The sequence below is a fragment of the Patella vulgata genome, chromosome 6 (genome assembly GCF_932274485.2).
Source record: "Patella vulgata chromosome 6, xgPatVulg1.2, whole genome shotgun sequence".
NCBI classification, from domain to species: domain Eukaryota; kingdom Metazoa; phylum Mollusca; class Gastropoda; family Patellidae; genus Patella; species Patella vulgata.
Window position 1 is genome coordinate 2,064,133 of NC_065884.2, and position 144,179 is coordinate 2,208,311.

At 39.4% G+C, this 144,179-nt stretch overlaps 5 protein-coding genes and 1 long non-coding RNA gene across 9 annotated transcripts in view; 2 read left to right on the forward strand and 4 right to left on the reverse strand.

Moving 5' to 3' along the window:
* LOC126823525 (L-serine dehydratase/L-threonine deaminase) overlaps nucleotides 1–90 on the reverse strand; it is a 7,605-nt gene extending 7,515 nt beyond the window's left edge. For both annotated transcript variants that reach the window (XM_050552427.2, XM_050552426.2), the window contains exon 1: nucleotides 1–90. This exon is cut by the window's left edge and continues 59 nt beyond it. The gene's annotated coding sequence lies outside the window, so the exon portion shown is untranslated.
* Nucleotides 91–5,614: 5,524 nt separating this feature from the next.
* LOC126823532 (uncharacterized) lies at nucleotides 5,615–10,258 on the reverse strand. Its single transcript, XR_008788546.1, has 4 exons — nucleotides 10,144–10,258; nucleotides 8,171–8,437; nucleotides 7,908–7,976; nucleotides 5,615–6,296 (listed from the first exon to the last, which is right to left on the reverse strand). It is a non-coding gene; the product is annotated as an uncharacterized LOC126823532 (long non-coding RNA).
* A 28,408-nt stretch (nucleotides 10,259–38,666) lies between these two features.
* LOC126823517 (protein unc-93 homolog A) lies at nucleotides 38,667–99,776 on the forward strand. Of its 3 annotated transcripts, none has more exons than XM_050552415.2 (4): nucleotides 38,667–38,863; nucleotides 55,693–56,895; nucleotides 95,952–96,219; nucleotides 97,503–99,776. In XM_050552415.2, the coding sequence occupies exons 2-4, from the start codon at nucleotides 55,834–55,836 to the stop codon at nucleotides 97,730–97,732; spliced, it is 1,560 nt and encodes a 519-aa protein (XP_050408372.1). In that variant the 5' UTR covers nucleotides 38,667–38,863; nucleotides 55,693–55,833; the 3' UTR covers nucleotides 97,733–99,776. The 3 variants fall into 3 exon arrangements, with proteins under 3 accessions (XP_050408372.1, XP_050408374.1, XP_050408373.1); XM_050552417.2 differs by lacking the exon at nucleotides 38,667–38,863 and adding an exon at nucleotides 53,982–54,313; XM_050552416.2 differs by lacking the exon at nucleotides 38,667–38,863 and adding an exon at nucleotides 54,415–54,858.
* Nucleotides 99,777–111,839: 12,063 nt separating this feature from the next.
* LOC130013119 (toll-like receptor 2) lies at nucleotides 111,840–112,589 on the reverse strand. The gene is made up of 2 exons (XM_056101668.1): nucleotides 112,147–112,589; nucleotides 111,840–112,092 (listed from the first exon to the last, which is right to left on the reverse strand). Exons 1-2 carry the CDS (start codon nucleotides 112,587–112,589, stop codon nucleotides 111,840–111,842), a joined length of 696 nt encoding a protein of 231 aa, XP_055957643.1.
* A 24,015-nt stretch (nucleotides 112,590–136,604) lies between these two features.
* Nucleotides 136,605–138,251, forward strand: LOC126824180 (uncharacterized; the record flags this gene model as incomplete). Its single annotated transcript, XM_050553365.1, has 2 exons — nucleotides 136,605–136,692; nucleotides 138,127–138,251. Coding segments are annotated over 2 exons (213 nt in total), but the record flags the coding sequence as incomplete, so codon positions are not given.
* Nucleotides 138,252–142,493: 4,242 nt separating this feature from the next.
* LOC126824181 (fucolectin-like) overlaps nucleotides 142,494–144,179 on the reverse strand; it is a 2,154-nt gene continuing 468 nt past the window's right edge. The window contains exon 2 of the mRNA XM_050553366.1: nucleotides 142,494–142,618. Within this exon, the coding sequence (XP_050409323.1) occupies nucleotides 142,494–142,618 (125 nt within the window). The remainder of the gene's footprint in view (nucleotides 142,619–144,179) is intronic.

Genomic DNA, 144,179 nt, shown 5'->3' on the forward strand with positions numbered 1-144,179 from the left:
CTTCATTTTGATCTATCTAATAGATTGCTACATCACAAAAACACGTCTAAAATCGTTCAGCTCCATCGACCACTTAGTAACCTAGTTATAAGTTGTATGGTGTACCATATCCGACAAAATATTCGAATAGTATACTAATACTCATTTACATTTTGACAGATATATGGATAACTAAAACTATATATCAATTATATAAGATATATATATTATGTTGTTTGTATGTAAGTAAAAATAACCTTGATAGAAGTAAGAATATAGGTGACTGTATGGATAACTTCCCCTACCTTGTATTGTATCTATAAGTAATGAGAGGGTTTGGTGGTTGTGTATGAGACAGGGAGTGTGGAACACCAGATACCACTCCTGGTTGTGTTTATACAATATCTATTTGATTTAATGATTTATAACGAGTCATATCTTTAGATAGTATTTACCTTCATATCGTGGATTATCTACCTCTCTTGATTCACGATATATAAGTCAAAATATAAACGTCTTTAAACGACACCCTGCATGACGTATACCCGTCTTCATTAGCCTCGTTTCTGTTCTGTGCTGGATCGCAGTAGAGGTGTGGGTCAGTTGGATGACTTTAACAATGGGAGGAAACCGGAGGACCGGGAGAAAAACTCACGAGGTTGGACAGGCGACCTTATACTTCTTGTCACGTAGAGGTGGAGAATCGAAACCACACCACTTGACTCAATGACAGACCATCTGATTTAACATGTACGCGTTTGCCATTCGGCCACCCAATCCCCCAAATAACGATGAACTCTTTCGTCTAGCCGGATGTGGACATGTGCTTGACATAGTATATAGTGGATGTGGGCGTGACCTGCCCCTGTTTTTGTGCGCCGTAGGCAATCGCCGTGTTTGTTCTAGATACAAGTATAGCGATTGTTTAGGGCGTTAACTTTTTTTTTATTTAATTATTTCTGTAGTGTTTTTAATCGGAGTTCAGCTTTAAATCGGTATTCAAAGGCTGTATTTTACATATGCTTGCATTCGCCAAAAAGCATGATTTTTAATTGATAGAATAAGTTCCACTTCCAAAAATCATGAATTTCTAACATCGCATACAAGTTATGTCCCATTCAGATCCCTGTTTATAAAATATTAGTTGTCACATATTCAGGGGCGCAGATCGCCAAAAATTAGTGGTGGAGACAGTCCATGCGCGGGCGACTATTGGTAAAGAGGGGGGTGGGGGGAGGGGGTCCTCCCCCGAAATATTTTGAAAACTAGACGCTCTAAAACGCACTCTGTGAGTATTTTCAGCATCATTTTCTGGCAAACAATTCTAATCCCTGAGGCAGCAAATGATACGAAATCTAATCTAAAGACAAATGTTCAATTCACCGTTCACGATTTATTCTCTCATGTACACTACAAGAACTAGAAATATTTACACTACTGAGATTCCAGCTTCGCCTCCATTCCCACAAGTGTTCGATCCTAATAATAATTTAAAGAATATTTTCTTTAGAAATTTATAAGTGTTCATACTATATAACCGAACGCCGGTGGCGTGAGTTGCTAGAGGTGGGGGGGGGGGGGGGGTTACAATTTTTGAATTTTTGTTACAAAATGGTGTCTAAATATGCATTCTCAGCGATTCTAAGGAGTTTTTACCAATAACAAAATAGTTCAGAGAGCAATTTTTTAATCGAAAAAAAACCCCATTCTATAAAGTGTTTAGTATATTTAAAACTAAAGAGCAGTACACTTATATCCACTCTGCCCGTTTCTTTTCCCTTTGTCTTCTTTCTGGACGGCCCGTGACAGGTTTTAAAAAATGTCTTTTCCGATAAATTTCCTAAATTTCTAAACCATCTACAAAACAGCAAAAAAAAATTTCACTTACATGTAATAATAAGTACACGATTCTTGGCTCAGCTTCCTGTACTCCAAAAAATAGAGGGGGTTCGAGTCTTAAATTTTAGATTTAATTGCCTTTATTGGTGGGGACGCGTCCCGGTGTCCCCACCGGGATCTGCGCCCATGCACATATTTGTCATTACTAGAAAAATATTTGTCGAAATATTATATCGTAACGCATGAAAATAGCATTACTATAATTTATAATAAAGTTAAACTGGGCAAATCATTCAGTGTTGTTTATCAATCTACCTACCATTTGATAAATTTATAGAAAGATGCATGTTGCATTAAGTTTTACCGATTAAAACACAATAGGTAACACAAGAAATTAATTGTAAATCACTGGTGGCATGCTTCGTTCAGTTGTCATCATCATATATTATTAAATTTATATACGAACTAAGACAAGAACATGTTGTAATCAATACTATTGCCCACTTCAAATATAAATATGTATATATGAGAATGAGTTATTATAAATAAATCACGCCTTGCTTCTCGCAGTAGTATAAATATTGTCTGAAATCTACAACGAAATGTCATCACAATATCAAATTTTTACAAATGAATTTAACGCATGAAAGTTCCTTATACACGATTATGGCACTACAACATCAAAGCTCGGCGACATTGTTTTTGTTTCAATCTTAATCCCCTAACATTTAAAAATCGCCATTACGTCCTGCTACTACATTGTGCACTCGGGTTAATCTAACTTAACTTTAAGGTACCTCCCATAGGGGGTTGGTTGGCCGAATGGGTAGCACGCGCGCGCTGTATCATACGGTCTGTCATTGAGTCAACTGTCGGGGTTTCGATTCCCCGGTTGTACGTGACAAGGAGTAGGGTTGCCTGTCCAACCTTGTGGGTTTTCTCCGGATCCTCCGGTTTCCTCCCACTGCTAAAGACCCCTACGGGCAAGCCAATTATTGAAATAAAAACTGAACCATGTTTGTGTTGAGTGTACGTTAAAAACCATTTCTCCCTCCCACCTCCCATAGGTCACATACGGATTCTGGATTTCCTGGTTAGCGAGCCACTTTCTAAAGCCTAACTCATAACCTGCCGTAAGTGTTTTGACACGTAGAGTTTGGTAGCTCGCAGACACGCCGCCAGAAACCGGCTGTAAATTATAGAGGTGCCGGACCAAAGTCTCTACGGCCGGTCTGCGATCTTCTACGGTGACTAACACACGCAACTGACGGCATGTCTCACTTAAGTTTTTACTAAAACTAGGCCAGTAGGGGTTCGTACGGCGGCTTCTGAGCTAGGCTTTACTCACTGATTCCTCCCACTGTTAAAGACCCTACAGCACAAACAAATTATTGAAATATATTTAAACCATATGTTAGTCCCGAAATGATCTAGGTTGTGTCGAGTGGACGCTAAACCCCATTTTTCTTTCTCTCACCCTTATGGTATAAAGAATAAGCATGCCAAGTTCCAAGATGATGCATTCAGAATTGCTGGCTGTAGACGATAAACACAAAAAAGGCGCGTGGCTCTGTCTCTGGGGTAGGGTGGACATGGTCCAATATAAATGTAATAAAATGGGGTATAACGTCCTACTGTTCTGCTCCTACTTGGAAAATGAAGACGGCCATATGTGCTATGAGGGAAATTTTGTCCGGACAGCAGCGCTATGGACTGCTCTTATCTTCACCTGTCAAGGGTTCTTTTACGTACACGCCAATGTGTACACGGGAACTCGGGTTTTCGTCCCATCCAAATGACTATACGTTGTTCCACCCACCCTACATCACTGATAAGTGGGAACCATACTGGAAAACCCGATAAACGCAGCGAGCCAACGTCCTACTCACTGAGCCATCGTGACTTACTGGACTAATATAAATAGATGACATCCTGTTGAAATGAAGGATCATGATGAATTTGAACACAATCTGTTAATAATTACAACCTACAGATTATAGGATTGGACATGCACCAAAATGAAATGAAATGGGGTTTAACGTCCTACGTTCTGCTCCTAACTGGGCATACGTCATACAGTGTGCTACGGGGGAAATTTTGCCCGGACAGCGGCACTACGGCCTACTCTTATATCGAATTCCAACTTTCAAGGGATCTTTTACGTGCACGCCAATGTGTACACGGGACCTCGTTTTTTCGTCCCATCCGAACGACTAGACAGATGTCCTTGTCAGGCCCTCCGTCCTGCATCACTGAAAAGGGGGAACCACGCCGGAAAATCTGGATGAACTTTCTCGGCCAATGCAGGGATCGAACACCCGACCTCCAGGCTAGCGAGCCAGCGTCTCACCCACTTAGCCACTGTGTGACCCCCGCATTCACCACAAAAAAGGTCATCCCTAGGGTATAATGAATACGTATGCAAACATTCAAGACGACCCGTTAAGAATGGCGACCTGTAGGCGAAACACACCCACCTATAGACAGGAACACATCCCACCTACAGATAGACTCACACACCCACCTATAGACAGACACCCCCCCCCCCCCTATAGATAGACACACACCTCCATCTATAGACAGACACACCCACACCTACAGATAGACACTCCCACCACGTACAGACACACACACCCCACCTAGAGATAGATACACACCTCCACCTACAGACCAACACCCACCTACAGACAGACCCTCCCACCTACAGACAGACACACACCTCCACCTACAGATAGGGGCGACCCCATAATTATTTTCACGTTATGAATGTAGACGTATAAAAATAAACACGAATTGTTGTAAATAGTATTATTCATTACAAATAAATATATACAAATAAAATATTGAAGACATTTTAAATAAATTAAAGAATAGTATTAGTCCTGTAGATAAAGTACAAATACGTCATCAGTAGTTTTAACTGTTGACTACAGACAGTGTAATACGTCATCAGTAGTTTTAACTGTTGACAAGAGACCGTATAATACGTCATCAGTAGTTTTAACTGTTGACAAGAGACAGTGTAATACGTCATCAGTAGTTTTAACTGTTGACTACAGACAGTATAATACGTCATCAGTAGTTTTAACTGTTGACAAGCGACAATAAAACTGTAAATTGTATGACTAGAGACAATAACATTATGTTGACTAGTTTACATGAATTATTATAACTTGTTTATTTTATTCTAATTTCATTTGATCTGTGATATATTTAACGTCTAAAGAAAGACTTGAGATGGGATAGTTTAGGTTTAGTTGATTTAGCTTTAATATACTTTATCTTTTCATCTTGTTCAGTGTCTGATTTCCTACAATAATCTAGAGGTGTTTTACCATCTTTATTCTTGACATGTAGATCTAGATGTAAACAATCAACTAGATATTGTACTGTAGATAAAGTACCGTCTAGACATGCCAGGTGTAAGATGGTATTATTATAACAGTCTCTGGCGTTAATATCAGCCTGATGACTGACTAGATATTGCATTTTATCTACAGGACTTACACTTGACATACAACAGGTAAATAACGGTGTCTGGTTGTATTCACCTGTTGTATTAACATTCATGTGTAAATCATCAACAAGATATTGTACTGTAGATAAAGTACCACTGTTACATGCCAGGTGTAAGATGGTTTTATTATTACTGTCTCTAACGTTAATATCAGCCTGATGACTGACTAGATATTGTATTTTATCTACAGGACTTACACTTGATCTACAACAGTCAAATAACGGTGTACGATTGTATTCACTTGTTGCATGAACATTCATGAGAAAATCATCAACAAGATATTGTACTGTAGATAAAGTACCACGCCAACATGTCCAGTGTAAGATGGTATCATTATAACTGTCTCTAGCGTTAATATCAGCCTGATGACTGACTAGATATTGTATTTTATCTACAGGACTTACACTTGACATACAACAGTAAAATAACGGTGTACTGTTGTAACGACCTGTTGTATGAACATTCATGAGAAAATCATCAACAAGATATTGTACTGTAGATAAAGTACCACGCCAACATGCCAGGTGTAAGATGGTATTATTATAACAGTCTCTGGCGTTAATATCAGCCTGATGACTGACTAGATATTGTATTTTATCTACAGGACTTACACGTGATGAACAACAGTAAAATAACGGTGTACGCTTGTCATAACCTGTTGTATTAACATCCATGTGTAAATCATCAACAAGATATTGTACTGTAGATAAAGTACCACGCCAACATGCCTCGTGTAAGATGGTATTATTATCAATGTCTCTAGCGTTAATATCAGCCTGATGACTGACTAGATATTTTATTTTATCTACAGGACTTACACTTGATTCACAACATTTAAATAACGGTGTCTGGTCCCACTTGTCTCTGACGTTAACATCTATGTTCACCATGTTTTTTATATCATCCAAAGTACCATCGAGACAGGCTTTGAATAATTGTTGTTGTTGTTGTTGACGTGTATCTGTAATATACTATTCAAAAAAAGTAGGGGATATTTGATTTTTAAGTGTTATTAAAGTCACCTAATGAAACCGACGAAGAAACAAATGACAAAATGAAATGAAGTTCACATTCATCGATTTATTCCAAATGATCGTTAGACTAAGTAAGGCACAGACTGACCATTATAAGGGTAAAATGATACCCGGGGTCAAACAGCAAAGTTACCACAGCATCACAACCAAGTCAGTAACGGGTAAATCCTCCTCTGTTTGCCAAACAAGCATTGATCCGACGTGGCATACTCCTAATGAGACGTCTAAGGTCATTTTGGTCCAGATTGTTCCATTCCTGTTGCAACGCAGCAGCAAGTTCTTGGACATTGGCAGGACGTTGTTGACGTTGACGTTGGGGTAGAGGTCGGGACTCAGTGCTGGCCAAGGTAATGTGGTGATGTTCTGTTGTTGGAGGTCACCTGTAACGATCCTGGCCCTGTGACATCTTGCGTTGTCATCCTGGAAGATGAAACGGCGGCCATGACGTCGTGCGAACGGCACAACATGGACTGCCAAGATGTTGTCCCGGTAGTACTGGCCTGTAACACGCCCTGCAACAACATGTAAAGCCGTTCTTCCAGCAACAGTGATGCCTCCCCACACCATAACAGAACCACCCCCAAATCGATCATGTCTGATGACGTTAACGTCTTGGAAGCGCTCGTTTCGACGACGCCACACCCTCCTACGTCTGTCCAAAAAATCAACAGTGAACCTTGACTCATCTGAAAACATCACATTGCTCCAGCGTCGATTATCCCAGTGTTGACGATCCCTACACCAACGACGTCTTGCCTGAATGTGATGATCTCTCAAACAAGGGATCACGCGAGGACGTCGGGCGCGAAGGTGACCCCTATGCAGTCGATTCCGAATCGTCTGGCCACTCACTCTCACACCAGTGTCTGTTTGAAGACGAGCGCTGATCTGATTTGCTGTGATGACACGATTTCTCAAGGCCAAGGTACGGATAAATCGATCCTGGGCTTGAGTTGTCGCCCTTGGTCGACCTGAGCGTGGTCTGTCCTGTACAGATTGTGTATCATGGTATCTGGACCATAGCCTGCTTATGACAGACTGAGAAACATTCATCGTCCGCGCCACAACCGCCTGTGTTGTGCCGATCTGTAGCATGCCAAGGGCACGTAACCTTTCATTTTGGGTAAGCCGACGCATATCAAAATTTGTTTTCTGGTCACTAAAACAATTAAACTGATGTTTCCACCCTGGAATTCAATGCCACAATGACTGTAACATTCAAAGTCAGAGTCGTGCAAATCTTGGGTTGGACCCCCATGATGATCCCAAGCATCACCTGCATTCCATGCGGTAGCTATTGGTGCGTTTGGGCGTCACATGTAACTGGAAATGTTTCTTCTGTTAGGTTCTATAGTGACTTTTTTCGTAGTCATTTGCATATTTTAGTATTATGCCCCCAAAATCAAATATCCCCTACTTTTTTTGAATAGTATATATAACATGTTATACTATATTTACAGTTTATCAAGTCATATTTAATATTGTTTCAGGTAAGTCAGTCGTTGTTGGATATTATATTATATATTAGAATAACTTACCTTCTTCATCTGAGGTATCACTTGTATTACCAGACAAAGTTCCAGGTAATAATTGTGGTTGAATGGTATCTGTAATATATAAGTCATATTTAATATTTTTCATCTAACTAGAATAACGATAAAGTTTATTATACGTCTTCTGACTTCAATGACGATAGGTATTTGACGTAATAACTTGTGACGATATGTATATGACGTGTGACGATATGTATATGACGTATAACTTGTGACGATGTGTGTATAACGTAATAATATCAACCTACCTTCCTCATTTAAGGTAAGAGTTTTAATACATGTCTCCAACTTATCAATTCTCTTCTTTGTCAGGGCTTTTTTCTATTCAGTATTTTTTTTGTATGTTTCTAGTTTTTCGATTTTCTTCAACATCTGTTTAGAATCTCCATCTTTGCTTTCCACCTGTTTCTTCAGGTTCTCTAATTCCTGCTTAGTAAGTTCGTGATCTTTATGTAAGTCTTCTAGCTGATGTCTTGTCTTGTCTTGTTCTGTCATCAGATTGGTTTTATTTTTACCTGTATGATAAAATTATTTACAATTCAATACTATCACCTGTATGATATAATATAATACACAATTACACAAGACAAACCCACGGACAGGACAAAATATACACAGACAAATGAAATGAGGTTTAACGGCCTACTACTGTGCTCCTACAGGGGTAATACTAATGGAGACGATATACGCCATACCCTGCGCTATGCGCGAATTTATGCCAGGACAGTGGCGTTAAGGCCTACTCTTATATCAAATTCCAACTGCAAGGGGATCGTTTACGTTCAGGCCAATGTGTACACAGGGCATCCAAACAATTGTACATTTCCTGTTGCCAGCAGCCAGGGCCCATGCCCTCCGTCCTACATCAAGGACCAAACATGGGTTCTCCGTGTCATACTCACTGAGCCACCGTGGCTCCAATATACATTTCAAATAAAAAGACGTGAATGGACCTGGGTGCTAGCTATAAGCGTCTACTACGTTGTAGGCCTAGATCCGGGGCTGTAGTGATATAGGCTTCACTCAAAATCAAACTAAGAATAATAGAAACAATCCAAGAAAAAAGGGAATATTGTAGAAACGTTGTATCATACTGGTGTCAGTGATGATCGGCCATGTGCTACAAGAAATCTCATTGTCAGCATATTGAGCAAGAAACGGTACTGAATTAAAATACATGGAAGCCATCGAACACAAGCAGCCAGTCTTGACGGCGGTCGTCTGCTAAATGACGTTACACAAAGGTGGTCATCTGCCAAGTGACGTCATAAGTTAGACTGTAAATAGCGCCAACAATAATAAGGGAGATAATCCAGTTATAGTAAGATGATTATGGAGGCAGACCACCATTAAGGTTATAGCAACTCTCTATCTCTCTCTCTCTCTCTCTCGCTCACTCTCTCATGCCCACTTTTGATGGACGAATAGGGTTTGAATTAACATTATTAGCTGGCCAAAGAGACCAGAATTAACATTGAAGTTAATGGAGAAATTAATGGTGGTCTGTATCCTAGTATCGTTCATAGAATCGACCTTTCTTATTTAGTTATCATCACATACAGTATATTACGTACCTATTGGGGAGTCAACATTTATCACCCTATATTACATTCTACAGTAGATATCACTTGTGTGATAACTTTCATATTCTAGTGAGCGATATCTCGGAGATATCCCTTTACATGAAGAAAGCTACATCAAACACTTATATATTTAGTTATTTTTTGTGGGTGTAAAAAAGGGTTGGGTGGTAAATAAAATCTTCTACTCGCCATTTTGATATAAAAAAATATCAACACTCGTCGATAGATACTGTTTACACTTTATTTACATTATTGATTTGTTTCTACAAAGTGAAACCATAACTCTAGAATTAACGGAAATTTTTGAATTTAAGTTGGCTATACGTCACACTAATGTCAATATCAATTTGAAAAACTATCAGATAATAAATATAGTCTGTAGAGTGTTTACAAGAAATTGTCGACAACGGACGGACGCGACAGAAATATACGACCAAAATTCCATGTGTGTGTATAGAAAGGGTAGTAATTAACGATCTTTAATCATGGAAGTAATAAGATTCATTTCTCACAAAAATCGGATTCATTTAAACAAATAAAAACAGAATCGGTACGTTTGTATTTTTATATTTTTATAAGTTGTGAATGTTTATATATATATAGTGTGTTGTTCTTGTTTAAAATAGAAATAAACTTACCATGCGTGGTGTTTTCTAATACATTTACGATTTCTCTGTAACCTAGTTCTCGTAAACATTGGATGAATTTACCATAGGCATCACCACAGTTTAAAACATACATCAGTAGCTTGTCGGCAGCTTCTGATCGACCTTGTTCAGCGTTCATGTAAACTTTCTTAATTCCATCCTTTTCGTCTGCGTCGAATACGTTTTTTTCAAATAATTTATTACCAAGCCTTACTGGTTCCTTGATATGATCAACCAGGTAGCAGAAATTGACTTGGATTTTGCTATAGTGGTCTTCAGGCATTCGACCTTTCTGTTTTACTGAAATAATTTATTACACATCATTAAAATAAAATGTCAATAACGTTTCATGTTTTGATGTCGCGTCTCGTGTTCTAATGATTTAAGCATGGTTAAATGGACAATAAACCTCCTCTAAATACCAAACAATAAGTGGTCATCTCGTAAGCAACGTTTCATCTTTTAAGTTTATATCAAATCAACACGTTCATTGTGTATGTTGTTCTAAATTAACATCTGATATATTTTATATGTAAACTGTTCAGATCACGTGAGTTTATTGACCAATCAAATTGTGTTTGATTATATCTGGCCTGAAGTTAAAGAACAAGAGACATTTAACCAGCCGAGAGAAAATATTATTGTGAATCTAAGAGTAAAGTATTTATTAATATCATATCAATCCACTTACCTTGGTACTTCGACATCTTGATTATAGATTTGTATTATTTTTATAATGGACAGAGATAGGTATCTTACTTCACCTGGTCTTTTATCTTAAAAACAAGAAACATTGAATAAAATGTAATTAAAATTAGATTCCGATTAAAATACTTGGTTTTAAACACACATATCGGGCGTGGGAAGTTATTTAGTATAATTGAGAAATGAAATGAAATGGGGTTTAACATCCTTCTGTTCTGCTCCGACTAGGATAATGACAATAGGCATATACCATACAGTGTGCTATGACTACAATGAGGAAAATTTGCCAGCGCAGCGGCCCTATGACCTACTCTTATTTTGAAGTCAAACTGTCAAGTGTTCTTTTACGTGCACGCTAATGTGTAAAAGATCCCTTGTTTGGAATTCTATATAAGAGTAGGTCGTAGAGGCCGCCTTCATTAGCCAAGTCGTATCAAACATTAGGACGTTAATCCCCATTTCATTTCATTTCGTCGCCATGTTTTTTTGTTAACAGACACTTGTACAATCGGCATACCTCGGTTATTTTGTCGGAAGATACCGGCATATCTCGGTTATTTTGATACTTCCATTTGAACTCGGCTGCACACCTTTCAAACGCGTTGTCTTTAAAGAAATTTGCGACAATGTAAAATCTCCAAACGACGCCTTTTAAAGAACTTTTATTATTAAGCGATAAGTTTTACTAATAAGTAAACCTACGACCGTACCACAATGTCAGGCGAAGAGCGGAGATGCATATCAAGTTACGTCGTACAGGCGAGCTTCATGACATGATGAACATTATAGAATCAGCCGAGATTTGCCGATTGGTGCCTAAGGAAAACAGAAATTGTTTTTCAAAAAACAAAATTATAAATAAAAGTTTAAAATTATAAATGAATCTTACGATATTGGAATTTCAAAATAAATTTTAATTCATAAAAATAAAATTAATTTATAAAAATAAAATTAATTTATAAAAATAAAATTAATTTATAAAAATAAAATTAATTTATAAAAAATAAAATTAATAAAAATTTATAAAAATAAAATTAATTTATAAAAATTAATATATAAAAATCAATTAATCAATTTATAAAAATAAAAATCAATTTATAAAAATAAAAATCAATTTATAAAAATAAAAATCAATTTATAAAAATAAAAATCAATTTATAAAAATAAAAATCAATTTATAAAAATAAAAATCAATTTATAAAAATAAAAATCAATTTATAAAAATAAAAATCAATTTATAAAAATAAAAAATAATTTACTAAACTAAAATTTTTTTCTACAAAATTCACGATTAAAAACGGAAACAATAAATTATTTTTGAAAGTTAAAAATCAAAAGTACAAATAGATAATCGAAAAAAACAAAAGATAATTAGTATCTGAGGTTCGGTATTATTGTAAAATATTCCCTTCTATAAAAGATAAAAAATAAGTATATACAATAATATCATATCTACCTTAATTGTTCTTGTATTTGAAGCAAACCTCAGCTTTAGATGGCTAGCTGTTTAACATCTGCTGTCTGGATAATTTCTGACGCTCGCCGCTTGGTCTACCTCTAGATATATGTGTGTGTGTTTACGTCACCCCTAGTAACATTTAAAAAATTCATTTTAATAATAAAATATAAGGAGTGATTTAAACTCTGTCCTGTATGATTGGTAGATAATGACTAATGCTACTATAAATATCTCTAATGAACTAGGGGGATTGGAAGGCTGAATGAATAATAAGGTTTGTCATTGAGTCAACTGGCGTGGTTTCGATTGCCCGTACGTGACAAGGAGTGGGATCGACTGTCCATCCTCGTCGGTTTTCTTCGGGTGCTTTGGTTTGCTCCCACGTGTATTATTGAAATAAAATTGAACCATGTGTTTGTCCCTATCTCTCTCACTCTTATGATGTCTTATTTTCATTTTTATCATCTTAGCGCATTTGCATGGGGTCTTTCATGTGGGAGGAACACGAAGTACCCGAAGTAAACCCACAAGGTTGAGAAGGCGCCCCTATCTCCAAGCCACCCACATACGTTCACGCCATAGATCGAAACGAATTTTAAATGAATAATATATTCACGTCATATTTATCTGAACAAATATATATATAAATTATTTACAGTTACTTGTTGTTGTATAAGTAGGTCTGACACATTAATGTTAGTGTAATAAGTAGACTTGGTGTTAATAACAATATCACATCATATAAAACACAGTTAAACAGAGTGCAACAGCACGAGTAGAACAGCCGGCTTCTTATTCTCTGTTAATACATCCAATACAACTCAGAACAGCCTGCGTATTGGTCTCTATCATCACATCATTTTTCTCCATTGATACATACGATAAAACATAGTTGAAAAGATAAAGAGAGAGAGAGAGAGAGAGAGAGAGAGAGAGAGAGGGGGAGAGAGAGAGAGTAGAAAAGTCTGGGTTTTCTTATTCGTGGTGTAATACCAATGGCGGTCACTCCGTTATCAATAACAATGGCGGTCATCTTTATCAAACACAATGACGATCACCGTTAGAGGGCACCTGCCTAACACTCTCATTTTGGGATATACTGTGAAAGCTAAAGAGAGACAAAATAATAATTCCATGTTGACATGATTTGACTGAACAGTTACACCTGAAATGTTCAAATTAAATTTTATGCTGGTATGTTTAGTATCAGTATATCCGTCGTGTAATACTTTAAGACGGAGTCAGACTGGAGGTTTTCAAATAGTTGATCAAATACGTTAACGGTTGTCAACTAGTTTAGCCAATGGGTGTTAAAATGTCCCATCATGTGCCCGTTTTATGTGTCAGTCTGGTGCAAAAAGTAAGACGTTTGATTTTATTTAATTTCTTGGCGAGAGTGTTAATGTCACTTTAACAAGTTCACTTCGTACAAGGGCCTTTACACTGATAACTCTATTCGAGGGCCTTTAACGCGGTCACTCTGTGCGAATCCCTTTAACGTGATAACTCTACGAGGGCCCGTTAACGTGACCACTCTGTACGGGGGCCTTTAACATGATAACTGTGTTCGAGGGCCTTGAAGGGGACCACTCCGTACGAATATCCTTAACGTGATTACTCTCTACAAGGAGCTTGAACGTAATCATTATGTTCGATAGTCTTTGGCGTGATCACTCTGCCCTAAGACATTTAACGTAGTCACTCTGTACGATGGGCCTTTAACGTTATCACTATGTGAGGACCTTTAACTTGATCGATCACCTTGTACAAGGACCTTTAACGTAATCAATTTCGGTGGCTTTAAACTAATCAATCTGTACGGGGGTCTTTAACGTAATCAATCACTTTGTAACACGGTTAAAAATATACTGTAGAAACAACTTTCTGGTTTTATCAGCCACAATACAAGAAAGAACACCCAGATCGACAGTACTGCTGACTTGTTTTAGACTTTACTTCATTGGTTGTGAAACTAGATTCCAATTAAATCACTTGTTTTAGACTTTTATTCAGTGTTTGTGAAACTAGATTCCAATTAAATCACCACCGCTAGAAAAGTATATGAAATACAAGAGTATTGCTAACGTTGTGTGTATTGTAATTTACATGTATATACATGAATACAAGGGTTATTGATAACGGCGTGTGTTTTGTATTTTATATACAACTAGAGTTTACACAATTAATTGACCTGGGGCCATTTTTGATTTGATTGATCTGGTACATTGATTTTTCGACATATTTTTGTCTCCATGCCTTTCATCGGTCTCTGATGTCATGTAGGCACGCTTAAGGCGGTGTATAGTCAACTTAATCATGCATTATGCAAATAGCTAATTCTGCCTAATTCAGGTCTTTCTTAATGTCATCGTCTTCCAGCGATATTTAGTGGATTTGAATACACTTTCTGATGGATAATTGAACGTAACAATGGATAATGGAGACTTTGTTTATTATCGTACCAACGTTATTAATGACGATTGACTCTAGTCTAAAACTGAGTCGCTAATATCTGATTTCAGAGTGAAGCATTATCTATTTTTCAATTATTATAGCAAGAACTGCCAGCTCTTTATCTAAACAAGAAGGCAAGAGTTTTATAGCAAAAACTGTCAGCTCTTTAACGATGTGTAGACCGTTCATTTTGCTACTGACCGTTCATAACACATCTATCTGAAATATTGATATTGAAATATTTGCTTCAGCCCGGAATTTATTTTCAGATTTATAGCCCCGTCAGACCGCGGTGGCGTATTTACTGCACTGCTACGACCGTACGGCGACCAGACAATACACAAGGTCACCAACAAACATGAATACAACGAGCGAAAAGGTTTTGAAAAATTATAAACTTCTCAAAGTTTTCCAGGTCAGATCGCAAAACCTTGGCATTTACTTTGAACATACTCAAAAAACAAACGCCGTGACTCGGTGATCATTGGCGACCACAGCACGCTTTTACCTCGCTTATGCGCTCTGAGACCATTTTCCATCGCCGTAGCAGCGCTTTAAGGACGCCACTCCGGTCTACCAGGGGATATTAATGAAAACATCCTTGTCCATCCTGAATATTTCTCTACATTCACGTTAAAGTTTTTATTCCGCGTTATGTCGTTCTGAAGGTTTTCTGTTTCATCATTCTATAAACAGGTAGTGCAGGGTTCGATTCGGATGTTGGTCGAGAAAGTTCTTCGATCACAATTGTACAGCCTGTATTAGCATAGTCGGTGAGGAAAGGTAGGACGCTAAACTCTTGAGGGAGAGGGTAGAGAGAGAGAGAGAGAGAGAGAGAGAGAGAGAGAGAAAGGGGTGGGTGGGTAACGTCCACTTTGAATTGTATTTCAACACTAACCCTGTTCACGTTAAAGCTACGGATCGAAACCATACAGCCTTACTCAATGACATAACTTATGATCCAAATCGAACGCATTTAACCCGCAATCCGCGGTTTTAATCAAGTCTGTTTGCACTCAGTCTAATAGAAATAATAACCTACATTTAGTTTTAGCTTTAAGTTGTTGTTTTTTTGTATAAATGTCTAGAGGATAGTAACGTGTATGGTTAATTGTACTATATACGTCACGTGGTTCAAACTAATTATATTATACTACACTCTACGACTTCTTCTGTTCAATAAAAGATGTTTTAAACACAACAAAAACAGAATAGCTGGATATAGATTGCTTCTCTTCAATCACTGTTAGACACAACGAGAGAGAGAGAGAGAGAGAGAGAGAGAGAGAGAGAGAGAGAGAGAGAGAGAGTAAACCATCAATTCATTAAACACACAGCTAGCCATAGAGATGAAGGGGTCAGTGCTCTGTTCAATCTGTAGTCTGTAGTTTTTACTGAAACAACTTGTTAATTACCAAATAACAATAATCATATAAGCTATATCGCATTACGACAGTGCTTGATAAACGTATTAAGATGGAAATTCAATATATACCTGTCATTCGCGGCTACTTCTAAAGTCGGATGCTATATTAACAAGCACCAGTTTGAGACTAGATTATCAAGTCCTAGATAATCAAGAATCATTTGGAGACTATATTATCAAGCATCAGTTTGAGACCAGATTATCAAGCACAATTTGGAGACCAGATTATCAATCACAATTTGGAGACCAGATTCCCAAGCACAATTTGGAGATTATGGCAAGCTCAGGAGATTAGGTTATCACCCATCAGTTTGAAACTAGGTTATTAAACATTAGTTTGAGACTAGGCTACCAGACATGAACTGGGACAGGGCCTTTAAAGCCTTGAAACAATCATTTGGTGATTGATCTGGTACAGGGCCTTTAAAACCGTAAAATAATCCTTAAACGAACCCTCTTACATTCAGTGAGTTGATTTTGCTGAAATATTTGTTGATATTTGCCGGTCTGTTGGTGCGGCTTACACTGAGATTCGCCTGGGCGAACTATCCCCGGCAACTGAGACAGAATAGGCAACACGGGACACAGATTGTAAAATGATTTCTCCGACTGACAAATAGTTATTTATCTTATTTTATAAACGAAGTATCAAAATCTGTGATTAGCGAATTGTATAATTTCTCTCTCTCTCTCTCTCTCTCTCTCTGTCTCTCTCCCTCGCTCTCGCTCTCTCTCTCTCTCTCTCTCCCCCTCTCTCCCTCTCTCTCTCCCTCCCTCCCTCTCTCTCTCTCTCTCTCTCTCCCTCTCTCCCCCTCTCTCTCCCTCTCTCTCTCTCTGTCTCTCTCTCTCTGTCTGTCTCTCTCTCTCTCCCCCTCTCTCCCTCTCTCTCTCTCTCTGTCTCTCTCCCTATCCCCTCTCTCTCCCTCTCTCTCTCTGTCTCTGTCTGTCTGTCTCTCTCTCTCTCTCCCCCTCTCTCCCTCTCTCTCTCTCCTTTCTCTCTCTCTCTCTGTCTCTCTCCCTATCTCCCCCTCTCTCTCCCTCTCTCTCTCTGTCTCTGTCTGTCTGTCTGTCTCTCTCTCTCCCCCTCTCTCTCTCTCTCTCTCTCTCTCTCTCTCTCTCTCTCTCTCTCTCTCTTTATACTTAAGTATTTTTAATAATAATAATCTCTGACAATTCACCTCTGATCTAGATAACACTAAAGTATATATAATCTGTTCCTTTAAAACGATTGATCATCCCCTTTAAAACGATTGATCACACGCCCCCCCCCCCCCCACACACACACATAGATCCTTCACGTTGATCAGCCCCCTATAAAACAAGTCACATCTATACAAAGATTCTAAATATAAACTACACTGCACTGATCCTCCGCATTAAACAATAAATACGTTAATAATTTACTGTTGTTTAAGATTTGTCATTTCACGTTTAGAAATAGACGACTTGCCGCCATGTTGTTAGTCTTGATTAAATATCATACTGTGACCATGTAAATTAATGGTGGTCTGTATCCATACTGTCACCATGTAAATTAACGAGCACGAGGAGAGTAATGCCCGCCATGATGACGACAACGATAAAACAGTATTATTTTAAGATTCAACACAGGTTGGTAATTTCCGGTCCTGGTCTCAATATTGGATGAAAAGACAGTGAAATCATTAATCTCTGTATTAGATTCTGTAGTCATTATCTTCCAGTACTGAATATAGACAGTGAAATCTCTGTATTAGGTTTTGTAGTCATAAGTATTACGAGAAATAATAAAGAAAACGTGTATTTGATGAATATAAAATCTACAAGAAACACGCATCAACAGTTTATCAGAGAACGTTAGTTAGATTTATATAACGCTATTCAATGAAGACGTAAATAGTCTAAGCCATCCAGTGCGCTTTATGGGAAATATTAGCCTATTACTACTGCCACTGCTATCGCTACCGCTATTACTACTACTACTGCTACTACTACCACTATTACTACTACTACTACTACTACTACTGCTACTTCTACTACTACTCCTACTACTACTACTACTACTAGTAACTACTACTAGTAACTACTACTACTACTACTACTACTACTACTACTACTACTACTATTCCTGCTACTACTACTACTTCTACTACTACTACTACTACTACTACTACTACTACTACTACTACTACTACTACTACTACTATTCCTGCTACTACTACTACTTCTACTACTACTACTACTACTACTACTACTACTACTACTACTACTACTTCCACTACTACTTCCACTTCCACTACTACTTCCACTACTACTACTACTACTACTTCCACTACTACTACTACTACTACTACTACTATTCCTGCTACTACTACTACTTCCACTACTACTACTACTACTACTACTACTATTACTACTCCTACTACTACTACTACTACTAGTAACTACTACTACTACTACTACTACTACTACTACTACTACTACTATTCCTGCTACTACTACTACTTCTACTACTACTACTACTACTACTACTACTACTACTACTACTACTACTACTATTCCTGCTACTACTACTACTTCTACTACTACTACTACTACTACTACTACTACTACTTCCACTACTACTTCCACTACTACTACTACTACTTCCACTACTACTACTACTACTACTACTACTACTACTACTACTACTACTACTATTACTACTAGTAACTACTACTACTACTACTACTACTACTACTACTACTACTACTACTACTTCTACTACTACTACTACTACTACAACTACTACTACTACTACTACTACTATTCCTGCTACTACTACTACTTCCACTACTACTACTACTACTACTACTACCACTCCTACTACTACTACTACTACTACTACTACTACTACTACTATTCCTGCTACTACTACTACTTCTACTACTACTTCTACTACTACTACTACAACTTCTACTACTACTACTACTACTACTACTACTACTACTATTCCTGCTACTACTACTACTACTTCCACTACTATTACTACTACTACTACTGCTACTGCTACTGCTACTACCACTACTACTATTACTACTACTACTACTAGATAAAGCTGCTACCGATACATATATATAGCCATCCTCTTTTCGTCTTTAGAGCTTATTGTCTGAAATACCCTTTCGACCAACCATTGACCTGTCCTGTGTTTATCCTCGCCACCAGCTCAACCACCGACATGACGGCTTCTGGTAACTGAACCTCATTGATGTGTTAGTGAAATTCGATAATGTTACTCGATGTCAGCTTTCTTCATCTGATAATTCTTTACATCCACTTTAAAATAGAAACTCAGTCGACAAATTAATTTCAGGAAGTACAACTTGACTTGATGGTCTCCGCATACTGTAACAGCACGTTGATGAGTTGCTATCGATTCCTATGTAAGAAATCTTTTCACTTTACTGACGGTACTAGGTTGTTTTTATTCACAAGAAAACAGAGAACAATAAGAAAAAGTTAATATTCAGAAGGGTCGCCTGTCCAAATGTAAGTCCCGAAATGACCTAGTTTGTGTCGAGTGGACGTTACCCCCCTCTCTCTCTCTCTATCTCTCTCTATCTCTCTCTCTCTCTCTTCTCTTCTCTCTTTCGTTAAGAACAGTAAAAACTGTTCAACGAGGCCACACATTAAAGATACATTATGTAAGATTTAGATTAAGATCTGGTTGTTCTTGCTCTATTAGCATCGATTTAATTATTATCGTAGTAACGCTACTTTACACTTCATTTTATCGTTAAAATTTATGATCTCGAGGGTGTTCCAATCGCTTTAAATTTCAGCCATCCGATAATCTACAGAGTTGACGATTATCTCGCCGTGTGAATAAATCTTTAAATAATAGTTTATATAACATCTGAAGCGTGACTAAAGATCTGGAATGGGACGATTCAGCTATTACATAATGTTAACATTAAATAGTGCACGTAAAATATCCCTCGACAGTTTTGGGAATCAATGAAGAGTATGTGGAAACACCCCTGACGTCTTCATTATCTAGGCTATTGCAGCCAAGTAGGACATTAAACCCCATTTGTTGCAAAATATATTTCACAATTGTTCAGCGAGTCCAAACATTAAATAAGAGCACGTCAAATAATACCCGAACGTTGGAAATCGAAGTATATGTCACCTTTCCATCATAGCAAGCTGCACTTTGTCCATGTTGTTGCAGAATAGTAGGACGTTAAACCCCATGTCATTTCATTTATTTCTCTAGAATTACAGTTAATAAAGAACGTGCTTCAGCTAATAAACGATAAAACAAATCTTGACTCTTGAGTTAATTGAGTTGTTTTCTTGTATCAAGATCAATGGAGTTTATCATCGTTTTTTATACGACATCCCTTGTGTACGTTTATTATGAGAAAATCTTGGAAGGCAACCCAGGAGAAAATTCAATTAATTAACATGACACTTAATTTAGATTTCAAAATTTCTTGTGTTCGTTCAATCGAAAACACTCGACTGTGTTGTAATTAACAAAACCATAGCAAGTAAAAAATTAATAAACAAAACCTATATAATTTAAAATGGCAAAAGATCAAAACAAAACAATTCTATATCGCATACATCAAAGTAATTTCTAGAAAATTCTTCAGGCCATTTTATTCTTTTTCATCAAAGCTGACATTTAAATTAAACGTCTTGAAACATCAAAGTACAACAATATGCATGGATTTTATGCGCGGCCCTTAAGCGATATTTATCTTGTTGTTCTTAGAGCCGAAGATCTTCGAGGAGAAACTTGCCATGAGCATGATTGTTCCTTGAAAATTTGCGAATCAAGTGGCGGATTTCTATTGTATTAATTTACAATTCGAAAATAGCGGTGAAGACGTCATGTTCGTTTATTGGTCGATATAGTACAGAAATGTCATATATTGAAGTGCCTTTAGTGACAATTCGAAAACGCCAAGGGTGCATTCGGAAAAATATAACACTGTGGATGACATTTCCGGCGATTTCCGGTGTCAAACCCTGTATCTTGAATCTGGTTTTACTTCTGCTATAGTTCTAGTTTTAGAATGAGTGTGTTATTTGTTTAAGTTCGGTTCTATTAACAAGGCATAGACGAGAATAAAATAACTAGTCAAGTCAAAGTCAATCTAATACATTCTATATTTAAAATAGTTGATGGTGAAAGTTATATGAGTCAAAGTCAGTCTAATACGTTCTATATTTAAAATAGTTGATGGTGAAAGTTATATGAGTTCTTTGTGATGGAAGCCAAACTGTATGAACAAATATAGAATGTAAACATTAATATATTTACACTGAATCGATTTAACTATTCTTTTATAATAACAAATAGACCAGGTTATGTAATGTTCTCGTTTAAAGGTATATTACTAGGTATTGGAGCTCTTGTTAAAGGGGAAATGCACCCTCTACACTTTTTTAAAAAATGGTCCTCTATGTACTATTTCATCTCTAGAATAAAAACAGAAAGTGAAAATTGGTTAGACAATAATAACAATAATTATTTATTGTGAAATATATTCGTAGTGAAGGTAATAATCTGCTAGTGAATTTATTTATGTAATTCTATAATTTATTTATATAATCCCAGTTTGTATATAAACTCTATAATTATATGTGACTATTGGCTATGTAATACCAGTTTGTATATAAACTCTATAATGATATGTGACTATTGACTATATAATACCAGTTTGTATATAAACTCTATAATGATATGTGACTATTGACATGTAATACCAGTTTGTCATAAACTCTATAATGATATGTGACTATTGACGTGTAATACCAGTTTGTATATAAACACTATAATGATATGTGACTATTGACATGTAATACCAGTTTGTATATAAACTCTATAATGATATGTGACTATTGACATGTAATACCAGTTTGTCATAAACTCTATAATGATATGTGTTTGTATATAAACTCTATGGCGATCGTATTCCTTATGATACAGTGCGCACGAACTAACCATTCGACCCCCCCCACACACACACACACCGGCGAAGTTAGCGGGTCATTTCGGGACTAACACATTTCAATAATTTGCCTGCTTGTTCAGAGACTATCTCAGGTTAATATCTGTTATATAGTAAATTAGTTGGGTTTTTTTATAAAAGTAAACAGTCCATGTTTCTGATACAAATAAATAAAACCATTTTTTTACTAAAGCGAAAACACGGTCAAAAACATTATGTAAGATTAGATAGAGAGATGACAGTTCTCGCAATAACAGTTAAAATAGTAGATAATGAAAAGGCAAGAATTTGGAAATTTCAGTCAGTCGAGTTATCGCCGATACAATTACAGTACATCCCCGATTGTCATTGCTACCGTTGTTACGATAATAAACACAGTCTTGATTTTCATTTTTACTTTAAATCATCAACCTCAAATCGTATTCACATCTATAGTATCCTTTGACACCGAGAGTTGATTATTACTAAGTTAATTAATGTCTAATTAACAATTTATATAACATTTAACGCATAAAGAAAGACCTACAATAGACAGATTCACTGCTTGTATAATGCCTGTTTAATTATTGTCATCTAATTCCGGGTCGACTGCTTCACCAGAAATAAAACCTACTTCCCATATTCCCGTGTTTATTGGATAATAACCATTACACTTTTCTCATTTTTAAGAATTGATGTGGAAGGTAAGGAAGAAGAGGAAGTAGAATGTCCCCGAGGAAATCAGCCAGATAATTATCGTAGTATATACTATGTTACAGGGATAAACAGCACGCGATATTACCCGCTCAAAATAATCAATCAACAAAACAATAGTATGAAGGTGAGAAGAGAGAGAGATGACATTTCACGTAAACCACCAGGCTACCATGGGATTCAAATTATGGCAGATCTTTATTTTGTTAATTTGCTATCGAGCAGGGCTCTCGGAAAGCGTTAGAAAGGTTCCGCAAAGTGCACCAGGGGGCATAACTCTAAAATACCTCTATACATTCGCTCTCTGGCAAGGCTCTCAGAAAGTCTTTAGACATTGGACAATACGTCCACACCACAGAGAAACCCCGGGAGTACAGATGCAGCGTACGACTAGCCTTTAATCCGAGATAAAGCCTTCAGAGGGTTAAACAAACTGAAGTAGGGCCCATAACTCTAAGATATAGTCATATCAATCAAGGGTCGATGCTAATTAAATAAAATGAAATGGGGTTTAACGTCCAACTGTTCTGCTCCGACTTTGCTAATGAAAACGGGCATTCGGCATACAGTGTACTATAAGGTACTACGGCCTACTCTTATATTGAATTCCAACTGCCAACTGATCCTTTACGTGCACTTCAATGTGTACACGGGACCTCGGTTTTTTGTCCAATCCGTAGACTAACTGTCCCTGTCAAGACCCATCCTGCATCACTGACAAGGTGAAACTTTCTAGGCCAACACAAAGAGCGAACCCGCGACCCCCAGACTAGCGAGTCAGCGCCTTACGCACTTATTCAACGTGGCTCCCGTTGATGTGAAGTAAGTTCCACTGGATTTATCAAGCTTGACAATGGACGGATATCCCATAAACACGTTGGTGTGCACGTTAAAGAACCTTTCTCAACTGGAATATGACGAAGAGTAAGCGAAAACACCGATGTCTGTGTAAGATTTCTCTTCATCAGTTCGACTAGTAAAGACAATAGAACGTTAAACTCACTACCAATACATATGTCCACCATTGTTTGCTGTAAACACAAGATTAAACTATTTTATATGTTTGGGGAGAATTTATACAGGCCTTTGCCTGTTGTTCAATCCAATTCAGTTTATTGAATAAAATATTGTTTAAACTAAGGTATCTTTTACGTGCTCTTCAATGTGTACAGCTGTCCTTGCCAGGCCCTCCATCCTGCACCACTGACAACTCTCTTAGCCAACACAGGCAGCGAACCCGCAACGCCCAGATTTATTAAGCTTGACAATGGATGGACATCCCATAAACACGTTGGTGTGCACGTTAAAGAACGTTTCTCAACTGGAATATGACGAAGAGTAAGCGAAAACACCGATGTCTGTGTAAGATTTATCTTCATCAGTTCGACTGGTTAAGACAATAGGACCTCGGTTGATTTCATTTGAATTGGATTACTAGGTTATCTGGACGAGATGACACATGTTGGTGTGGAGTAGATGTAATAAATTATTTACAGCTACTTGTTGTGGTATAAATAGACATGACATATAGATGTTAGTGTAATAAGTAGGCTTGGTCTTATTAACATTATCTTATACAACTCAGTTAAAGAGAGAGGGTACGAATAGGAGAGACGGCTTGTTATTCTCTATAATACATTCTATACAACTCAGTTAAAGATAGAACAGCCTCTATTGATACTATGCACTAGACAGGGAACACCAGTATAAAAGTCTGAGTTTTCTTATCTGTGGTGAAATAACAATAACGATCACCGTTAACATTAACAATGACGATGACCTTTAACATTAACAATGATGATGACCTTTAACATTAACTATGACGATCACCGTTAACATTAACAATAACGATCACCGTTAACATTAACAATGACGATGACCTTTAACATTAACAATGATGATGGCCTTTAACATTAACAATGACGATCACCGTTATCAACAGTGGCGTTAACATTAACAATGGCGATCACCGTTAACATCAACAATGGCGATCACCGTTAACATTAACAATGGCGATCACCGTTAACAATAACAATGATGATCACCGTTAACAATAACAATGGTGATCACCGTTAACATTAACAATGGGGATCACCGTTAACATTAACAATGGCGATCACCGTCAACATTAACAATGGCGATCACCCGTCAACATTAACAATGGCGATCACGGTTAAACAATAACAATGATGATGACCTTTAACATTAACAATGACGATCACCGTTAACAATAACAATGATGATGACCCTTAACATTAACAATAACGATCACCGTTAATATTAACAATTACGATCACCGTTAACAATAACAACAATAACACTCACCGTTGACAATAACAATGACGATCACCGTTAACAATAACAATGATGATCATCTTTAACAATAACAATTATAACGTGTTTAACATAGGGGGAACCTGCCTAATAATATTAAAGTGGGATACACTGTAAAGGCTAATGAGAATTTAAGAGATGCTGGTATGTTTAGTGTCAGTTTACCCGTCGGAATATTGATCGGTTATCAGTTATCAAATAATGTATCGGGTTTCCAATAGTATATCACATAGTTTATCACATAGTTGAACAGTTTTCAGATAATGCAAATAATTTAACAAATTGTTTAGCGGTTATCACATAGTTCTCAAATCAAATAACTTACACGTTATGAAATAGTTTATCAAATGTTTTAACGGTTATCAAATACTGTATGGCTTGTGCCTGTTTTCATTTACCGGGAGTGTTAATGTCACTTTAACATGTTCACTCTGTACAAGGGCCTTTAAAATGATAACTCTATTCGCTGGCCTTTAACATGTTCACTCCGTACAAGACATCGACTGAATCGTCAATAAGTATTACGACCAAAAACAAAGAAAACGTGTATTTGGTAATATAAAATCTACAAGAAACACGCATCAACAGTTTAACAGGGAACGTTAGATTTATTAATTCAATGTTTAGCACAATTAGTCATTAGCGTGCACATCAAATACATGTCCTACTATTCTGTACACGACCGATACATATATATATAGACTTCCTTTTTTCGTCATTAGAGCCTCTTGCCTCAAATACCCTTCCGACCAACCATTGACCTGTCCTGTGTTTATCCTCGCCACCAGCTCAATCGCCGACATGACGGCTTCTGGTAACTGAACCTCATTGATGTGATAGTGAAATTCGATAATGTTACTCGATGTCAGCTTTCTTCATCTGATAATTCTTTACATCCACTTTAAAATAGGAACTCAGTCGACAAATTAATTTCAGGAAGTACAGCTTGACTTGATGCTCTCCATGTACTTTAACAGCACGTTGATAAGTTGAAATCGATTACTAGGTAAGAAGTCTTTTCACTTGACTGAAGGTACTAGGTTGTTTAGTCAGACGAAAAAAAGAAAACAATAAAAAAAACCAAAAAAAAACCCAAAGTTAATTTTCAATTTGATAAATATTCCCATCATTATTTACTGAAGGTACTAGATTGTTTTATTCAGAAGACAAAAATAGAACAATAAAAAAAATGTAAATTTGCAATTGGAAAAATGTTTCATCAACTGGCGTGGTTTTGATTCCCCGTGACCAGGAGTATGTTAGTCCCGAAATGACCTATTTTGTGTTGAGTTGACGTTACCTCCCCCTCTCTCTCTCTCTCCCGCTCTCTCTCTCTCTCTTTTTTCTCTCTCTCTCCTCTATTTTGTTAAGAAAAGTAAAAATATTTCAAAACTGTTCAACGACGCCACATATTATGTAAGATTTAGACTAAGATCTGGCTGTTCTTGCTCTAATAGTTCCAAAATAGATAATGAAAAATGAATATTTTGAAACTTTCTGTCAAATTTGCATCGATTTAACTATTATCGTAGTAATGCTACTTTACACCCCATTTAGATCTCGTCGATGTTCTAATCCCTTTAAATCCCAATCACCCGATGGTCTAGAGAGTTGACGATTGTCTCGGCGTATGAATACATGTCTAAATAATAGTTTATATAACATCTGAAGCCATAACAAAGATATGCAGTGTGACGATTTAGCTCTTACATAATGTTTCTTTAAATAGTGCACGTAAAATATCCCTCAACAATATTGGGAATCAATGAGGAGTATGCAGAAACATCCCCCCGACCACATAAAATACTTCATCATTTAGGCTAGTGCAACCAAGTAGGACGTTAAACCTCATTTGTTGCAAAATATATTTTAGCGCGGTTAAACATTAAATAAGTGCACGTCAAATAAAACCCACTGTTGGAAATCGAAGAGTATGTCGTCATCTGTCTTGCAAAATTTCCATCATAGCAAGCTGCACTCTGTCCAGGTTGTGGCAGATTCCTTGACCGTTGGAATTCGATATAAGAGTAGGCCGTAGCGCCGCTGTCCGGGCAAAATTTCCCTCAAAGCTCCCTATATGGCGTAAGCCCGTCTTCATTATCCGAGTCGAAACAGAATAGTAGGACTTTAAACCCCATTTCATTTATTTCTCCAGAATTACAGTTAATAAAGAACGTGCTTCAGATACTAAAAGATAAAACAAATCTTGACACTTGAGTAATTGAGTTTTGTTCATGTAACAAGATCAAGGGAGTTTATCATCGTTTTTTTATACGACATCCCTTGTGTACGTTTATTATGAGAAAATCTTGGAAGGCAACCCAGGAGAAAATTCAATTAATTAACACGACACTTAATTTATATTTCAAAATGTCTTGTCTTCATTCAATCGAAAACATTCGACTGTCTTGAAATTAACAAAACCATAGCAAATAAAAAACATTGATAAACAAAAACCTATATGATTTAAAATGGCAAAAGATCAAAACAAAACAAGTCTATATCGAATACATCAAAGTAATTTCTAGAAAAGTCTTCAGGCCATTTTACTTTTTTTCATCAAAGCTGTCATTTAAATTAAACGTCTTGAAACATCAAAGTACAACAACATGTTTGTGTGTGGATATCATTTTTTGTAGTACCATCTTCTTGATCTTAGACGCGAAACTTGTTCCTTGGACATTTGCGAATCAAGTGACGGCTTTCTATCGTATTAAGTCACAATTCGAAAACATCAGTCGTGACGTCATGTTCGTATATTGGTCGATATAGTACTACCCATGGTCGGATCCAGGAATTTCCGACTGGGTGGGGTGTACAGAAATGTCAGATATTGAAGTGTGGTTAAAATTAATGACAATTCGCACACGCCAAGGGTGCATTTTGAAAAATGTGACATTTTAGTTACCATTTCCGACTATTTCCTGTACCGAACCCTCTTCATTGAGACTGGTTTTACTTCTGCTATCGTTCTAATTTTAGAATGAGTGGGTTATTTGTTTAAGTTCGGTTCTTTTGACAAGAGTTATTGCTTATATGATAACTTTCACAATCTACTGAGCGATATCGCTTTAAATGAATTTGATTGGTCAATTACAAAGGAACTACTTTTTTATTAAAAAGTAACTACTTTTTGGATCCAGTAATATTGTTGGAGAACAGCTGTCAATTACCATAGACAATTACAAAACTCCACATAACCTTAAAGAAAACACCGTGTCAATATATAGGACATTGCAATGGAGTTCGTTGGAGTGCCTGACAAGGACAGCTGTCTAGTCGTTCGGATGAGACGAAAAACCGAGGTCCCTTGTACACATTGGCGTGCACGTAAAAATCTCTTGGCAGTTGGAATTCGATATAAGAGTACCCCGTAGCGCCGCTGACCGGGCAAAATTCCCCTCATAGCAAACTGTATGGCGTACGCCCGTCTTCATTAGCCCAGTTTAGGAGCAGAACAGTAGGACGTTAACCCTATTTCTTTTCATTTCATTTCATTTGTTTAAGTTCGTAGGAGATTCTCTATAAAGACAAGTGTGTTATTTGTTTAAGTTTGATTCTATTAACAAGGTGAAGAGGAGAATAAAATAAATATTAAAGTCAAAGTCAATCTAATACGTTCTATATTTAAAATAGTTGATGGTGAAAGTCATATGAGTCAAAGTCAGTCTAATACGTTCTATATTTAAAATAGTTGACGGTGAAAGTTATATGAGTTCTTTGTGGTGGAAGCCAAACTGTATGAACAAAAATAGAATGTAAACATTAATATATTTACACTGAATCGATTTAACTATTCTTTTATAATAACAAATAGACCAGGTTATGTAATGTTCTCGTTTAAAGGTATATTACTAGGTATTTGAGATCTTATTAAAGGGGAACTGCACTGTTTGCAGTTTTTAAAAATAGTTCTTTATGTACTATTTCATCTCTAGAATAAAACAGGAAGTGAAAATTGGTTAGAAAATAATAACAATAATTATTTATTGTGAAATATATTCGTAGTGAAGGTAATAATCTGCTAGTGAATTTATTGATGTAATTCTATAATTTATTTAAAAAATCCCAGTTTGTATATAAACTCTATAATGATATGTGACTATTGACTATGTAATATCAGTTTGGATATAAACTCTATGGCGACCGTATTCCTTATGATTCTGTGCGCACGCACTAACCATTCGACCCCCCCCCCCCCCCACACACACACACACACACACACCGGCGAAGTTAGCGGATCATTTCGGGACTAACACATTTCAATAATTTGCCTGCTTGTTCAGAGACTATCTCTGGTTAATATCTCTTATATCGTAAATTAGGTTGTTTTTATAAAAGTAAACAGTCCATGTTTCTGATACAAATAAATAAAACCATTTTTTTTTGACTAAAGCGAAAACACGATCAAAAACAGATGTTTTGTTTGATGTTATTTTGATTTCAAAAATAGTAATCAACATATTTTAATATCATAAAAGTAGTATTTTACTAAGATTTGTGGAAATGGCGAGGAACCGGAAATGACGTGATGATAAATATGTGATGATTGTTTAAATATCATTCTGCGATCATATATAATTATAAATAACAACCAACGTCTCTCTCTCGCTCGCTGTTAAAACAGCTCGACTTCCGTTTCGTTTATTTGTCTGCACAAACATGAATGTTTCATCCATCGAGGTTTGAGTGGCCATTATGTAAGATTAGATAGAGAGATGACAGTTCTTGCTATAACAGTTGAAACAATAAATAATATTGAAAATTTCAGTCAAATTACTTCACTGTGAGTCGCGTTATCGCCGATAAGTGTACAGTATAGCCTCGATTGTCATAGCTATCGTTGTTACGATAATAAACACAGTCTCGATTTTCCATTTTTACTTTAAATCACCTACCGCAAATCGTATTCACCTCTAAAGTATCCTATGGCATCGAGAGTTGAAATTAGTATATCAATTAATGTGTAATTAATAATTTATATAACATTTAAGGCATAAAGAAAGACCTACATTAGGCAGATTTAGCTCTTGCATAATGTATGTTTAATTATTGTAATCTAATTCCGGGTCGACGACTTCACCAGAAATAAAACCTGCTTCCCATATTCCCGTGTTTACTGGATAATAACCAATACACTTTTCTCTTTTTAAGAATAAAACCGAGGTCCCGTGTATACATTGGAATGCACGTAAAAGATCCCTTGGCAGTTGGAATTCGATATAAGAGTAGGCGATAGTGCCGCTGTCCGGGCAATATTTCCCATAATAGCACACTGTATGGCGTATGCCCGTCTTCATTAGCCCAGTATAGGCGCAGATCAGTAGGACGTTAAAACCCATTTCATTTCATTTCGTTTTTAAGAATTGATGTTGAAGGTAAGGAAGAAGAACCAGGAGAATGTCCCTGAGGAAATCAGTCAGATAATTATCGTAGTATATATACTATGTTACAGGGATAAACAGCACGCGATATTACCCGCTCAAAATAATCAATCAACAAAACAATAGTATGAAGGTGAGAAGAGAGAGAGAGAGAGATGACATTTCACGTAAACCACCAAGATACCATGGGATTCAAATTATGGCAGATCTTTATTTTATTTACTAATTGCTATCGAGCAGGGCTCTCGGAAAGCGTTAGAAAGGTTCCACAAAGTGCACGAGGGGGAATAACTCTAGAATACCTTTATTCATTCGCTCTATGTTACATAGACATAAAATACTGTGAATAGCTAAATAAATTATAGAAAATAATTGAAACATACAAATTTTACATATTGATAACAGAGGATTATAAAATGTGAGGGTTGTGGGTAAGGAATATACAATCGATTCGGTATTGGAAAATGCCAGTAGTTAAATATGGTTTTGCATGGGGAATTACTTAGGGGGACTGTGTTTACAATTTGATAATGCTGTCATATGCTCTGGGGATATAGACGCCTGGGTCTCGATTCAGTTTCGGTTCATGTCTTCTAATGTTGATCGCCTCATGTATTCTTCTGTTTCTTTTGTTGTGGTGGTTCTCATTCAGATGTTCAGCAACTGCAGATTGGTTGGTGGGGGCTTTTGACATGTGTTCTTTCAGTCGGATATATAATGGTCTTTTAGATTCTCCAATGTAACTTTCCTGGCAACTGCAGTTGATTTTGTAGACACAGCCTTTTGGTGAGAAGGGTTTGGTGGGGTTCAACTTTCCATTCGCTTTTGCTAAGTCTTTGGTTGTTGCGCCCTTCAAGAAAGTGGTTTCAATATCTGCTTCCCTTTTCAACAATCTTCTGATTTGGTGAGAGATGTTGCCGTGGAAAGGTATAGAGATTCTAATTGGAGGTTTATCGCTTTTGGGTTTATCAGGTTTTGGTAGGTCGGATAGTGTGGCATTGTTGTGCTTCGCCTGAGTTAATAAAGACGGGCATACGCCATACAGTGTACTATACGGCGCTACAGCCTACTCTAATATCGAATCCAACTGCCAATGGATCTTTTACGTGTACACGGAACCTTGTTTTTTTTACCCAATCCGAATGACCAAACAGCTGTCCGTGTCAGGCCCTCGATCCTGCACCACTGACAAGCTGAAACTTTTTTGGCCAACACGTGGAGCGAACTCGCGACCCCCAGACTATCCACCGTGTCCCCCAATGATGTTAAGTAAGTTCCTCTGTATTTATCAGGTTTGTCAATCCCATAAACACGTTGGTGTGAACGTTAAAGAACCTTTCTCAACTGGAATATGACGGAGAGTAAGTGAAAACACAGATGTCTGTGTAAGATTTATCTTCATCAGCTCGACTGGTAAAGACAATAGAACGTTAAACCTCGTTAGATTTCATTTGAATTGGATTACTAGATTATCTGGACGAGATGACACATGTTGGTGTGGAGTAGATGTAATACATTATTTACAGCTACTTGTTGTTGTATAGGTAGACTTGACATATATATATGTTAGTGTAATAAGTAGACGTGGTGTTATTAACATTATCACATCATATAAAACACAGTTAAACAGAGAGCATCAGCACGAGTAGAACAGCCTGCTTGTTATTCTCTGTTAATACATCCAATACAACTCAGTTAAAGGCATAGAGAGCACGAGTAGAACAGCCTGCTTGTTATTCGCTATTAATATATGCACTAAAACAGAGTTAAAAAGACAAGGAATACCAGTAGAAGAGTCTGAGTTTCCTTATCGGTGGTGCAATGGCAATGGCGGTCACTCCGTTATGAATAACAATGGCGAACACCGTTAACAATAACAATGGCGACCACCGTTAACAACACAATGCCGGTCACCGTTAGCAATAACAATGATGATGACCGTTAAAAATAACAATGACGATCACCGTTAACAATAACAATGACGATCACCGTTAACAATAACAATGACGATCACCGTTAACAATAACAATTATGATCACCTTTAACAATAACAATTATAACGTGTTTAACATAGGGGACACCTGCCTAATAATCTCATAGTGGGAGATACTGTAAAAGCTAAAGATAATTTAAGAGATGTTAGTATGTTTAGTGTCAGTTTACCCGTCGGAATATTGATTGGTTATCGGTTATCAAATAATTTCTCGGGTTTCAAATAGTATATCACATAGTTTATCACATAGTTGAACAGTTTGCAAATAATGCAAATAATTTATCAAATTGTTTAGCGATTATCACATAGTTCTCAAATCAAATAACTTACACGCTATGAAATAGTTTAACGGTTATGAAATAGTTTATCAAATAATTTAACGGTTATCAACTAGTTTAACCAATGGTGGTTAAAATGTCCCCCATAGAAGACTGTGTGGCTTGTGCTTGTTTTCATTTGCCGAGCCACTCTAACATGATCACTCTGTACAAGGGCCTTTAAAATGATTCGAGGACTCTATTCGAGGACCTTTAACGTGATCACTCGGTGCAATAGCATATGGCGTGATCACTCTGTACGAGGGCCCTTATCGTGATCACTCTGTACCAGAGCCTTTAACGTGATAACTCTGTCGAGGGCCTTGAAGGTGGCAGCTCTGTACGAGGGTCCTTAACCTGATTACTCTATACAAGGAGCTTGAATGTAATCATTATGTTAGAGGGTCTTTAGCGTGATCACTCTGAACTAAGACATTTAACTTGGTCACTCTGTACGAGGGCCTTTAACGTTATCACTATGTGAAGACCTTTAACTTGATCGATCACCTTGCACAAGGACCATTTAACGTAATCAATTTTCGGTGGCTTTAAACTAATCAATCTGTACGGGGGTCTTTAACGTAATCAATCACTTTGTACGATGGCCTATAATAACACGGTTAAAAATATACTGTAGAAACAACTTTCTGGTTTTATCAGCCACAATACAAGAAAGAACACCCAGATCGACAGTACTGCTGACTTGTTTTAGACTTTACTTCATTGGTTGTCAAACTAGATTCCTATTAAATAACTTGTTTTAGACTTTAATTCAGTGTTTGTGGAACTACATTCCAATTAAATAACTTGTTTTAGACTTTAATTCAGTGTTTGTGAAACTACATTCCAATTAAATCACCACCGGTAGAAAAGTATATGAAATACAAAGGTATTGATAACGGTGTGTGTATTGTAATTTCTATGTATATATAGAGAATCTCCTACCAGTCTTTTTTGATATCAAAAAATATCAACACAAGTTGATAAAGTAGCAAAAAACGAGGCTCTGCCGAGTTTTTTTTTACTTAATCAACGGGTGTTGATATTTTTTGATATCAAAAAAGACGAGTAGGAGATTTTATTCATCACCCAATCCCTTCTTATATGCACACATAGATAAATATAATTCTTTGCTGTAGATTTCACTTTTACTGAACAATACGGCGTAGTGATACATCATTTTTTGACAGCAATTCAACCATTGCCAAGTCCTTTATATTGACTCAGCGTTTTCATCAAGGTCAATTGAATAATAATAGTTCATTTTTAATAAAAAAAAAGTTACTTTTAATAATAAATGAACTGTTCTTTGAAAATAAAAAAAAAGTAGTTCCTTTTCAACTGACCAATCAGATTCATGTAAAGGCGATATCGCAGTAGATTATGAAATTTATCACACAAGCGATATCTACTGTAGAATGTATTATTGGGTGATAAACACCAATACAAGGGTATTGATAACGGTGTGTGTATTGTATTTTATATACAACTAGAGTTTACACAATTAATTGACCTGAGTCCATTTTTTATTTGATTGATCTAGTACATTGATTTTTAGACATATTTTTGTCTCCATGACTTTCATCGGTCTCTGATGTCATGTAAGCACGCTTAAGGCGATATATAGTCAACTTAATCATGCATTATGCAAAGAGCTAATTCTGCCTAATTCAGGTCTTTCTTGATGTCATCGTTAGCCAGCGATATTTAGTGGATTTGAATACATTTTCTGATGGATAATTGAATGTAAAAATGGATAATCGAGACTTTGTTTATTATCGTACCAACGTTATTAATGACGATTGAGGCTAGTCTAAAACTGAGTACAATCGTTATTAATGATGACTGAGGCAAGTCTAAAACTGAGTCGTTAATATCTCGTTTCAGAGTGAAGCATTATCTATTTTTAAACTATTATAGCAAGAACTGTCAGCTCTTTATCTAAATCTTACATAATGCGTCTTTAACATGGCGATGTGTGCACCGTTCATGTTGCTACCGTTGGTAACACATCTATATGAAATAAAAGGACAATTGTTTTATATTGAAATTGAAATATTTGCTTCAACCCGGAATTTATCTACAGATTTATAGCCCAGTTAGACCGCGGTTTTTACTGCGCTGCTGCGACCGTACGTCGACCAGAAAAGACACAAGGTCACCGAAAAACGTGAATACAACGCGCTAAAATGTCCTGAAAAATTAGAAACTTGGAAAAAGTCACGATCTCACAGTTTGCAAGGCCGGATCGCAAAACCTTGGCGTTTGGTTTGAACATGCTCAAAAAACAAACGCCTTGAATCAGCGATCATTAGCGACCATGGAGACCACAGCACGATATCTGTCGTTTACACCACGCTTAAACGACGCTTATGCGCTCTGAGACCATTTTGCATCGCCGTAGCAGCGCTTTAAGGATGCCACTCCGGTCTGCCAGGGGATATTAATGAAAACATCCTTGTCCATCCTGAATATTTCTCTACATTCACGTTAAAGTTTTTATTCTGCGTTATGTCGTTCTGAAGGTTTTCTGTTTCATCATTCTATAAACAGGTAGTGCAGGGTTCGATTCGGATGTTGGTCGGTACAGCCTCGTTTTGTATGACCGCTGTATTAGCACAGTCGGTGAGGAAAAGTAGGAGGTAAAACACTAGAGGGGGAGAGAGAGAGGGGGTGGGGGTGGCTTAAGATCCACTTTGAATTGTATTTCAACCCTAACCTTTTCCATATAAAAGCTGCAAGTGATTGAAACCATACCGCGTCACTCAATAACAGAACTTATGATCTAAATCGAACGCGTTTAACCCGCAATCCATGGTTTTAATCAAGTCTGTTTGCACACAGTCTAATAGATATAATAACTTACATTCAGTTTTAGCTTTTAGGGTTTTTTTCTTGTATAAATGCCTAGAGGATAGTAACGTGCATGGTTAATTGCACTATATACGTCACGTGGTTGAAACTAATTATATTATACTACACTCTACGACTTCTTCTGTTCAATAAAAGATGTTTTAAACACAACAAAAACAGAATAGCTGGATATAGATTGGTTCTCTTCAAACACTGTTAGACACAACGAGAGGGAGAGAGATGATTTCACTATCGATGATTTCACTTAAATATGCATTATGCAAGAGCTAAACCTGCCTATTACAAGTCTTTCTGTAGGATTCAGATGTTATAGAAATTATTAATTAGACCTTTATTTACACGACAAACTCAAAATCAATTCTGTAGATCTTTGGATGGCTTGGATACAGTTTGGATTTAAACAGTCGTACATTTAAAATTAAATCAATAAATGGGGGACCAAGCTAACGTTTACCATTAGTCGCTATGTCACTAATGGAAACTGGTGATGAAAGGCTACCATAGCCATTGAGCATGCTACTTGATAATCGAGAATATGTGGATGGAGTTACCGCCAATTCTCATAGACAGTGCAGACACAATTGATGCCTATTTCTAGTCCATACTTCCAACAGTGACAATTCCGTTCAGAATAAAGTAATCTAACTGAACATTTCAACATTTTCTTTTTTTATCATTTATTTTTGAATTATTATAGCAAGAAAGGTCAACTCTTTATTAAACTCTTAACTATCGATCATAATCTCTGACAAACTGCTGATCGAACGTTATAACCCCCCTCTCTCTCTCTCTCTCCCTCTCTCTCTCTCTCTCTACTTTATTATACTTAAGTATTAATCCTAATCTCTGACAATTCACCTGCGATCTACTTGCTACATGAAGGTATAATTGTCCAGCCAATCTTCATCTAAAGCCTATTAGATCTCACCTGTCAGGTAATAAATGGTGATTTCTTACCTTGTTAGATAATAACTCATCTGTCAGATAATAAATGGTGATTTCTTTCCTTGTTAGATAATAAGTCTTAATAGGCTTTTATATAAGACCCTTCAATTTATGATGAAAATCACGTCTTACCATCCTAAGGGAGTTATTGAAAAGTAATGGAGCGAACGCGTTGGGTTTCGTCTGGGTTCTCCTGATTCCCACCTACTAGATATCAATCGATTTATTGGATTGAGAAATATCTCATGAACGGGAAATAGCCTATGAACCCATTTGCATATGATAGTCCCCAAATGACCTAGTTTGTGTGGGTGTGTGTGTGTCTCTCTCTCTCCCTCTCTCTCTCTCTCTGCCACTCTCTTCTCTTTCTCTCGCCATCTCTCTCTCTTTCTCTCGCCATCTCTCTCTCTCTCTTTCTCTCGCCATCTCTCTCTCTGACTCCCTCTCTCTCTCTTTGCCACTCTCTTCTCTTTCTCTCGCTACCTCTCTCTCTGCCCCCTCTCCCTGACCATCTCTCTCTCTCTTTGGCTCTCTTGTCTTTCTCTCTTCATTTATCTCCGCATTCTCTCCCTGTCTCCTCTCTCTTCGTCTCTCTTATTCTCCTCTCTCTCTCTCTCTCCCTCTCTCTCTCTCTCTCCCTCTCCCTCCCTCTCTCTCTCTCTCTCTCTCTCTCCCTCTCTCTCTCTCCCTTCCCCCTCACTCTCTCAATCTAAACACTCTCTCATTCTCTCGCTCTCTCTCTTTCTCTTTCTCTCTCTCTTTCTCTCTCTCTCTCACTCTCTCTCTCTCTCTCTCTCTCTCCCCCTCCCCTCTCCCTCTCAACCTAAACGCTGTAAGCATGAGTTAACAATACGTGTGATTGATTATTTCTTCAAGAGATTATGTCCATTTGTCTTGTTGCTTGTAATGGAGACAAGTTGCTTCCTCTCGACTGTATTACTTATTCACATAAGTAATTCAAATATATTCATTGTATAGATATATATATATATATATACATGTAGATATACCGTATTAGGGCTGGCCACACTGGCGGATTTATCTTAAGGATTCGTATTTATAGGACATATCTCTCACTTCCTACATTTGTTCCATTCTGCACTCTGCTCACAGATAACTCTCTACGTTACTTGGATGAAATGAAATTAAATGGGGTTTAACGTCCTACTGTTCTGCTCCAAACTGGGGTAATGAAGATGGTAATACGCCATACAGTGTGCTATGAGGAAAATTTTGCACGGACAGCGGCACTACGGCCTACTCTTATATCGAATTACAACTGTCAAGGGATCTTTTACCTGCATGCAAATGTGTGGTGGGGTTGGATTTTGCTGTGGTTATATGAATGTTCGGGTTTTTTTTTTGTTTTTATTTCTGTGGTTATATGTACGGTGGATAGTTTCATGTTTAATGACAGGGAGATTAGGCCAAAACACAAAAGAAACTGTCTCCAGAGTTCTCCTGTTAGTGTTTAACGTCCGATTGCACACCTCTCAATAATTTAAATACAACATGACTTCATACTGCGCACTTCCAAAAACAATTTTATTCCATCTCGTCCTGATTTCACTCGAACTCTCTGTTCAAATATGACTGTATATTTAGCAATTTCAAGAATATGAGAATCGATAACTGATAATAAACTGGTAAGTTTTTTATATGCTCTATTAATTCTCTTCCCCCATTACTCTATATTTGTTAATTCCATCAATATTGTACTGGATAATGGAGTGTTATCGTCGATTAAGTTGTAGTATGTTATATTAAAGCAATCGAGGGATAAATAGCCGCGATTATCATTCATACATACAGCATGTCGTGTTGAATTGATTTGATGAATGAAGCGCGAGAGAGATAGATGTATAGCGCGAGTGGGATGGGAACTGTTATTATTAGAAGTAGAGAGAGAAAGAGAGATATTGGATGGAACCGCGCCAGTCAGTGTCTTTTCGTCTGCATGCAGACACTTATACCACAGAACATTACCAGTGTGTTTATTTACGTTTTTGGCATTAACATTGCAAAATTTCTAGATTATAAACAATTTGGGAGAATTTATTTTGGTACAGTTTGTTAACCTCACCAATTGGATTTGATTAAATGGAATATGTGATTAAATGGAATATGAGTTAGATTTGAGGTAAGTGGAATAATTGTATATATGTGATTATTATATTTACCTGGTCTGTATTCAAATTATGAGAAATTATAGATATTAATATATCTGGAGTTACGTCGACCCAGGTAACAAGACCTGAGATGTCTTGCTTCAGGTATGTTGGTAAGTTATGAAAGGATATATTGCGTTTTTATTTATTTATAACTTTTTTGTTGAGATCTACGATATTTTTTTGGGGTTGGATGGCCGAATGGTTAGCGCGTGCGCGTTTTATCATAAGGTCTTCATTGAGTAACTGGCGTGGTTTCAAGTAGGGGTAGGATCGCTTGTCCAATTTCGTTGATTTTCTCCGGGTACTCCGGTTTCCTCCTACTGCCAAAGACCTCTACGCGCAAGAGAATTGAAATAAAATTAAACAATGACCTAGTTTGTGTCGAGTGGACATAAAACTCCATCTCTCTCTCTCTCTCTCTCTCTCTCTCTCTCTCTCTTTCTCTCTCTCTCTCTTTCTCTGCTAAACTTTGAATTGCCAATTTAAGGAGTCAATTGTTGGCTTGACTGATTTTTAATCACAAGTAAATAGCGATTTTGATTTGTTGATAGTTTGCCGGGGAGAGGGGGTGCGTTTACAAAGTTATTTATTTTGATTTCATGTTCATCCATAGTGAGGGGGTCACGGTGGCTAAGTTCTGGCGTGGTTCCCAGTTGTCATTGATGCAGGACGGAGGGCCTGACAAGGACATCTGTCTAGTCGTTCGGATGGGACGAAAAACCGAGGCCCCGTGTACACATTGGTGTGTCCCTTGGCAGTTGGAATTCTATATTAGAGTATGCCGTAGTGCCGCTGTCAGGGCAAAATTTCCCTCATACCACACTATATGGTGTATGCTTGTCTTCATTAGCCCAGTCGGAGCAGAGCAGTAGGACGTTAACCCAATTTCATTTCATCCATAGTGTTGTATGAAAAGATAAGATTTAATATTAAACGATCTATAAAACCAACTCAAGGAATACTCTAATGATAAAACATACTGCTACATAACGATGATATATATACCCAGCTGTTAAAGATGCAACATAACTGTAGATCACTCACTCAATCCATAATTGTCGGCGATATTACTATGGTAGAAGCAGACGGTAAACATCAATCTACAAACAGAAAATGGCTTAAAGTAGTTGTTGTTCTTAGGGTTTAACGTCCATTTCTACGGAGGGTGATATCGCAGGCAAGAATAGTTTGGAGTTTCTGAGAGAGAGAGAGAGGGAGAGAGAGAGAGAGGGGAGATGGGGTTTAGCGTCCACTCGATATAAACAAGGACTAACATATTGTTCAGTTTTATTTCAATAATTCGCTTGCGCGTAGGGATGTTTTGGAGGACCCAGAGAAAACCGACGAGGATGGACAGGCGACCCTACTCTTTCTCCTTTATCTTTGTCATTTACAACCGGGGAATCGAAACCACGCCAATTGACTCAATGACAGGCCTTATGATACAACTACCCCCTACCCTCACCCCGATCGTCATTTGAATGACTTATAAACGACACTGACATACTCTGTGGTTTTAATCGTTATTGTGCGGTGGGTGAGTAACGCGATGGCTGTCTTGCCAACATATTCTGTGATCTAAATCGTTATTGTGAGTTGGGGGCGGGGGGGGGGGGGGAGGGACACGACGTGTAACACTACAGATAATAGAATATCAGCATAACTGATAAGACACTGACATACTCTGTGGTTTTAATCGTTATTGTGCGGTGGGTGAGTAACGCGATGGCTGTCTTGCCAACATATTCTGTGATCTAAATCGTTATTGTGAGTTGGGAGCGGGGGGGGGGGGGGACACGACGTGTAACACTACAGATAATAGAATATCAGCATAACTGATAAGACCTTTATTAAGAACATGAAATAGACATAATTCGGGAGGAGCTCTATTCCAAGTCTGACTTACTGTCAGTAAACGCCTACTTATAAAGCGTTCAACAATTAGGGACAAGAGTGACCACCATATATGGTATTGTTTATTTATCAGATTATGGTATCAGTAACTGCACTGCGTATTTCCTTTGAAGTCATTATCATGTCATGGTATTATGCCCTGACCACTAATACATTCTCTATGAAGTTTTATCGAGTGTTACACACGGATCATGTAAAGGACATATTGAATTAATTACATGTTTAATTAGATTATAGCCAGTTCGTGCCTTAACAGGTCATAAAGTTCTATGCACCTAAATGATCGTTCAATTTGATGAAAGGTATAGATCACTTTGTCACAGACGTCCCAGTGAGTAACGCGATGGCTAACTAACCATGGTATTTCACCTTGTCCGTGGATTAACAAGAAAATAGTCTCGTTGTTCGGATGGGACGGCAGACCGATGTTTAAGAGATGTAATTCGAAAAAAGAGTCGGTGTATGGTGTACGTCCGTCTTCATTAGCCCAGCCGGGGCAGAACAGTAGAACATAACAAACCCATTTCATTTAATTTCGTTAGTGTTAGGGGGCATTAGGAAATGAAATCAAATGTCCTACTGTTCTGCTCCGACTGGGCTAATGAAGACGGGTGGGGGCATTAGGCATTCAATATTCATTATATAAAATTTAGATAACGAGCTAAAAAGATATTTCTATACTAGTTCAAAAATAGATACCGGTATTGAAAATTTCATTCAAATTTCTTTATTCTGAGACTTATGAATGGTTGAAGTTGTCACAAAAAAATAACGTAAATAGTCTCGATTATCAAGTATCACTCCTACGATAATAAACGAAGTCACGATTATCCATGTTATCGTTTAACGTGGATATATGACGGATTCTGTCTAAACCAGCCAATAGCTTACCCATGCGATGGCCCAGAGAGTTGATTATTGGCTTGGCATGTACATAAGTCTTTGAACAATACTTTATATAACATTTGAGGCTAGAAAAAATACCTGTAATTACAGGGAGAACGATTTACCTTTAACGATGAATAAATAATTTAGTTGTGGAGAAGCCCGAGAAATGGAATGGGGTTTAGCGTCTTACTTTTTTGCACAGACTGCCGTGTGCACAGACTGTCAAGTTTACAGACTGTCGTGTGTACAGAATGGGCTAATGAAGACTGGCATGCGTGTTGTCGTGTGTACAGACTGCCGTGTGTACAGATTGGCCTAATGGAGACTGGCATACGTCATGTCGTGTGCTATGAAGGCAATATTGCCTATTTTATATTGAATTCCAGCTATTTTTTGATATGCACGCCAATCTGTGCACGGGGCCTTGGGTTTTCAAATATGTGCACCCCTGAGAAAGGGATACCGCACCGGAGAAGCTCGTGGAACGTCCTCGACCAACACACAAGCCATCATGGTTAGCGCGGTAACGGTTTGCTCACTAATCGTGCTACGATTGTAATCGTGGATTTAATCGTGGGGATCCTATTAGGTCTTACCGTATATTGAAATCGTGGTTTTAATCGTAGTAATCCTAGCAGGTCTTATCGTATATTGAAGTCAGTCGTACCAATCGTGTTAACCCCATCGAAACGTATCCGATCGTTTCTACACATACCAGATCGTGGACTCAATAGAGACGTTTGGCAAGCGGAATTTTTCCCATCCGTATCACGTATCCGTATCGTATACGTCATTCGCTGCGTCAATGTCGTTTTAGAGTTTTGGCATATTTTCGTGTCGCGTACGTATGCGTCGCTGAGTTGAGCTTAGTTCTATTACAACATGATGACAGAGTGTCTAGCCTACAAGTTCCAAGAGGGAGCGAAGACGCTCGACCGTCGCTGAGCTATTAAAAAAAAATTTGGTTTCCCTAATGTATCATTTCAGAAAGTTTATACCCTTACCATAGAATAAAATCATTTACAGATTGGCAAGGTCCCCCCCCCCACCTCTAAATTTAGCACGTAGATCATCCAGCATGCAGACAGATAGACAGGAAAAGTATGAAAATTTCGAGAAAAAAATAATGATTACATTCCAATCTTTATCATGGTTAAAATCACATCAAACATATACCATCGTGGTCTAGCATACACACATAGATTCAAAAAGCGCTAAGATATAATATTTCAGCGTCTAAAAATATAGCGAAAAAGACGGTGAAAAGACGACAATGTTATACGGAACATTTCCGTATGAAAGCTGTTCTATACGTGTATCCGTGTGCCGTATCACGTATGAGAAATACACACACATTGATGACGTCACATGAGGTGCGGACCAGGAATTTACGCTTACCAAAAGTCTCTAACAGGGACAATCCTATGGTAACGCATCGCACGATATTGGAAACCTAACATAGACGACTGTCACTCCCTGGCTAACACGAGGAGAATGTAGGCGTACATATACATATTATATTTATGTGTTGTTTTTTTTATATAAAAGTTCTAGGGTTTCCAACAACATAGATACGAGCGTAAATCAAGGTAGACTCTAAACCCAGATCAATTTATCTTGCCAGAACTATTTTTTTCTCTTCTCTATTTAGAAGTCTATCTGGCGGATTATGAATGATTATTTTTTGTATTGTCATATAAATGACTTAACATATTTTTTTCATATATAAGTGTTCACCATTTTGTAGGCTTTATCCGAGAGAGAGAGAGAGAGAGGGGGAGAGAGAGAGAGAGAGAGAGAGAGAGAGATAGAGAGAGGGGGAGAGAGAGAGAGAGAGAGAGAGAGAGAGAGAGGGGGAGTTAGAGAGAGTGGAGGGGGAGGGAGAGAGAGAGAGTTCAATAATTCGCTAAGGGTCTTTTTTGGTGTCGGGGGAACCCGGAGGATACGGTGAAAAAACCACGAGGTTGGACAGGAGACATCCTGGAAATGATTGTAGCAAGAATTATTATCCAATAAAAGTTAATGACGTTGGTTCCAATCACCATATATGTAACCAAAGTTGGTATTAATTTAATGTTAGGTGTAGGTCCCGCTCACAAACCACCGGCATTAAAGTTTATTGGGGTTTGGGGGTGGGTTTGGGGGTGGGGGTGGGGGTGGGTGAAAAGGGTTTATGTAGAGCTGACAAGGCGTGGGAGTAGGGGATATAGTCCAGTTAAACATTAAAATTTCAATATCCGCATAGAGAATTAAATATCATAAAACTATTTGCACATTTCCCCGACGGATTTAATCTTGTGTATAGATTCCTGTACCTCCATCTATATCTCCAGCATTGAAATTAATCTACAATTTGTAAATATCTATTGATCTAAACATTTATTCGTTAGTTGTTTAATTTTATTTGCTCTGTGCCTAGAAAATAGAGAGTTACATGTCGAGAGACAGATCCATTCTACACACAGTGAACTCTCAATGGCCTGAATAGCCGCCATATTTAAAATGAAATGAAATGGTGTTCAACGTCCTACTGTTCTGCTCCTATACTGGGCTAATGAAGACGGGCATACGCCATGCAGTGTGCTATGAGGGAAATTTTGCCCGGGCAGCGGCACTATCGCCTACTCTTATATCGAATTCCAACTGCCAAAGGATCTTTTAGGTGCATTCCAATGTATACACGGGACCTCTGTTTTTCGTCTCATCCGAAGGACTAGACAGTTGTCCTTGTCAGGCCCCCCGTTCTGCACCACTGACAAGGGGAAACCACGTCGAAAAATCCCAATGAACTTTCTCGGCCAATGCAGGGTTCGAACACGTGACCTCCAGGCTAGCGAGCCACCGTGGCTCCGCGGCTCCATATTTAAAAACTAAAATACTGTTTTTGCAGACCTCTACTACATTTCACATCTATCATAAACCTTTTCTATTTTATTAAAGGCAAGCTGAATAAATACTTCTAAAAATTCTCAAACCATACTTAATGGTTTCGACTAAAATCGCCGACTTGGGAATTTAAGTGTCAATCAAGTAGTTTATTGTCTGTTCTCAAGTGGAGCTAAGTTTGGTATGCTCCTATTCCCATGTAAAATCAAATTGACGAAGTAGGAGGAATCGCCAGACATTAAAGGTACTTTTAAATGATTACATGGTCGTGCGGATTTGAATTGATTTAAAAGTTCCTCGGTATTTTCCAACCTAAATTGGACGACAAACGGAGTTTTCACATACGCGTTGGCGTGCACGTAAACGATCCCTTGGCAGTTAGGATTCGATAAAGAATATGCCGGCAATTTAAAAGATCCTCAGCCTCAGTTGTCTCGGCTAATGTAGAAACGGACGACGCTAAACCACATTTCACTTTGGGTATTCAATGGCTTCCATACACAGTGACTGTATATTTCCAGTTGAAACAAATCCTGATTCTTACTCGGCAGACAAAAACATACAATTGGATTGAGATTCAGCTGTCCTTGTTCAGTTGACCCGACCTAACCTTTCTCATAGCCAATCAAAAGATGCTTTATCTTCTTTAAGTTTTAACCAATCATATTGCTTGAGACGAGTTTCCAGACAGGAAGGAGATCTGATAAGGAAGTGGTTAAATTATACCGCGGCTTTAGACCAGCGAACTATTTTACATAGAAAGAGAACAACAGTCTATACTGTTAATTGGACTGGATAACCATTGATATATTCCAGATCATTGAATAACCTGTCTAACAGGCTGGACGTACACGTCAAATTTCCTTTCAAACTTCACGTCTTTTCGTCTCTTTGGTAGACACGATGGTTGATTGTAAACCTTATTTCAAATTATGTTTAAAGCGAAGGATTAAAGAAGCCAAGTTTCAGTTTAATTACAGCTATAATACATAAAACATCTTAACACATTCAGCAAGAACAAAATTGTCAGCAATGTGACCCCCCACCCCCCATATCCCAATAATCCCTTCGACAAATAAGAAGTGTTATACAGGGCTCTATAAAGCGGATACATACCCTGCTGTGTACACGACATGCGCCAATATTTATAGCTACCTCGAGCGATGGAATATCTGCGACATCACCATGAAGGTCATTGCAGGACTAACATATTTTTCAATTTTATTTCAATAATTCGCTTGCGGGTAGGGGTCTTTAGAAATGAAATGAAATGAAATGTGGTTTAACGTCCTACTGTTCTGCTCCTAAACTGGGCTAATGAAGACGGGCATACGCCATACAGTGTGCTATGAGGGAAACTTTGTCCGGGCAGCGGCGCTACGGCCTACTCTTATATCGAATTCCAACTACCAAGGGATCTTTTACGTGCACGCAAATTTGTACACGGGGATTCGGTTTATCGTACCATCCGAACGACTAGACAGCTGTCCTTGTCAGGCCCTCCGTCTTGCATCACTGATAAGGGGGAACCACGCCGGAAAATCTGGCTGAACTTTCTCGGCCAATGCAGGGATCGAACACCCGACCTCCAGGCTAACGAGCCAGCGTCTTACCCACTTAGCCATGTGGTCCCCAGGAATCTTTAGCAGTGGGAGGAAACTGGAGGACCCGGAGAAAACCCACGAGGTTTGACAGGTTTCTCTAGTGAAGTAGGCCTTTAAAACCCAGCTACCATATATAAATTATGTTTATACTGGATCGTCTACTGTATTTACATAATTATACAATAACGATTTGGTATTTACATATATTCCTAATAGACGTGTTGTTTGTCATCAGATATATTACAGACAAATAGCATCCCACGTACCGTTACGCTACAAACAACAATTGGGATGATGTCAGACCACTAGGCTTGGTTAGTATCCGGACAATTAACATCAATACATTTCTCTTAATCAAGTTTGGGTATTATCATATTAAAGTAGTGACTTAAGGGGAACCGCACTTCATAAACCCGTGGGGGAGCCACGGAGGCTCAGTGACTATTTTATTTTCCAGTGATGCAGGACGGGGGACAGCTGCCTAGTCGTTGGGATGGGACGAAATACCGGGTCTCGTGTACACATTGGCGTACATGTAAAAGATCCCCTGACAGTTGGATTTCGATATAAGAGTAGGTGATAGTGCCGCTGTCCGGACAAAAATTCCCTCATAGCACACTGTATGGTGTATACCCGTCTTCAATAGCCCAGTAAAGGAGCAGAACAGTAGGACGTTAAACCCCATTTCATTTCATTTCTTAAACCCGTGAACAAGATGACAAAGAGAGAGGGAGAGAAATGGGGTTTAAGGTCCACTCGAGACACACTAAATCATTTCGGGACTAACATATGGCTCAATTATATTTCATTAATTAGCTTGCTGGTAGTTGTCTTTAGCTGTATGAGTAAACCGAGGGGACCCTGCGAGAACCCACGAGGTATGGGGTGATCCTGCGAGAACCCACGAGGAATGAGGTGACCCTCCGAGAACCCACAAGGTATGGGGGACCCTGTGAGAACTCACAAGGTATTTGGGACCCTGTGAGAACCCACAAGGTATGGGGGGACCCTGCGAGAACCCACGAAGTATGGGGGACCCCACAAGGTATGGGGGGACCCTGCGAGAACCCACGAGGTATAAGCGAACAGTACATGTACCACGGATCCATCTGGATAAGGTCTTCAAACTGTGACGTCATTCTAACAAATGACAATTTATATTTAAATAACATGGGCCTACTATTTATATTGAAATAACACAGGGCTATAATCTATATTTCACTAACATGGGCCATCAAGATATATTTCAATAACATGGGCCATCAAGTTATATTTCACTAACATGGGCCAACAATTGATATTTCTGAGAACTAGAACAAGTGTTCTGTCAATATGTCTATTTTAAAATAGCCTATGACGTTTTTGTTTGTCTTGAAATAGCAACATATTTTACTGTGTTAAATATTTCCTGGCATAGTCTAAAAATATAACGAACGCTGAAACATTGAATATGTATTATTAATACAATATAATCTATTTATATTTGTGAATCGATATATTATTACATCTATATGTGGAAGATAAAATACATGTGTTTAAAGTAGCTAAGTCTCTAACTCAATATCATCCAAAGTCTTCAACATTGAAAACACGGATTATTTGTCACTTTAAATCAACATTGTTGTTGTGATCTTACCGGGAAAAATCTCCAACTCAATATCATCCAACGTCTTCCACATTGAAAACACGAATTATTTGTCAATTTAAATCAACAATGATGTTGTGATCTTACAGGAAAAGATAGGCTTCAGACATCCCATATTTAAGACAAAATTTTTTTTATTATACCATTGGTACACGAATCGTGTACCATACTGCCTTTCAGGATCATTTGTAACAAGGGACTCGAAGAACGAGGCTAGACATATTCCACTAGTCATGTCAAACGGTGACGTCATATTCTTATCTGGAAAGCATGCGCAATAAACAATATATATGAATAACCAGATGCTAGCGATTGTCATTCGATTGAGACTTCTGTGGTATTTCGGCGAACATAACTGATTTGAAATTAGAGTAAAAACGGAAACGATTGAATATAAATCAGATTTATGTTACATTATTATATGTGTTGCGACCCATTTGTGTCAATTTCTAGGTGTCAAATATTAGCGATCTAGCTCCTTTAAAGGACAATATTGGTGTTAGTCATTATCACATATGTGATAGAGCTGGTTAAACACATTCCAAATATAATTTTAACACAGGGATCATTGCTACAATAGCTGAGTAATACAGGTTTCCCGAATCGGAAGTGACGAACGCCAAAGGAAAACACGAGTCACCGCTATATAACTGACTGAAGCGACGAGTGATAACAGACACACGCCCGAATTTCTGCTCACTAATAATTCCTTCGAAGATCAAAAGTTGTTATATGGGACTGTAAGAGGATATCTGACAATTCAATACAGTAATTGAATGTCATTAGATAAGAGAACACGAGAAAAATAGAAATAGTCCGTACATTCCCTTGTTTATATTCATTCTATACCTTATATTCTTATCTAGCGGCAGTCAATTCTTTTTATGAATTGTCAGATATCCTCTCACAGTCTCACACAGCAACTTTTGGTCTTCGAAGGAATTATTAGTGAGCAGAAATTCGGCCGTGTATCTGTTATCACGCTTTACATCCATGTTAGACAGATACGGCACATCTTGCTGAGGTAGAGGCATGTATTGATTTTTAAAATCTCTGTTGGTGCTTCATCTCTTTAATATGTGAAATATACTCCAATAGGGAACTGAGGGGATGAGTCAAGTGGATGAGTCAAGTGGTGTGGTTTTGATTCCCCGTTTGTACGTGACAAGGAGTAGGGTCACCTATCCAACATCGTGGGTTTTCTCCGGGTCGCCCACTGCTAAACACCCTACGCGCAAGCGAATTATTGAAATAAAATTGAACCATATATTAGTCCCAAAATGACCTAGTTTGTGTCGAGTGGACGTTAAATCCCAGCTCTTTCTTTCTCATCACATAGCGAACTGATATGTTATGTGCGAATCCATGACGAGGGCCATTATTTATTAATACCACCGCTGATTTTTACATGACTACCTTTCATGTTCATTAATAAGATTTTATTGCTGGAACGACTGACTGGCTTGCTTCATAAACAACTAGATTGAGATCTTCATTAATAATAAGATTTTATTGCAGGTTTCATGAACAACCAGATTCACTTGTTATAAATATCGATCTTATCAGCTTTATTATTTATTGATAGGCTAATAATCTGAATATCAAACAACCATATTATATTACAACGAGAGAGAGAGAGTGAGAGAGAGAGAGAGAGGGAGAGAGAGAGAGTGCGAGAGAGAGAGAGGGATAGAGAGAGTCAGTAAACTCCACTGGACACAAATTAGCGGAGAGAGAGAGTGAGAAAGAGAGAGAGAGAGAGAGAGGGAGAGAGAGAGTGTGAGAGAGAGAGGGAGAGAGAGAGAGAGGGAGAAAGAGAGAGAGTGAGAGGGAGAGAGAGAGTGAGAGAGAGAGAGAGAGAGAGAGAGAGAGAGAGGGAGAGGTGGCGGGAGGAGAAGAGAGAGTCGGAGATAAATGGTGAGAGAAAGAGAAAACGACAGAGAGAGATAGAGAGAGATAGAGAGAGAGAGAGAGAGAGAGAGAGAGAAGGGGAGAGAGAGAGAGAGGGGTGGCGGGAGGAGAGAGAGAGAGTCGGAGATAAATGGCGAGAGAAAGAGAGAACCACAGAGAGAGAGGGGACTCGCTAAGCAAGATGTCATGTGTTTTCCAACGTGTACCCCCTTGTCAGTGATGTAGGACAGAGATCTTGACAATGAACGATGCCTAGTCCTTCGGATGGTACGAAAAAAATATCCTCTGTTCAGGTTGGCGTATACGTAAAAGGATCGTTGACATTTGGAATTCGAAAAAAGAGTCAGTTCGCTCTCAACACGTCGTATAGCATACAACCATCTTCAGAAACCCCCATGTCATTCATGTTACAGGCACTAAAGCCTTAATTAATAATATGTTGTTGCACGTCTCGTCAACACCGCATGCGTTATGTTATAACACTGTTTCGTGTTTGCCTAAAATTTCAAATTTCGTTTTTAACAATTTACTTTTGAAAGTCACATCTCTTATAGCTCCCAAATTTGACCAATGGGGGTTTAACGTCCACTGGATACAAACTAGGTAATTTCGGGACTAACACAGGGTTCAATTTTATTTCAATAATTGTGCGTAGGGGTCTTTAGCAGTGTGAGGAAACCGGAGGACACGGTGAAAACCTACGAGGTTGGACAGGCGACCCTACTCCTTGTTACGTACAACCGGGGATTCGAAACCACGCCAGTTGACTTAATCACAGACCTTATGATACAGCGCGCACGTGCTAATCATTCGGCCATCCAACCCCGCTCAGGGGACGTACATCTTTAAGACAGAATCTATCTATGGGGTTTAACGTCCCACTGTTTTGCTCCGACTGGGCTAACGAAGAAGGGTATGCGTCATACAGTGTGCTATGAGGAAAATTTAGCCCGGGAAGCGACATTATGATGTACTCGTATATCGAATTTCCACTGCCAAGGGATCTTTTACGTGCACGCTAATATATACAAATGATCTCGGTTTGTCGCCCCATCCGAACTACTAGACAGCTGTCATTATCAGGCCCTCTGTGCTGCATCACTGACAAGTGGAAATCACGCACACAACAACTTTAATTAAGAGTTTATCTATATGATTAAACACACGAGAACACCAAATCATTTACATATATACCGACGTCCATTCATCAAACCATTTCTAGAATTAATCCGCCAATTTCCTGACCTTTGACATACGTCACGTGATATTAGTGGAACTGCCAGATTGCCAGTAAACGAATCAATATACGTGTTGTTAGCAACACGTTAAAGTGAACGTCATCTCTTGGATGGAGGTCAAAATGAAATCTTGAATTAGGCGGATGTTATGTGATCGGAGCTCTGGGATTTTATTTATATTTCTACAGAGTATATACTGATTTCAATTTAAACGTTATAGAATGTGAGGAGATTTACTGTTTTTTCGACCCAATTTTAACACAAACATATTATGGTTATTTCTTATAGTGAGAGAATGTTGCCCGAACAGCGGTGTTCTCGCCTACTTTCTATCAATTTCCAATTGTCAAAGGATCCTTTACGTGCACGCTAATTGTTAAGGGGTCATTTACGCGCACGTGCACGCCGATTTGTACACAGGTGGATCTACTTTTGTTTGTTTTCGTCCCTAGACAACGTTTTACTTGTCACCACGTGAAGGTCTGTATAAACCCAATGGCTCGAACCCGGAACGGCGTTAATCAAGAATCACGTGATACATGTATAATGGCATGGTTACTAATTCATAAAGCTATATGGATGTCGAACGATTGGGGGGGGGGGGTGCTATGTTGAAGGGTGATTGCAGGAGAACAATCAGAGGAGGGGTGGGACTGCTATGTTGAAGGGTGATTGTACTGTAGTAGAAGGATGGGGGGCTGCTATGTTGAAGGTGATTGTTGTAGAACGATCGGGGGGGGGGGGCTGCCATGTTGAAGGGAGATTGTAGTAGAACGATCGGGGCGGGGGCCTGCTGTGTTGAAGGGTGATTGTATTAGAACGATCGGGGAACTGTACTAATAATTAGAATTAAAAATATATCCAGTCGTCTATCTTCTCAATGATCATTGTTTATAGAAGCGATTTTATATCAGCATCAATTATTGTATCCATATATGGTATGTTAAATATCTGTGACTCATTTAATAATAACATATTGGCTAAGCTGACTAGAATCGTCGTGTTAAAGATACGTTACACGCCCAGTTACCAATTCATTTCAGTGATTGGAGTCAGGGAAATGTATCGTCGACTAGACCTGTTTTAAAGAGACGCCAAAGGTTGGGTTAGTTATTTATCGGATTCACAACCATCCACGGTACTCAGCTGTCGACTAGAATGATGTTGAAGATGCGTTAAATGCACAGTTACCTATAATTCAGATCTACATGAGTCGAGCGATCCGGGAACTGTGGTGGCGACTAGATTTCGTGTGATGTTTAGGCCATAAGCGTAGGTTGCCAATGTGAGTTGTTGGGGGAGGGGCGGGGGGGGGGGGGGGCTGAGTCTAGTTGCCCGAGCTTTTCACAAATATTATTGCGCGAAGTCTTAAGTATTTACAGTATTCAAAACGTAAACCGGGAGCGATTTCATTTTACAATTATACAATTATATTTCCGTGATATATGGTCCTTTAAAAACGGAAATACATTGCAAGAAAAATGGACGGTTTACCGAAAGGGGAAGGGTAGCCTGAGCCCCCAGCCCCCTCCCTACACCAGCTCGATACGCCTGTTTGAGGGTTTAACAGTGTTTCCCTTCATATGTATTCTGGTGGCTACAATCATTGTTTCCACAATTAGAATTATAGCCATTATCATTGTCTAATCTAGAACAGATCTTCTAGAATACTCTGACTCGATGATAAACAACACAATCAATGGCGATTTAAACAGTATATGTAGGGGGCGTTATCAAGGTTAATTGCACAACATAATAAAGCTAGCATCTTGCAGTTGGGTATCGTCTATTGTCACGGAGGTTGAGGTAGATTGGGTCGATTGGCGAGGAGATCACATTGGTTCGGGAACTGGTGAGTTGGTTGAGGTGGGAGGGGGATCAGGGCGGTTGATTGGGATCGCGACTAGTGCGTCTGAGGAAGATTGGGTCCATTGGGAAGGAGATCAGATTGGTTCGGGATCTGGTGGGTTGATCGAGGTTGGGATCGAGACTAGTGCGGTTGAGGTACATTGGGTCGATTGGGAAGGGGCTCAGATTGGTTCCGGATCTGGTGGGTTGAGGGGGGAAATCGGAGCGAGAGACTATTGCGGTTGAGGTAGATTAGGTCGTTGGGAAGGAGATCAGATCCGTACAGGAGGGGCATAAGGTCGGTTGAGGGGTAAATCAACGCGGTTAGGGATGGTGGGGTCATGGTGGTATTAGGTCGGGGATCGGGTCAGTTGGGGAGAATCGGTTTGAGATGGGGTTCAGGTGGATTAAGAGAAGGAGGGGGGAATCAAGGCCGTTGGGGATTAGATCAGATCCTTGGCGAGGAGATGAGGGTAGTTCGGGAGAGGGTGGGGGAGATCGGGTTGGTTGGGGGTGGGGATGAGGGTTGGGGGCCACTCCGGTTAGGGAAGTTATATACGTAAGGAACATTAATCTATCCTAAATTCTTGCATACGTTTAGAGTTGGCGAAGTTATATCTGTAAGAAACCTTCATCTATCCTAAATTCTAGGATACGTTTATGGTTACCTACTCCCGCGGCGTGAACCTAATGGGATCTTACCCACGAGACTTGATCATAATAGGTTCTTACCCCTGCATCCTAATTTAATGGGTTCTTATCTACGAGACTTGATCCTAATGGGTTCTTACCCCTGCGTCATGAACCTAAAGGGTTCTTACCCACGCGGCCTGAACCTGATGTGATCTTACCCACGCGGCTGAACCTGATGGGTTCTTACCCCTGCGTCCTGAACCTGATGGGTTGTTACCCACGCGACCTGAACCTGATGGGATCTTACCCACCTCTACTACCACCCTGGAATTAAATAGACTCTTCCCACTGATAAGCCAACCATAAAACTCGTAATGAAGATTGACCAATCTGTTACACGATATAAAATTTCACACGATCGCGTAAAATCTCCAGATTCATGAATGGGCTTGAATGAACGATCAGCTTGCCGCCGACGATATACACAAAATGTAGCATTTATTGGCGTGCTGGTATTGACTGGTTTTTTTATATCAGTTCCACGTCATTTGGCTGACTGGTTACAAATCGATGCCGAATTCTACCGAATTGTTAATCGTCGTTATTCAAGTTGATCGTAAAAAGAACTGACAGAAATATAAATTGGAATACTAGCTCGATGGCCAGATATAATTAAAATTGTATGGAACTGTTAAATCGATGGCGTAAAAACCAGATAGATTTTTCTAACAGAATCCGGAAACGTGAATCATGGGATTAATTTAGTGATGTCTGTTCGCTTAGGAATTTTAACAATTTTTATTACTGACTGGATAAACAAGCAAACCCTGTGTGTGTAGTCATGGACATTGAGTAAGCATTTAATTGATACAGGTGTTATAAACAATAAACTAGATTAGATATGGTCATAGAGAGTGATCTAAAGGTGTTGGAACTGTGAGTCGTACTTTCAACAATTGCTGTCATCTTTAGTAATCGAATACCATGAATCGAGCGAGACCCACTGGTTTCTGAGACAACAGCATCATCGTTGTACCACCGTGAATCCCTTAAAAAACAATATCTAATATTTGTTAATATTTCACCAATATTTCATAGTTGCCGCGGCGGATCTGTGCGTATTACACTGTGTCAATAAATAGGTGGTCTCTGGCTCAATAATGGTTTTGACCGGACATTACGTCGGGCTTTTCTAGTGGTGTAGGATTGACAGTGGTGTAGGATTGATCAGTTGATGGAACGACAAACAAACATCAAATGTTCCCTGACAGAAATATAAATACATCAGAGAGAGAGAGAGAGAGAGAGAGAGGGGACAGATAGATAGAGAGATAGAGAGATTTCAGGACTAACAAATGGACTCTAGCAGTGGAAGGAAACCGGAGAAAACCTACGAGGTTAGACAGGCGACCCTACTCCTTTTTACGTACAAGCGGGGAAGAAACCGCGCCACTTGACCCAATGACAGACCTTATGATACAACGCGCACGCGTTAACCATTCGGCCACTCAACCCCCAAAGGAAATAAAAGTACGCCGTATATTCCCCCCGTTACACGCTGCATGGAGTATGCCCGTCTTTATTGGATAAAATGTTAAATAAATTCATTTCATTTCTTTTGATAATTTACTATATATGATTGTCCTGAATTGTCCCCCCAGGTTGCAGAGGAAGTTGTTATGTTCACTTAAGGAAGGCGATTCAACGGTGTGGCTTATATTTGCAAATTTAAAATGCATTTTTGTTGATTAAAATTACATTTGAAATGCTATGTTATACTCCCGTCAGACCTGAGTGACATCCTTACTGCGCTGTTACGGCAACGGAAAATGGTCCCAGAGCGCGTCTACATCGCCATGTTCGTGGTAAAAGCGTGGTGTAAACGCCAGATATCGTGCTATGGTCTCCATGGTCGCTAATGATCGTCGACTCATGAAGTTTGTTTTGAGCATGTTCAAAGCAAACACAAAGGTTATGCGATCTGGCCTGGAAAGCTGTGAGAACTCGACCTTTTCAAGTTTGTAACTTTTGGAACATTTTCTCGCGTTGTGTTTACTTTTTCCGGTGACCTTGTGCATTTTCTGGTCGCCATACGTTCGCAGCAATGCAGTAAGGACGCCACCCCGGTCTGACGGGGGCATAAACACATCCCTAAACTACCAGAAATGCAGGTGATGACTATAAGATGAAGAGACGAAGCTTTATTTGATAATTTCATGTTTTTATTACAGGTAAAGATGACGCTATTGTTCTAGAATCTGACAGAAGAGATGGACGATGTTTTAATCTACACAAATGACCTTCATCTAGTGGATCGCGCCAAGAGTGTGAATATTTAAATTAAGGTTTTGGTTCGTCACAATTTGATCACGATGACGAGCGGACACGATACACCTTCAAAGGATCACTTACTCCTTCACCCCAGTCCGGATTATGCCGGTTCACCGGATTGGGGTGATATCCGTAAGAATCGTAGACGGAGTACGATGCACTCGTACAATCTGGTGAATTATCACACACTTCCGGACGATGTTCGAACGTTGACGGCTGTGAAGAATATGACAGAGACTAAGGCCATCAAGAACACGCTGGTCGTTAGCGTTGCTTTTATGTTCATGTTCACAGCCTTTGTCTCCCTACAGAGTCTCCAGAGCACCTTGCATCCGGATGGTTTGGGTTTAGTGTCACTGAGTTGTATATACGGCAGCACAGTGTTCTCGTGTCTGATCGCGCCCTGGTTGATAAACAAACTGACCACCAAATGGACAATGGTCATTGCGTTTGTGCTATTTACTGGGTATGTCGGAGCTAATTTTCATCCGACACATTACGTCCTTATTCCTATCGGAGTGGGATTAGGACTTCTTGCAGGACCTCTGTGGAGTGCCCAAGCTACTTACATTACAACGTTAGCTGTAACGTATGCCAAACACATGCAAATAGACGAATCCGAACCCGTCATCAACAAATTCATGGGAATATTTTGCGGATTTTATCGAAGTAGTCAAATCTGGGGGAACTTAATCTCGGCGCTGATCTTACGGACAAACAGCACAGAAAGTGTTGTTGACATGTATGAAAACATTAGTTTCTCGCGACATTGTGGTGCTACAAATTGTGATTATAATTCGGATGTGGATGGAACTTACAACAATGGTTTCACGTCGTTTGACATCATCATCCCAGAAACGACTAAATACATGCTGTTGAGTATCTATCTCGGATGTGGCATCATGGGCACAGTGATATTAGTGGTGCTGCTGGACAAGACTAAGATAGGTAAAACGGAAGCCGATCCTGAATTTGATCTGACATCCACGGAGATCTTGATCTCCACCTTGAACATGTTTCGTGATCCCAAGTGTTTACTGTTGATTCCGCTGGTTCTGTTTGTCGGGTTAGAGCAAGGGTTTATCTTTGGCGATTTCACCAAGGTAGGTTTTTATTTATAGCTTAATGTTTTTAGTATTTATCGCGTGTGTTTGGTGGTGTGATGTTATAAAAGTTTACTGAGCACATATTTGTTCAGATGGTCTGTCATATATCATCCTCCACGTAAAGATGTCCTCTCATCCACACAATGTTGTCTTCTCATCCACAAAAAGATGTACTCTCATCCACACAAAGATGTCCACTCATTCACGCAAAGCTTTCCACTCTTACACACACACCTGTCCACTCAACCATGAGACTTATCTAGGATAAACCCTCTTTCTAAGTTCTAAACGACCATTGTCCACATGTCGTCACCCATACTGTATCATTTCTCTAAAATCAATATACAAAAGAAAAATATAATATAAGTATACAGTGAACTCAATCACGACATCGTACGGGGAAGCTTTACGATATGTCGGATTACACAGCATTATACCGGAAGTATTATACCGGAAGTATTATACTGGGGGTATTATTTCGGAAGTAGTATTGTACCTTCGAATACCGAAAGTATTATTATAACGATGACGGATTTCACAGGATGCCATAGTATTCAGATGGCGGAAATGACAGAGTCCACTGTATTTGTAAAAAAACAAATGTTGTCTTTCTCAATAATCAGATTTAAAATCTTTTTAAGTCAACGATTTGGGGATGGTCGTTTTATAAATTTGGTCGTCAGCTCTACCCCGTTTAGTTGTTTTATCTCCGTTGGATGCAAAGGATTTGACCATGGTAAAGTTGTCCATCTCACGTCTCGTCTGGTGAATTTCTTGCCTTTGTGTAGTAATGGTCAGTGAGACAGCGCCTTACCCACTAAGCTACTGTGGTCCCGGTTGTGTTTAGGACAGTTATACATATATACACATATGTCAAGGTCGAATTCACTAGAAAATCCAGCAATAAACGCTGCCATTTTAGCTGGCATTACTGGGAGCCATTTAAAAAAATTGAAATCATGCCGTATCTTTCGAAGCATTCAGAAGACTGGAATTTCTGGCACATGAATAAACCTTTAAAGATTAAATGTTTTTGCATATTTTTTTTATCTGACTGGAGCCCAATTCTTCTGAACTCAATCATCTCAGTTGATGATGTATCAGATTTTGATGTCTTATTTATGTATAACGGAACACAGGCTTTGATCTGTCTTTAAAGTAGCCATATTCTTATTGATTTATAAAAACCACCCACGTCCAATCTGAAGTTAAAACATACTATATTAGGGCCATCTACAGTCCTAACTTACACGCCACCACCAACCTTTATATAGAGTTAAAACAAGCTATATTATGATCATCTACAATCTTATATTACACCCCCACCCCAACCTTTATAATAGTTAAAACATGCTATATTATGGTCATCTACCATCTTAAAAACCTCTGTATAATTATCTGACAATATCATTATAAAATAGCAATTAAAATACAATCATGCTCAGTGTTTACTTGGAGTTAACATATTACAAGCTTATTGAATATTGCAATCCTGCACATTTCTAAAATTCAATGTTTGAAAACTCTCATTCTTAAACTGGTAGGCTAACAAAATAAAGGATATTTTTTACATTAAGGTGGATAAATAAAGGATATTGTTTACATTAAGATGGATAAATAAAGGATATTTTTTACATTAAGATGGATAAAAATGGGATGTTGTTTACATTAAGATGGTTAAAAATGGGATGTTGTTTACATTAAGATGGATAAATAAAGGATATTGTTTACATTGAGATGGATAAATAAAGAATATTGTTTACAGTAAGATGGACAAATAAAGAATATTGTTTACATTAAGATGGATAAATAAAGGATATTGTTTAGATTAAGATAAATAAATAATGAATATTGTTTACATTAAGATAAATAATGGATATTGTTAACATTAAGATGGATAAATAATGGATATTGTTTACATTAAGATGGATAAAAATGGGATGTTGTTTACATTAAGATGGATAAATAATGGATATTGTTTACATTAAGATGGATAAAAATGGGATGTTGTTTACATTAAGATGGATAAATGAAGGATGGTGTTTACATTAAGATAAATAAATAAAGGATATTGCTTATATACCGGAGTTTAAACAGTTGTATTTTATAAATTAATATGCATATTCAACAATTACTGTGATTTATGCTGACAAATTATAATGGCTGACATCGACATGTTGCCGCTTTAAAACTCACACGCGAATAAGCAATTTACCATTCTATTCGTTTTCCCAATTTTCAAAGTAGTTGATGTCAAGTTTATGTATGATGATGTCGGTCTATAAGCTTTCATCTTTCTAGAAAACTGACAAGCGAATAACTAACTTGGCCTCTTGCGTTATTGTAAGGCGTCTGTGTTAAAATTCGGTGTTTATATATGAGTGGTCGATAAATTACTCTTGTATCAAAAACTGCTCAGCGATCATTCCTCATCCTCTTGTTTTTTGGTGGATGGAGGACGCTCTTCGGACAAAGCGGAAGACAAGGACGATCGAAATGAAATTTGGCATGCTTATTCCTTGGACATTTGCGCATTGATTGTCGGATTTGATATGATGTTAAACTTTATTAATAATATATAGTTATGGACACCTATTGTGTTTGATGAGCTATAAAGGACTGGATCATCATCCTGTTTGATTGGATATAAAGGACTGGATGACCATGTCAATTAAAAAAACATGTCTGACTGATCAATAACAAGATTTGAATTGACACATACCAAGTTATTGGCAGTTTTCATCAGACACATAGGCTACAACCTAGAATGGAATAGGGTTAAACGTCCTACTTTTCTGCACAGAGTGGGCTATGGAAGACGGGAGTATGGAATAGGGTTTAACGTCCTACTTTTCTCCAGTTTCCTCCCACTGCTAAAGACCCCTACGCGCAAGCAAATTATTGAAATAAATTTTAAAAAACCACATGTTAGTCCCGAAATGACCTAATTTGTGTCGAGTGGACGTTAAACCCCATTTCTCTCTCTCTCTTACTTTTCTGCACTGACTGGGCTGTTGAAAACGGGAGTATTGAATAGGGTTCAACGTCCTACTTTTCTGCACCGACTGGGCTATGGAAGACGGCGGAATGGAATGAGGTTCAACATCCTACTTTTCTGCACCGACTGGGCTATGGAAGACGGGAGTCTGGAATAGGGTTTAACGTCCTACTTTTCGGCACTAATTACTGGCTTTAACGTCCTACTTTGTGAACTAACTGGGTTGTGGAAAACAGGAGATTGTAATGAGATGAAGTTTAAAGGGACAATAATACTCTTGCTGGCTTAACAGCTACAGAAAATAAATAATAGCCTTATTCTAAGTACTAGATTGTGTTAGTGCCCTACCTGTTGTGTACATTATCCATTACATCCTATTTTACTTGTCCAGAGGGTTCGGAAATATTTTTAAATCCATGTCACATTTGAAAAGGTTTACGTTAGGCTTTTCAAATTATTTAGTTGAATTTTTCCAATTTTTTAAATTAGGTGTGTTAAGATGAAATTTGTATCATCAATTAGTTGTACAATTTGTTGACCAGAATAAAGATTGGGACATATTATTCAGTTCCAACAAGAGTGGTATTGAGCCTTTAACGTCCTTTTTCACTGCACCGTCTGGGCTGTGAAAGACTGGAGAATGGGGTTTGATGTTTCAACATAATACCCGTGTCGATAGAAGACAGACATATGTTAATGGTTTTTATTTCTAACTGTGACCGGTCAGCGGCGATTCAACCAACTCCCTTCCATTATTTTAAACTATTCATGTTTCTTTTACGCGCATACCCAAGTGTAGGCTTCACATGTGGACGCTAGCCCTGACGGACGAAGGAAATGTTGCAATGATTCTAGTAATACTTTATTAACAATATCCTTATATAAAATAAAAGCCTGATTTCTGTGACACTTCATTTATAACATTGTTTTTTTTAAAATCCATATTCTGGTGTCCGGTCGAATCAATCGGCTCTAGACGTGTGGATATTGGATTAACTACTAATGAACTGGTTCCGTATAATATTCCCTTGGCATTTAATAATCACCATAACTAAATCCCTGATAGAATTAGTCACAGTACACTGTGAAATTGAAAGCACACAGCGTGAAATAGCCATATAGTGGGTTGTCAAACTATGTGTGTACATCGGTTATAAGGCAAAGTTTATTTGATGACAAACCATTAACACCTAGCGTGTAATGTACGTGTATTGGTTGATAAACTCTATGTGTGTAAACATCGGTTTATAAGGCAAAGTCTATTTGATGACACGCCTTTAGCACCCAGCGTGTAATATACGTGTAGTGGTTGATAAACACTGTACATCGGTTATCAGAAGGACGATATTTGATGACGCATTGTTGAAACCTACAGCCACCCAGCATGATATGTACGTGTATTGGTCGATAAATACTGTTTGCACATCGGTTATCAATAGAACTATATGTGATGACAGATTGTTGAAGCCTCCGGCACACAGTATGTCATCTTTGGGAGTTGGTGGCCAGCGATATGCTAATATTTGATGATGTCCTTGGTCAGCCACTGGATTGATTATCCAAGGACTTAAGTGAAGTACACAGAGAGGGGGTTGGGGTGGGGGAAGACTGTGGCAAAGTGATCTATACCTGAAGTTGACGTTTAAACTCTCTAGACAGAAGTTCAAAGAGAATGTATTAGTGGTCAGTGCATCATACCTTGACCTGACAACGACTTCCAAAGAAATATGCATTGTAATTATAGACACCATAATTTGATAATAAACAATACCATATATGATTATCACTCCTGTCCATCTCCCCTAATTGTTAGACGCTATATAAGCAGGCGTTTACTGACAGCAAGTCAAACTTGGAATAGAGCTCCTCCCAATTTATGTCTATTTCATGTTCTCAATAAATGTTTTATACATTATGCTGATCTTCTGTTAAAAGACTTCTGTACAAAAGATGATATAAACGTCTTTTAATTCAAATTACAGCTTCTATACCAATAATTTTTAAAGTCAAAATACTTAATTATAATTTCACTCAACGATTATAAAGTAAAAAAGCTTGGACAGCGGACTGTAAGCGAAAAAAATACGAATTATAACCCTTTTCAATTGATTTCAAATTTAAAAAAAAACTTAAATTTAATTATACCAATTAATTTTATACCACTCCCCCCTTCCCCTCCCTCCCTTCCGCCCTCTACAAACCACCGTTGCTTAGTTATTCGGGTATCAGTACATGTCCTATTCACAGTCATCAATTATGCTACGACATAACTAATATAAAGTAGAAAAGCTTTGATGGCGGACTGTCAGCGAGAAGAATCTACAACAGTTTAATGTCTAGAATAATAGTCCAAATGATGCCAAGCTTAATTTTGTGTGAAGATCTACAAGAAGTGACTAATTACGATGACTGTTTGAGCTTAGGACCATCACACAAGAGGGGTGTTATTAAATGCTGTTGGTCTTTGTTACTTTTATATCATTTTTATATATGTTTTGGCCAACAAGTATTATTGGTTTTATTACACCTGTTGCCAATTATTGGTCTTAAAAAAGACAGATAGTTATGAAACTCACAACAGTCTGGTTCGATTTCACGACACTGAGACCAGAAAAAAAGGATGGTAGGGAGAGAGAGATGGGGTTTAACGTCCACGCGACACAGATTATGTCATTTCGGGACTAACAAATGGTTTAATTTTATTTCAATAATTCGCTTGCGCATAAGGGTCTTTAGCAGTGGGAGGAAACCGGAGGACCCAGAGAAAATTCACGAGGTTGGACAGGCGTCCCTACTCCTTGTAACGTACAATCGGGGATTCGAAACCACGCCAGGTAAACTCAATGACAGGCCTTATGATACAGCGCGCACGTGCTAACCATTCGACCATCGCCCCCTTATAGTTTTAATGCCAAAGACTGGAAGGTAAAGCCGCCGTACAAACAAAAGGCATTGATAGAAACTGCATGAAAATCGGATGTGGTTCACAGGACATGTTGTTAAATTTGTTGCATAATGGTGGAATATTTATCAAGAAAAGTACTATAAAAATATCCGTCGTGAATAATAAAAAAAAATAACCAGAAAATAATATCGATCGTGTAATTAAATTTTCTGGTTCTTGTACCATTGAGGTTTTTATTAATATCAATATTTACTTGGAGAACATTAGTTGGTCATAAAGGTTTATTTAATCGAATATGAAACCATGGATTGTTTGTATAGAAAGTATTGGTGAATGGCCGCTTTTATAGAACACAGATCTTGACGTTATAAAGAAGAAAGGCCTTCGTGTTTTATGTCAGCACGTGTATTAATATTAGATATTTTATTCCATGTGGTTCATTTATTCTCCATTAGTTTTTTGTCTTCGTCTCAGTATTATTTTTGTTACGTCTAATATTTATACAAAGTCGTGAAATTGCTTGGCATTATTGTTAACTGAATTGAAATATTTTGTGTTTAACGTTCTACTGGAATATATCGCAACCAGTGTAATGAAAGACTGGTTTATACAATGTAGTGTGTGCGTTATGGGAGACATTTTGCCCAGTCAGTGGCGTTCTCGACTACAGGTCCTTCGTGTACTCAGAACCCAGAATTTACTTCCCATCCAAACGACTAGATATTGTTTTTGCCGTCCCATTAGATGCATTTACTTGCATGTCCCCCATGTTCTCCTTAATCCGGACCTTTTTGCCCAGGAGGTCTAATATCTGGTGTCGAGGAGAGCCGAGGAGGTTTAATATCACCATAGATGTTCTCCTTACTCTATCAGGACCCATCAGGGGTCGAGGAGGGCAGACGAGATCTAATATTGCCATAGATATTCTCCTTACTCAATCCGGACCTTTTTGTCGAGGAGGGCAGAGGAGTTGGCCTAAGATCGCCATAGATGTTCGCCTCAATCTGTCGACAACCTATTGTTTGAGGTCGGGGTAGGGCACGGGAGCTAACCAGTGTTGTAGATCATACGTCAAGTTATCTACACAAGTCATGGATACAAGTCATGGGTTCTGTCCCATCTATGTACTCGACAATTCGAGGGATATATCCGCGTGCTCCTAATTTTGTGTCACTTCTAAACGACCTGGGGGGTTGGGTGGTCGAATGGTTAACGCGTGTGCGTCAGATCCTAAGGTCTGTCATTCAGTCAAGTGGAGTGGTTTCGATTCCCAGCTTGTACGTGAGGTTCTCCGGGTCCTCCGGTTTCCCCCCACCGCTAAAGACCCCTTATACGCACAAGCGAATTCCTGAGATGAAATTGAACCATATGTTATATTCTCGAAATGTCCCAGTCTCTCGCGTAAGCGAGTTATTAAAATAAACTTCAATCATATGCTAGTCCCGAAATGACCTAGTTTGTGTCCAGTGGACGTTAAACCCCCCTCTCTCTCTCCCTCTCTCTCTCTCTCTTCTCTCTCTCTCTCTCAACAGCCTGACAACCGACAATGTGACAATGATTAGTATGAATGAATGTTAACCACCACCCATTGTGTTTTATAATGGCTACCATTCATCAATGTAGTTATAGTAATAATCCTCAAGTACCATGTGACACACGTCACGCGATAACACGACCGACATAACTGTCGTCGGATGAATCTGGGCGGTTATCCTCAACTGAAATCGGTTCGTTTTAAAAACAAAGGCGCTCCGTGTTTCGTTTAAAAAGCAGGGTATGCTAGTTCATTAAGAGTTAAACCCTGGGCTAGACCTGGGTGGCGTCTTTACTGCGCTGCTACGGCAACGGAAAATGGTCCCAGAGCGCGTCAACATCGCCATATGCGTGGTAAAAGTGTGGCGGAACGCCTGATATTGTGATGTGATCGCCGAGTCACGGCGTTTGTTTTGAGCATGTTAAAAGCAAACGCCAAGGTTTTGCGGCCTGGCCTGGAAAGCTAGGAACACGCGACTTTTTTCAAGTTTGTCATTTTTTGGTACTTTTCTCGCGCTGTGTTCACGTTTGCCGGCGACTATGTGTATTTTCTGATCGCCGTGCGGTCACAGCAGCGCAGTAAGGACGCCACTCCAATATGACAGGGGTATTAGTCATAGTCAGCGTTGAGGTGAAGTCAGTTCTTTATAAACCTGTACTAAATGTTCATTCAACCACAAAATGGCGTGGTTTCGATTCCCCGGTTGTTCATGACAAGGAGTAGAGTCGCTTGTCCAGCCTCGTGAGTTTTCTTTGGGTGCTCTGGTTTACTCCCACTGGTAAGACCCCGAGCTATTGAAATGAAATTGAACCATCTCTCTCTCCCACCCTCTCCCACCCTCTCTCTCTTCCACCCACCCACACTCTATCTCTCTCTGTCTCTCTCCCACTCTCTCTCTCTCTCTACCTCTCTCTCTCTCTCTCTCTCTCTCACACACACTATCTCCCTCTCTCTCTCCCTCACTCTCTCTATCTCTCCCTCTCTCTCTATCTCTCTCTCTCTCTATCTCTCTCACTCTTCTCTCTCTCTCTATCTCTCTACTCTCTCTCTCTCACTCACTCACCCACACTCTCTCTCCTCCACTCTCTCTGTGTCCCACCCACCTACTCTCTTCTCTCTCTCTCTCTCGCTCTCTCTCTCTCCCTCTCTCTCTCTCTCTCACTCTTATATATCATTACACATAAACTCATTGGGATTTCCTTTAATTAAATGTCAAAATCTGGAACTAAGATGTTCTCATCACACGCTCTGATTTTTGAGCAATAACTAATTCTGGTTGTTATGGTAATGATACGATTCCGCTGGCCACATTCGGGTGTAGAATGGTGGAACAACTTCGTTTAGTCGTTTCCATAACGAAAAGAGTCTTAAAGAGAACATTCAGAAGTAGCAATAAACGCTAATCACCATCTTGTTCGTTCACTTCAATATATACTGACCGCCATTCATCTAACCATTTCTAGAATTAATCCGCCAATTTCATGACCTTTGACATACGTCACGTGATATTAGTGGAACTACCAGATTGCCAGTAAACGAATCAATATACGTGTTGTTAGCAACACGTTAAAGTGGAACATCATCTCTTGGATGGAAGTCAAAATGAAATCTTGAAAAATATGGATGCCATGTGGTAATTTCCTTAGTGATCGGAAGAAAAACGCTCGGAGATTGAAGTTCTATTTCCACCCACAGAGTAAACACAAATCGGTTTTGTTCACTAATTTAAATTTTGTTGGATCTTAAAGTTGACTGAATTTGAGGACGTAGAATTTTAAACAGATGCTGGCAATTCCATTCAACACACTTAAAGTAGCTAAGTCTCTAACTCAATATCATCCAAAATCTTCGACATTGAAAACACGATTTATTTGTCGCTTTAAATCAACATTGAGGTTGTGATCTTACGGGTATGCAATATTTAAGACAAAATAAACATTTTACAATTGGTACACGAATCGTGTACCATAATGCGTTTCAGCGCTATTTGTAATAAGAGACTCGAAAAACGAGGCTAGCATATCATATTCCACAAGTCATGTCAAACGGTGACGCTATATTCTTGTCTGGAAAGCATGCCCAATAAATACTATCGGCGTAGACTGGAAAAACCAGACGCTAGAGATTGAAATTCGATTGATAATACTGGCGTATTTCGCCGAACCTAACTGATTAGAAATTACAGTAAAAACAGAAACGATTGAATGTAAATCAATTTATATACATTCATATTACATTATTATATGCATTGCATCTCATTTGTGTCAATTTCTAGGTCCCAAATATTAGCGACTTAGCTCCTTTAAGCATACCAAATCAAAGGGGGTCCATATTTCCAGAATAAACGACAAAGCAAGACTTCCACATCATGCACATCGAAATTCTTTAAGTAAATTGATGACATTTATTTTCATGGTGATTACTGTCTAAATTGCTTTTTGACCAACCGAATCCTTAATTTGGCTTCTTCTTCACGGGTCTCTTATTGAGACAAGTGACGGGGTTCGAATCCCCGGTGATATACATGACCAGTGACGGGGTTCGCCTGTCCAACCTCGTGGGTTTTCTTCGGGACATCCGGTTTCCCCCCCACTGCTAAATTGAACTGAGTGTTAGTCTCGAAATGACTTAATTTGTGCCGAGTTGACGTTTATCCCTCTCTCTCTATTTCTCTCTCTCTCTCTTTCTCTCTCGCTCTTCTTCACAGATCCATTTTTTTTATTATATCTTTCACTGAAAACCATGTGGGATTATTTCTGTAATCCATATAATAGTTGAAAACCCCATATAGCGAATGTAGGTCATCTCTTGAAAAATATATAACCGATATCTATTCGCTGGAGTATTACTGTTTTTCATCTCTTTGAATGGCATCGTTCCAATTTATATTACTGTAATATACAACAGGGTGTAGAATAATCTGGTGAATATATTCTCAAGTGGCAGATTGTGACGCCATTTTATACAGCTTTATCTAGATACGTTTCAGTTGAGAGTACGAGAGAGAGAGGGGGTATTTAATGTCCACTCGACACAAACTAGGTCATTTCGAGACTAACCTAATAATATATTTCAATTTTATTTCAATAATACGCTTCCGTGTAGGGGACGGAGATTTAGCTCTTTCATGCACACTTTTGTTACCAACTGGTTGGTGCGCAAGGGTCTTGAGCAGTTAAAAGAAAACTCACAAAGTTTGGCAAACGAGAAGGAAAGGTGTGTGTGTTTGGGGGGGGGGGGTATTTAACGTCCACTTGACCCAATGGCAGACCTTACGATCTAAATCCACCCACCCCCTATCTGTTAAAACCATTGTCCGTTATATGTATTTATGTTGACAGTGTCTATTTCACACGGAATAAAAAGTTGGGGAAATATACTTACAAACATATCGACAATAGATAATCTTCAGACTTGGACTAATCCGACTAATTATTTTGAAACGGAACTTGTGCCATTAATAGAGATTTTGTTTATGTTGACCTGAATGAATGACCAACTCTATATATTACTGACCGATCGTATTTATATTACTGACCGAAGGCCATCTCTTTATTACTGACTGACGACCGTTTCTTTAATATAACCGACCACCGACGACCAGCTCTTTATTATTATTACTGATTATTATTATTATTACTGACCGACGACCATCTCTTTAATATTACTGACTGACCTACGACCGACCAATACTTTATTATTACTGACCGAGGGCCGTCTCTTTATATAACTGACCGACGGCCATCACTTTAATATTACTGGCCGCCGGCCATTTCTCTAATATTACTGACCGACGACCGACCATCCCTTTATTATTACTGACCGAGGACTGTCTCTTTATATTACTGACCGACGACCAGCTCTTTAATATTACTGACTGACGACCGTCTCTTTATTATTACTGACCGACGACCGTGTCTTTAATATTACTGACCGACCGTCTCTCTATATTACTGACCGTCGACCATCTCTTCACTATTACTGACCGACGACCGTCTCTTTATTATTACTGACCGTCGACGAGCCCTTTATTATTACTGACGGTCGACCATCTCTTTATTATTATTGACCGACGACCAACCAATACTTTATTATTACTAACTGACGACCGACCAATACTTTATTATTACTGACCGTCGACCATCTCTTTAATATTACTGACCGTCGACTGTCTCTTTAATATTACTGACCGTCGACTGTCTCTTTATTACTGACTGACGACCGACCAATACTTTATTATTACTGACCGTCTACCATCTCTTTAATATTACTGACCGTCGACTGTCTCTTTAATATTACTGACCGTCGACTGTCTCTTTATTACTGACTGACGACCGACCAATACTTTATTATTACTGACCGACGACTGATTAAATAAAAGTCGAGAGTTACCAAACCTCTAAAGATTTGTGTTCTGTAGTAAAACTGTATAAAAACTGCGATATCCAATCATCTCGAGGGAATAGCCATCTTGTTTTACTCTCCTAACTAAAAGCTTACTGTCACTTGTTATTATAAGAAAATTACGTATGATGAACCACTCTCATAGCCATTTACAGCAGCATCCTGTACCATCCATTATACAAACAATAGCTGACCTAGTTTCCTGGATTCTTATATAATACAAAACAGACGGGGACGGAGAGCGGTGTTTAATACCCACTCGACTCAAACTAGGTCATTTCGGCACTAACGCATATTTCAATTTTATTTCAATAAATCGCCCGAACATCGGGGTCTTTAGTCGTGGGAGGAAACCGGATAGGGGGTGGCTGTTTCGTGTGGGAGGGGGGGGGGGGGGGTCGCAGGCGATCGTAATACTTGTCAACCACAAGCTTGGAAACAAATTCACACCACTAGACTCTATGATAGACCGTACTCGGGAGACCATCTGATCCCCTACCCGCACCCCCCTACTCCCTTCCCCCTATCCTACCACCCGACACCCTACCCTCATCCCTTACCCAAGCCACCCCATCCCCCACCCCCTTCCCCCTATACCAGCCACCCGATCCCCCTACTCCACCACCCCACCACTCCATCCCCCTACCCTTCCCCCCATATCCCGCCAACCGATTCCGCCACCCGATCCCCCTACCCTCTCCATCCCCCTACCCCCTCCCCCATATCCCGCCAACCGATCTCGCCACCCAACCCCTAATACAAATAAGGACCATGATATAATATTCCAATCAGTTTGTTCTCTGTGTATAAATGGATAATACTGATTCAATGGTTTGTTTTTTTGTGAATCATAATGTCTGTCTTGCTGAGGCGGACATTAGTAAACAATTACACAACGTGTTTGGTTTCAGTAATCATTCTGTCAAATAAAAACGAGAGTTGTTCGCCTACACAATATTATAAAACAATAGAGCGACCAAATGACACTACAATTATAGTAAATGATGATGGATTTGTGTACCCGGTGGTATATTACTTGGGTGGAGGGTTTGAATTAGGGCAAGACAGTCACAGATATTCGAGCAATCATTGTACCTACAGCTAGGGGACCCTTATTGGCTATGCCCATTGGAGCACGCACCGGGTTGTGAGCAAAGGGCGTGGCGTGAGGGTGCATAATCCGGAAAACAAAATTGCTATCATACAAAGTTCATGACGTATTGTCTCCTTTAGTGAGATTTCAATTCACGTATTGCACACTAGTGATTATAACACCAGGGGAACGGCAGTGGTTCAGTGAATAAGAGAGTGAGAGAGAGTGGGGGGGGGGGGTTAACGTCCACTGGACACAGACTAAGTCATTGCGGGACTAACACATGGTTCACTTTTATTTCAATAATTCGCTTGCGCGTAAGGGTCTTCAGCAGTGGGAGGATACCGGAGGACCCGAAGAAAACCCACGAGGTTGGACAGGCGACCCTTCTCCTTGTCACGTACAACAAGGGGATCGAAACCCCGCCTGTTGACTCAATGACAGACCTTATGATACAACGCGCACACGCTACCATTCGGCCAACCAACACCCTCAATGAATAGAACAGTGGCTCGCTAACCAGGAGGTCTCCAGTTCGCTCCCGTGTTACCCGTGAAAATTCCTTGGTGTTTTCCGGCGTCATTCGCCCTTGTAAGTGGTACATGACGGATAGAATTCCCGTGTACACATTGGCGTTTACGTAAAAGAACCCTTGACTGAAGGCTGTAGCGGCGCTGCCCGGACCAAATTGCCTTCATTAGCCCAGTCTGTGCAGAAAAGTAGGACGTTAATATATCAGCTACGTCGACTTTCAATCACCACTTTAACCGTTCACTTCAAGATACCTCGAATTAAAGAAAAAAAAACCCTGATATTTCTTGTATCATTAATGGCTGTTTTGTGTTTTGAGTTAAAGCAGTTGATGAATTATTTTCTATTTCAGTCCACAGTTATTAAATAATTCAGTCGTTTCATCTCCTGTTAACGGAAACGGGAGACTTTTAAGATAAGGAAAGAAATTAATGGCTTAATTAAAGTCGAGTTCCCGAGTTATTATCCGAACGTTCCCGGTCGTGGAATACTATAGATGTTTTAATTACTGATTCTATAAAATTACTCTTGGATACACAAGTACACGAGTACTAGATGATCCCAAAACCAAGCGTGATGCCATCGCAGCCATCTTGGAATTGAAGTTTGTCAATCGCTGAGTAGCTGTCAAGTGTCAGAGAGAGCGAGAGAGAGATAGAGAGAGAGAGAGAGAGAGAGAGAGAGGGGTAAAGGGGATGTGAGAGGGGGTGTTAACGTCCACTCGACACAAAATAGGTCATTCCTGGACCAACACTCCGTTATATTTGCAATAGCGTGGTTTCGATTCGCCGGTTTTACGTGATAAGGAGTAGGGTTGCCTGTCCAACCTCGTGGGTCTCTCCGGGTCCTCCTGTTTCCTCCCACTGCTAAAGACACCAACGCACAAGCGAATTATTGATATACAATTGAACCGTGTGTCAGTCCCGAAATGACCTAGTTTGTGTCGAGTCTACGTCAAACGCGCTCTCCCCTCTCTCTCTCTCTCTCTCTCTCTCTCTCTCTCTCTGTCTTAAGCCAGTGAGTACCTTGGTGCAGTACTTGTCAAGATTTGTTATATTTATTTAAATGAAAGCTTGTTTCCCAATAAATTACGGACGACGTCATTGTTCCATTAACCAGTTTACAATTATTTGTCTCTTGGGCATTCGAACTGTTTGACCGTACCGATGTTTACCTTGTTTATAATTAAATAAAGTGGATGTCGGTGACGGAGCTGGTTCTGGTAATTGTTGTTCACGACACATATTAATGGATTAAATACAACATTAAGGTTATGTACACATTGGGAAATAAATGTCTGTCAAATAATCATGTTTTTGCAAACTGAACTGAATGTCCCCGAATAAAATAGTTCGGATAGCTTGTAGGATTTATTCTGAATTTCTCGAACATTTTGATTATTAGAGCAACTGGTACTTCGATGGGCTACTTATAAAAAATAAGTTTTGGGTAGTAATACCTAATACATGAAGGACTATTTTAATATTAGACAAACAGTGACTCCGAAGGGCCACTTACACAAACTGAGTTTTGGGTAGTAATACCCGATTCATACAGGACTATTTTATTTATCCACCATGATTGAATAATACACTAAAGACATACGTCACGTCAAGATTTCTTCTCGCGTAGAAAACCACTCGGTGTACTTTACCTGTGTTACAATTGTGATAATGTTTTAAAGAAGCTAAGTCTCTAACTCAATATCGCCCAAAGTCTTCGACAATGAAAACACACCAAACGTAATTAGATCAACAATTTCTTGGATTACTAGAAGGAGTGCCTGCAAGGGACAACGTATAGTTGTTCGGATGGGATGAATACCCGAGGTACAGTGTACACATTGGGGTGCACGTGACAAAACACGAATTATTTGTCAATTTAAATCAACATTGATGTTGTGATCTTACCAGGCAAATATGGGCTTCTGATATCCAATAACGATAATAGTGTGTTAGTTGCCTGTCGCGAGGAAATACCAAATCGATCATGTTTTTTTTTGTTTAAGGATAATAATGATCGCCCTGTGTATTCTTAACCTTAGTAGAAAGACTATATCGAATTATGGATACAGTCTTGGTGAATTGTAGATCCTGATTGTCTTTTGATAATTATTTGTTAATCCCTTAATCCCTTAATCAATAAATAGCTGTGGTTGCTACAAAAACAACGATGACGACCCTCAAGACAATAATAAAAAAAACCCAACAACGACCTTGAAATAATGATGACAACAACGGTTTTGAATAAATGACGACCCTACGAGAATGACAAAATCGACTGCAACAACAATAACATTCAACAAAAACAACAAAAAAAGACAAAGGTAACAACAATGACAGAGGATTATAAAATCAACAACAACAGCAACAACAGATAATTATAAAATCAACAATAACAACGACGCTCGTAGAATAACAAAATAAACATTAAAAACAGCCCTCGAAGAATGGCACAAACAACAACAACGACGACGACAACGACGTCCCCTGGAGAATGACAAAAGAAATAACAACAACGACGTTCGGAGAATGATGGCATCAACAGCACCATAATATATTCAGTGTAAAAGGCCTGGTTGTCTACAGGAATATTATATATTTATTTTAACGGGTCTGGTTGTCTACAGGAATATTATATATTCCGTGCAAATGGCTGTACAAGCTACCCTACTACTACCCTCCGAGAATGACCAAATCAGAAACAACAGTGACCCTCAGAGCATGATAAGATCAACAATAACAACAGCGACAACCCTAAAAGCATCTACAACAACAATCGCGAATGACAAAAAACAAAAACAACAAAGACCTCGACCTTTAAAAACAATGAATGACAAAACAACAACAACGAATAACAAAATCAACAGCAACCCCCAAAGAATGACAAAAACAACAACGAAAACGACCTTCAAAAAATGGCAAAATTAACAACAACGAATGACAAGATCAACAACAACAATAGGTCACAAAGAATGACAATTAATAGCATTAATGGATGCCAATCAAAGCCGATGTTTAAAAGAATATCAATCAATTACCAGATAGAAAACGTTAATGATATCACATATCGTATCTAATTACGGTTATTCATCCGGTAATGATGGTGTGTTGTCGAGACGCACCGACAGTCTGTCTTATTGGATGGTGTCTTGATTACTACTTGCGAACTCAAATTAATAAACTAACTCCATAATTTATTGCGAATTTTCTGTGGATGCCCGTTCGTTCCATAAAGTTGTATAATGAATGAAATGGGGTCTATCGTCCTACTTTTCTGCTAATGAAAACGGGCATGGGCCATACAGTATGCTATGAGGGTAATTTCGCCCGGACAGCGACGCTACGGTCAGCTTTTATTTCGAACTCCAACTGTCTAGGATTCTTTTAAATGTACGCGAATGTTTACTCAGGACCTCGGGTTTTCCTCTCACCCGAAAAACTATACGTTGTCTCTTGCCAGGCACTCCTTCCAATTCTCCATAAAATTGTTGATTTAATTGCGTTCGGTGTTTAAATTTGCAGAGTAGACCAAAAAGCTAGATCAGTTTGGAACTAATATACGGTTCAATTTTATTTCAATAATTCGTTTGTGCCTAGGAGTCTTTAGCAGTGGGAAGAAGCATTGAGCGGGGAAAGGAGAAACCCCACGAGATTGGACAGGTAACCCTACACCTTCTCACATACAATATAGGAATCGAAACCACGCCACTTGACTCAACGATAGACCCTGTGATCTCTTCAGCAACCCAACTCAACTACACCAGGAGAGATATCATAATATAATTACATAACCAAAGCAAGACCACTCGTATCGATAAAGACTTGTTCAACCAGACCTAATCTCAGATTGTATTAGTCAGTCAAACAGTTTATTTACAATGTTATCGATTGGTTGGAATCTAATCAAGTTGGCCACCAACCGGAGGGTAAACGGTGATAGTATTTGACTTCCACCAATGTTCATATTATCTTGATTCAATCTCATGTCAATACATATGCCAGACACGTTCTAGTCGAGATGGAAGAAATGAAACGATGTTAATAAAAGAAAAGGAACAACGTAGAAACAAAACAAAGTCTATTTCAATTCACTCAACATCGATAAAACGAATCCTCAGGGTTTTATTCGTCTGTCTTCCAATATAGTTTCCTTCATCCCAGTCGTATGTATAATCTCGATCATCCCAGCACAAATATTGTCTAACTGTATAATCGCAGTTCTCGATCATCTCACCAGCATATATTGTCTTCCTATATAATCTTACGTCTCGATCATCCCAGCATATATTGTCTTTCCGTATAATCTCAAGTCTCGATCAAACCAGCATATATTGTCTTTCTGTATAATCTCATGTCTCGATCACCCCAGCATGTATTGTCTTCCTGCATAATCTCAAGTCTCGATCATCACAACATATATTGCCTTCCTGCATAATATAAAATCTCGGTCATCCAAGCATATATTGTCTTTTTGTATAATATCAAATCTCGATCATCCCAGCATGTATTGTTTTCCTGCATAATCTGAAGTCTCGATAATCACAACATATTATATTGCCTTCCTGCATAATATCAAGTCTCGATCATCCCAGCATATATTGTTTTCCTGTATAATCCCAAGTCTCGATCAACCCAGCTTATATTGTCTTCCTGCATTATCTCAAGTCTCGATCATCCCAGCACATATTGTCGTCCTATAAAGCCTCCAGTCTACAATCGTAATATAAAACCTTGTTTGTATAAAAACAAATCACATAAAGACATGATATAAGTTGTTATTAGTGTATATAGGCTGTATAATAGAAGTTGTTATTGGTGTATATAGGCTGTATAATAGAAGTTGTTATTGGTGTATATAGGCTGTATAATAGAAGTTGTTATTGGTGTATATAGGCTGTATAATATAGGATGTTATTAGTGTATATAGGCTGTATAATAGAAGTTGTTATTAGTGTATATAGGCTGTATAATAGAAGTTGTTATTGGTGTATATAGGCTGTATAATAGAAGTTGTTATTGGTGTATATAGGCTGTATAATATAGGATGTTATTAGTGTTTTGATGTACGTTACACAGCTTGACGTATACCCGTTTTCATTAGCCAAGCCGGTGCAGAAAAGTTGGACGTTTACACATTTCATTCAATTACATCTACTTGGTTTCGCAAATTATTTATTCTATTCTATGTAACTTCATCTTTTGCATTCATCTCACTTCCTGGTTTCTAGATCGCTGAGGAGGGTGTGTGTGGGCACGGATGGGTGGGGCTCCGTGTGTTTTGTAATGTTTGCTATCTATGCAAGTCACGGTTTTGAACTCATGTTTGTACGTGACAAATAAGGGTCGCATGTCTAACTTGACTGGTTCTCTCCACACTCTACCAGACAACTTCGAACGCACCATAAAATTTATATAGTTGCTATAGTTAGGACTCTCTCTCTCTCCCTCTCTCTCTCTCTCTCTCTCTCCCTCTCCCTCTCTCATTATTCATTATACTTCAATATTAATCCCAATCCGTGACAAATTACTTCTGATCTACTAGCTACATGAAGGGATAATTGTCCAGGTAATCTGTATATAATATGTCAGGTATCAAGTGTTGATTTCTTACCTTGTCAGGTAATAAGTGTTGATGGGGTTTTATATAAAGGTGAGATGAAGATCAGTCCTTACCTTATTATATAAAATTATCAGGACAAAATATCTATATAGCCATCTATTTAAATAGGCTATACCATCTCTAGCTATCAATTTAAATAGGCTATGTCATATCTAGCCATCAATTTAAATAGGATATACCATCGCTAGCTATCAATTTAAATAGGCTATACCTACCATCTCTACTTATCCAATTAAATATGCTATACCTACCACACCAGTACCATTTAAATTAAATAGGCTATACCATCGCTAGCCATCAATTTAAATAGGCTATACCATCTCTAGCTATCAATTTAAATAGGCTATACCATCGCTAGCCATCTATTTAAATAGGCTATACCATCGCTAGCTATCAATTTAAATAGGCTATACCTACCATCTCTACTTATCCAATTAAATATGCTATACCTACCACACCAGTACCATTTAAATTAAATAGGCTATACCATCGCTAGCCATCAATTTAAATAGGCTATACCATCGCTAGCCATCTATTTAAATAGGCTATACCATCTCTAGCTATCAATTTAAATAGGCTATGCCATATCTAGCCATCAATTTAAATAGGATATACCTACCATCTCTACTTATCCAATTAAATATGCTATACCTACCACACCAGTACCATTTAAATTAAATAGGCTATACCATCGCTAGCCATCAATTTAAATAGGCTATACCATCGCTAGCCATCAATTTAAATAGGCTATACCATCGCTAGCCATCAATTTAAATAGGCTATGTCATATCTAGCCATCAATTTAAATAGGATATACCTACCATCTCTACTTATCCAATTAAATATGCTATACCTACCTCACCAGTTCCATTTAAATTAAATAGGCTATACCATTTCCAGCTATCCAATTAAATAGGCTATACCATCTCATCAGTTCCAACTAAATAGGTTATACCATCTCCAGCTCCATTTAAACAGGCTATACCATCCTTTTTCAATGTATTTTCGTGATGAAATTAATAAAGCTTCTATGGGTACAGGCTGGAGCGACATGCAGAGGGTTTGTAGTTGTACAAAAACATGACGAAACCATCCCATAATTTACATCTTGTCTACAGCTGTGTAGTGTGTACTTCTTGTCAACAGGTGTGTAGTGTGTACTTCTTGTCAACAGGTGTGTAGTGTGTACATCTTGTCTACAGCTGTGTAGTGTGTACTTCTTGTCAACAGGTGTGTAGTGTGTACATCTTGTCTACAGCTGTGTAGTGTGTACTTCTTGTCAACAGGTGTGTAGTGTGTACTTCTTGTCAACAGGTGTGTAGTGTGTACATCTTGTCTACAGCTGTGTAGAGTGTACTTCTTGTCTACAGCTGTGTAGTGTGTACTTATTGTCTACAGCTGTGTAGTGTGTACTTCTTGTCAACAGGTGTGTAGTGTGTACTTCTTGTCAACAGGTGTGTAGTGTGTACATCTTGTCTACAGCTGTGTAGAGTGTACTTCTTGTCTACAGCTGTGTAGTGTGTACTTATTGTCTACAGCTGTGTAGTGTGTACTTCTTGTCTACAGCTGTGTAGTGTGTACTTCTTGTCTACAGCTGTGTAGTGTGTACTTATTATAATTTGTGTACTTATTATAATTTGTGTACTTATTATAATTTTCGGATTTTTTGTCTTTAATAACCGAGATGCTATAACCATCTTTATAAATTCTGAGTTGTTAATTAATTTGATAGAATTTTCTCTTTATAACTCACTGAGTTGCTTCCATGACTATCTTTATTAAATCATAGTTGTTAATTAATTTGAGGAAATATTGTTTTAATAACTGAGCTGCTTCTATAACTAGATTAATTAAATATTAGCTGTTAATTAGCCTGATTAGCTGTTAATTTGTCAATCTAACCGAGCAGCTGCCTGAACTATCAACTGTTAATTATGATAATTGATGATGAAATGTAATGACGTGTCCTACACGAGGTGTAAATCAGGGGGGTGTGCGTTATGACGGGAGAAAGAGAGAGGGAGAGAGATAACATGGAGACAGAGAGAGAGACATTACAGAGAGAGAGAGAGAGAGAGAGAGAAGAGGGGAGAGGGCATAACACAGAGAGAGATAACACGGAGACAGAGAGAGAGAGGGACATAACAGAGAGAGAGAGACAGACAGACGGACAGACAGACGGACAGAGAGATAACACAGAAAGAGACAGAGGGACATTACATAATGTCTGTTTAAGCCTCGATGTATCTGGATGGAAACACTCATTTTTGTTCAGACAATATTTAATCGACGAGAGCGAGAGAGAGAGAGCGAGAGAGAGAGAGAGAGAGTAGACTAATTGAATAGGTTTAGAGTGGTTTAACATGTCTGATAATCTCAAACCATACTGACATGTTGAAATATAACAAGTCTCGATTATCATGTCATTCAATTACATCTACAGATAAAGTTGAAATAAAACAAGTCTCGATTATCATGTCATTCAATTAAATCTACAGATAAATCTACTTCGCTTCAAACAAACATCTACTCAAATGTTCATCTAAAGATTTCTATGAATTTGCACAATTTTCACTCAGTTCTAAAGGTGGCGATTATCGTGAATAGGTCTGTGATTACCGAATGGAATGGAACCATTTTGGCCTGATATTCAACTGTCATAATATGGTGGTTTGCAAGGGAGAGAGGGAGATAGAGAGAGAGAGAGAGAGAGAGAGAGAGAGAAATGGGATTTAACGTCCACTTGACAAAAACTTGGTCATTTCGGGACTAACATATGGTTTAATTTTATTTCAATAATTCGCTTGCGCGTAGGGGTCTTTAGCAGTGGGAGGAAACCGAAGGACCCGGAGAAAACCCACGATCCTACTCCTTGTCACGTACAGTTTGCAAGGGACTCAAATAGCGCTAAATAACGAGTTGAATCTTCAAATGATGTAAACATATTCAATTGAATGACATCAAATTACATAAACCCAACCCTTTTTGTATTACTAACCGGGGGCCACGGTGGCTAAGTGAGTAGCCTGGAGTTCGCGGGTTCGGTCCCGGTGTCGGCAGTTGACACGGACAAGTGTCTAGTCTTTCTGATTGCACGTAAATATCCATTGACAGTTATATCTTCGATATAAGAGTAGGCCGTAGTGTCTCTGTTCGGGAAGAACTCCCTCCCCCCATAGCATACTGTATGGGCTAATAAAGACGGGCATACGCCATACAGTGTGCTATGAGGGAAATTTTGCCCGAGCAACGGCACTAGGGCCTACTCTTATATCGAATATACAACTGTCAACGTGTACACGGAACTCCGATTTGTCCTTGCGTCACTGACCCCGTCGCATAACAGAGTTCAGTGTTTGGTTATGCGATTATTTAGTGGACAGCTAGCTGTATGCATGCTACGTTCAGTTTGTGTATCTCATGAATTCCATAGTGGATGGACATTTTGGCCACTGGACGTTTCGGCTTACGATTTTTCGACCAGTGGACATTCGGCCTATGACGTTTCGGCCAATTTTACAAAAAGAAGTAGACGACGCAGTATATTAACTACGTTGCTCCATCTGTGATAGAAAGTGTTCCACCCAACTAAACTTTGGTAAAAAAAAATAAGTTTGCGTCGGTCAAAAAGACGTGAATTAACAGCAGAGTCAATAGGGATATTAAAGATGTACCGTGTCCAAATAGTCTAGACAACAACCACTAATCTGTACTGGATGACATCGTCTATTAGATATGAAGAACTATTTACAGGGCATTATCTTATTACATGTATTAAACATGAAGCTGTGTAGGCGAGTGTGGCTTATCATACATGGCGGTAATACATCCTCAAGCTGGAAGAGGTCATATGGGGTCAGGGAATAACATTCATATATACTGGTAACGGATATTGTATATGAATAAAACATATTGAACGAATGAATGCCACATTCCAGTCTATATTACTGATAGTGAGACAGGTCTCAAGAGATGGTTGTTCAGGCCAAAACAATACATTTGAAATCTAGGTACAGAGAGAGAGAGAGATGGGTTTAACGTCCACTCGACACAAACTAGGTCATTTTGGGACTAACATAATAAGGTTGGACAGGGTAAACGAAACCACACCAGTTGACTCAATGACAGACTTTATGATACAACTCACACGCGCTAACCATTCGGCCATCCAACCCCCATCTCGATACAGACTATAGTTCCCGGTGATTGTCGTGTCTACGGCAGGGTATGATTACTCAATCTAGATCTTCTGATATTGCTAATCATTTTACGTATTTGTACCTCATGCTGCTAAAACCATACGGAGTCTGTCTAATCGCTTCTCCCTTTCTCTTCTCTATTTTCTCTTTACTTCTCCTTGCACGTGACAAGGAATAGGGCCACCTGTCCACCTGTCCACCTGTCCATCCCCGCGGGTATTCTCCGGGTCCCCTGGTTTCTTCCCACAGCCAAAGACCCCATACGCGGAATCGAATTATTGACATAAAATTGAACCATTTAACCTGAAATGACCTAGTTTGTGTCTCTCCCGTCTTCATTAGCACAGTCGGGACGGAAGAGTAGGACGTTAAACCCTAGTTTATTTCATTTCACGAATATATCATCGTTTTAGAATAGTTACACACTTATAACGAAATTAAAAAACGTCATTCTGTCTTCATTTTCTTGTATAGGTAATTATTGCCGCCATATAGACGTGTTTTCAATATGATTAGATATTTATCAAGTTGATGTTAACTTAATTTAAAATACAACGAACAACTGGTAGAATGGTTAAAAAAAATCAATTCTGAATATTTATTGATTTATTTTTCGCGATGGTCGAAAAACTCATCCAACAGTCGCCCGCGCCATGTTGGACAATTGTCACATACAAATGTTCATTAATAACAAGAGAGAGAGAGAGAGAGAGAGAGAGAGAGAGAGAGAGGGAGAGAGAGAGAGAGAGGAAGGGAGAGAGAGAGAGAGGGGAGAGAGAGAGAGAGAGGGGGAGAGAGAGAGAGGGAGAGAGAGGAAGGGAGAGAGAGAGAGAGAGAGGGGGGAGAGAGAGAGGGAGAGAGAGAGAGAGAGAGAGGAAGGGAGAGAGAGGAAGGGAGAGAGAGAGAGAGAGAGAGAGGGAGGGGGAGAGAGAGAGAGGGGGAGAGAGAGGGGAGAGAGAGAGAGGGGGAGAGAGAGGAAGGGAGAGAGAGAGAGAGTTGAACGTCTACTCGACACAAACTAGGTAATTTCCTGACTAACATATGGTTCATTTTTATTTCAATCAATCGCTTGTGCGTAGCGGAGGTTGTTCGGATGGGAGGAAAATCAGAAGTCCAGTGTATACATTAGCGTGCACGAAAAAGATCCTCGTGTTGGTCGGCAAATTTCATCGGTATTTTCCGGCGCGGTTCCCCTTGTCAGTTGGAATTCTAAAAAAATAGAACATAGGCTTCATCCCGTTTCCAGGACAGTTACTCTGCTTGTCGGACATGCTGTTCTACATATAATGATGTTTAATGTTTTCCGGTAATAAATAGCTTCAAGGATAGTTCCAGTCTTTAGTTATTATTGAAGATTCGCACTGTTACAATAGCACCGCTGTCCGCGCAAACTTTCCCTCATAGCACACTGTATGGCGCGCATGCCCGTCTTCATTAGCCCAGTCGTCTGAACAGTAGGACGTTAAACCCCATTTCATTTCATATATTTCAACATAGAAGATAAACTCCTACCAAATGTCAGACAATCTTCAGATTTTAATATCCATATTTCATCTCCCGACTATATAGCGGCATCCGTATTAGCCACATATAGCAGACATTTCAATTTCCATTTTGTCGATTTTTTTCGTGATTTTCGATTTGTGGACGGATATAGAGTGGCTAGTGTGTAGTTATTTTGTTCGCATCAATGGTCAGATATTTCTCTGATATTAATTGAGATTATTTATCGATTAGATTCGTAGACTGTAGATTTGATGAGTGTTTTATATTATATTAACCCTATAGTGAAGGGACCACAGCCAACGAACTGGGGTTTAACGCGAAGGGACCTCAGCCAACGAACTGGGGTTTAACGCGAAGGGACCGCAGCCAACGAACTGGGGTTTAACGCGAAGGGACCGCAACCAACGAACTGGGGTTTAACGTCCCACAGTTCTGCTCCGCTTGGACTAATAAAGAAACTAGAGTTCCTTAGAACGCTCCAGCCGCTTCAGTCATGTGAATATCCATGCCCCGCCCCAGAAAAAAAAAATATGAAATGGGGTTTTACGTCCTACTGTTCTACACCGATTGGGCTAATTAAGACGGACATACACCATTCAGTGTGCCATGATGAACGTTTTGCCAGAACAGCGGCACCAAGGCCTACTCTTATTTCCAATTCCAATTTTCAAGAGTTCATTTACGTTCAAGCCAATGCGACTAGAGATCGTTCCTTGCCATTGCCCCCGTCCTGCACGACTGTCAAAGGGAAACCGGTCCAATAGTCACACGCTGCATGGCTCATGCCCATCTTCATTATGTGCAGTTTGTGCTTTATACAAGGATGTTAAACCCCATTTCATTTCTTGTGTGTTTCAAGGAACATCATTACAAATAAAATGAAACAATGTATAGAAATAAACTGGCTATGTTCACTCTTTTTAGAAAACACCTACTCCTGAAAATGAAATGAGGTTCAACTGCTCCGACTTGGCTAATGAAGATGGGCATACGCCATACGCCAGGAGGGAAATTTTGCCCGGGCAGCGGCACTATGGCCTACTCTTATTTCGAATTCCAACTGCAAAGGGATCTTTTACGGTCGTACGCCATATAAGGTGCTATGGGGAAAATCTTGTCTAGATGACGACGTAAAGAACTATAACTGGATTATTTTATTAATGATTTAATACACCAATCGGCTTGATGTCATAGATCTATTTATAGGTGAATTGTGTGGTATTCCCATTGAATCTGTTATCAGCTGATGGTCATAAATCATGAAGATTATGTAAACTGTCCACAGTACATCAGATACACAACTTCTCCTTAATACAATGGTTAGCAGGTGCGCGCTGTATCATAAAGTATATCATTGAGTCAACTGGCGGGGTTTCGATTTCCCAGTTGTATGTGACAAGGAGTAGGGTCGCCTGTCCAACCTCGTGGGTTTTATCCGGGTCCTCCGGTTTTCTCCCACTGCTAAAGACCCCTACGCGCAAGCGAATTATGTAAATAAAATTAAACTATATGTTAGTCCCGAAATGACCTAGTTTGTGTCGAGTGGACGTTAAACCCCATTTCTCTCTCTCTCTCTCTCTCTCTGAGTCAACTGGCGGGGTTTCGATTTCCCGGTTGTACGTGACAAGGAGTAGAGTCGCCTGTCCAACCCCGTGGGTTTCCCCCCCCCCCCCCACACACACACTGCTAAATACCCCTACGCGCAAGTAAATTATTGAAATAAAATTTAACCATATGTTAGTCCCGAAATGACCTAGTTTGTGTCGAGTGGAGGTTAAACCCCATCTCCCTTTCTCTCTCTCTCTCTCTCTGTCCCTCCCTCTCTCTCTCTCAGATTAGTAACATCCATTCATGTACTCTTCACAGTCCCCAGACCTCCAACTTCTCGTGATTTACGCGTTATCTACAACTATAAACGGCCCCTCCCCTCTACCTCTACCGCTCAACATGTGGACAATACCAATGTGTCTTTACGTCTTCTACACAGCGCAATTTTGTGACTGTTCCAACAGACACATTTTTTCCATGTCTCTAGCTTCTACTTATTGATCTCACTACTACCAGTATGACCTTACGGTTACCAGTAGGATTATGACCTCAACACTACCAGTATGACCTCACCACTACCAGTATGACCTTACGAATAGCGTTTTAAACTTACCACTACCAGTATGACCTCACCACTACCAGTATGACCTCACCACTACCAGTACCACTACCAGTATGACCTTACGACTAGCGTTTTAACCTTACCACTACCAGTATGACCTCACCACTACCAGTATGACCTCACCACTACCAGTATGACCTTACGATTACCAGTAGGATCATACCACTACCAGTATGACCTTACCACTACCAGTATGACCTCAACACTACCAGTATGACCTCACCACTACCAGTATGACCTCACCACTACCAGTATGACCTTACCACTACCAGTATGACCTTACCACTACCGTTTTAACCTTACCACTACCAGTATGAAGTTACGACTAGCGTTTTAACCTTACCACTACCAATACTAACTTACCACAACGTTACAATGAATATTTAGCATTCGTTGGATTAGTACACTTACACCATATAATTTAGAAAATAATTTTTTTAGTATCCATGGCTCCACGGGTTGTCTCTATATTTATATGACCGTTTTAGTTACATTATAATGAATCTATTTTAGATATTGTTGTTCACGTTGTTCATTAGGTCTCTATTTAGAATTTTAATTGGCTAAAAACATGGCTAACTACGAGAAAAACTCACTTATTTCTGATAATGAGCTCTGCGGTAATCTAGTAATTGGAGAAATCTCAGCATCAAATAGACTTAAATTACTTCCTGCCTGAAACTAAATGTAATAATTACTGTTTGCACACACGTATCAGAGTTCTATATATTTAGATTTAAATCAATAATTACTCTCGTATAACACATCTATGAAATGAAATGAAATAGGGTTTAACATCCTACTGTTCTGGTCCGATTCCGAACTGGGCTAATATGCCATACAGTGTGCTATGAGGGAAATTTTTACCGGATAGCGGCACTACGGCCTACTCTTAAATGGAATTCCGACTGCCAAGTATTTTTTACGAGAACGACAATGTGTACACGGGGCCTCGTTTTTTCATCCAACTCGAACGACTATGCGCTGTGCCTTGAAGGACGTTCCGAGTTACACCTCTGACAAGGGGGAACCATGCCGGAAAGCCCGATGAAACGTTCTCGGCTAACACACGGACCTAACACTGAACCGCAAGGCTGGCAAGCTAATAATTGAGTCACGGTGACTCCTATATTTAAACGAACAACTATCCAAGTATGACTTATCTATCTTTAAAGCCTTAGTCCGTCATTTGTCGGAAAATATCAATTTTTCTACGACTTGAACCCCGCTAATATGTAATGAAATTGATTAATTAATATGTATTGAAGAAAACAAAACCATAACATATCAAGGAGATCCATAAAGAGCATGGCACTTGTCTGTGATTCTAACAAAGGCAAGGGACCGTGTCTAGTCGTTGGGATTGAACGAAAACCCGAAGTTTCGTGCACGTAAAAGAAGACTCGGACTTTTAAATCCCATTCGTTAGATTTCTGGATGACCATGAATTCAAACAGTAGATTTATTTGGAACTTTAACTCGATTTTATAATTTGAATTGATCGTGTGATCTGTTGCTTGTGGGTTCAATCCCAGGAGTAGAGTGGCTTGTGTAATCATGTGGGTTTGATACGAATTTCCCGGTTTCCACTCCCTGGTAAACGAATTATTGAAATAAAGACACACCTCGTATGAGTTCCAAAATGAGCGATTGGGTCTGTTAGCCCACTTAGAGTTGGTTAGTCTAATGCATGGGCTGTTGTACCATACTTCACGGTTATCTACGGTCTGTTAGCCCACGTAGAGTTGGTTAGTCTAATGTATGGGCTGTTGTACATACTTCACGGTTATCTACGGTGGATTCAACTGTCATGACGTCGATCCCCGGTTTGTATGTAACAAGGATTAGAATTGTCTTCCTAAACTGGTGGGTATTGTCAGGGTGCTCCGGATTCCATCTAAATGACCCCAATCAAAACCTTATGAAATTGGGTCGCCTGTCCAACCTCTTGTTTTTTCTCCGGGTTCCATGGTTTCCTCCCACTGCTAAAGATCCAAACGCGCAAGCAAATTATTGAAATACAATTAAATGTTAGTTCCGAAATGACTTGGTTTGTGTCAAGTGAACGGTAACCCCCCCCCCTCTCTCTCTCTCTCTCTCTCTCTCTCTGTAATGTCAATGTATATAAGATATGATTTATTACCCTCTTGAGACTGTACTTCAAGTTATAATTTGCTCTCAACTCTGATGGGCCAAACTCAATTCACTAAAATCCGATTTCTGATGTCCATTAAGGAATTTGACAGCTCGACGTTGTTGGGTTGTCTCGCACTATCTCACTGTTTGACGCTTTATTAAGAGCTCTCACGAGACCCATATCTTGTGTTTTTGAGCTTGACTAATGGACTTATAAAAGCCATTACTACATTATTTAAAACACAATTAGACAGCTGACTAGAAGGAGGAAGAGGGATCATCTATATTTATAATAATCTGACGAGAGAGAGAGAGAGAGAGAGAGAGAGAGAGAGAGGGGGGTTTACCGTTCACTCGACACAAACTAGGTCATTTCGGGACTAACATACTGTTCAATTTTATTTCAATAATTCACTTGAGCGTAGGTATCTTTAGCAGTGGGAGGAAACCCGACCACTCGGAGAATACCCACGAATTTGGACATTCGACCCTACATCACGCCACGGACAATAAGCTGGCGTAATCACAATGCTGCATGTTTATTCAAGAGACATTCTTCATAGGTAAATAATATAAAATTAAATGGTGTTTAACGTCATATTTTCCCCTAAAACCGGGATAATGATGACGTGCATATACCATGCGGGGTGCCATGCGGGATATTTTACCTGAACGGTGGCGTATCCGCCGGATATTCTCTGAACTCCAACTGTCGTGAGTTCTTTCACGTGTACACGTAGACTTGGTTTAGTGTCACATCCGACAAGACACCAGTCTTGAAACCGGGGTCTAACCTGAACCGCTTGTGTACTGAGCCAGTGACTCACTGAAACCAGGATCGGACCCGAACCACATGTTTACTGAGCCAATGACTCACTGAAACCAGGATCGAACCCGAACCGCCTGTGTACTGAGCCCGTGAATCACTGAAACCGTGATCGAACCTGAACCGCCTGTGTACTGAGCCGGTGACTCACTGAAACCGGCAACGAACCCGTACCACCTGTTTACTGAGCCAGTGACTCACTGAAACCAGGATCGAACCCGAACCGCCTGTGTACTGAGCCAGTGAATCGCTGAGCAATCAGTAAATAATTATATCCATAGATTTATCACTCTTATCACTTTTAATAAATAAGAAACAGTTTTCTTGTTTTTCTTTGATAAAAAGGTTGTGATTTGTGACTGTAAGAAATTTGTTTCTTTTATTGAAATGCTACTTCCACCGAGATGTTATCGCAGACGAGGTTAATTTGTCTGATATATCGCAACAAACTTAAATATGGTAGCCGCCATGTTTAATTATCAGGCCCACACATGACCAATCACCAACAACCACTCATCAGAGAACCAAACTAGCTAAATTAAACTCATTTATTGAGCCGCGCGACCTTCTATTAGTTGTGTTGATTTGGTGGCTGGTGTTGGTTGGGTCGATGGTAACGATTGGTTGTATGATGTAGGAATTAATACAAGTTTAGAACCAGGGTTAAATGACGAATGTAACCCCTTCTGTCGAGAAATAACATATTGATTATTAGGATATTGTATTGATTTAACAAGTTGAATAAACAATGTGGTGAAAAAAAAACTATACACTAAATAAATACTCTAGCTGACAGTTCATAAAGCAGTTGGGAGGTGGGGGCGGCAAAAGTCTAGCAAGTGCGCGCTGTATCAAAAGGTCTGTCATTGAGTCGACTAGCGTAGCTTCAATTCCACGGTTGTAGGTGACAAGGAGTAGGGTCGCCTGTCCAATTGCAAGGGTATTCTCCGGGTCCTCCGGTTTCCTCCCACTGCTAAAGACCCCTACGTATTGAACGAAATGGCCTAGGTTTTGTCGAGTGGGCGTTAAACCCATCTCCCCCCTCTTTCTCTTTCTCTCTCTCTCTCTCTCTCTCTCCTCTAAGGCAGTGATTGTGAGTATTATAATCCTATTATCCATTGCTATACTTACCATGGTTAAGCCGTGTTTCTGGTTCCTTGTATTGGTCTGATAACGGAGCAACGGTGGATCAATGTATTATTTAGGCGCTGGCGCCAGGGCAGCAAGGGTTTGATGCCGGTGTTGGCCTAGATTTGTCCTAATCTAGATTTCCGTTTGTCATTGTACACGGTGGTGAGCACATAAGAGAATTCTTGAAAGTTGACAATTAGACAGTAATGGCTTGTGCCCATCTTCTTTACCCAACTCGGCACAGAAAACTAGGAAATTAAACATAGGTTTAATAGGTTTAACACGGACCGACTCATATATCCTGTTACAGCTTTATAACCCGTGGTAGGGAGGGTTGGGGAGGGGAATGACATGAAACGGAGTTTAACGTCCTACTGTTCTGCTGGTTAGAGACAGGGTTTGAGCTATACTCCATCTGGTAGGCACGACACCTTGTCGTAGGTAGGGTTAGGGAGCGGGTGTTTAAACCATGCTCCATCTGGTAGGTACGACACCTTGTCGTAGGTAGGGTTAGGGAGCGGGTGTTTAAACCATGCTCCATCTGGTAGGTACGACACCTTGTCGTAGGTAGGGTTAGGGAGCGGGTGTTTAAACCATGCTCCGTTTGGTAGGTACGACACCTCAAGTTATCCGGTAACTGGTTGAGAGAGAGAGAGAGAGAAATGGGGTTTAACGTCCACTCGACACAAACTAGGTCATTTCGTGACTAACACATGGTTTAATTTTATTTCAATAATTCGCTTGCGCGTAGGGGTCTTTAGCAGTGAGAGGAAACCGGAGGATCCGGAGAAAACCCACGAGATTGGACAGGCGACCCTACTCCTTGTCACGTACAACCGGGGATTCGAAACCACGCCAGTCGACTCAATGACAGACGTTATGATATAGCGCGCTAACTAGTTGAGACATGTCGTCACCAACTTTCGAAAGTCATCTCCTACAAATGTGCAACAATTCCATTTCACGTTACAAAAACCAGCCGTTCTCGTGCACAAATTTCATTTCACGTTAAAAGTTACTAAAAAAAAAAGCATCTCTCTTATGTCTATTCTATTCTTTTAGTCATTGCTCTTGCGATCAGGGGATCACGTGGCTAAGTGGGTAAGACGCTGGCTCGCTAGCCTGGAGGTCGGGTGTTCGATCCCTGCATTGGCCGAGATAGTTCATCCAGATTTTCCTGCGTGGTTCCCCCTTGTCAGTGATGCAGGACGGAGGGCCTGACAAGGACAGCTGTCTAGTCATTCGGATGAGACGAAAAACCGAGGTCCCGTGTACACATTGGCGTGCACGTAAAAGATCCCTCGATATAAGAGTAGGCCGTAGTGCCGCTGTCCGGCAAAATTTCTCTCATAGCACACTGTATTGCGTATGCCCGTCTTCATTAGCCCAGGTTAGGAGCAGAACAGTAGGACGTTAAACCCCATTTCATTTTATTTCATTCTTGCGATCACTAATTTGACACATGTAGGTTTTCTATTCCTGTTGAGTTCACCTTCTCTCTCTCAATGGCTTCATCAAATATTTTTGTTAGCTTTTTGTCTGTCTTGTCAATAATGTCAAGGTTACGTTAATCAATGTTCAGATTGTCTACACTTGAAAACTAGATTTTCAGCACTGTTACATTGATTATACATACAGGGTGCCACGGTGGGTCTGTGAGCAAGACGTTAGCTCACTAACTTGGAACACCTTATGTTCGATCCTGGTGGGGGATCACGTTCCCCCTTGTCAGTGATGCAGGACGGAAGGCCTGACAAGGACAGCTGTCTAGTCGTTCGGATGGTACGAAACACCGAGGTCCCATGTACACATTGGCGGGCACGTAAAAGATCCCTTGGCAGTTGGAATTCGATATAAGAGTAGGCCGTAATGCCGCTGCCCGGGCAAAATTTCCCTCATAGGACACTGTATGGCGCATGCCCGTCTTCATTAGCCCAGTTTAGGAGCAGAGCAGTAGGACGTTAAACCCCATTTCATTTTATTTCATTTCGATCCTGGTGTTGGCAGAGAAATGCATTGGAATTGTTGCGGCGTGGTTCCCCGTTGTCTGTGGTGTAGGACGGAGGGCCTGATAATGGACGACATCGCATAGTTATTCGGATGGGATGACAAACCAAGGCCAAGAACACATGACAGTTAGAATTCGATATAAGAGTACGCAGCACGCCGCTGTCCTTGCAAAATTTCTCTCATAGCACACTGTATGGCGTATGTCCGTCTTCATTAGCCCAGTTCGGAGCATAACAGTAGGACGTTAAACCCCATTTCATTTCATTTCATTTCTTTTCTGTTATCATATATAATTATATAAGACTCTCCTTCCACACAATATTCTTTTTTTTTTCTTTTTTTTTTTGAAAAATTGGAACAAATTCAGGTTAACTCCAGAATCTGTCCACTACGCACATTGAATGTATAGTGAACGTTCGTCCAGTCCAATGATAGTCCCGAAATGATCTCGTTTGTTTGTGTTCACTGGACGTTAAATCCCACATCTCTCTTGTCAGTCTAATGTATCGGTTGGGGAATTGTCTAATTACTTACGATCTAATTAAGGATCATCGACCAACCCCCGAGAGATCGAGATCGGAAAGTATTCGGCGTGGCGTATCAACAAGGACAGACAACTCTTTTAGTATAAAGTCCCTGTTTGCACGGTTAGTGAAATGAACTGGAATGGGGTTTAAAGTCCTACAGTTCTGCTCCGAACTGGGCTAATGAAGACGGGCATACGCTATACCGTGTGCGATGAGGGAAATTGTGCCCGGGCAGCGGCACTATGGCCATACAGTGTGTTATGTGAGGAGTTTTACCCGGGCAGCGGCACTATGGCCATACAGTGTGTCATCTGAGGAGTTTTGCCCGGGCAGCGGCACTATAACCATCGGTGTGTTATCTGAGGAGTTTTGCCCGGGCAGCGGCACTATGACATACAGTGTGCTATGTGAGGAGTTTTGCCCGGGCAGCGGCACTATGACGTACAGTGTGCTATGTGAGGAGTTGTGCCCGGGCAGCGGCACTATAACGATACAGTGTGCTATGTGAGGAGTTTTGCCCGGGCAGCGGCACTATAACGATACAGTGTGTTATGTGAGGAGTTTTGCCCGGGCAGCGGCACTATGACATACAGTGTGCTATGTGAGGAGTTTTGCCCGGGCAGCGGCACTATGACATACAGTGTGCTATGTGAGGAGTTTTGCCCTAGGAGTGATGGTATATAGAATTCCAACTGACAGAAGATATTAAATGTCCTGACAACGGTATACACGGGATCTCGTTATTCTCGACATATCCGAAGGACTACACACATTTGTGCCAGCCACACCGTACTGTGCTACTGACAAGAAGAAACCAGACTATGAAATCCTGGGGATCATCCTCGATCAATACGGAGATCGAACTCGGTACCTGCTGGAGATCATCCTCGATAAATACTGAGATCGAACTCGGTACATGCTAGTAAGTGAGCCAGTACCTTATCACAGTCTAGGTCATTTCGGGAAAAACATTTGCTACAATTGTATTGCAATAATTCACATGCGCAGCGGCGGAACCAAAACAAGGTTAGACAGGCGAAATCACACAACTTGACTCCGTGATAGACCTTATAATCTAAAGCGCACGCTTCAGACCTCTCGTCCTCGCCACCAACCACACGACTTAACAGGAAACTAAAAGTACACAGAAAAATATATCCTACACGCACTGTCATTAAAAGATAAAAAAAAAAACATCAGAAAAAAGAATGATAAATGTTATTCTTAGAAGAAAAAAACTGAAAACATGTCGTGCAATAGTAGAATGCCAGGGAAAAAAACTATCGTGCAAGATAAAGAAAAGTGGTATTTCTCTTGAGACATGGGTTAAAAAGAGATCGGGATCTTGCAATCAATCATGAAATCTCTAGTGATTTTAAAACACGACATGACAAGTAGTCCATCTACTTTCAACTTGTCTCATTTTTTTCACATTTTTATAGATTTTTTACGATGGTTGTTACATCGTACATTACCATCCACGAAAAGTAAAAAGACGATTCAATATAGAGAAGCTTCATATAGTGCTTGATTAACTGGACAAAGTAAAGAGGGAGAGGGGAAAAGGGGTTTAACGTCCAATCGACATAAATTAGGTCATTTCGGGACTAACATGGTTCAATTTTATTTCAATATTTCGCTTGCGCGTAGGGGGGTGTTTATCAGTGGGAGGAAACCGGAGGACCCGTACAACCGGGGAATTGAAACCACGCAATAATTAGCTTGCACTTAGGTGTCTTTAGCAGTGGGGGGAAGCCGGGGGACCCAGAGAAAACCCACGAGGATGGCCAGGCGACCCTACTCCTCTTCACGTACAACCACGAAACCACGCCAGGAATCGAAACCACGCCAGGGCAAAGTAAAGGGTATTTAACGTTTGACTTGTCTACCTGTACCGACCAGGTAGACGGGCATACACCTCACAGTGTCCTCTGGGGAAACTGTAGCCGACTATCAGTTGTTCTTTAGCGTGCACACCAAGTAGTACATCGGTAGACCTGGGTCTTTCGTGCCATTCAAATGATTAGACGATATTTCTCATTAAGTAAATTTGCGGGGGTGGGGGTGGATGGCCGAATGGTTAGCGTGCACGTTGTATCATAAGGTCTGTCATTGAGTCATCTGGCGTGGTTTCGATTCCCCGGTTGTATGTGACAAGGAGTAGGGTCGCCTGTCCAACCTCGTGGGTTTTCTCCGGGTCCTCCGGTTTCCCCTCACTAATAAAGACCCCTAAGCACAAGCGAATTATTGAAATAAAATTGAACCAAATGTTAGTCCAGAACTGTCCTAGTTTGTGTCGAGTGGACGTTAAACCCATCTCTCTCTCTCTCTCTCTCTTCTCTCTCTCTCTCTCTATTATGTAAACTGCTAAACCAAGACCGGGAGGAATGGAACCCAAGACGTTAGAGTTAGTGAACCAGTGTCCTTCTCACGTTCTCACGGAGCTATCATGGTTCGCTCAAGAAACTGAAATATAGATAAAAGATACAAATTTCATTGGAACCTTTCATGGTAAATGTCCTTCTCACGGAGCTACCATGGCTCGCTCAAGAAATTCAAATATAGATAAAAGATACAAATTTCATTGGAACCGTTCATGGTAAATTCTTTGGAACCTTCCATGGTAAAATCTGTCCAGAAATTGTGATATACAGAAAAGATAAAAAATGTTATTGCAACCTTTCATGGTAAAATCTTTCCAGAAATTGAAATATATAGAAAAGATAAAAATTTCATTGGAACCTTTCATGGTAAAATCTTTATAGAAATTGAAATATATAGAAAAGATAACATTTTCATTGGAACCTTTCATGGTCAATCTTTCAAGAAATTGAAATATACAGAAAAGATACAAAAATCTCATTGGAACCTTTCTTGTTAAAGTGGAGAGATCCCAGACATTATTGATTCAGCTAGATAAATCTTCGTTCCTCACCAATTCACGTTAGTAAACCCATTCCAAATTTTTACCCTTGATAATCAATAGAGAGCCTTAAGGTTGACTCGGCAAATTGAACGATCTAAGAAGTAGCCATTACGCTGTAGTGAAAACAGTTTTCCACCTCAAAGGCGCCAATGAATGGCCAATCTGTTTAACAGAAAGACATCGCCTCCAGTACCGTGTTATATTGTCAAATTGTTCAGTCAATGGTGAAATTACGGTTTCATTCAACAATCAAATCACATACCATAACATTTTATAGAAACATGAAAACGGGGAGTCACGGTGGCTAAGTGGAATAGCCTGGAGGTCGGGTGTTCATCCAGATTTTCCGGCATGGTTCTCCTGATGCAGGACGGAGGGCCTAACAAAGACAGCTGTTTAGTCGTTCGGATGGGACGAAAACCCGATCAATTGACAGTAGACCGTAGGGAATTCGATATAAGAGTAGGCCGTAGTGCCGCTGTCCGCGCAAAATTTCCCTCAAATGTCCGTCTTTATTAGCCCTGCACCACTGACAAGGGGAAGTCTGACTGCAAAAATACGAAATAAATTGAAATGAAATGGGATTTAAAGTCCTACTGGTCTGCTCCGATTGGGGTTAATTTTGCCCGGACAGCCGCGCTAATGCCTACCCTTTATATCGAATTTAAGATGCCAAAACACCTTTTACGTACAAGCCAATGTGGACACGGGATCTCGGTTTTTCGTTCCATCCGAACGACTATACGTTATCCCTACACTAACCCAGAACCTCGTGGGTTTTCTCCGGGTCCTCTGGTTTCCTCCCACTACTAAAGACAAGTACGCGCAAGAGAATTTTTGAAATAAAAAAGATCCATATGTTAGTCCCGAAATGACCTAGTTTGTGTCGAGTGGACGTTAAACCCCATCTCTCTCTCTGAATTCATTAGAGTTGTAAGTCGATCAGAGATTATTTGAGCAGCCATCAATAGATCTTTTGTATTTTGAGTCCCGCTGTTGAAAGATTTAAAGGTTTATAGAGCAGCCAGTTCTGTTGTATTCAGAGTCCCGCAGTTGGAAGATTTAAAAGTCTTAAATCAGCTTGTAGATGAAAAAACAATTTATACTAAAACATGGTCTGGCCATATTGCGATCAAAGCTTTCATCCCTTTTAAGGTGAATTAAGAAATGCTTTAAGCCAGAAAATCAATAAATATGTTTCTCGACGTTTGTGTTTATCAACAAGAAAAAATGTCGACCTTAGAGTACTTTTGTAAAACAAACATTCTTTCAAATGCATTTATTCCGTTAACGATCAGAGAATGGAATACATTGGAAGCCGAAGTACAAAATTCAAAATTCTGTCTCATCATTTGTTTCAAGCTCGATTAAAAACGACCATATTATTCCACAGCACTATTATATTGGAGATAGAAAAAATCAAATAATACATAGTAAACTGAGATTAGGCTGCAGCGATTTAAATGGTCATAAGTTTTTGAGACATTTAACGGATAGCCCGCCTGCGTGTGCGGTCACCATTTTGAAGATTGTTACCATTATATATTAGTATGCTCGGATGTCCGCTGTCCGGGCAAAATTTCCCTTGTATCACACTATATGGCGTATACCCGTCTTCTTTAGCCCAGTTCAGAGCAGAACAGTTGGACGTTAAACCCCATTTCATTTCATGTCGTTACTTAATCTATATATATTACCAGGTTTATAACAGGTGAATGTTTTTGCGTATACAAACTTTATTTAATTTTTTATGACAATCAACTTTCCTAGAAAACATGAGTCTGCGATATCACTCTAGGTGAAAGCGGACATTAATCGCAACAATATTACATTTTTCAGCCATGTAAATGGGGCCTAACGTCTTAGTTTCTGTCGCTCTCGCATTGTTCATTCCTTTTCAACTCATTTCGAAGCGAGAGCCACAACCTGAATGTGCTCACTGTCATGTTCCTTTTATAAAAAAAAACACATATTGATTGAATGCAATCATTTCAAGTATATTAGTTCTAAATATTACCGTCGTCAGCTATTTGCTCAACCGGAGCTATATGATAAAGTGCTAACATTTTTAAAAGAGAAAATGTTTTGATAAATTTTAATTGTATATATTTTATCATATAAGTGTTACGTTTTAAAAATATTTATGTATGTAGAAGATTTAATATTTGTTTTTAATTATATTTTCTCTGATATTTGTTTTTGTTTACATGTATAAATGCATCTCTGGGATATTGTTTTAAACTCACCATAATTATGTTTGGTGCAATATAGACCCGGTGGAGCGAACATGCCATAAAACTCCACGCCCCGTTTATACATTGGCATGCACGTAAAAGATCCTTTGGCATTTGGAATTCGATATAAGAGTAGGTCTTAGTGCCGCTACCCAGGCAAAATTTCCCTATTAGCACATTGTCTGGCGTATGCCCGTCTTCATTAGCCAAGTCGGAGCAGAACAGTAGAACCTTAAACACCATTTCATTTCATTTATATGACTATACCAAACTTAATTATCTGTCCTTTTGTATCTTTCAGTCGTATGTAAACTGTACATTGGGTATTGATAATATTGGACCGTTATTAGTTTGTTTTGGAGCTGTTAGCGCTGTGTCATCAATAGTCATTGGATGTATAGCCAATCATATTAAACGATTCGCCTTCATCACAGCCGCAGCTTTCTTTAATGTTGGTATACTCATTGTCTTGTGGTTATGGCGCCCTCTACCGGGGGATATACCAAACTTCTACGTCGTTGCTGGATGTCTGGGACTATGTGATGCAATATGGCAAACCCAAACTTACAGTAAGTTTCAAACCTATTTCGACTAGACTTCTCTATTTCTTTTTCTTAAGCAATAAGAAGCCTTGTCGAGAAGTCGCCCAGCAATTAAATTCAATAGAGTTATGTCCCGTTTCTGATGAGTAAGTTAGAAAGCAGCGGACTATTAAAATGTGTCTGTCCGTCCGCCTGTCCACCTGCCTGTCGGTCCGCCCGTCTGTCTATTACACCTTTTGGCACACACTAACTCTCCTACAAATTGAGCTAGAATGTTCAAACTTGGTGTAGGTGTGTATTGGAGGGGGATGAAAATATTCACAACACAAGGCCGAAAGCCATACCATTTTATTTTGTCGATTTGAGTCATCCCAGTCAGCAGATTTATTACGTTTTTTTAAGACATGGAATAGGATTATAACTGAGTAATACTCAAACTGAGTAACATACCAATCTACATTCCATAAAGATGCGGGGTTGGAGAATCACGCCTACTCTTATTCTGATTTTCAATGGTCAAGGTTTCCGTTAAGTTCTCTCGATTTTTAGGCCCATTCGATTTAGTCTCGATTATACAGTAATACTCCCCAAAGCCATAATATTCATATTATAATAATTAAAAGATGTATTATGTCAGAGCCAAATCCTCCTGTTGCAGGGTGTTTAGCCTTTAAATTATGTGATACTATTTATGTTATATAAATTATTAATAAGGCATTGTTTTCACATGACAAGCCTATATAATCAACCCTCTAGAGAGAGAGAGAGAAATGGGGTTTAACGTCCACTCGACACAAACTAGGTCTTTTCGGGACTAACATATGGTTCAATTTTATTTTAATAATTCGCTTGCGCGTACGGGTCTTTAGCAGTGGGAAAAAAACCGGAGGACCCGGAGAAAACCCCAGAGGTTGGACAGGCGATCCTACGCCTTGTCACGTACAACCGGGGTATCGAATCCCCGCCAGTTGACTCAATGACAGACCGTATGATACAGCGCGCACGTGCTAACCATTCGGCCATCCACCCCACCCCCACCCCCAACCCTCTAGAACATCGGGAGACCCAGATATTGGATTGGTAAGAAAATGGTCGCCATTTAATAATTTAACGTTTATTGAATAATTGAGACTTTGTAGCAATGATACTTGAGGATCGAGACTATCTTGTCAAAGCCTCAAACACCCAGAATAAAGTAACTTGACTGAAATGTTCAATATGTATTTTTTGAACTATTATCTCAAGAATGGCCAGATCTAAATCTTACATAATGTATCTTTAATTGAATCATTTTTCTTTTCTTTTTGCAGCATTGTTTGGTGTTTTGTTTACACATAAACAGGAAGCCGCCTTCGCGTCATACCGGATGTTTCATGCTACAGGATGCGCAATAGCGTTTGGTTACAGCTACTTCCTGTGTGTGGAAACCAAGGTTTACATCCTTGCTGCTGTCCTTGCTCTAGCTCTGGCACTCTACAGTGTTATAGAGATGAAGGTTCAACTCCAGAGTCAACACATGCAGGATATAGTAGCACTATGATTCCTGTACTTTAACAACACGTAAACAGCAATAATCGACAAGAATTGTCAGGACATCGATCTAGACTACTCGTGTACAAGGGGATTCAATAACTGACAGTTATCTGACTGATTGAAGCTTATCGGCTATTTATTCAATTATATCCTGCTTATTGACTTGTCATCTTTAAGTATATTGGTTTTGTTTTGAACAAATTCATATTCTGTGTTTTTATATATTGAAAGGACAAATATACTTAGTTATTCCACTGGCGTGCAGGGGCTTGGTGATCCCCGGGGGGGGGGGGGGAGCTCCTTTTATTGTCCCCCCCCACCCCAAGTCTCAAGTATATGTCCCTAATACACACAAATGTGAGAAAAGAAGACATTGTAAATGTGAAAAACATAGGACAGCTTGTACCACGGGGTAATATCAACATGGGACAGCTTGTACCACAGAGTTAATATCAAATGTCTAAAACCTTAATTTAATTTCACCTTTTGATCGGGGAGAGAAATGGGGTTTAACGTCCACTCGACACAAACTAGGTCATTTCGGGACTAACATATGGTTTTATTTCCATAATTCGCTTGCGCGTAGGGGTCTTTAGCAGTGGGAGGAAACCGGAGGACCCGGAGAAAACCCACGAGGTTGGACAGGCGACCCTACTCCTTGTCACGTACAACCGGGGATTCGAAACCACGCCAGTTGACTCAATGACAGACTTAATGATGCAGCGCGAACGTGCTAACCAGTAAGCCATCCACCCCACCCCACCCTTTTTGATCGGATGTCTTCCTGGCATGGATGCCAGGGTCCACCACTTTCTCTGTCTTCTCTCTGCCCCCACCCCCTCTCTGTCACCCCTCTGTCCTTCTCTGTCACCATCTGTCCCCTTTCTGTCCCCCCATGTCTTTCTTTGTTACCTCTTGCCCTCCCCACGCCCACCGTCCACTCTCTGCCCCACTCCCTCTGACACCCTCTCCTCACGTTACTGAGTTATTTGGTGATTTTCCATTCTCGTGTTGAAGACATAGTGTGACTACAGTAGATTCAGGCATGACTTATCGCAGTAGTAAAAGACTTTCTGTCAACACCGAGGATAATTTATCGCCAACAGCCCGAGTTCTCATGGCTAGGTCTACACGGACATTGCCGATCAGTCCACGGAGATCGCCGAAGAGTGCGCGGAGAATACCAAGGAGATTGTTGTGGCACTCGGGTGATACCTGATGAGGCGCCATTATAATAAATTGTAAATTTGTAATGTTTTGCTAATTTAATAACAATTACAAAAGTTCTACTATGAACTGATTTGTGACATTATCGGCGCCCTCGTGGAATCGTGACGTCATATCAAAAATCTAAGCCCAAATAAATGAAATTAAATGGGGTTTAGCGTCCTACTGTTCCGCTCAGACTGTGCAAAGGCCAACGAGAAGACACGCTAAGATTCAAGCCGATTGTATTTTTTTAAAGGCACTGTATGGAGTCATGGACCCCAGCTCGTGGTTTAATATTATAAACGTTTATTTGAATATTCCAAGACATTTATATTTAGCAATTTATGCTTTAACTTTTATTGTTTGGCCTTATTAAATCTGCTATTATGCTTAACAGTTTATTTTTCAGCTTTTATTGTTGAACTGTCAAATCCTTTATTATGATTTGTCAAAGTAGAGATAAACGAGCCGGTGGTGCCAGGAAACTGTACTAGGGGTTGGGGAAGGGGCTCCGCTAGAAACTTTTCAAAATATCCTGAAGAATTGACTGTACGATTTAATGTTTGTCGTGTATAAGAAATACACAGAAATAATTTCATCTTAGCTTCGAATGAAAGGTTACGGGGGTATGGCTCACAGTGATTCGAACGAAAAGTCCGTTGGATGGTGTCAGATTTTATCCGCATCCGACGCATAACCATGGGAAATTGCCAGGTAATTCAAGTTTGCTGTAAATTGAGCTGGACTCCAGCAAATACCGCATTTAAGACTCTATTTGTTTTTCTAATTGATTGTGTCGCTATTTTATGTAAATTTTTCTTAATAAATATTATAATGAATAATCGTGTGAGTGGATCATTTCATTTATATCACAGTCCATATAATAATCAAATTCTACATGATATCTGGGGCGAGTTAATTAGCTGGTGTGCTCGCTTGGTGTCCATTAACTCATCAGTTGGATGCATGGAAAATATTAGGCGCACAAATTCAGTTCAAGAAACAAGTTAGACCCACAAAATCAGTGCAAGGAAAGCGTTAGCCCCACAAAATCAGAGCAAGGAAAATATTAGACTCTCAAAGCCAGTGCGAGGAACATGTTAGATCTCCAAGGCCAGTGTAGGGAAAGCGTCAGACCTACAAAGCCAGTGCGAGGAACATGTTAGATCTCCAAGGCCAGTGTAGGGAAAGCGTCAGACCTACAAAGCCAGTACTAAGCCTGTGCTGTTTGTCTTGGATCCTAGTATGAACCTTTCCCTCCCCGTAACACTCACCTGGGTTGACCGTAGTTTACGGGGGGGGGGGGGGAAGTGTTTATATTGACGATGGTACAGCTTTAGTAAGAGCCTTTAAGATATTTCGGGCTTTGTGTAAGGTATACTACACAGTCCCTGATTCCATGGTATAGCTTAGTCCCACCACCGGCTTTAAGATATTTCGGGTCCTATGCGAGCAGACCGCAGCACCGCACCCACCCACACAAATGTGGCACAAGCAATTTGACTTTAAATACAGGGAGAAGAGTTTGTTTTGAAATTAAACCCCCGAATCCTAAGACGATACGGTGGATAGAAAAGGGTCCAATAGCGAAAGAGAACCGCACAAAGACGTTATGGTGTCATATCTTGGTCAGAGCAGCCACACAACGTGTAAATTTCTTCAATTCCATAAAATGTCAGACTGTCATCATAAAAATTTTAATATCTCAAATTTATCACGAGCTCTTATAGGACGTCAATCTTTATTAATGACATAGCGACTACTTCAATTTTCAAGCTCGATACAAAAAAAACCTGATTTTTTTATAGTTTTTTTGTAGATTTGTGAGCGGAAATTAAAACTCATAGCTAAAATAGGAAGCCTGTGTTTATTCTGATCTTACAGAAAATTTGATGTAGCCAATACGACGACGTTACCTATTAAATAAGGCAAATAATTATAGGATAATATTTGTTTAGAGTAAAATGTCTATTTATTTATTTGATTAATGAATGAAATTAATCAAGTTATTTTACGTCATGTTTCCATATTGAGATTTTTGTATTATCTGTTCGCGGTTGTTAATCATAACATTGTCAATATACGGAAGTTCGTTCATACAGTCTAGTTCTCTAGTCTCGATCGCATATACACTGACATTCTCTAGTCTCGAACCGGGTAGGTCGGATTAAAGGGTATGGGACACCAGTATAAAAGGGTAAGTCGGATTGAAAGGTAGAGAGACAGAGAGAGGGAGAAATGGGGTTTAACGTCCACTCGACACAAACTAGGTCATTTCGGGACTAACATATGGTTTAATTTTATTTACATAATTCGCTTGCGCGTAGGGGTCTTTAGGAGTGGGGGGAAACCGGAGGACCCGGAGAAAACCCACGAGGTTGGACAGGCGACTCTACTCCTTGTCATGCACAACCGGGGATTCGAAACCACGCCAGTTGACTCAATGACAACCTTATGATACAGCGCGCACGCTAACCATTCAGCCATCCAACCCCCTCCCCCGGATTGAAAGGGATGGGGCTCTAGCATACACTGGAATTCTCTAGTCTCGAACCGGGTAGGTCAGATTAAAGGGGTGGGACTCAAGTATGAAAGAGTAGGTCAGATTAAAGGGGGTGGGGCTCCAGCATACACTGGAATTCTCTACTCTCGATCAGGGTAGGTCGGATTAAAGGGGATGGGGCTCCAGTATAAAACGGACCCCCAGTGTGTACCATATATAAACATGACATTTAGCCAGGTTGTATGGCCGAATGGTTAGCACGTGCGCGCTGTATCATAAGGTCTGTCATTGAGTCAACTGGCGTCGTTTCGAATCCCCGGTTGTACATGACAAGGAGTAGAGTCGCCTGTCCAACCTCGTGGGTTTTCTTTGGGTCCTCCGGTTTCCCCCCACTCCTAAAGACCCCTACGCGCAAGCGAATTATTGAAATATAATTGAACCACACGCACACACTTAATTGTTCATGCATAGACCACGGTGACATTTCCCGCCAGATTCCCAAAGTAAGCCCAATCCGGCCCTGGTTGTTCTAAATATCTTAGAATGATTTGCTAGTCTCAATCAATAAATGGGACTTATCATCCTACTTTTCTGCACCAACCGGGATAATGAAGACACCACGTGAATTGTTAGGGGACATGTGGCCTTTTCCCGGGCGAGCACTCCACACGCCATCGTAGCCCCCTCGAATAATGCTCTGGTGCCCGTTTCACGAAATTATAACTAAGATAAAAATCCAAATTTTAGTAATTTGATTGGATAATATTAGATTGATTTTAGTGCTTAGCCAAACAAAATTGAAGTATCTACTAAAATTTGTATTTTATCTTTACTTAAGATTTCGAGAAACAGGGCCTTGGGCAAATTAGAAATCTAATTGACGGTTCAGTAATCTGTGCTATTCACGAGACTATCGTGAGTTTATAAATAGATCAATCGTTCTTATGGTAACGAGATGGGAAGAGTTGCGCTTCGTTTAGTAGAAAATGAAAAGAAATTGGGTTTAACGTTTTACTGGTCTGCCGGTGGGGCTAATGAGGTCGAGCACAGTCCATACAGTAGTCTATGAGGGATATTTTGCCCGGACAGCGGCACTACGGTCAATCTGATTAAAATACAGATCTATATTTCGTTTCTTTTTTTATACTTTCGATGGCCTACACTATGACGTCAGACATTTGATTAACCAATCAGCATTGATGTTACTAGTGGATTACCCACAGTTCCGTGAAAAACACGCATAAAGCTCGCCGTAACAGACCGTTTCATTGGTTTAGCCCTGACACCATTCAGAACACGCGTTTAAATAACAACTCTTCCAGATCCAAGTGTAGTAAAGACAAGTAAAACGGTCTACACTTAATTCAAATTCCAAGAGTCAAGGCTAAAGTTGAATTTCTGTCAGTTTCTTCTAATTCCAATGTCTTGTGCTGAAAACCTGCACAGCAATCACATAAACGTTGGATCCGATATCTTGTTGAATTTAAGGCTGAATTATAATTACTGTCGAATTCCAATAGCACTTACACCTTGCCATAATACCACCGAATATTAGTATAAAAAGTATCATAGAATTGAGTTGACGGGAAGTTAAATCCAATTTCTCTCCTTAGTGGAGCATCAAAAGTTGGTCCGTCTCATTTATTCAGAAACCTTGGTCTAATATGCCGTCGTTTTGGTGGGTTTTTTGTTCGTTTTCTTAAGGTTTCTTTCTCCAATTTAATTAGTTTCTGGTAAAAAGAAACCTATTTGTTATCTTACTTTGTGAAAGTCAACTTGCTCGGGAACTAATCTATCTGTCTTTCCATTCTCTACATATGTCTTCTTGATTGATGAAATCACTGAAAGACTTTATTTCTTTTACTCCTCCTGCAAGTCTTTTACTTTATCAATGAGTTCTGTAAATTCAAAGGTAAAACTCGAATTCTGGAGAGAGAGTAATGGGGTTTAACGTCCACTCCTCACAAACTAGTTCATTTAGGGACTAACATATGGTTCAATTTTATTTCTATAATAATTCGCATGCACGTTGGTGTCTTTAGATCGAGTTTATTCTGCAGTAGGAGCATTGTCTCAGCATTTAAGGGTTGTTTGTGTATTCTAGTGCTGTTACTTTAGTGTTAAAATATCCGTTATCAGCCCCCGGATTACCTAATTATGGTTAAAATGCATGTCCTCTGACTGGGTGGAGTCTAAAAAGTAGAACAGTCTATTCTTCCTCTAAATCCAACAGCAGCTATAACTCAAGAGCCAGAATATTCTATAGTAGGAATTAAGGCTCTAGACAATATATACTCTTCAAAAAAAGTAGGGGATATTGAAATGCAAATACCTATGCAGGCTGTGGTATGATAAATAGTCATAGATACTTAACATGCTTTGAGAGTAATTCATAAATGAAGAACGTATCGCCCCAAAAGAATCACTGGGCTGTACGTCCGACACACAATAGCGCCATACACGTGGGAGATGGGTTCATTGTCAAATTTGACACTTCAAGGAAGGGTTGATGAAAACTGCCACTTGCTGGTTTATTCTATCCATGTTTGCTTTCCTATCGGTTCTTGCATAAGATTTACTGTTTAGCGTATCTTTGCTTTAGTACGTTACGTTTAATTTGATCGGGAGACGTGTTCGTCGACGTCAACGTCAACCGACAACACTGAAAGAATTGGCCATGGCACTGCAAGAGGAGTGGGTTAGATTGCCCCAAAACGTGATTGGACGGTTGATTAAGAGTATGCAACGACGAATTACTGAATGTTTGAGGATTGGTGGATCAATTACTCATTATTAAGACAAAAATCAAAAACGTCCATTTTCACTTTTAACAGTGCATCTCTTAGTGAGTGAAATGGGGCCGTCAGATAAGCCGACCATATGAACTGTTTATGTTCATGTGTAGGCGACTGGCCTGTTATTAACATACACTGGTTACCTCTAATAAAAACAGCAGTGCATTTCCGCAGTTTTGTGTTGTTTCTGAATATCCCCTACTTTTTTTTGAAGAGTATATAACAAATACTATGTAGATTTTGTATGATAGATGGTATGTCCGTTAGAAATGGAAATATATAGGCCGCAAAACTTCTCTCGCAACACACTGCATGCTATAATGCTACATGCGCGTCTTTATAGCACTGTTGGTACAGTAAAGAAGAACGTTATAAATACCCCCATTTCATTTCAATTATTCGAAGCTGTCTTACGTTTAATGTACTTAGTGTTGGTGATTATCATTAAACCATACATTATCCAAGCCTATTGGTGATCTTTCTGTAGTCCCGAAATGTTATATAAAATATTAATTAGACATTTATTAACATAACAAGGCCATAATCAACTCTCAATAGCATCGGATTTTAATTATTCTTAGAAACTTAATAAATACAAAATGACTTGATATTAAACCTAATACATTGACACATAACCTGAATACGATAACAACTGGTCAGGTTTCTAATAAGTTTATAATTAGTAAACCTAACTAAAGAACTGGCTGTTTCTTGGGTTTATATATCTTTGAGTCTTTAAGTTCCCCAATCCATAGAAATATATTACTAACTTATAAACAAACCTACCAGTTGCCTCACTACGATAACGTAACAACTTAAACAATTCTAATTACTATATTGTTTAGTTGATTATCCCGAGAACAGCAGTTAAATATGTAAATTTCAATAAAGCCGTTTCAGTTGAAAATATACATTACTAGCAGAATGCCCGGCTTCGCTCGGGGGTCATAACCCGAAACCGGAAGTGGTAGACTAACGCCACCTGGCCTATGTTACTCCACGGTCCGAGCTACCCCTATACCCCAAATTTCAGACTCGGGGCAGACCTAGTGTAGCCGCCAACCCCGAACAGACGGACAGACAAACGACAGTCACAAATATTATCTATTAACAAGACATTTTAACTCGACACTAACCAGACAATTTCAAGAACAACATACAATAACCCTTGGTAGGTGAAATTCTATGTTGGGCAGTCGGAAACGCATCCACCCGAAACAAAAACGCCCGAATAACACGGCATGGGGTAAGCCAAGTGATGCAGAAAAGTAGGACGTCAATTTTTGCATTCGCACATCAAACCACGTGAACGCTCAGTCATCTTAACTTATTTGTAATATCCTTTTTATTCTAGGTTTAAGCAAGTTTGTGGATTTTATTGTTTTTCTACCACAGTTTCTGGACCCAGGACAATATGTTTAAATATTTCATACTAGCAGGATACCCGGCTTCGCTTGGGGGTCATAACTCCGAAACCGGAAGTGGTAGACTAACGCCACCTGGCCTATGTTACTCCCCGGTCCGAGCTACCCCTATACCCGAAATTTCAGACTTGGGGCAGACCTAGTGTAGCCGCCAACCCCGAACAGACTTCGCTCGGGGGTCATAACTCCGAAACCGGAAGTGGTAGACATAACGCCACCTGGCCTATGTTACTCCCCGGTCCTAGCTACCCCTATTCCCCAAATTTCAGACTCGGGGCAGACCTAGTGTAGCCGCCAACCCCGAACACACCGGCTTCGCTCGGGGGTCATAACTCCGAAACCGGAAGTGGTAGACTAACGCCACCTGGCCTATGTTACTCCCCAGTCAGAGCTACCCCTATACCCCAAATTTCAGACTCGGGACAGACCTAGTGTAGCCGCCAACCCCGAACAGACCGGCTTCGCTCGGGGTCATAACTCCGAAACCGGAAGTGGTAGACTAACGCCACCTGGCCTATGTTACTCCCCAGTCCGAGCTACCCCTATACCCCAAATTTCAGACTCGGGGCAGACCTAGTGTAGCCGCCAACCGCGAACAGACCGGCTTCGCTCGGGGGTCATAACTCCGAAACCGGAAGTGGTAGAATAACGCCACCTGGCCTATGTTACTCCCCGGTCCGAGCTACCCCTATACCCCAAATTTCAGACTCGGGGCAGACCTAGTGTAGCCGCCAACCGCGAACAGACCGGCTTCGCTCGGGGGTCATAACTCCGAAACCGGAAGTGGTAGACTAACGCCACCTGGCCTATGTTACTCCCCGGTCCGAGCGACCCATATACCCCAAATTTCAGACTCGGGGCAGACCTAGTGTAGCCGCCAACCCCGAACAGACAGACAGACAGACAAACGACAGTCACAAATATATATATAGATAATAATATAAACTAGACTTTGTTCATAATGTATCTCTTCTGGGTATGTATCACATATAATTCCTCCACAAAAGTCGCCATCCTACATACACATGAAATGGGGTTTAACGTCCTACTATTCTGTACCAACCGGGATAATGAAGACGGATATATTCCATTCAGCAGGCTATGAGGGAAATATCTGCCTACTCCCTATTCTTTATCCAGTTCCAACAGTCAATGGATCTTCTCCGTGCACGGTAATGTGTAAACGGGACCTCTGGTTGTCAGTCCCGTCATTATGCAACATTTACAAACAGAGTGGACGTGTTGCGCCTGCCCCCCCCCCCCCGACACACACACATTGTCTGACGTACTTAAAAAGATAAAAAATACCCGCCATTTTCCCCCTTTTGTGACCGATGCTACGATGCAATTACTTCCACGTTCTTTATACAGGACATACGTCACACCGCGTAGACAACTACGTCATACCCCTCTCCCCTAGCAAATTCTGATGCCGCCACTATACACAAATACATAGTTTCAGGTCGATCAGGTGAAATGAAATGAAGTGGGGTTTAACGTCCTACTGTTCTGCTCCGAACTGGGCTAATGAAGACAGGCATACGCCATACAGTGTGCTATGAGGGAAATTTTGCCTGAACAGCGGTACTGTTGCCTACTCTTATAACGAATTCCAACTGCAAATGGATCTTTAACGTGCATGCCAACGTGTACACCAGACCTCGGTTTTCCGTCCAATCCGAGTCGTTAAGGGTATAGAAGAGATGATGAATCTGTCGTGTCATATTCACAGATGGATAGAAGAAAATTCGCCTTAAATACGGATATAAAGATCAAACATGTACAGGAATAAGATACATAAATGTCCTCATACACAAACCGGAAGTTAGTGCCTGCTTGGAATAAAAAGCTTTGTGTGGTGCTGAGTTCATAGTATTGATTGCCTTTTATCCTAGTTCAGCCATTCATTTCCGGTATCTAAATGTCACTGCATTAATCACACAAGCAACGCCATTCCAGGCGAAATAACAAAAAGGTTTTATTTTATATCTTTAATTGGGGAAGTCGACTGACGCATTATGTTTACATTACGTCATAAAACACGAGTTAATGACATGCACATAGTTATTGTGTGTAGAGGCCGAGTAGGGTGGGGAAGGGCATCCAATCAAAGTGTGAAATTGATACTAAGGTCTTTTTTAAATTTGAAATTATCGCTCCTGTACGTTTATTTTGTCTGTTTCTACATATTTAAAATGTTTTTCTTCCTCACATTGAGTAAGAAGTAGGCCCGATAACCTGGGGGGGGGGGGCAGTTGGATGGCCGAATGGTTAGCACGTACGTGCTGTATCATAAGGCCTGTCATTGAGTCAACTGGCGTGGTTTCGAATCCCCGGTTGTACGTGACAAGGGTTAGAGTCGCATGTCCAACCTCGTGGGTTTTCTCCGGTTTTCTCCCACCGCTAAAGACCCCTACGCGCAAGCGAATTATTGAAATAAAATGAAACCATGTTAGTCCCGAAATGACCTAGTTTGTGTCAAATAGACGTTAAACCCCTGCATTCACCACCCCGGTTTCCCCTTGACAGTAGTGTTGGACGTTAAACCCCATTTCATTTCTGAATTGGCTATACTTGATTAGGAGAGCGAGGGGGAGAGGTCGAGATGGGATTTAACGTCCACTCGACAAAAACTAGGTCATTTCGGGACTAATTTCCATAATTTGCTTGCGCGTAGGGGTCTTTAGCAGTGGGGGGGGGGGGGGCGGAGGACCTGGAGAAAACCCACGAAGTTGGACAGGCGACCCCACTCCTTGTCACGTACAACCGGGGAATCGCAACCACGCCAGTTGACTTAATGACACATTATGATGCAGCGCGCACGTGCTAACCATTAAGCCATCCAACCCCGCATCCAAAATAAGAGATTTTATCAAATATATGGATTGTTTAATTAATGAATATCATGGAAGAATAATGTTTATATTTAAATTATTTACTTTATACAACATCAAAGGAAAAAAATCACAATCACGTTTAATTAAAATATCTATTCTCGAGCAACATAAGTCACGTGGATAATTTTTAAACGTCATTGTAGACTCGATTGTCTACCTAGCAACAATTAGTTAGTATTGCCACTGGTTGACGTAATCTAGAGTAGTAAACTTTGATCCCAATTATTTTAATCCAACCCGTTTCTCACCTTGGTATTATTATATCTACTGTAAGAGAATCGGTTTCAGACAAGTTATTTGCTCCTGAGTTAGACCGGTTATTTGATTATCTCGCTTACGAACATGGACGTAACGACTTTAGACATGTACTTAGTCATAGCCCGAGGTTATTTCTGAAATATTTTCCATGTTACAGTCGCCTGTGCGTCCACCAGGTGGTAAATCGGGATATTGCCGACTGACGCATCTCTCACGTTTCCTAGGAAACACCTGTATATGAAATCCGATCGTCATGTGATCTAGGAGTCCGTACCGAAGCTGGGAAGGCCTAGTGATAGGTAAAAGATGGCATAGTGCCGCTGCCCGGGACAAATATCCCTCAAAGTTCACTGTATGGCGTATGCCCTTCTTCATTAGCCCAGTCGGAGCAGAACAGTAGGAGGTTAAACCTCATTTCATTCCATTCCTATGAACAGCTGCAAATTTAAAATCAAACTGTAACTCTGGGCTAAGTACTAAGGGAGATAAATCATATGAAGCTCGCTGAAAAATAGACTAAGATGGACCAGCAATTATTTGCCCATTGACTTCAATGTTAAATGGCTGTAACATCACAGGATGTAGCTTTTTGCTTAACATTCCGTTGGTTCCAATCTTTATAGGCACAACGGGGGCCACATTTGGCAATCTCCGCATCATAATTTTGTAGGGGTTGACCGTTTAGATTTCTTGCTACGGGGGTTTGATGTTTAGTGAGGTGAAAATCTCACTTCCGACACAACGATTGCGCGCAGAAAGACACTTTCACCCCCTATTTCTCCGCTGTAATATCATCAGTATTACCCAAAACTGCTATGATATTGCAAATCTGATCCCTTTTCTTCAATTCTAGACCTAAAAGTCAACCAAAAAATGCAGAAAGAGGGGAGAAAAAAATGAAATGAAAAATCGTCTATTTATAACTCGCATTACATTCGTGAAATAAGGGGAAATAATTACTAATCTGAGCCCAGATGAGTAATTGCTTCCCTTGATCTATGTGGAAGAAGTGTTAATGCGCATACTTTAAACGTTTGTACAGCTACTAATGAAGCCATGGTATCTCAGTGAGAAATGAGTGGGCTCGCCCATTGTTCGATTACTGTGTTTACCTAGACACATCATAGGGATTTTCGGGCATGATGCAGGGCTCTGACCATCCTCGGTATCCGCAGTGGTCTCATTTCGTTCTACTCCACTAACCCCTTGGTTAATCCATGGGGGAAGACACGTATTCAAGTTATCTGCCGGTGATGATTGTGCTATTTCTGCCGGTGGTGATTGTGCTATTTCTATCGACCAATCCCGTAATCGTTAATTGCAAACGAAGTTAACGAAGGGAAGTAACTCTCATCGGGAAAAGTAAGCAAAACGCAAAGGCTCCCTTTTAGGAGAGAAGGTTAGGAATTAGCCAGAATGTAGCATAATTCTCCCCAAGTATCTCCAAGCAAAAAATGAAAGAAGGACAAATTATTCTAAATGCGTCTTTATTCACATCAAATTACAATATTTATATAATATATTATGAAGACCAGACAGGTATTTATATATGTAGGTTCAAGAGTTTTATTGAGAATGGTATCTTGTTTAGGCGGTTTCGTACTCTCAAAACTCAAACTTACACTAAAGTATCAACGAGAGTACCTTCGGCGATTCAGTAGCATTACTTACGTGGGCAAAACACAATCACCCAAAGAGACCACAAATTACCAAGTATAAGTTCAATAATAATAAACATAACAGAATGGAAATAGTTTATGAAACATTTCAGAAAAAGAACGAATAGTAATAATTATAACAAAAGTGACACATATATACATGTTATACATATTTGAAATCAGCGAAACATACTACATAATTTGATAATACAATAAAATATAAATGAATTAGAAATATATATACACCACTAAATAGGGTTATTTACCCTTACAAAAACGAAGTCCGTTTCATTAGTAAGACTGGTTTCTAACCTGTGTTTTGATTGGTTTGAAGACTCAAGCTACAATCAAGGCCGGAGCAGATAATTTGAAATCGTGGAAACCCTATGGATTAACCAAGGGTAGAATGGAGTGGAACGGAATGAGACCTGTGGGAAAACGAGGATGTCCTGAAGACGGATATCCTAGAGGGAACCACTACCCAAGGGTATTAGTGCGGGATAACACGTTTGCCTGGATGTCTCGACCTCTGAACTCATGAATATTCACCAAATCCCGGCAGAAAATGTATATTCAAACCCTTTTCTTCAATTCTACATCAAAAAGCCAACAGAGATCGCCATGCAGAAGGGGGGGGGGGTAGAAAGACTAAAACTGGCTTTAGTGGGTGACGGCGTATAAATAATTGGTGAGCTGAATCCATATATTCATACCGTTAATATATTATCAAATATCCAGTCCCTCACTATATATATATATATAACTACAGTGACCTATATCTAAATATAGCTGTTATTAGTCTCGACTATTTAGGCGTCTACAGACTATAAATAAAACAATACTAATAAAATGAAACTAGCTTTGCCACACTATATCAGACATCTAATTGGCATTTACATTTGTTCACTATATAATCCACGTAAAATGTTCTCAAATTGAAATGTTAATATTTAAAGCTGCATTAGGTAAGATTAGATAAAGAGCTGACAGTTGTTAATAGTTAAAACAAAGGCAATGAAAAGAAGTCAAATTACTTCACTTTGAACCAAAATATCAGCGATTATCCGGCGCACTATATGCCCAGCAGGACCCTGCGCTGTATACACACAGATAGCGATACAAATATAACATAGCCTCGGTTCTCATTACTACCGTTGTTACGAAAATAAACAGATTTTCGATTATCCATTGTTACAGTAACCGCGTCGACCACAAAACGTAATTAAATCTACTTATATCGCAGCCATCCCGTTGCATCAAGAGTTGATTATGTTCTTGGTAAGTTAATGTTAAATCAATAATTTATATAACATTTCAGGTCTAAACAATAGGCCTACAATACACAGATTTAACTCTTGTATAATGTCTGTTTAATTCCGAAAATAGTATGAAAATATCAGCATTAGATTGGATGTAATCTGATTAAATAGAGGCCCGTCAATAGATTGATATTGTCTACAGGATGATGTTAGATTGGTCGAATTTAAACTTTTAGTAAGCATATCAAATCTAAGATATTCGTAGCGTAAAAATTCAGTAACAAGTGATATTCCATTTCTGTATTCGAACATGAGGAATGGATATAGTCTCAGATTTGGTGGGCGGGGTTCTTGTAGCGATGTACTTTAATTTTATTATAATTCGTATTGACGTTTCAGCGACGTTTTTACCATTTGCCAAAATATATCTTTGTTGTCATTATCTTGCCATTTGATATAAGTAGTAGTTTTCAATAGAGCGTTCAGTGATTTACTCATATTAACTGCTTCTATATCCTGTAATAATACTACTACTATAGACTCTATACTCCTATCTATAACCAATTTCTGAGCTAAACTCATTTCAAATTGACACCATTTACTTTTAGCAAAATTATTGGACAAAACAACAAGAACTTTACGGCTGTTTTCCATGTGTTGTACAATATTATCAATGATCAGTTGTCCACCAAGAAAATCTCTTTCGTGGATACACAACTTAATGTTTTCACCTTCTTCCACGATAGGTAGAAGATCATGTAAAACCCAGTCTCCATCGTCTACACAGTAAGCAACGAAGGCGTCATGAACAAAGTGTTTCTCTGCAATATCCAACAGCTGTTTAGGTCTGTATCTCCACATATAAATATGGTATTTAATATGCCAGATATATTTGTTGATAACAGATGTGATCAAAATAATACAGATAAAAACACACGTTACTGTTGTCACAGAGATAAACGCTCCAGTGTTATTCAGACAAATTCTCTCCGTAATATTTAGACATATATAGCCGTTTGGATAATGCCAAAACTTCTGTGGTTCGCTATGAATCCATTGAATTAACCAAACCAATTCACACTTACATACAAACGGGTTATCATTTAAAGCTATTGTTTTCAATCTTGTCCTCAACACCTCGGGCAACATTTTACTTGTAACAGTTTGAATTAAATTATGACCAGCATCTAAGTCCGTCAACTTAATGTTCCTTTCAAAGAACTTAGCTGGCCAGGATTTAATCAGATTCCAGCCAACATGTAAATGAGTGAGATTATGATAATATCTGGTAACAGTAGGTATTTTCTGTAAGTTACATTCTAACAGCAATAATTCTTCAAGAGATTTCAGAGGGGCTAGCATTTTACTTAGTTTTTCGTCCATTTGAAAGAAATTATTTTTAGCCAGATTTAGTGTTTCTAATCGATCCAATCCACAAAATGCACGTTCATGCAGACGTTTAGTGGTCAATTTGTTACTTGATAGGTTTAGAGTTATCAGTTTGCTGTTGTTGAACGCACATTCCTCTATATAGAATGCTCTTCTCTCTTCGGAGATAAACAACGAGCTAAGAGACTTGAAAGAATGAAAATAGTCTGTTTTTAATGAGTCAATGTAGTTTAAACTCACATCCAGGTACTCTAGCTTTTCCAAGCAGTTTAAATATTCCGGAACGAAATTACCAATCTTGTTGCTTTCTAGTTGCAATGTTGTTAACTTTGGAAAGGAGTTTCGACGAAGACAAAGGTTTGGTAAAGCAACCAACGTATTATTAGAAATACAGAGGTGATTTAGCTTTTCTAAGCAGTTTAAATATTCCGGAACGAAATTACCAATCTTGTTGCTTTCTAGTTGCAATGTTGTTAACTTTGGAAAGGAGTTTCGACGAAGACAAAGGTTTGGTAAAGCAAACAACTTATTATTAGAAATACAGAGGTGTTGCAGATGGTGGCTAACACCCGGGATGACGGTAGATATTTTGTTATTCGATATGTCCAATTTTTCCAATTTTTCTATCGAGTTAAATGATGTCATATTAAGTAGCTTGATACTATTCAGAGATAAATCCACGCTTATTCTTTTCGCGGATTTAAACTCAACAAAAACATCATGTGGAATATCTTCTAAGCGATTTCTTTTGAGACATATCTTGAAAAGTTCGCTATTTCTTTGGAAACTAGAGAATAAGTTCCTCAACGAATCTGAAGTGAGTAGATTATCAGCTATATCCAATATCTGAACCTGCGACAGATTTTGAAACACATTTTTGCCAATATTCTGAATTTTATTAGAGCGTAGATCAAGGATTGATATTTTTGTGTTGGTAATGTTTAAAACTGTAGTTGGACCTACATGGGGTAAATGATTATGTCTAAAGTAGACTGCTTTGGTGTTACTGGGAAATTTTGGAATGTAGGCAAGGTTTGCATTATAACAGCGAGCAATCTGATCTGCGCACTGGCATAATCCGGTTGAACACGCATCCTGACCTGCCACAGATGGAAAACAAAGAGCAAGGATAACAACAGCCAACATCTTACATGGATCTACAATCAAAACAGTTCCCTGTAGAAAAAAAACATATTTATTTTAAGACGGTTGAAATGACATGGGTTTCAATGCAACGGGTTTACTTGTGGTTCGTTTGTTCTTCGTTAAATGGGGGGTGGATGGCTGAATGGTTAGCGTGCGCGCGCTGTATCATACCGCCTGTCCAACCTCGTAAGTTTTCTCCGGGTCCTCGGGTTTCCTCCCACTGCTAAAGACCCCTACACGCAAGCGAATTATTGAAAGAAAATTAAACCATATGTTAGTCCCGAAATGACCTAGTTTGTGTCGAGTGGACGTTAAACCCCATTTCTCTCTCTCTCTCTTCGTTAAATAGTGACAATGTTCGTGATTAAATAGAATTTGCAGTTAGCTATACGAGGGTATACAAACCCTGTGCTTCCTGTAGTTAGAAGAGACGCCGACCGGAGACGAGGCAGAAGGACGGAATCGTTGAAATATAGTCATATACTATATTAATGTACCGTGTTGACATTATTGTTTATGTTCCTGATGAAGTTTAGTTTCTGTTTAATATTATGTTCCTGTTGTATTTATGTAGTTGTTTTATATACCTGATGCAAATAAATCATGTATTTACTAAACTGATATTTGTTATCACTATGAACGTGTTACAGTAATCGCGTTAGAAAAACAGTGTTAGCTCGATTGTCATTGCTACATACAGTTTTTACGGTAATAAATAAAGTATCGATTATGCATTTTTTAAATTAAATTATTGAACCGCCAATCGTATTTAAATGACACATCAGATGGTATCAGTAGATGATTGTTAATTAATGTCTAATTAATAGTTTACATAACATTTAAGGCATAAAGAAAGAACTGCAATAGGCAGATTTAGATTGGTAAATATAACGGGTCTCTCTCGCCTATTATTCTAGATATATTTAATTGACACGTATACTATTACTATCTCCCTGATAATGTCTACTACATCGTTAATACAGTTCATCGCGTGCATTTTGCATACCGATAGTTCATTGGCCAATCACGCTATTTTACCGATATTTCGCCTAATAGTTTGGATGCAGCTATGGCGCCAGGCAGGGTAAGCTTACTCTTCCGGACACCTGTTACTACTGTTTGACGTGTATTTTGTACACGAGGAGCAGTCCATTTGCTGATTACACTATTTAGCTTGAATACACTATTTTGCCTATAACGTTTTTTAGGACTTCGAATTTCTGTCTTATGGTTTGGATTGTTCGTACTTGGTTTTATTTTATTGCATAATACCCCCTTTAGAATTAAGTGAAGTGAAATGAGGTTCAACAACCTACTGTCCAGCTCCGACAGCGTTCGTATGAGAAATGACATGAACGTGGGTTTAACGTCCGACTGTTCTCCTCGGACTGGGCTAACGTGAGGCTGACGTGCAACCATAGTGGGTGAATTTTACTGTGGCGTTACACTTCATCGAACTATATCTGCAAAGGGATATTTTACGTGCACTGTATCACCATAACGATTAAACATACTTTCATTACAAGTTAATCCCATTAACGGTGTCCAAAGTCAGTCTCTGTCAGTTAACACAGGGGTATAATTTACAATTGAACCAAGTTGTAGTTTGTTTGCAATGACATTTATATTATTTACATTGCACAATACTAATTTGTATTGTGCAAGAGAAACTTTCATCTCACAAAAATAGGTTGGATGGCCGTATGGTTAAAGCGTACATGTCGAACAGGAAGGTTTATCGTTGAGTCAAGTGAAGTGGTTTCGTTTTCCCACTTGTCGGTGACAAGTTTATTTCGAGTGGACGTTAAAGCACATTTCTCTCTCATTCGACAAAATATAAAATCGAATGAAACGACTAATTTTACTTTTACCCAGAGGTCTAATCATATTATTTGTCCTATATCATACAATATTACGAGAAATAATATACTTGCCTTTCAACATATAGATATAACAGGTGTCCATTCGCTAACTGATATGAGTAACCGGAATAGGAAAGCAAAAGTATTTTTTTTAAGTACTTTAAAGGTGCAGTAGGCTATGTGCGATTTAGATAAATAATTGTAAAGATGCAGTATGTAACATTAGGATACAGAGTTGACTGTTATCGGTATAGGGTGTTCGATCCCTGCATTGGCCGAGAAAGTTCATTCAGACTTTCCGGCGTGGTTTCCCCTCGTCAGTGATGCAGGATGGAGGGCCTGATAAGGATAGCTGTCTAGTCGTTCTGATGGGACGATAAACCGAGGTGTGCACGTAAAAATCCCTTGGCAATTGGAATTCGATATAAGAGTAGGCCGTAGCGCCGCTGCCCGGGCAAAATTTCCCTCATAGCACACTATGCCGTAGGCCCGTCTTAATTAGCCCAGGTTAGGAGCAGAAGAGTAGGACGTTAAACCCGATTTCATTTCATTTCATTTCATTTAGTTATCGGTATAATAATTTTAAAATAGATAATGAAAAAGGAAAATATTGAAAATGGAAAATTTCAGTCCAAGTAATTATTCCAATGAAGTTGTGAATGTTAATAAGAATGGTGTGTGTGTGAAATAGGTTTATTTAACGTCCGCTCTTGCTGGACGGTCACCTCTGGCTTCAAGTCGTGGATTTCGATCCATGGTAAGATATTCCGGTTCCCCCACCCCCAAGGGAAAACCCATGCGTGTACACTAAGCATAATAAAATAAGGAAACACTTGTGATGTGGACTACTCTTATATCGATTACGTGCATGCCACATTGGGACCTCGGTTTTCCGCCCTCATACGTTGCCTCTTGTCAGGACCTTTATCTTACACCCCTGACAAGGGACACACTTGCCGGAAATTCACAATGAACTGTATCGGTTCATACCGGGATCGAACACCGTACCAGAAGGTTAGCGATCCACAATCTAACTCAATGAGTCACCACGGCTCCCGATGAATGTATTTAAAATCTTCCGGGTAAGTCGTTATACAAGTAATCGAAACTAGGGAAGTTTAAATTCATCCTTATTGGTGATCTCGAATTCCAACTGTCAAGTGATTTTTTAAGTGCACGTCATTGTGTACACGGGACCTCGGCTTTTCGTATCATCCGAACGACTAGACAGCTATCCTTGTCAACGCGCCGGAAAATCTGTATGCATTTTCTCGGCCAATGTAGGGATCGAACACCCGACCTCCAGGCTAGTGAGCCAGCATCTTACACACTTAGCCACCGTGATCTCCTGATATTCAATGAACAACGCATATCATTCAATGAACAACGCATAATGTTCAATGAACAACATAATTATTCACTGAATTACATGATATGCAGTGACTTTGCAGGAGTATTATTTTTATTAAATAAATTTTCACATAGTTGTAATGACACTTATATTTGACAGATAGAAACTTGCTGTCCTGTCAATTTTTTTTTCAGGAGTTTGCATGTTATAATAATAGTTAATATTTAAAGAACAAAAGACTTTTACAGAAGGGTTTCAATGATGGCATCAATATTGTAAATATTTTTAAAGAGATGGTCAAGAGAATCATTTATATTTACTTTAGAGACATACTGATGTTTAACCGAAAAAATTATATTTAGATTTAACTTTAGAACATACCCACTGATAATTCATCTATAGGTGGCAAATATTAACAGGGCGTTGGCGGAGATATCTTATAATTAAGATAACGTTCACAGAGGTGGTTTAACATTAAGATAACTTTCACAGAGATGGTTTAACATTAAGATAACTTTAACAGAGATGGTTTAACATTAAGATAACTTTAATAAAAATAAAATAAAACCAAGTACGAACAATCCAAACCATAAGACAGAATTCGAAGTCCTAAAATGCGTTATAGGCAAAATAGTGTATTAAAGCAAAATAGTGTAATCAGCAAATGGACTGCTCCTCGTGTACAAAATACACGACAAACAGTCGTAACAGGTGTCCGGAAGAGTAAGCTTACCCTACCTGGCGCCACACCCGAGATCGTTTAACATTAAGATAACTTTAACAGAGATGGTTATCATTAAGATAACTTGTACCAGTAATAATACACACTCTCTCACTTTCATAATCGGTCCTGTCAAATGAAAAAAAAACTAAGGAGATGATGTAATTACAAAAATACAACGCTAAAGACGAGATTTAAAAAAGACAAGGAAGAAAGCCAAATGGGGACTATTAAAGTGTTATACAACCTCACCCAAAAAGCGACAGCTTAACGCCTCACAGTCCATTACAACTAGCTCTAGGCGCACAGGACAAAGGTTGTCAAATCTGATTAAAGTACTGATGTATATTTCGTTTCGTTAATTTATACTTTGGATGGCCTACACTGATGTAGGGAAGATAAGTCAAACGAAATTTGAAATATAAAAAAACAAAATGAAATAGGATCTGTGTTTTAATCAGATTGAAGAATGACAAAAAGAAAATTCAACTAAAAGGTCAAACTAAAGTGTTGATTTAGACCATTCTGGTGTGCAGTTTGAATCAGAGATTTGTCTCTCATTCAAATTGACCATTGAAAGCTAAATGATTAAATTACTTCATTGATCGAATTAATCTGAGGATATTTTTTTTCATTGTTAAAGTAACAGAGCTCAATCCATATTAAATATGTACTAAAATTGATTATTTAACATTTAATTAAGAAAACATAACCAAAGAGTTATTGTCCTTTCTAGATTGCAGAACCCAGTCAAGTACAATAGCGAAGGAGTAAAGAACGCAGGGACAGGGCCAGGGCCAGAGAAATGGGGGGGGGGGGCAATTTCATATAAATATGATAATACACTGAAATATAGCTTGTGTTCCATCAACACAAGTTAGGTGTCTCTATTTAACAACACAAAAATTGTGTGAAATGTTGAAACAACACAAACTTGTGTTAAAATTTATCAAACAACACAAACTTGGGTTAAAATTTATCAAACAACACAAACTAGTGTGAAAATTTAAACATCACTGTTTACATCTCGTGACCTTTGAACATATTTGAAGTTGACCTTACAAAATAAATCTAAACCTCAAAAAGAGTATTTATCAAGAACTATGGGTGTAACCTCTTCGACCCGGGAGACATCCTCGGTATTCCCAGTGGTCTCATTCCATTCTACTCCACTAACCCCTGAGAGTTATTCCATGGGCGGAGGGGGGTGGGGGGCACACCTCTATAATACCAACGATCTATTGACGCCACGTTGTCCAATGTCACGGTTTGAAAAATCGTTTTTTCCTAAACACAATTCGCGCCTGGAATTCGTTAGATATAGAGCAGTATTCAGATCAAAAATAACTAAATTTGATCAACCGAAACCTCCACCTAATTATCTATTAACATGTAACAGGAAACTTATAAATATCTTGCATACAAGACTTCGTCACGGCTGTAACCCATTAAAGTCATAGCTTTAAAAATCTAAACTTGTAAATGATCAAAAATGTCATTGCGGCCATGGAACGGAAAGATACACACCATTATTTCCAAAATTGTCCTTTGTATAATGAGCAAAGGAGTACTATATTATTTGATCCGTTAAAAAACTGTCATATCCTAAAGCTGACGACACTGCTTTCGTTTGACCCGGAATTAACGACAATTCAGAATATGTATTTAGTTAAGCAAGTACAGAAATATGTGGAAACACAGAGCGTTTTAAATCATGATGTAGTTTAAGAATGCAAAACAAGCTACCCGGGCGCCAAAGAGTTTCCATTTTAAATAGAAATTGATTTAAAGATGGGTTCCCAGAAAAGTATTTATCGGGTGGTTATTTCCAATAAAATAATGGCAATTTTGGTATATATGGAACGTAGAGATATCCAATCTTACTAGAAAAATACTGGATTCCCCGAAAAACACTCATGGAGCGTATACAGGACAAAAATGTAAGGGTTCCCATAATCAACAGCCCGACGATAAGGAACTTCTGCACGCGTGATGTCAAAGGTAAAATGACGGAAAAGGACGCGGGTAGTGGATAATCCGAGAATTTAATTAGGATTCGATATTTGTAATAAATAGTAAGCGATTAAAGACAACATCGTCTTATGTATGCAATGAATTCTCCTCTGACTTCCAAGACGTGACGTAAACATGGCCTGGTTTGATCGAATTTTAATAGCAGGGCATTCCATCGCAATTACAATGTTTGAGAAGGATTTGAAGCATAATTATGACAAATTAATTAGTTTGGATATGTTTTTGGTCCATATATACCATTAAATCACCCAGTTTGTACGCGGGAACCCATCTTTAATATTTGAACCCTATCAAATAAACCGTACATACTTTCGTATATTTCGTTGCTGTAAAGTATGTAAGCCGAGGTATCCTCGCTGATCCTGTGTAAATATGTTTGTTTTTTTATTTAGTATTTATTAGTATCTGACATGTATGGACATTCATTGTTTCACTGACCACTTGCGACAATTATATTGTAATGGAGAGGACTCCCTTGTAAGTTTTAGTAATCGTTGTCCGATCCGTTTACTTTAAAGTAGTACAATATGTTTAAATCAACGTCCTACTGTTCTGCTCCGACTGGGCTAATGAAGAGAGGCATACGCGTGCTATGAGGGAAATTTTGCCCGGCCAGCGGCACTATTTTACTACTCTTATATCGAATTCCAACTGCTAGAGGATCTTCAACTCTTAACAGGCATGGATGTGACAGTTTAGGTCTTCTCTACGAAGTTAATGCGTAGACAAATTGATCAGCAGTGAAAATTCGCTAAACCGCTACAATTACTGAAAGAGGTGACATCACACTGATCAGCAGTGAATATTTGCTAGGTCGCTACAATCACTGAAAGGGGTTGGAGGGCATCGATAAGAGTTTATTAGCTGACAATATTAAGTCTTTTCATTCTGCAAGTTTAAGTATTAGAAATATAAATAAAGGTGTTGGAAGCTTATCTCGATAAAACGTTTTTTCCTATTTAGTGTAAATAGGTCCACAAAATAGTACTTGATTGCGTAAATAGGGTAAACATCCCAATCCTACCCGGGCCAGTTTACCTTACTACGTCTTGTGTAAACAATGCACGCGCTATCGACGCCAATGATCGACGCTATGTGAAACAGATTAGTGACGTTGCAATAGCGTCATCCGGTCGACAAACCTGCATCGCCGTCAGTTGAAATGAAAGGTCACTCAAACATGATACAAGTGGGTTGGGATGACCTAGTGGTCTAGAGTGTCGTGCTTCGAGCTGTATAGCTGACCGGTCGCCTTTGGCTTGCGGTCGTGCGTTGGATCCCCAGTGTGAGCGTATGTGGCTTGGAAAAAGGGGCGCTTTCCCAACTTCCGGGTATTCACCATTCCTTCCACAAGAAAGACCCCTGCGCGTGCGCTAAGATAATTGCGACATCAGTCTCGGTAGAAGCGGACGTTAAACTGTAATAGAAGAGGAAGATGCAAGTACTGCGGTAGAGCGTGTCACATATCCCAACACTATGTGACTCTTAGGAAACATTTTTAACATGTGGTACATTTACCTACCTACGACAGTCTTGTACCTCGGCCACCCTCATCTTCACCAGAAGTCTTGATCTCGCTTGTTGTTGTTGTTAGTTGTATTTCACGTCCGCTTCCACCGAGGTGATATCGCAGATCTCGCTTTTGACTACGTACATCTTATCAAGGACTTCACGTAATACCCTCCATATTTCGGTACTAATTTCGATTGGGTATTCACACAATTTGTGAACCTATCAATTTCCTCTATCATCGCGAATACCAAGTCTCGTGCTTTAATCGAGTTTCAAAGTTCAACGTTTGTTTAGTGTCAAGGTTTCCCTGGCGGTCCCTGTGTCACAACCTCTGATTGAACGCTACTGTTCACGTGTCTGTAGATAACGTAGTTATAAGTTCGGGAATTGTAAAGCAATCTAGCAACGTCCAGTCGTTGCAATAGAAAAATGGGTTTCACTAGACATGACACGGTGTTAAGGCGTTTGGAAAAATTGAGTCCTGAAAATGAATAATCATCTTTTGTTTATTTTGCTGGAGCATTAATCGTTTATCCTATCATTCTTGTAAAGGGCTTGTATGGAATTATTTAGAGTAGGCTATGTCCTATAGCCAAGTAAGCCCGACACTTCCGTGTCCACCTCCATCCCGTGCTCCGCCATTGTCCACTGCAACATTGCATGTCCTATAGCCAAGTAAGCCCAACACTTCCGTGTCCACCTTCACCCCGTGCTCCGCCATTTTCCATTGCAACATTGCATGCTGGTATGTTGTGTTATATTTTGCTTAACCTGGAATTGTTAGTATTGCTGGATTGGTCCTTAACTGTGGTGTTTTTCACCACAGCAGTTCCACAAGGTATTGGACTTAGTAAAAAAATATATTTTCTCAAATAGTAAGTGCAGGGGGAACTGCACCACACAAATTTTACACGAAAACAAATACACGGACAAGACATCATACCCAGAAAAACACAAATAAACAAACAATTAAAAAAAAAGTGAATGGATCCGGGGGCTAGCCGTAAGCGTCCACTGAGCTGTACAGTCCCGGGTCTGTAGTGACACCATCTTCAATAGAAGGCTTGATCTCGCCTTAACTACGTACATCTTATCTAGCCCTTCACGTAATACCCCGCATATTTTAAAACTAATTTCGATTGGGTATAAGTCCAGCTTGTGATCCTATCAGATTCCTTCGTTAAAAATATGGTTACGATTATCAAGTCTCGCGCTTCTAGCTAAAATATCTACATGTGACAATCGAGTTGCAAAGTTCAAGGTTCGATCAACGTCAAGGTTGTTGGAAATCATGGTTGATCAACAAAGGCTGTAAACTTGTCTATTTCTTTTTCTATGGAGGCCGCCATATTTGTTTACAGTGTGTTATGATTGTTGAGTATTGAAGCAATGACTAGATGTTGTAAAACTCGCGGTCGTTGCTTCAGGAACATGTAGTGACACAGACTTCACTCAAATTTGAAAACAATCAGGAATACAACCCAAAGAAACCATTAAATTGTGTAATGCCAGCATGAGTCATGATCTGCGATATGCTACATAAGTAATACGAATGTAAGCATATGTAGTAAAATTCAACTATACAAGTAACCACATCGGTGAAATGTATAAAAAAAAAAGGTAGTCTAAACCTAAATCAATCAAGAAACGTTTGAGTAGTCAATGGAATCGAGGTATATTGAATACATTTAGGGCAAATGTTCCATCCGTCACAAAAACAAAACAAAACTGAATACAAAGAAGCAATTAGGAAATGTAGACTGTCTCGAAAGCCAACCGTCTGCTGACTGGGTTGCTATTTTGAGAATGACGTCATAACTTAGGTGATAAAAAAAATCACAATAAAAAGGGCGATAATCCAGATAAAAAACGTTAAAAGCTTAATAAACTATAAGTTTTAGAGATTTCTTTGGACCCCCTCACCTCACTGTGTGATGCCACATTGAAGAAGATTTTAATAACAGTGTAAAGATTAACAATTAGACAGTCGTGTTTGCTGTTGAGGAAACGAAAAGAATAACGCATGCACAATGTCGTCCTTGTTTATTTGTCGACTGAAAATAAAAACACCTGAATACAATAGCTGTCACAAGATCGTTTTAAAACGTTTAATTCTTAGATAATCATCACATGTATGTAAAATGTCTAGGATGAAGGATGCATTGTTGTTTCTGTTTATTTCATTAGTCTTCTGAAATTACAATTACCTGTAAAAAATATAATGCTGATTGAATTACAAATAAATGAATCTAACAATCAACAAAGTTTGAAAAAATTTATCACTAGACAAACTTCACAAATAAGAACAATGTCAACACAAACATAATAATAAAAAACCTCTTTATTTCAGCTACATAGATTCAATTAACCCGTGAAATGGATGGACATCGGATCCCTATTCGGTGTGATCAATGGACATGTCCTTTATAGCACACTGCATGACGTATGCCCGTCGTCATTAGCCGCGGGTCCAAGCATTCTCAAGACTTAAATCAAGAATATACCCAAAAGTGATCGCCTTATTTTAAATACTAAAGTATAGCCCTTTATAAATCTTTTCTTGTTACACGTTGTACCATACAGGTGTAAGCCATGATCGGCTATGTGCTACAAAAAATCTCAATGTTAGTACATCGAGCAAAAAACACTTTATAAAAATGATTAGGCCCTGACTTAAGTTAATAATTTAGTCAGAAATGATCGCCTTATTTTAAATAAAATATTATAGCCCTTTATAATTTTGTTGTTGTTGCAAGGTATCAAATACATCAATAAGAAACTATGTGCAAAGTTTTTAGATCTAAGATATTTCTCATAAATTTTGATTGAAAAGGCTGAGAATGCTTTGTGAATTCGGGACAAGATGAAGCAAAATCTAAGACGTTAAACGCCCCATTCATTTCAGTTGGTAATTTGTCTGTGTAAGAATGACGAATTATCTGTAGGTGGGTGCATGTTATCTCACTGTCAATGTTTTATTGATTTGTGTTGTGAAGTTTGAATCTCGAAGATCAGTTCCCTTCAATGTTTTTGGTAATTCACACTTATGGTGTCGTTACGATATTTGGCACAGAACATTTGTCGTCGTTACGTCATATGCCACTGTAAGCCTATGGCTCCGTGACGTTATTTGGCTTTATGATGTTTTAGCCACTATGAGCTTATGCCGTTGTGATGTTATTTGACACTGTGAGCTTAGGCCCCGTGACGTTATTTGGTACTGTGACTTTATGACGTGTTTTGGCCATGTGAGCTTATGGCGGCGTGACGTTATTTGGCACTGTGAGCTTATGCCGCTGTGACGTTATTTGATACTGTAAACTTATGGCTTCGTGACGTTATTTGACACTGTGATCTTATGGCTTCGTGACGTTATTTGGGACTGTGACTTTATGACGTTTTTTGGTACTGCGACGTTATTTGGCACTTTCAGTTTATGGCATCGTGATGTTATTTTCAGCTCAAAGAGTTGATACAATTCCAAGGGTTAGAATCACCGTAACGTTGTGGCGATTTAAGGTAAGCGCCGTCGTCTAGAGGTTTAGATACGGGACTAAAGAGAAGAGGCGAAGTCGGTATATCGCTTCGGGACACAGGAACCCCGGGAAGAGATACGTATTTAATTATTCTACGTCTGCATAGTCGGTATTAATGCCTCTGAGAGAGAGAAATGAGGCTTGGCGCTCATTTCTGTACTATCACATGGCTCAATTTTGGATTTTTAGTAGTAGGAAGAAACTAGCAGATCCGGAGAGAATCCACGAGGCTTTACAGGCGACCCTAATGCTGTTCATGTCGTATTTAAATTTACCATATTCGCATCAGGTGATCGGTACTTTGGGGCGAGACGTTAATCTACTCGACATTACCAGCTATACTTCAACTAAATGATATTTACATGTTCTCTTTGTCACATGGATCTTTTTAGGAAAACATTTCAGTCTTCGTCTGTATTTATAAAAAAGAAACTTGCAAACACTTCAGAGTCTTCAAATGGAATTCATAAAAGTAAACGAAAATACTCAAGGATTTTTCGAGAAAATACTATTTAAATTAAAAAAAAAATCTTCAAGTTTGTCTATAAGAACGACTTTGATTTCTACTTGGGAGGGACAGAATTTGTGATTTGTTTGTTTGCTTTGCTTTTGAATACAAGAGAAAATGTCTGGCCTAAGAAAACATACCTTATAAATAGGGTTGAGTCAGTTATAGAACGATTCTTGTAGGTGAGGACGTGGACAAGTCAGGTAAGTGGGAACGTTTTTTTCTTTATCAAAGTTTTCTTACTTTTACACTGTTTTGTCATGTTGTTTTTAAAGGGCCAATCCCGATAATATTTTGGAGAATAAAACTGCTTAATTTTGTGTTTAAATCCCTTAACATCCTCTTCCTTAGGACCGAGCAACGAACTCAATATATGTGATACGTTTTCAAACAACTTAAACCCGTCAGTCTTCATCTGGAAATCGAGATCGATGTCCCGAGCTGTATTATGCGTTGTCTGGATAAAACTAGACTTTTATTTTATAAAAATAATGTGTAGGTGAAATTTGTGTTTGGTTATCATGTACAGGACATGGGTCATTCATTGTATAGACCTCAAAGGGAACGGGAATCGATTAGCAGGTCACCCAACGAAACAATTGATCGGAAATCTTAAAAGGGTTACGTGTCCCGATAAGCAGCTTTGACGTTCACGTTCAAATGACTAAGTTTCATAAGTACTCAGACTTTTATTTTGGAGGCCCTGTTCAAATCGGGATAGTCCCTTTAAGATTCGTTGTCTTGAATACATATTTCGTTGTCGTGCATTTTCTTTTTCTTCTTGCCGGACCTTCTATTCCGTGTTCACGTTTTCGCGTGCGTTATTTTGTATTTCCAGGTGCATAGAGTCCCATGTAAGTGAAATGGGATTAAACGTCATACTGTGCTGCTCCGAATGGGCTAAGCCATGCATTGTGCTATGAGGGAAATTTTACCCAGCCAGCGGGAATCTTTTACGTGCAGGCCAATGTGTACACGGGTTTTCTGTTGTTCGTCCCATCCGAACGACTAGACAGCTGCCCTTGTTAGGTCCACCGTCCTGCACCACTGACAAGGGAAAACCATACTATATAATCTCGATGAACTTTCTCGGCCAACACCGGGAGCGGACCAGCGATATCCAGGCTAGCACGGTGGCCCACCGTCGTAGATGAAGATGTCTCGTTACAGCATGGAGCCCGACTTTGCCGTTTTATAATAACACCAAAACATCTGCCATTGACAAGCTGCAATTGCAGAAACAGAAGACGTTGATTGACTTAGTGGAAGAGAACTCATATTAGTACGCCAGAACGCAAACACCCGCATGCACAATCTTCACGCGAAAAGAAACGCCAGCGAAAAGTCGCTCATCGAAAGTAAACGGCCCCATTACACCTGCATTAGACAGACTTTTTCGCCTTGGTAGATGGAAATGAAATGAAATGAGGTTTAACGTCCTACTGTTCTGCTCCTAACCTGGGCTAATGAAGACGGGCATACGCCATACAGTGTGCTATGAGGGAAATTTTGCCCGGGCAGCGGCGCTACGGCCTACTCTTATATCGAATTCCAACTGCCAAGGGATCTTTTACGTGCACGCCAATGTGTACGCGGGACCTCGGTTTTTCGTCCCATCCGAACGACTAGACAGCTGTCCTTGTCAGGCCCTCTGTCCTGCATCACTGACAAGGGGAAACCACGCCGGAAAATCGGGATGAACTTTCTCGGCCAATGGAGGGATCGAACACCCGACCTCCAGACTAGCGAGCCAGCGCTCTACCCACTTAGCCACGTGATCCTCCGCCTTGGTAGATGGAGAGCGGGCCTAAGAAATGTCGTGTTTCTGTATTTTGTTTTGTTAATAAAGTTTCAGCTGTCAGTGTTTCTGTTCATTTATCAGAAAAAAAAAAGCTTCAGTTGTCTCGATTATTGAAAATTGTTTAAAATGCAACACCTCTTGAAGCGGTGTCAAGCTTGTACCATTGCTTGTAAATCGGAATCATAATCTGTAGTGTTTGCCTTTCACGAAGGCGTGGTTTAACGTCTGCCTCCACATGAAGTGATATCGCAGACAAGACGTAGGTAGAAGAGCCAAGGCTTCTTCCTGTTTATTCAGAATATGATTTTGTAATCGTTTCATTTACCACCTTACTTGGGAAGAGTAGGTTCCTGGGGCCTGTTTCATGAAATTTTAACTAAGATAAAATCCAAATTTTAGTAATTTGATTAGATAATATTAGACTGATTTTAGTGCTTAGCCAATCAAAATTGAAGTGTCTACTAAAATTTGGATTTTATCTTTAGTTAAAATTTCGTGAAACAGGGCCCAGGTGTTGAGAGGTATGTTGTTGTTCCCCATCGTCTCCACTATTTCCCTTCTGTCTTCCTTGTATATTTCACAGTCTGCCAGCACATAACTGTTGGTACATATTTCCCCGCACTCACAGACGATGACTTGGTGTTTGAAGTCTCACAGCCGCTCTTTCACCCTTCAGTTTCGATATAGGTTTGCATATATCTCTTCTAGGGTGATTGGTCGTTGCCTTTGTGCAGATCCTGTCATCCAGCCGAAATCTGTATGTGTCAAGTTCAACAAGATATAGTTCCCATATTGAATTCACCTGTCTTTTAACCATATTGTAGATTTCCGTGATGCTGTAGTCTATGGTGCGGAGTGGTGCTGTGTCTCTAAGGCCTACGCTGGCGAGTCGATCTGCATCCCCGTTTCTTCTGATGTCCATGTGTGATGGAATCCAAACGCGCTCTAGTTTGCTTCCTTTCTCTAGTACCCTCCGGTACAGCTGCCTGATTTCCAAAATGACTTCTGGTCTTGAGTTCAACTCCTCAGAGAGTCGCTTAGAATGACGAACTTATCAGTCTTTTGATGAGAAATCCATGATATAGCATCACGGATGGCCACAATCTCTGCATTTTATACCGAATAGTTATTGAGCAGTCCCCTGTTCGGCAGGTATGTTCCAAACCAGCCTGTGCCCTTTTCAGGATTGCGTTTACCATTCATATAAACACGGCCCCAATCGTCAGACGGCCAGTTATCTTCCGGGTGTTCTACAGAAAAAGCTCGTGCAGCAATAGGATTGAGCCTCTTGTCAGTTTTCTGACTGTGGGTATTGGGATCGAGTGTCCAAGGGGCGATCGTGGGCGGGTCGCAGTTCCCTGACTGTTTTTTTAATACCCTGGCCGAAGCTTTTCTTTCTAGGATCTCTCACATTTGTCTTCTTTAGGCTGACAAATGTTGGGGATCTTTCGCCCTATTACGAGATATTAGCCCAGTATCTTGTCGCTAGCTCCTTTCTTCCTAGGAAGAGGGGCAACTCCCTGGCTTCCTGTAATAATGCTTCTCTCCTAGTCCCAAGCCCTACGCCAGTCGCAATACACAGAGCTTTGTATTGGATGGTGTCAAGCTTACTGGGTGTTGGCGCACAGTTCATGAAGGGTTTGGTATGTTGAATGATCTGCGCTTTCCATTCATGGCGTTCAGTTTCTTCCAGATGACACCCGTTTGCGTGTTTTGATTCAACGCATTACAGAATGTTTGCCCAATCAGCTTTTTTTATTCATTTCCCAATTGGGTCTCCCGTTATAGACTTCTCTAGCGGTATCAGCTTGGATGTAGAATTCTATCACCAGATGATCACTGCCTAGTGTTTCATCTTCGTGTACCTGCCAATCGCAGCGGTTTGCAATACCAGGCGTGCAGAATGAGATATCCAGGTGTGAAGGTGGGGCATTTCCCCCAAAATGTAGGACTATCATCATTCAGTACACATGGGTCGTTCCCCCTTCTATTAATGAGCATAGGCTAGCCCCCCCCCCCCCCCGGAGTCATTCCTCGGTGACCACCACAGAGCGAATTTTCCGTTGAAATCCCCGCAAAACACAGCTTCGCCCCACGGAAGCTGATCGAGAAGTGACTGGAAGTCATCTGGTTTTATTGTGACATCTGGCGGTCCATATACATTCACCATTGTCTATTTTTCCATATTATTGCTCAATGTCCCTTCCCTGACAAGTATATCCGGCTAGGTAAATGTCGCTCTTCGTCGGTATTAGTTTGGTCTCTTGGCGGCATAGTACATCTTTGGGGTTGCGGTTAATGTATTGTCTCAGCTCAGCACACCTGGGGGCCAGTCCATTAACATTAAGTTGTAGAAATTTTACCTGTCCCGCCATGTTCGGATGGATGCCTCTCAATGCTAGGATTCTATCATACTCCTCCCAGTGTTTCGTTTGATTAGAGCTAATCCCACTACTGTAAAGAAAGCAAAATCTTGTTCTAAATAGCTTACTGCGTAACAATACCAAACAGAACTCCAGATTTGATCAAATATGTTTACATAACGTTACGCCACGACGTCACGATTTTATTATGACCAATTAACCAGTGCATAGAAGAATATTGCAGAAAAACTAATTGTGTGACAAATAAGGCTATCAACTGTCAACACGGATTGAATGTAAACAATATTGTTTTGAGACGAACAACACTTTCGCCGTTTTTAATACCTTAAATCACTGTCCAAAGTTTTAGGGAAGGCCCCTGATTAAAAGAAGGGCTGTCATTTTGCTGTGTTTGGGGATAGATTTGATTGAACGGGAAGAATAGACACGCTCCCTCAAAAGCGCAAGTATCAAAAGACTGGACAAAAAATGCCAAACGTTATCACAATTTAAATAAAAACTCAGAAAACTTTATCTGTTCAAACAGTCTCTAAACTTTATTATATATAATATATGAGATAAAAGAAAACAAATTTTCCACTGTCAGTTAAAAAATCTCAAAAATGACTTAAAATTTCACAAGGTTTTTGAGTTTTTGAAAAAGGGATTTATTTTTTCAGATGCCTATGAGTACGATTACCATTCTTCAGAATCTTGGTTAAAATCACCTATTATCTCGCTAGCTGTATATAAAAAAACAACATCCGGTTCATTTCCAAGCAACGAGTAAACCCGGCAATCAACATTGGGTAGAATCGTCAGTGGTATTCAACACAGATCCTTCAGTGGTATTCACACCAGTCGATAGAAAAGAGTATCAGATTTTATATATTTGACAGTAATTGCCGTAGGTTCAATGGTATTTACATTAACCAATAACAAGGCGTATCAGTGAAACCCATCTATGATATATTCCCAACTCAGTGAAACTCGTCTACTGTATTCATAAATAAACTTTATATATTTAACAGTGATAGCAGTAGGGTCAAAAGCATTTATGGACACTAGTTGATCAAGTCCCGGGGCGACGTTTACTAAAATTTACAAAAATGTTTTCAGAACTTCGGATTCTTCTGGCAGTTTTTATTGTTGGATACCAGATCAACAATTTAAATTGTTTATATCCATATTCTTGGCTGGGATTTAAGCATGTTTTTGAAAACGAGCTACCACACTCGGCACTTAAAATGATTTCGAAAGATTCAAAATTGATGTGTGCCATGGCTTGTAAAATTGAACCACATTGTGTAGCTTTTGCCTTTCATCGACAAAGAAAAGAATGTCATCTTTATACCAGAAATGTTGAAGAACTGGGAAGTGATCCCGACCCAGGAATGAAAGTTTTCTTGGTAAATACAGGTAAGGTCCCTTATTCCATTTTCGGGGATACCCCAACACCCACAACCTGTGACTGGGGACTTTATAATAATTTCTTATACCATTTTTGTGGTATCAACTATACCACAAATCATGTGGCCGTGAACCCACATTTGCCAGTATTCGTAACCCTGCACTATTTCATTACATACTGACATATTTAGTATGTACATGTTTTTGGTGGATTCCCATTCTTCCATAACCTGCTGTCGAGTGAAGCCAGATTACCAATTTGCTCTACATAGAATGAAGCGTGCTGCCATCCATGATTTCTAAAACTAATGGCGTCGTTAACGAGAGAGATAAATGGGGTTTAACATCCACTCGACACAAACACTCGGCAAACCTCAGCAGATTCCAGTACCCTACATCTAGCCTCGGCACTATGACGAAGTCCACCATTGGAACTACTTTCAAGTTCCCGGATTACCAATGGCGTTGCCCATGACGACGCCTTTGATGATTGTTTTATCATACAAATACTTCAATGTCTGAAGCTGTTTTTCTTTCAAGTTTATCCGATTTTCTTCAAACAAGGACAACTTTGCATTAAAATTTCTACATATGCTTCGAACGACGCAATTTTGCTAACTTATTTTTAAAAGCGACACATTTTCCTAATAAGTAAACCGGTGCCGCATCGCAATTGTATAGGCGTAGGTACATATCACTTACTGTCATACAGCCGAGGCTACATGTAGAGTAACGGAATCTGCAGGGGTTTGCCGAGTGTCGACACAAAGTAGGTCATTTCGGGAGTAACATATGGTTCAATTTTATTTCAATACTAATTCGCTGGCCCGTAGGGGTCTTTAGCAGTGGGGGAAACCGGGGGACCCGGAGAAAACCTACGAGGCTGGACAGGCGACCTTACCCCTTGCCACGTACAGCCGGCAAATCGAAACCACGCCAGCTGACTCAATGACAGACCTTATGATACAACGCGCACGCGCTAATCATTCGGCCACCTCCCCTCAATGGCAGACCTTATGATGCAACGCGCACGCGCTAACCATTCGTCCCCCCCCTACACTCATGTACGGGGTATTAAGCAAAAAAGGCACTGCAGTTTACGTCACTAGGTATATTTTTAAATGTAAGAATGACCCCAAATACATTAATTTATATTTATGGTCATAATACATGTATAGGGTCTTAACAGTTTAGTATTGTTTTGTTCATCTTAGATTTTACCGCGTTTTGGGGTGCAAAATTTAGTAAACTTTTGGGCTGTAAACCTAAATAAACACAAAAATGTTTAAAAATGTTGTCTTGCAATTTTTTTAGGGACAAAATTGTAAATTGAATTGTCTATGATTCCGTGCAAGTTTAAGCACGAGACTGAGGTTATGCTGGGAAAAGTAAGACTGAAGAAAATAACACGTTTTTCTATCAAGTCTTTCTTTCACAGCACAACCGAAGTAGTCGAGGGCTTTATCATGCTTATAAACCGCCTATGTTTACATCTACGTAAAATGAGAATATTCCAGAATTCCAGTAAGAAAAACCTTATATCTTGATTTCTCATGGGAAAAAAACCTACCCTGGAAGAATAATCCGTTACCCGTTTAAAGAAAATCTTTCAGCAGAATAACCCAAAATTCCCCTGTATATCCAAAGCCGTCCCCGACGTTCCGACCGCAAGTTATTCCGGGCATAGAATATACCCCAAAGATCAAAACGATTTACCGTTATAGGATTATAATATTGCTTAAAATGGGGCATCGGGACTTAAAGCTAAATTCACTATTACTTACAGATGGGAGCAATGTTGCCAGTCTAAAACCATCATCAACAAGCTCTGTTGGTAGTCTACAACCAATGTCAGCAGCTCTAGATATCAACCTAAATAAATGTTTTCAAACACAGAAAGAAGATTATCAACCCTGGTTCCTTGTTGATTTGATAGAAACATTTCTAATTCGTTTGATATTGGTGTACAACGAAGATTTGTTTCGTAAGTAGAAATATTTACAGATAAGAACATTTTGAACAGGTTACGGGTGGACTGAGAATGAGCCTGGGTCATGGGTAAGCTCGGGGTCATGGTTAGACGGAGAAGGAACCTGCGAGTATGGTAAGCTCGAGGTAATGGCTGGACTGAGAAGGAACCTGCGAGTATGGTAAGCTCGGGGTCACGGGTGGACTGAGACTGAGGCTGCGAGTATGGTAAGCACGGGGTCGTGGGTGGACTTTGAAGGAACCTGTGGGTATAGTAAGCACGGGTTCTCGGCTGGTCTGAGAATGAGGCTGCGAGTATGGTAAGCTCGGGGACGTGGGTGGACTGAGAAGGAACCTGCGGGTATAGTAAGCTCGGGGTCGTGGGTGGTCTGAGAATGAGGCTGCGAGTATGGTAAGCTCGGGGACGTGGGTGGACTGAGAAGGAATCTGCGGGTATAGTAAGCTCGGGGTCGTGGGTGGACTGAGAATAAGGCTGCGAGTATGGTAAGCTCGGGGTCGTGGGTGGACTGAGAATGAGGCTGCGAGTATGGTAAGCTCGGGGTCGTGGGTGGACTGAGAAGGAACCTGCGGGTATAGTAAGCTCGGGGTCGTGGGTAGACTGAGAATGAGGCTGCGAGTATGGTAAGCTCGGGGTCGTGGGTGGACTGACAAGGAACATGCAAGTATACTAATCTCGGGGTCTCGGCTCGTTCTTGAGGTGTATTTCATATTGCAGGTAAACAGGCAGGACTGCATGGCTGAATGGTTTAATACCAGCTTGTACATGACAAGACATGGGATCGCATCTTAAACCTCGTGGGTTTTCTCTGGTTTCTACCAACACCTACATTCCCCTATTCGTAATCGAATTATTGAAATAAAATTGAACCATATTTCAGTCCCGAAATGACCGTATTTGTGTCGAATGGATGTTAAACTCTCTCTATCTCTCTATCTCATAAATATCCGAAGGTTTAAAGGCTGATTAGGTGGTGCGTGTTATCCCGGTGAAGGTCTATAATGTCCGTATTTTCCGGCTGATATGAAATCAAATGAAATGCGGTTTTTCATCCTATTGTTCTGCTGCGACTGAGCTAATGACGACAAGCAAACGCAATGTGCTTTGAGGGACATTTTGCACGGATAGCAGCACTACAGCCATGTTCTTGAAACAACGACTGCGAGTTTCACAACATCTGGCCGTTGCGTGTTTACTTCACAATTCCCGAACTTATATCTACAGACATCTGAGCGGTAGCGTCCAATCAGAGGTTGTGACATCGCGACCTCCACGGAAACCTTGACATTGAACGAACCTTGAACTTTGCAACTCGATTATCACAGGTAGATATTTTAGCTTGAAAGCGCGAGACTTGTTTTTGCGACGATCGAGGAATCTGATAAGCTCACAGAAAGAGAGAGAGAGAGAGAAATGGGGTTTAACGTCCACTCGACACAAACTAGGTCCTTTCGGAACCAACATATGGTTTAATTTTATTTTAATAATTTGCTTGCCCTACTCCTTGTCAAGTACAACCGGGGATTGATAGGCTCACAAGTTGGGCTTGTACCTAATCGAAGATGTACGTAGTTAAAGCGAGATCAAGCATTCTATTGAAGATGCACTACAGCCTACTCGTAAATGAAATTCCAGTTTTTAAGGGTTCTTTTACGTGCACGCCAGTGTGCACACAGCTACATTTTTTCGTGCAGCACAATGCGTTCGGCTATTAAACAATATTTTTTTTTCTTTTTAGCTGAACGCCTCCATGACGTTAATTACGAAGTCTACGACTCTGATCCAACGGTAAACAACTCTTCAGAAGGTAATTGTTGTGCTTCAGTGTTTGATTACAATACAGGTAAAAACATCATCAGGTGTAATGATGGCATCTATGGTAGATTTGTGAAGATTTCTATCGAAAAGTCAAATTTCTTAACTCTTTGTGGAGTGGAAATATACGGTATATCTGGTAAGTGTTCTAGTCTCTTTCTGCTGGGATTTTGTACCTTTAACTTATATGGCGGGGTTTATAACGTGTGGTTAATTTCTCGAAATCTAAGCTGAATTGTTCAATCCTTATTGTAGTTATTGTATTGAGATCCCTGTATCGTTGATATCGGAAACAGGCACTTGTAAAAGGAGCTAAATCTATATTCTTGGGCACCTAGAAATTGAGACAAATAGGTCGCGATGGATATGATAGTATACTTTAATTACCAATCTGAAACATTATTCTGGTCAATGAAGCAAGTGATAAATATGTGGTTTGTTCTCAATGTCCATACTTCAACTTTATTTTAGAGAATGAAGCGAGTAACATCTTTAATCAACATTATGAATGTGAGAAATTGCCAGGTAAGATCAGGTGATATTTTAAAAACATTTCACTTTTATTGTGGCCATCCCTGTTCTCCGGTTGTCCCTGCTGGATTCGTCAACAATTCTTTACTGACAAGGGACATCGTATAGTCGTTCGGATGGAACGAAACATCGATTGCAAGTAGGCCGTAGTCTCGCTTTCCGGACGTTAAACTCCATTTCATTTCATTTCATTTACTGGTTTTGGTTTTTGACATTGTCTGGCTAGCACTTAGAAGGAACCCTGTAGAAAATTCAAAAGGCGCAACATTTTATTCTGGAGTTACTATTCTTCTCGCCGAAAAGTTTTGGACGATTCTATGGAACCGCAGTGGCTCAGTGAGTAAGACATTGGTTCGCTGACCTGGAGATCCTGTGTTTGATCCTGTTGTTGGCCGAGAAAGCACATTTGGATTTTCTGGAGTGGTTCTCCCTTGTCAGTGGTGCAGGGCAGAGGATCTGGCAAGGACAGCGTATAGTGGAAGATCCGTCCGTTATTCCGTATACACATTGGCGTGCACGCAAAAGAACCGTTGGCTGTTGGAATCCGATATAAGAGTAGGCCATAGCGCCACTGCCTAATTATTGAAATAATATTGACAGTCTCTCGTTCTTTCTCTCCCCTCCCCCCTCTCTCTCTCCCTCTTTTCAAAAGTCGTATTTCCCCTGCCCTTCACTGACTTTATTATTTATCAAGATTCTAGCTATATCTGATGCTATTTCATCTTCAACAGACTACCGTCATTATTTGGCAAATTATTTTGTTGCAGGGGGTGAAAACATTGCTTTCGGAAAACCAACATCTCAGAGCTCAACACTTGATCCAGTCAGAGAACAATCTAGTGCGGCTGTTGACGGAAAGAAAGATGGAGACCATGTTGGGTCATTAAGTTGTCAACACTCTAATCTCGGTGACGTCAATCCATGGTGGCAAGTTGATCTAGAATGGATGTATGACATCACAAGTATAACTATATCCAACAGACATGATGATAAACCCAGTAAGTCACCATAGTAGCATTCAAATCTCTCCCATTTGCAGTTGGATAAAATAAACTATGCTTATTTGTCATAGTGGGATCAGTTGTAACCGAATTGTTAACCCCATTCGGCATTTGGGATAGGTTAAATTACAATATGCTTTTCAACTGTATTAAAATGTTGACCTGTCGTGGCTGTCGAGACGACGCAAGGCGAGCGGGAGAGATCGAGAAAGAGAGGGGGGGGGGAACTTCCACTCGACGCAAACTAGGTCATTCCGTCCTAACCTATGCTTCAGTATTATTTCAATAAAGTCTTTTGCTGTGGAAGGAAATCGGAGGATCCAGGGGAAACCCACGAGGTTAGACAGGCAACTCTACTCCGTGTCACGTACAAGCTAGGACTTAATGACCGACCGTGCGATCTAACGTGCACGTGTTAAACCATTCGGTCACCTAATCGCTCGATTGAAGAGATGAAAATGTTCAAAGAGTTTATCTACTTCATACTTCCAGAATAGATCTCTGCCCTAATTGGCCACCATATCCAAAAATTAGTATTATGTTTTGTAATGCGGTTCTACTCCGTTTCCCATCTGTCATACAAAGACTAAATAAACTTTTTCAACATAATTATGCAAAAGCTAAATCTGCCAATTGCAGGGCTTTCTTTAGGTCTGAAATGTTATCTAATAGTAAGTGCAGGAGGACTGCACCACATAATATGCAGAAATCACAAACAAACGAACAATTCAAATTAAGTGAATGGTTCCGGGGGCTAGCCGTAAGCGTCCACTGCACTGTACAGTCCCGGGCCTGTAGTGATACTCAAATTTGAAAATAATCAGGAATACAACCCAGAGAAACCATCATGTAAAGCCAGCATGAGTCATGATCTGCTATATGTTACAAAAAATATTAATGTAAGCATACTGAAGTAAAAATTAACTATACATTAACCACATCGGTTAAATGCATAAAAAAACAGGTAGTCTAAAACTAAATGGTCTAACATAACATGAGAAACTGTTTAGTATTGAACAGAATAGAGGCATAATGAATACAGATAGTGTACATATTCAAACAATACTGAAAACAAAGACGCAAATAAGAAAATGTAGACAGTCTCGAAAGACGACCGTCTGCTGACTGATTAGACATTGATTAACTTATACAGACCATAATTAACCCTCGATGGCATCACTAGTCTGCGATATTGACCGGATTAGAACCCGGTCTGCTGCTTCTGATTAAGTCAAAATATGGATAATCGTTTGCGGTTGAAAGAAAGGTCGCTCCTCGTAAAAGATAAAACGAACCCCTTCATTCTGGCGTCGATTTTTGTATTTATTTCTGTTGTTGGTGAACGGTTGTCTGATGTAACTGTAATGGTATATGATACAGATCCAACTGTCGGTAATCCAACTTCTAAACTGTGTATATTTCTACCAGGAGTGTTTGGATGTACCGTGCGAACATTTGAATGCGATGAGAAAACAGTGGGCAGGTTTATCAGGATATCCAAACCAACAGAAGCTCTCACTCTATGTGAAGTGGAGGTGACGGGTATAAAACAGTAAACATTAACTGTTACAGTCAGAATATAGTGGAACCTGACTAATATAAACATTAACTGTTACAGTCAGAATATAGTGGAACTTGACTAATATAAATAAACATTAACTGTTACAGTCAGAATATAGTGGAACCTGACTTATATAAATAAACATTAAATATTTTACGGGTGAGAGTAAAATAATTGTGACCCCGATTTCAATACATTTACGAATGAGATGAAATTCAAATAAAATGATCTGCACAAATGAGCAAGGACTTAAAGTTGTATGTTCGCAAAATGTGATGTATTTTAGACGTGATGTTATAATCTATAATATTAATAAGCAATTGAACGCTCGCTCTGAACAAAGGTTTTCCTTGATGATTATGCTCTGTAAAGTTGAATTTCCTTGAAAGCTCAGTGATCAGTCAATGTAGAATGTTAAACCCCATTTCATTTCATATGACGTGGCTAAGTGGGTAAGACGCTGGCTCGCTAGCCTGAGGTCGGGTGTTCGATCCCTGCATTGGCCGAGAAAGTTCATCCAGATTTTCCGGCGTGGTTCTCCCTTGTCGGTGATGCAGGACGGAGGGGCTGACAAGGAAAGCTGTCTAGTCGTTCGGATGGGACGAAAAACCGAGGTCCATTGTACACATTGGCGTGCACGTAAAAGATCCCTTGGCGGTTGCATGCCAATGTATACACAGCACCTCGGTTTTTCGTTCCATCCGAAGGACTAGAGCTGTCCTTGTCTGGCCCTCTGTCCTGCATCACTGACAAGGGGAACCACGCCGGAAAATCTGGATGAACTTTCTCGGCCAATGCCGGGATCGAACACCCGACCTCCAGGCTAGCGAGCCAGCGTCTTACCCACTTAGCCACGTGATCCCCAACAAACAAACAACCGCCAAACACCTGATAAGAGTAATTTGTTTTTAATTTTATACACATTATTATTAATTGCGACAAAACAGGTAACAGTATGAAAATACAAAAACAATGTGAAACTGTTTAAAGTTTCTTAATTAATCTTAAAATGAAATATTTTAAATTTGGTATCTAACAAATTAAACATACTGTGGTGTCCCCATTTTAATGATGCCTCTAAGCACGTGCTTATTTTGCATAATGGTTAATCCAGCACAGAGTGACATGTGTTCCAGACAGAGTAATCATATCCTGCTCCGTGTACTACGCCTGTCATTATACTGGTTTTTATATCCAAGCCACCCCTCCTCAAATGAGAAATATTGCGTATGACAGCCGTCATGGGGAGAAAGAGCCACAGGGAGGAGCACCAGCCCAGTGGTTGTGAACACGTGCATCAGAATCAATTGTAGCGGTACACAAGAACGTAATCTCATCAAAGTGGTTGATATTGATATAAATTAATTATTGAAATATAATACATAGCACGCGCAGATTGATTCTGTTTTTAATTCGACAATGGTCATGTTTTCGATATAAATATCAATAAAGTTATACAGAATACATATTATCAACAGTAATTATTCTTGTCTTTGATAACAACGTCATTTTGTTTATAAAAGTTGTTGGGGGGGTGGGGCAGTACCAAAAGGATCTTAGTTCTGACAAGTGGAGTGGTTACGTGTCCCAGCTGGTACCGGCATGAAGGAAAATCTTCTCCCACTGCTGATGAAATGAAGGTTAACGTCCTACTGTTCTGCTTCGACTGGGCAAATGACGCCATACAGTGTGCTACGAGGGAAATTTTGCCCGGGCACCGGCACTATGTCCTACCCTTATATCGAATTCCAACAGCCAAGAGATCTTTTACGTGCACGTCAATGTATACACCGGACCTCAACTGAAATAGGAATCAAAGTTGTCCGTCACATTTGAAATAAACCGGTCTATCGGAGTCAGTAGGAAGTGCAGAAACTAGGTGATATTTTCTTCGGAAGGGCACGTTTTATCTATAGGTCAAATAGATTTAAATCGACTTTTTCCGCGATTTCGGGGGGTGTGCAGCCCAAAAACCCTGGGGATGTGCAGCTTAAATTTTCCCATTCTGATCATCGGCCATCATGGTGCCTCCGTTAGGCATAGTGTCAATTTTGTCCGCGAGTTTAGGAACAACGGCCAGCTATAGCCCCCCTACTATAAGGAGAGAAAGGACAATACAGTTACAGTATAGATATTGTAGTTATTGTATTGGGATCCTTGTATATTTTTGATATCGGGAACAGGCAATGGGAGGATCCAGAGAAAACCCCACGAGGATGGATTAACAACTAGACCACCCTAACAACCCGAGGGATGAATAAATACAGCGTCAGTATTTACCTCCCATTCCTTGCCGATAAAATTGTAAAACTATTTTTGAAGCCATTTAAAGGTACATTATATAGGAGGTAAATCGCCCTATTGTAGGTCCTTCCTTTATGTATTAGACATGTATTACATACTCAACTCTCTAGATCATCGGATGATCAAGATTTAAATGTATTTAAACACCCGCGTGACATAGAAATTTAACGATAGTCAAGTAACGTTAATAAATGACCTCCTAACAGTCATAACTTCGCCCATAATAAACTAATTTGAAGGGTGAAATGTTGAACTATGATAGTAAGACCGGTCAGCGCTTCGTCTAAATCTTAAATAATGCATCTGAAAGTATATGAAGCATTGTGGGGTAGATTTGCAATCATAAAATGTATAAAAAGCGACAATTCAGTTCAGATTAAACATATTATAATATTACATCAACAACTCCGTCAACCCAACCCTCAGACGCTGAGAGTGAAGCCCGGCAGCGGCATCAATAATGCCTTTTAACACGGGTTGGGTCCCACATCTTTACGGCACAACAACACCGGCTAGTGCAAGGAACACTGGATGATGCAAGCAACACCGACTGATGCAGGCAACACGGGGTGATGCAAGCAACACCGACTGATGCAGGCAACACTGGATGATACAAGCAACACCGACTGATGCAGGCAACACGAGGTGATGCAAGCAACACCGACTGGTGCAGGTAACACTGGATGCTGCGAGCAACACCGACTGGTACAGGCAACACAGGATGATGCAAGCAACACCGACTGATGCAGGCAACACTGGATGATACAAGCAACGCCGACTGATGCAGGCAACACGGGATGATGCAAGCAGCACTGACTGAAGTTATCTCCCATATGAGGAGTTCGCTACGCTAACCTATACTTGTCGTTATACATTATAGGTATTAGCGAGAACAAATATATAAAAACTAAATTGTCTATATCGTTTAAAGGGGCAGAAAAGACGAGCAACCCCTCGGCAGACATAAATCTATGTAATAGTTAAGTACGGGGTGACTGCATCACACACACAAATTACACAAGACAACCCTACGGACATCACACACAAGACAAAGCTACGGACAAGCTACAAAATACAATAACCACAAACAACAAACGTACATATCAGATTAAGTGTAAGCGTCCACTGGGCTGTACAGTCCCGGGTCTGTAGTGTGATACAAACTTCACTCAAAATTACAAATAAACTAACAATAATGAAAACAACTCAAGGAAAATGAAAAAGAAAATATAACTGTGTCATATGTTTTATAAAAACATTTCAAAATAGTATGGCTTATTATGGATAATAATATCACGTCTAAAATACATCACATTTTGCGAACATACAACTTTAAAGCTACAATTTCATTGCTCATTTTTGCAGATCATTTTATTTGAATTTCATCCCATTCGTACATGTATTGAAATCGGGGTCACAATTATTTTACTTTCACCCGTAAAATATTTAATGTTTGTTTATATTAGTCAGGTTCCACTATATTCTGACTGTAACAGTTAATGTTTATATTAGTCAGGTTCCACTATATTCTGACAGTAACAGTTAATGTTTATTTATATTAGTTAGGTTCCACTATATTCTGATTGTAACAGTTAATGTTTATAGATATAAGTTAGGTTCCACTATATTCCGGCTGTAACAGTTAATGTTTATATTAGTCAGGTTCCACTGTATTCTGACTGTAACAGTTAATGTTTATATTAGTCAGGTTCCACTATATTCTGGCTGTAACAGTTAATGTTTATAGATATAAGTTAGGTTCCACTGTATTCTGACTGTAACAGTGAATGTTTATATTAGTCAGGTTCCACTGTATTCTGACTGTAACAGTTAACGTTTATGGATATAAGTTAGGTTCCACTATATTCTGACTGTAACAGTTAATGTTTATAATAGTCAGGTTCCACTGTATTCTGACTGTAACAGTTAATGTTTACTGTTGTATACCCGTCACCTCCACTTCACACATAGTGAGATATTCTGTTGGTTTGGATATCCTGATAAACCTGCCAACTGTTTTCTCATCACATTCAAATGTTCTCACAGTACATCCAAACACTCCTGGTAGAAATATGCACAGTTTAGAAGTTGGATTACCGACAGTTGGATCTGTCAATCTACCATTACAGTCACATTAGAAAACCGTTCCCCAACAACTTTGACGAGAAGCTACCTTTCTGTCAACCTCAAAAGGGATGCCTGTCTAACCTCGTGGGTTTTCTTTGGATGATCAGATTTCCTTCCACTTCAAAAAACTTTATTGAAATAATATTGAAGCATAGGTTAGTACGGAATGACCTAGTTTGCGTCGAGTGTACAGATTTGATCTAACACCGACGTGTCCGCATGGAGATTATAATATTAAAGATACATTATGGGAGATAAGATAACGAGATTGCAGTTCTCGCTATAATAGTTAAAAACTTGATAGTGTAAAGGTAATTTGCTGAAAATTTCAGTCAAATTGATCCACCATGAGCCGAGAAAGAAGCTCGATAAATTTTGGCATAGTCTCGGTCATCATTACTAAAATCATTAATATAAACAGCAAGTCTCGATTATCCGCTTTTCTTGATTTAATTATCAACGGCCGTTAGCGGAATATAGGAATTTAAGAGCGATAGACAAATATAGTATACAAATGTCGAAATATGACAACACATATTTCGACATTTGTATACTAAAATCAACATTTGTATCTTAAAATCAACATTTGTATCTTAAAATCAATATTTGTATTACAAATCCTACATTTGTCATATCAGAATTGTAAAATGTATGTTGTTTAATTTAATTTTATTTTAATATAAAGATAAAACATTTATTTCAGTAAATCAAAAAAAAATCTACATTTACATTTCATCAGAGAAATACAACGAAAAACAACAAATTTCGAAATACAAATCTCCAAATACAAATCTTGCAAAACATTTCTCCAAAAACATTTCTTCAATAACATTTCTCCAAAAACATTTCTCGAAATCCATCGAACCGGAATATTATGACGACATGATTGGAAATCAACCTTGCATACAATAATTCACCATATAATAAAGAAGAATCGAGCAAGCAAAGCATATAATGAGAAAAATCACTCGATGACCGTGACTCTAGTGAAACGACGTGCGTAGTATGGCTAATCGGGTCGGGCCCCCGAGAAAGAAAATAAATTGAAACTAGTCTATTTTCAGAAATTAGGTTTTGTCTGATAGCGACATATTTCTTTGCTCAAACGAAAGGGTGTTTTATCTCTTTTAAATCATGTAAGCATGAATGTGCCTTGGAATAATACGTAATATACTGACAGAGGGATAAAGAAATAAATATTTTACCGCTCATGCAATACATGATAAATTTACATGTGCCAGAATATAATTTACATTTCTGAAAAGGTAAATGGCACCTCTATTCACTGGTATTCTGTTCGATATCTGCAATGTCATAGTATGATCCGTATTTTGACATTTAAGACCCCACCTGCCCCCTTCCAACCTACCTTGTTAAAGCAGATATAATTTGGATCGTGTGAACTCTATTTATTAAGTATAGGGGGAATTTAAAAGTCAAAATACGCGTCTTAATACGACATTCCAGTTATCGTATAATGCTTCACCGGAAA

Coding starts and splice junctions, on each gene's coding strand:
- LOC126823517 (XM_050552415.2), top strand. CDS start 55,834: ATGACGAGCGGACACGATACACCTTCAAAGGATCACTTACTCCTTCAC. Junction 56,896..95,951: donor TCTTTGGCGATTTCACCAAG/GTAGGTTTTTAT, acceptor TGTATCTTTCAG/TCGTATGTAAACTGTACATT. Junction 96,220..97,502: donor ATGGCAAACCCAAACTTACA/GTAAGTTTCAAA, acceptor TTCTTTTTGCAG/CATTGTTTGGTGTTTTGTTT.
- LOC130013119 (XM_056101668.1), bottom strand. CDS start 112,589: ATGTGGAGATACAGACCTAAACAGCTGTTGGATATTGCAGAGAAACAC. Junction 112,093..112,146: donor GACAACAAAGATATATTTTG/GCAAATGGTAAA, acceptor ATAAAATTAAAG/TACATCGCTACAAGAACCCC.